This window comes from Pelophylax lessonae (genome assembly GCF_965119305.1).
Source record: "Pelophylax lessonae genome assembly, chromosome: 4".
Lineage (NCBI taxonomy): Eukaryota > Metazoa > Chordata > Amphibia > Anura > Ranidae > Pelophylax > Pelophylax lessonae.
Window position 1 is genome coordinate 574995762 of NC_138771.1, and position 144179 is coordinate 575139940.

A 144179-nucleotide genomic window follows, 5' to 3' on the forward strand; every position below is an offset into this window, starting at 1 on the left:
ATGGAGAACAACTTGTCATGAGATTTTGCTGTCCCAAATCGCATTACTAGTCGCACAAGTGTGAAAGGGGCCTAAAAGTCAGCAGCTACACTTTTTCTAGCTGCTGACTTTTAATAAAAACATAGAAAGAACTTGAGTACCTTTTTAATATAAGCTGAAAAATAAAATTTGTGCAAATGTACATTTTAACTACCAATACCAAACTGCATATATAGGGTTGTGAATCGCACCTTGAAGCTCACAGAGTGAACATGCACAGTCCTATGGGAGAACCCACTAAACAAGGCTATGTCCCCCGCTGAAAGCAATGGGGGGGGTATAATTCATACCCCGGCTGCAGCATGTGTACACCATCAGCTTTGGTCTGTATAGCTAAAGGGGAGGAGTTTGAGGGGTCAAAAGTGCCCCCCAACCTCATGATTGAGCCCCAAAACACATGCATAATTCAGCAGAGAAGAAATATTGTGAGTATTTATTAGTAAGGTGTCAGAAAGGTATTTTCTCAGATTACAGGTTATATTTAGAGATATAAACAGATCTGCCCTTTAAAACTATAGAAACATTTGTGTGTAGAGCTCTAGCTAAGACCTGCCTGACCTCACAAACTTGTTTACTGACAAGTTCTCTTATTAAAGTACGGGCCTGCAGCTACAGGTATGCAATTTCCCTTCAATCCCCCGTCACTCAGCTCATGGGGGGTGTTTGTGACTTATTTTCCTTCCCCCGTGATAACAATGACACTTGGCAATGCTGTATCTTGGCCTAGGCCGACAAGGCCCAGGCCTAGGGCGGCACTTTCCAGGGGGTCGTCACCAAAAGATACCCCTGGGTCTTATAAGGGTGGACTGGGTCTGGAGTAAAATCTGTCTGGCGCCCCCAAAAAGCCCCATATCATACATGGGAGGTCAGTGTATATATAATTTTTGGGGGTCTTTGTATATATAATACAATGGGGGGTCAGTGTGTATATATAGTACATGGGGGTCAGTGTATATATAATATATGGGGGAGGGGGTCAGTGTATATATAATACTTGGGGTGATGGGGAGGCAGTGAATAATAAATGGGGGGTCAGGGGGCCGTCCACCATACATGGGGTGATGGGGTGGGGGGGATCAGTGTATATTTAACACATAGGGGTCAGTGTATATATAATATATGGGGGGTCAGGGGACCGTCCACCAGTTTGCCTGCCTGCAAGGAGAACTGGGGGCTTCAATAACAGATGAAGGGGTGTATATTAAACAGGAAGGGGTGGGACAAATTTAAATGGGGGGGGGGGTGTCCAATTTTAGTCTTGCCTAGGGCAGCACAAAACCAAAATACACCACTGGCAATAGGCCCTTCGGAACCCAGCACTGGGACACTATATAAAGCTAGCCCCATACTGTACATTTTGCAGGCTGAACAAAAGGAAAATCAGCAGATTCCTTCATCTATGCTAAACAGCGTGGATGGAGGAAATCATCGCTGCAGGTTACTGTATTCAGGCAGCTGCAGCTTCCATGGCTTCCTGAACACCCAAACAGTGAACGGCTCAGCTGACCATTTTGCACTCAGCTCAGTTGATTTAAAAAACAAAAAAATCTGGAAAATGCTACAGACAGTTTTAGTAGGAAGTCAAATGCAAGCCGTGAATGGCTAGCTTAACCAGTTCCGGACCGCCCACTGCATATATACAGCGGCAGAGCGGCCCGGCTGCGCAAAATCACGTATGTGATTTTGTTTTACACGATGTAGGGGGCGCAGCTCCCGCTGTGTTTGGACACAGCTGGAGCCAATCAGCAGGTCCAGATGCCATGATGGCCGCCGGGACCCACCGATCATTCAGGGGAAAGGCAGGATGGCGGTCTGCCTATGTAAAAAAGCTAAGCTGAAACACAGATCTCTTTTCCTCTAGTGCATCCACTCCCCACACAGTTAGAAAGCACAACCTAGGGACACACTTAACCCCTTGATCGCCCCTGGTTTTAACCCCTTCCCTGCAATTGTCATTTATACAGTAACAATGCATTTTTTTTAGCACTGATCACTGTATTGGTGTCACTGGTTCCCAAAAAGTGTAATTTAGGGGTTTATTTATTAAAGCTAGAGAGGGCAAAATTTGTCACAATTCTGCAGAGAAACCAATCAGCTTCCAGGTTTTATTTCTAAAGCTTAAACAAGCTGAGGTTAGAAGCTGATTGGTTTATTTGCAGAATTGTGACTAATTTTGCCCCCCTCTAGCTTTAGTAAATAAACTCCTTAGTGTCAGATTTGTCCACAGCAATGACGCAGTCCTGCTAAAAATCGCTGATCGCAGCCATTACTATTGAAAACAATAAAAAAAAAAATCAATGCATCTATCCCATAGCTTGTAGACGCTATAACTTTTGCACAAACCAATCAATGTACACTTATTAGGATTTTTTTTACCAAAAATATGTAGCAGAATACACATTGGTCTAAATTGGTGAAGAAATTGATTTTTTTTTTTTTTATTGTGTAGGTTTTACAGCAAAAAATCGTTTTTTTGTTTTTTTCAAAATTGTTTTTTTTTTTTTAGCGCAAAAAATAAAGACCCAGTGGTGATCAAATACTACCAAAAGAAAGCTCTATTTGTGGGAAAAAGACATCAATTTTATTTGGATACAGCATCGCACAATCACGGAATTGTCAGTTAAAGCATCGCAGTGCCGTTTCGCAAAAAATGGGCTGGTCAGAAAGGGGGTAAAAGCTTCCGGAGCTGAAGTGGTTAAAGGATAAGTCCACCTTTTGCACCATGTTATACCTGTATTTAGAGTGTAACATGTGGCCAATGTATGGGCCCTCCATTCTTCACACCCACACAGATCAGATAATTGTGAATGAATGAACTAAAAGCCCCATGTGCCACAACAGCAGACAGACTTGTAGTTCTCACTGGAACAGAAGTGGAGTAATAACTGCACTTGAAGTCCATTAATACTTCCTCCAGCTCAGTAACTGAAAGTCTGTTGGGGAGATTTACTAAAACTGGAGAGTGCAAAATCTGGTTCAGCTTCCAGATTGTATTGTAAGCTTAATTGGACAAGCCAACGTGTTACTAAACCCAGATCCTGCATTCACTATAAATGGTTTCCAACAGTACACAGAACATGGAAATGCAATTCTTTTAGTAAATCTAAACTGATAAATACCTTTTCTCATCAACTGTATATAGCAATTAGAGCAGTCTTGTGACTTGTATCAGTGAGTGCCCGATAGCTTGTAGGAGGAGTTTTCAGTTCTCCCACAATTGTCCTATCAGGCTTCAAAACCCTTGAGTCTCTGTCTGAACATGTATAGACAGTGCTGATTGGCCTTTTGCTGATGACATGCACTCTCCCAAAAAAAAAAACCTCTAGTAATACAAACCAAACTGAGCAGCCTGACTTCACAAATGTTGGTTTTGGAATCTATGGAATAAGGAGATGATCAGAGAAGACAGGATCAGCCTTTCTACACAATGCAAAGGATTAAACCCTTAGGATCCACACTGAGGAGTACAGCAAGCATGCTTTACTGCATATACAGACTGATTTTACTGTTGTGGGGTTAGGAACACAATCATTCACCAGTGGGGGGCATCTTCATTGTTAACAGTGTTCCATATTTCAATATGCCCCCATCCACAGACCATGTTACCCACCATGACACATTTGGGAAGAGACCCTTGTCCCCTCAACATTGCAATAAGCTCTTTTCTCAATGCAGATGTTTGGAAGTTGGCAGTTATAGGGGGGATGACAGGGGGTGGTGTATTAGAAAGGTTGCAATGGGGTGCCAGGTGTGATAAGGATGAGGAGGACAGGGGGTGGGGTGTTAACAAGGTTGCAGTAGGATGCCAGGTGTGAACATGAAGATGACAGGGGGTAGGTTGTTAGCAATTTTGCAGTGGGGTGCCAGGTGTGATGAACATTAGGATGACAGGGGGTAGGTTGTTAGCAATTTTGCAGTGGGGTGCCAGGTGTGATGAAGATGAGATTAACCTCCTTAGTGGTATTCCCGAGTGGGGTGGAATTTTAGTGCCATTAGCGGTAACCCTGAGCCACACTCAGGGTACTGCCAGGGAGCATCGCTGGATCCTGGTAGAGGTTACTTACCTTGTCCCTGGGATCCCGCGATGTGTCCCTGCAGCATACAGCAGCCGGATCTTCCGTCCAATGCTTTTAACCCCCTGGCTTCAGTCTCCTGCAACATGATGCTCGCAGGGGTTGGAACCGGCGGCAAATTTAAAAAGTAAAACACACAAAAACACACTGATATATTGTAATCCTATTGGATTACATTACGAAATAAATGTACATTAATTTGCCCCCCAGTGCCATTTCCTGCAGTTTTACTGTATTTTTTTATATATATATATATACACACACACACACACACACATATATATATATATATATATATACACACACACACGTGTATATATATATATATATATATATATATATATATATATATATATATATACACACACACACACACACACACACACTTTAACTTATTTATAGTTATTTATTATATTATAATCTATAATTTTGTGTTTCAAAAACTTTATCATACCCGAGATGTTATAAAGAAGAACGCACAGTAAAAAAAAAAAATCATATGTATATAGTTGGTTTGGGCTGCTCGTCCTTAAGAATTGCATGCAAAATAATGGTAACACTTTCAGCACCTAAAATTGGAAACAATCATACCGCCAGGGAGGTTAACAGAGGGGTGGGGTATTAGTAAGGTATCAGTGGGTTGCCAAGTGTGATGAAGATGAGGATGACAGGGGGTGGGGTGTTAGCAAGGTTGCAGTGGGGTCCCAGGTGCGATAAGGATGACAAGGGGTGGAATGTTATTGAGATATCAGTGGGTTGCCAGGCGTGATGAAGATGAGGATGACAGGGGGTGGGGTGTTAGCAAGGTATCAGTGGGTTGCCAGGTGTGATAAAGATGATGACGGGGGTGGGGTGTTAGCAAGGTTGCAGTGGTGTACCAGGTGTGATGAAGAGGAGAATGACAGTGGGGTTGGGTGTTAGTAAGGTATCAGTGGGTTTCCAGGTGTGATGAAGATAAGGATGATAGGGGGTGGGGTGCTAGTAAGGTTTCAGTGGGGTGCCTGGTGTAACGATGAGAGGGGGTGGGGTGTTAGCAAGGTATCAGTGGGTTGCCAGGTGTGATGAGGATTATAGGGAGTGGGGTGTTAGTGAGATATCAGTAGGTTGCCAGGTGTGATGAAGATGAGGATGACGGGGGGTGGAGTGTTAGTTGCCAGGTGGGAAGAGGTAGACAGTGGAGAGGGGAAAAAAAAGGAAAGGCACAGAAAGAAGGATCGCAAATCTAAAAAAACAAATAAACATTTTTTTTTGGCATGATCTGTATTTTTGAATTTAGAAATTGGAAAATAAAAGTATTTTTAAAACTTTAGAGATATCAATGACCTCAATATGCATGTCTGCAGGCTATAATTGATGCTATTGAGAAGTCAAAAAAGAGCACTGAAAAAACATGTACAGTACTAGTGTTATCCCCTTTATGGAATCACTGCCTCTTAAAATCCACCATAGCCTGTGTCCTCAAGCTTTTATGGGAGGTGGATCATCCATCAACCTAGATGTGACATCCAATCCACTGTGTTCTTTTTTTGTTACTGGGCATGGAGGAGGGAGGGACTGAGCTGTCATTTAGGATCTGTATACACACCCAAATGTGTGATGTTTATACCATGTGACCTGAATAGCTCAGCTAAACCAAGGAAGTGGTCGATCCAGCAAGAGACCAAACTGAGCATGTGCAGCTGAACTACACTTACTGTGTCTTATCTGGACAGAGTGAACGTGCAGAATGGGGAGGATCTGTGCATAGAGGATCACACAGCCTTTTTACACAATGCAGAGGATTAATCACTTAAGTTCCACAGTGAGTACAACAAGCATGCTATTCTGCATCTAAAGACAGATTTTACTGTTGTGGATTGAGTAACACTTTAAGCCTGGTACACAGGCGGGCTAAGCAAAAAAAAAAAAAAAAAAAAAAGAAACCACAAAACTGAGGAGCTTGGGAATCGCTCGCTGTACTAACTATCCATTGTTAGCATTTTCCCCATTGAGCTATTGTGTTCTGACAGGGGAACTGCGCCCCTGCCAAAACACAACAGCCAATGGCTGCTAGCACTGATCGGATGTCAGTTTTCCAGCATACCCGTGTGGCCAGATTCTGTCAAACAGACTCGTGTACACACATGCCAAATGTCAGCCAGTTACTGCTGAACCAGCTGATACTGGGCCCGTGTATACCAAGCTTTAGAAGCTAAATGGCTACAATGCAGAGCTGCAACAGATTCTGACTGCTCCAGTTTTAGGCTAGGTTCACATTTATGTGGTTGATGCGGTTTTCCAGCGCATTTTTGAACTTGCATTTTGCTCTTTTTTTTTTTCCTTAAACTGTGAATAGCTTAACAACTGATCCTGGTAACAGCTAAATGCAAACAAAAAGGATGGCGGTTAAAAAAAAAAAAAAAAAAAACAACTTTTAAAAGCAACTGCAAGGCGGTCCCCCTCAATCCATGCCAGACTTTTCAGGTCTGGTGGGGATTTTAAGGGGAACCCCACCCCAAGCATTTTTTTCAAAAATGGCGTGGAGTTCCCCCCCCCCCCCAAAAAAAAAAAAAAAAAAAAATCCACACCAGACCCTTATCGGAGCATGGAACCCAGCAGGCCAAGAAATTGGTTGGGGGGGGGGGGGGGGGGGCTCCTGAACCAGATCAGATAACATACCCTCAACATGGGAGGGGGGGGGGGGGACGCTTTGGGGTGGGGGGGGGATTCCCACAACCCTGGGCAGGGGTTGTGGGGTGGGTCTGCTGGCGGGGGGCTTATCGGAATCTGCATTGCACCCATAATCCACTGATCGCTTTGCAAAAAAGAAAAATAATAATAAATGCACATTTTTTCTGGAAATGTATGTGCATTTATCAACCTTTAAATTTCAGGTCACAACTTAGGTTATACAGTACAGGTTTTTCTTCCCACTCCAACAGGTGGACAGCGTGGTGGCAGAGTGGAGGGAAGGCAGGTAGAATTGCTGTGGTGGCTGTCATTGAAGGGGCCCTTTGCTTTGCCCTGGCCAAATTTCAATAGTATGAGCACATAATAAATAGAATAACGTAGCTTTTAGCTTTTATTTAGAGGAGTATCAGTTAGCCGTGGGCAACCTTACATGTGTGTGGCACTGTGTATGTACAGGTCCGGATAGCAGAAGAGGAGACGGTAACAAAACTTGTACAAGCTAAGTTGTTGTCTAGCTTTGTATGAGGGCGGCTGGGAACATCTGGTATACATGTTCATGACTGCAAGGAAGCCCACAAGTACAGTGTGGGTCAGCAGTTCTGTTAGTTTGCTTGTCAATGCACATCAGTCACAAATTAAATTAATTCAGCAACTTATTGTTTTAAAATATTTGTTCCCACCAGAATCTTTTGTATCTGACACTTCCAGGAACATCAGATGCCTGGACCACCTCTACGCTCTGTGATTTCTTCCACTAGCAGCTAAGTCCCTACAGAACACAATAGAGATGTACGGGTTGGAGGAAGGGACCATAACTTACATCAGGGGACAAGGCATCTGTTAAAACTGAAGTGCGTTGAATGCTTAAAGCGGTTGTATCCCGCTTTTTGACACTTTTACCCACAGGTAAGCCTATAATAAGGCTTACCTGTAGGTACAAATAATATCTCCTAAACCGGCATGGTTTAGGAGATATTTACAGTGCATGCAGCCGCTCGCGCGAGCGGCGCATGCGCTCTGAAGGTCCGGGGGGACCTTCAATTAACTTGCTGGGAGCTTGCCGGAAAAATCACTCCCGCGCGCATGCGCGGGAGTGACGTCATCACGCCTCCGGCCAATCAGCGCGCCGGACCTGCCGAACCCGGAAGAGACGACGAGGGATCATGGCAGCGCCCGCATCGATGTCCGGGGGTCCGTGTCAGGGCTTCGTTTTAAGGTAAGTTAAACATAATGGGCTAGTATGCGATGCATACTAGCTCATTATGCCTTTGTCTTGCAGGTTTTTTTTATATATATATATAGGGTTTACAACCGCTTTAAGATTCTTATCTTCAGCAAAGCTTAGCTTTTCAAGAGTGTAAAAGATTAGGAGGACAGGCTAGTTTATTCACAGGCAGCACCTCATTTAAAAAAAAAAAAAAAAAGCCAGTGATAAAAGTCACTTTAGGTGCTCTAAAGAATTTGATCTGACATTTGCCTAGAAAAAAAAAAAAAAATGTATATATGTTATACCAACATATACCCACCGCACTGGAAAACATCAAAGAACAGACACGTGGGCCTGTAATAACAAAGTCTTATCTGAACACAGGTTTGTGGCATTGGCCATGGCTCAGACAAGATTTCTAGGAACCTCCAAAAACAGTTGCTGCTCATCAGACTGGAAAAGGTTACTTAGCGATCTGTTACATTTGCCAGAAATGGTCAACCAATCAAAGCAAGAGGAAGGTGTGTAGTGCTCTAGGAGAAGTCAATTAGCTCCAAACTAACTTTTTTTTTTTTTTTTTTTTTAAAGAAGACAGGCTTCTCTTTTACAAACCAATGTCAATGTTCATGAGTCTACCATCAGAGCAGCAAACAAAGGTTGCAAGGAAACAACTACTACTATCAAAAGATGTACATTGCTCCCCATTTAGTTTGCTAAAAGGCAAGGTGGATAACTAAAGCCCCGTACAAACGTACCGATCGTCGGCCGACGATCAGCCGTCTTTTGTCCCTGGGCTGTCTGTTGAAAAGTGCAAAGACAGCACATGAATTTTGTCCGCCAACTACAGCAGTGATGTCATGTAATGGTTAACTTTCCGTGTGTTTTTTCTTCTCTGAGCATGCCCAGTCTTGCAAATCTGCGGTCTGTCGGCCGAATTCTGTACTGACTGGCAAACAATCGGCCGCTCTGGTGTCGGCCAACAAAAATTTTAATGCTTGCAAGACAGATTCTTTTCGGCCGAATGTGCGCCGACGGCTGTCGGAAGCATCATACTAACAAGCCGACAATCGGCAGATCGGTCGTCGGCCGAAGCTTTTCGGCCGACGATCGGTACGTGTGTATGGGGCTTTATAGGCTATTGGAAAAAATGCTTCGTGGACAAAATAACTTTTTTTATTCAAACCAAAAAAAGTTCTAGGTTTGGTGCAAGGCAAATACTGCAGTCGAGGGCAAGAGCATTAGCCTGTGAAGCATTATGTTGAAATTATTATATTTTGGCTCTGCTTTGCTGCGGCGGGACCAGGATTGCTTGCCATCACGAAAGGTACCATGAATACAGAATGGGCCAAATCTGTAAGTCAGAGTATCCATTCACTAATGGAAGCTTAAGAGAAATTGGGTCATTTGACAAGACAACACTAAACAAGTTGATCTGCCAAAGAATAGGTAACCACCTCAGCTCCAGAGGGTTTTACCCCCTTTAATGACCAGGGCATTTTTTTTTTTCTTATTCAGCATTGCGCTACTTTAACTGGCACTTGGGCAGTCATGCAACGATGTACCCAAAATGATATACATTCCCCCCCCCCCCCCACAGAAATAGAGCTTTTTGGTGGCATTTTTTTTTGGGCTATAAAAAAAAAAAAAAACCAAACATTTTGAAGGAAGGAAAAAAAAAAGAAAAACCCCAAACAAAAACCCAAATATTTTCTACTTTCAGTTATGAAACATATCCAATACAAACCAATTTTGTTAGGCCAGAATGTTTTCTGCTATGTCTTTAGTAGAAAAAAAAAAAAAAAAAAAAGTGGTTTATGCAAAAGTTTTAGAGTCTACAAACTATGGGATATACATTTGGAAATTGATCAGTACTGACAGCCTCATTGCTTGAGGCACTAAAATGCCAGGACATTATAAATTCACTCCCAAATTACCCCTTTTTGGAAAGTGGACAGTTTGAAAAGTTGTAATTTTGTCAATTTTTTTGAAAACGAAGATATCGGGAAAAAAAAAAAAAAAAAATAACCCCCCCCCCCCTTTTATTTAAACACACACACACACTGTCACTAGTGCAGTACAACATCATATGAATGATATGGTGGTGATCATGGACACAGAGTGCTGACAATATACCAATTTAAAAAAAAAAAAAAAATAGTAGGTCAGAGTAGTTCAGTGTCCCTTAGTAACACTGTTCTGCGCTGAGGGGGGTGATCAGGGATTCCCACCCCTTGTAAAAGCATTCAACTGTCATGAATATGTTACATTCATGGGAACAGTGATCACTAGTGAGCTGCGATTGGCTACAGCTAATCACATGGTTTAGAGTAATGTGATTGGCCCAGGTACCATGTGATAGCTGTGGGCCAATCCCAGTATAGAAACAAAGCTGTTCTGAATTAATTCATAAGAGCTCAGTTGACATTGTGATCATGATCACTGTACGAGTTCCTGGGATCTGCAATCATGTACATGATTGTGCCTGCATGTGCTGCCCCACGGCAGTATATTTTCTGTGGCAGGTAAGCAAGTGGTTAAAGAATATTGTCAAGAGACGTATGGGCATACTTTTTCTAAAGAAATTCTGCTGCAGGACAAATCCCACTGCCTTTAAGCAGACGTTATGTTGCTCCGTCACACCAGCACGGCGTGAACTGAGTCTTATAATATACAATAGCTTGTTTAACAGACTTTTTTTTTTTTTCACTTCTTCATTTAACAAAACCGGAGCTATCCTTTAGCTCCCCTCAGACATATTTGCATCTAAAAACTCTAAGCGAACACAGCTTGTTTGCCAAATGCTATTTTTGCTCTCAGTTAAAGTCTATATATCGGCTAGTGACCACTGTGTTCACGGGTTCAGACACTTCGCACTTGCTGTGCTCATTACAGGCTCACCCAGGAGTACAAGCGGAAGATTGTAAAGGATGTTCACAGCAATTTTTATGTCAAAAGGGGAAAAAAAGTGTCCAATGTTTTAATTCAGCCCACAATGCCATTCAATAGACAGCAAATGCTTTCAGATTTACTCAAGTAAATAAGCACAACTAACAAAGTAGTCATTTTAGTATAATTCTATTACAAATTAAACAGAAGCATGTATTTAAAAAAAAAAAAAGAAAAAAAAAAAAAGCCTATCGACAGGGCGTCCTCCCCATTGTGGTAATTATTTAATACACGTGATTTTGGTTTGGCATCACCACTGTGTGAAACTTAACTCAATTCACAAACTTAGATGACTGCTGTATAGCACTGCTGCAATAGAAAAGTCCAAACCAAAGCAGCAAAAACAAAAATGTACTCGACGACATTGCTATTGCAAGAAAGAAAACATTCAGTGTCAAACTGTCCGATAAAGAAGCTTAGTACTCGTCCAAGGTGTCCACTCTGGGAATAGACAGACCCCGCTCCTTCAAAGCCTGCACCTTCACCTTCTCTGCCTCCTGCTTGCTTTGCTGCTCTACTCGCTGCTCCTCTAAGATTTCCTCAATGGAAACTTGAAGTAATGGTGTGTCGCTCTCTTTCTCTAGGTCCTGTGTGAAAAAAGAAATAAATAAACTAATACACCTGAACATGCAAAGCTAACATTAACACGGCAGAATTTTTATTTCCTGGTGATTCTGCCCATTGGAACCTTTATTTTTTACATTTTAATAAAAGAAACAAGATTTTGTTTAAAAGTAAGGTACACCACAGCTTAGCTGGTATAAATTCAGATGCTGGAGCATATATGCTAAAGCAAACCCCCGTTCCTAAATTCTTTGCCTTCTGTACCCTGTGTACACATAGTAAATTACAAGTTTGGCATTTGTTTGTATATGCACTATATATGTGCAATGTACAAGCATATCCAGTTCTTTGGCTAGCCAAAGCTGCCCATATGGGTATTCTGGACCACCCAACATTTGATCTGCAACAGTATGGCAATCCACAGCAACTTGGCCGCTATGGCTTCTCTTCTGCAACCCTTGTTGGCCACTGAGGTGCTCTCAATAGGGAAAAGCCAAATCTCAGACCCCAAAAAAGTGACGCTGTTTTATAAGAAAAAGGTTCATTGGACCACACAGGGGAAAAAAACCCCACAAATAACAGAGTTACTAAGGTCTTTTCCAGGACAGCCACCTCAGAGACCTTGGCTCCTCCGTTTCCAGGGAACACCACCTCAACCATGTAGATTTAAACCTCCTGGCAGCCGGTGCCCTTCACTTCTCCAAGGAGTACCTCCGGCCAGCTGGGGAGACACAAAGACATCATACCAACCTCCAGTCTTATGTCCAGACCTTCTTCGGGTGGGTAACGATGCTGTCCTGAAAGACTCCTGGAAAAAAAAGACGTTACCGGTAAGAGTAACGCTGTTTTTCCCCCTCTCTTCTTTCAGGACAGCCACCTCTGAGGATAAGAAAGGGAGAAGGCACCTCTAAGTGCAGCATAGACCACCTTTATTGGCACAGGAAGATGTAAAACTTGCAAGACAGACGTGTATGGCAGGCACATAACAGCAACACTCGGGAGTCCATTCTGGAACCTGTGGCTCTGTCTCCCTCAGCCGTCCAGCAGTAGGGGCAGCTGTTATGTAATGCTGTTACATACGCCTGCCAAACACGTCTATCATGTAAGTTTTACATCTTCCTGTGCCAATCAAGGTGGTCTATGCTGCACTTTGAGGCGCCTTCTACCTTTCTTGGTTTATTAGTTGGAGGTGCCTCTACTCTCCAGAAGAGCTGCCCTGGTGTCAGTGTAGCACCCCCTGTCTGACCACAGAGACCACCCCCCTTTCATCATTGAGGATTGATCTCCCCAACAGAAGCACCCTATGTTCTATGTACCTCTGATGATAAGCGAGTACTTAACCCTAGGGTGGGACCACCACTTGAAGGACTTTGCGCCCAAAAGCCTGATCTTTAGCGGACAACAGGTCCAGCCTGTAGTGCTTGGTGAAGGTTGAAAAACTGTACCAGGTTGCTGCCCAGCAGATCTGCTCTGGGGTAGCACCAGCTCTCCCTTCCTGGGGAAGTCGCCACAGCCCTAGTGGAATGTGCCCTGATACCCACCGGGACCACCTTACCGCTTGAAACATAGGCATGGCTAGCCTAATCCATCTGGCTAAAGAACGCTTAAAGGCTATAGAACCCTTACAAGAACCAGAAAATAGAACAAAGAATGAATCAGGCAAACCCAAACTGATGTGGAGGATTAAAAAAGGTCACCGCACAAGACATAATAGGTTCAAAACGCTCTGCTAAGAGCCTGTAGAACCATGGATGGATCCCACATAGCAAAAGGGGGGATTGCTCACTGGTCTCTGCCTGTTTAAAGGCCCAAAAAAAAAAAAAAAAAAAAAAAAAAGGGTTTTTGGGTAAGGATACTGCTAAAAAGACATTTTTATTGCAGAGACTTGACTCTTTAGGGTGCTGAAAGCTGAACCTTTATCTACCCCATTTTACAGAAATTCCAGCACTGCCACTGGGCTCCCTTCATCCAAAGAGCTCTCTACGCACCAGCTGTAAAAAGTTGCTTTTCAGCAACTCTTCCTCAGAAACCAGGCTGCGAGATTCCAGCGCTCCACCTGGGGACAGGAAACTGGACCCTGAAAAACAAGGTCCTCCCGAACCGGTAGAATTCAGATGGGTTTCACGGCCAGACCCTTCAGGACTGAAGACCACAGTCTCAAGGGCCAATGTGGCGCAATGAGGAACAGGGTAGTTAGTGTCCCTCCTTCTGAAACTTCCTCAGGACCGCTGGACTTCCTGATTGAGGGTCCAGTCACCTTTAAGGTTTTTCTTCTCAGGAAGTCGGCCAATTGGTTCAATTCTACATTTAGGTGAACAGCCGACAGGGAGAGCATCTGGGCTTCAGCCCCCTGAAGAATTCCTTTTGCCAGAGCCCACAGAGGCTTGCTTCTTGTCCCCCCCTTGTCGGTGGACATAAATTGCCGCAGAATTGTCTGAGCGGACCTGCACATTGTGTCCCTGTAGTGGTGTCTGGAAGGCTCTGCGAGTCAGCTCGATTGCTCTCAGCTCTCTCCAGTTTGAAGATTGCCTTGAATCTTCGCTCTTCCAGGACCCTTGCACCAGTCGGGAGTCCAAGTGTGCTCCCCAACCTTTGCCACTTGCGTCCAAAGTGACGACTGAACACTGACGGGACCCATGAGAGACCCTGAGACAGTTTCGAGACCTTTTGCCACCAGAGGGATCTTTTTAACCCTACAGGTATGGATGCATCAGGGAATCCAGGGAGTGCTGTCCCACACCCCCAAGATGAACAGTTTTAGGAGGACGGAAGTGAAGTCCCGCCCACTGGACCACTGGAATTGCGGCCGTTAGCAACCCCAGTGCCGACATGGGCTTGTCTTACTGATACTGATATAGGCCGACTGTTCTGTAAAAGGCTCATAGCACTGTCTATCTTCTCTTTTCCAAAGGAAGAAAGACCTTCTGAAGTGTGGAATCTAACTTGTAGCCCAGAAAGGGGACCTTTTGTGCGGGCACTAGACTGGGCTTTTCCAGATTCAGGAGCCACCCCAGGCTCTCCAATTGTCTTGATGCATGTAGGTCCCTGGACACGAAAAGAGGACATGACATGGGAAAGGAGGAACCTGACCCATGATGGAATAGGCCTGAACCACCATCTGTCTGATCCATCTGGAAACGGTCAGAGGAAGCGGACAACCCTTTGCGAGGTCCATCTGTGAGCACAGAGTCTGACTTCCTGTAAGACTCCGTAGCTGCCAGGTACACCCCAATTGCATGGACCACATCTAAGGCATGCAACACAATTTCCTTAGGATGTTTAAGCCTGGGACACAGAAGAGATCACAATGTCTTCATTCAAATGAAACTCCGAGAACATCTTAGGAAGGAATGGCGGACAGGAATGAAGTACCACCTTATCCTTGTGAATCACCAAATAAGGTGGACAGGATAACACCGCCAGTTCCAACAACCCTGCACGCAGATGTGATCGCTACCAAAAAGGCCACCTGGGACAGCGTAAGCAGGGGAATCTCCCAAATATTTTCAAAGGGGAGCTTCTGTAGAGCTGAAAGCACCAAATTAAGATCCCAAGGCGGTAACCGAGTCTGCACTGGAAGGAACCAAAAGTGGGACACCCTGAAGAAAAAAAGTACGCACCAGGGAGCGTGTGGCCAAAAGGTCATTGGAAAAAGCCGCCAAGGCCGATACGTGGCCCTTGATGGTACTCGAGACCAATTTCTGTTCAACCCCCTGTTGAAGGAAGGTTAGGATCCGAGCCACCTAGAAGGAGCGAGGATGAACCCCAAGAGACTCGCACCACGCAATGCAAGTCTTTCACGTACGATGGTAGATCTTCCTAGAAGTAGATTTCCTAGCTTTTAACAACGTAGGAATCACCAACATCTTTTAGCACCTGGCGTTCAACAGCCAAGCCGTCAAAGCCAGAGTCTAAAGCAGGATGGAAGATCAGTCCTTGGGACAGCAGTTCCTCCCGGAGAGGAAGCTTTCAAGGGATGTCGGCGACCAGCTGTACAAATTCGGTGTACCAGGCCCAGCAAGGCCAGACCGGAGCCACTAAGATTACTGGAATTCCTTCTGCCTCGATCCTGTGTAGGAGTCTGGGCAGAAGCTTGAGAGGAGGGTATCAGAGGATACTGACCCCCACGGGGCCACCAGCACGTCTGTGCCGTCTGGCAGAAGGATCCCTTGACCGGGCCACAAACCTCTGCATCTTTTAGGTTTACCCGAGACAACAAATCCACCTTGGGGGTGCCCCACCGGAGACACAGCTAATGAAACATCTCTGGATGAAGGGAGCATTCCCTTGGTCCAACACCAGGCCGACTGAGGTAATCCATCTGCCAATTTTTCCACCCCGGGAATGTGCACGGCGGAGAGGGCTGAAACAAACCATTCTGCCCACCTTAGAAAGCCGGCTACCTCCAGAACCATTAGAGCACTTCTTGTGCCCCCTTGGTAATTGACATAAGCCACGGCTGTGGCTTTGTCTGATTGAATGTGCACTGAGCATCCCTGAAGATGATCCGTCCAATGATCCAGACAGTCTGATAGCTCGGAGTTCCAGGACATTGATTAGTTGGCAGGTCAGTTGGCAGACCTACCAATTCTGGGGTTCAATGGCAAAGACCAAAACAGCTGAAACTGATTAACAACCCCCTGCTACTTAACCGACCAGATCATTTATCCTGGGAGTTTGACTTTATGCTATACTCTTTTTTTTTTTGAATCGAAGTGTTCCTTTAATTTTTTTTTTTTTGAGCAGTGTATATGAAGAAGAGGCCATCTTACTCACTGGCAAGACAGGCAGGGATGTACAGTTTCTCAATCTTAAAAAGCTAGAGGCTGATCAACCCTGCATTAGACACGCATCTTAAAAACAAACAATTTCCATTTAAACTAGACTGTAAAATGATTTCATTAGCCTACTTACAATTTCCCCGAGGAGAACCACATTCTCGCCTCTCACAACAAATATTCCCCTGGGGATATCACCATATTTCTTCCCAACGTGTATCCGCTCTACGGTCTGGTGCAGCACAAGATTAGCTAAGAAGAAAAAAAACACACCGAAATGAGCTCCTGTAATTATTCCTGGAAGAATTACTTGCAATTATGCTCAAAACTTTCCCGAGCAACAAGTGCACAATAATGTTTATACTATGGGTGGAAAAAAAAAAACAAAAAAAAAAAAAAAACACTAAAGAGGCTTCAATACTGAAACGTGTATATTGCTGCAGAATATGCATAATTTAAAATAATACTGTAATTGTAATCTGCAAAAGAAGTCTAGATTATTAATTAAAAGAAATGCAGGTGAGGATTTATTCCTTCGGTTTCTATATTCTTATCTTTAAAGTGGTTGTAAAAGGTTTCTTACCTTCATGCATAGAATGAAGAAAAGCTATGTGCAGCAGAATCCCCCAAATACTTACCTGAGCTCAATCTTCCTCCAGCGATGTGCATGAGAGCCTTGACTCTCCCTCATTGGCTGGGACAGAAGGGGGAGCCATCAGTTCCCACTGCTGTTCAATCACAACGAGATAGAGAGATAGACTGAGCCAGGGCTGTGTGTGAAAAGGTCTACAGTTTGTGAACGAGCCTGCTTGGGTGCCCCCATTGCAAGCACCTTGTTGTGGGGGCACTCAGCAAGAGGGAAGGGCCAGGAATGCCAAAGGGACCCACGGAAAAGGAGGATCAGAGCTGCTTTGTGCAAAACCACTGCACAGGTAAGTAGAACAGGTTTCTCTTTTTTTTCTTTTCTCCTTTCTTTAAAAAACACACACACACACACCTCAGCCTTTAGTATCACTTTAAAGAGCAACTGAAGTCTGGAAGCTGTGCCCAACAGGCAGGAAGAGGGCAAAACTAAACACCAGTATTCCCTGTGGTCTCGCTACAGCTGATCTCAAAAAGTGACACGTTTGTTCAAACATGGCCATCAATGCAGCCTACTTAGCTCTCCGATAACTGGTTCCTTGAAGTGACTTTGTCCCAATCTTGTCTAGCGGTGGCAGGAACATTTCTCCATAGCAAATGAAGACCAAAAAAGATCCTGACAGGTTACATGGTGTATAAAACACAGATTCATGCAACAGAATAATGTAAATTTGCTCTACCCCCTCAAGCTGCAAGGACAAGGCCATGTAAAAAGAGGCTTGCTGTAAAAGTCAGAGTTTGTACCTGATAACTCCCTTTCCAGGAATTCTCCACGACGGACACACGAGAGATCGGTTTAAAAGAGTCGCCCACTGGCTGCCCCTCAGTTGTATAAAAGAGGACCTGGACAGCAAAGACAAAAAGCCTGGATAGATCTAGTCCAATATTTTATTAGTAAGGGTGGGAGTCCACCGTTCTGGAAGATTCCTGGAAAGAGTCATCAGTAATAACTGACTTTACCAAGTCATCCGCCAGGGCTAGTGGTGCACCAAACCAATATTAGGATCGGATATCGGCCTTGATACTGCCAAAATAGCTGGATCGGGGAATCGGTAAAATTAACAGGTCCACGGGCCGTTCCGGTTTCGTTGCAGCAGAACCTACCACGGCGTCTGCCGAGTCTGGCTCAGCCGTCACTTGCACGGAGCCACTACTTCCTATATAGGTCCAGCTCACAGGCGGAGTGATATCAGATGCACTCCACCTGTGAATGGAGGAGCCATACACAGGAAGCAGAGGCTTTGCTCTGTACTGCAGCCGCATGCTTCCCGGGCTCAGACAGACAGACCCTACAAGCATCCTTATTGCTATTACTGTATAATGTGTGTGTGTGTGTGTGTGTGTGTGTGTATATATATATATATATATATATATATATACATACACACACACACACACACACACACACACACACACACACACGGTGTGGTTATAGGTTTCTCAGATTCAGCCGTTATGTTGCATTTTAAATTCCTGTTGCAGGATTTTGCATTTCATATTTTTTACATGTTTTCTGTTGGATATGTTCAAGCAATAAACTTTTTTTTTTTCTTGTGGCTTCATTTTATTTTTAATTTTGAGTTTGATTACACATATTTTAGATTTTGAATGCACAATTGTTAGAACAAAACAATAGTTCCGGATCGGTATCGGCAGATACACAAAGCCAGGCATTGGTATTGGGACTAGAAAAGTCGGATCAGTGCACCCCTAGCCAGAACATGCGAGACCCCAACTATGCGTACCTAGGGTGGGACTACCGCTTGCAGGACCTTTCGACCAAAAGGCCAGATTGTGTGCAGAGACCAGATAAATCCTGTAGTGTCTCTGGACCAGGTGGCTGCTCTGCAAATTTGTTTGATGGATGCCCCAGCCCTTGCCACCCATGAGGTAGCTACAGCGTGAGTGGAGCGTGGCTTTAAATGTGGATGACTGGCCTGAATTTGGGTCGAGTAGGCAATTTCAATCGCTATCTTGATCCATCTGGCTTTAGAACTTTTATATGCAGACTTTCCCTTGTAAATGTCTCCGAACAATATGAAGAGGTTGGACGACTTCCTGAAGGGTTTGGTGACCTCCAAATAACGTAACGCAAGACACACCTGACATCCAGTGAAGCGAAAGCCTCTTCTCCCCCATTAGAAGGGTTTTGGCAAAAAGATGGTAATACCACTTCTCGTGTCTGATAGAATGCAAATGCGACTTAGAGGGTCTGTTTTGAGTACAAGCTGATCTGTAAAAATCATGGGGGGGTGGGGGGGGAGGGGATGGTTCTTTTATAGACAGGGCTTGTATCACACACACCTAGCCAATGTGATGGGAACAAGTAGTGCTACCTTAATTAGGTGTTTAAGGGATATCTGCGTGGTTCAAAAGGGTCTTTGGTGAGGGCCTATAGCACCAATGAGAGATTCCAGCGGGGCTTTCTTCAGGCCCTTGCTGGGACAGGTGCTCCCTCAGATTTGAAAAGTAATTTAACAAATTGATCGGCATGTCCTGGATTACGGATAGGGCTGCCGCATGGACCTTGAGGGTACTAGCTGCAAGCCCAGCTTCTGCACCCTTCAGGAGGAAGTCTAGAATGGTACTTATGCTCTGCAGACTTCTGTTTTTGGACAGCATTTTTAATGTAGATCTCTTAAAACACTGCCGTAAATTTTCCTGGTTATTGGCTTCCTACTTTGTAGTAGGGTGCCTACCATCTTGGCTGAGAGTCCCTTATTTAGCAGAATGTGTCGTTCAGGATCCATGCTGATAAATTTCAAGGCTTGGCTTTGTGGGTGATACGCTCCTGATTGGGAGAGTAGATTGCTCTGACTCAGCAGTATCCAAGGGTCTTCTTCTGTGGCGTGAACCATGCCTTTTTGGCCAGTAGGGTGCCAGATCTATCTTCTCTCCAGTTGAATCTTCCTGATCATCCTAGGAATGAGCTGGATCTGAGGAAATGCTTAGGCAAGGTTGAACCGCCATGGGAACCCAAGGGAGTCTATCACTAATCCTTTTCTTTTAAGGGAGAAATAATTTGATACCTTCTTGTTCTTCACTGTGGCAAACAGGTCCACCTCTGTGTAACCCCATCCTAAGAGTGAGTGCTGAGAAAATTTTATGATCCAGCTCCCATTCTGTTGGATCTAGTGGTCTGCGGCTTAGAAGACCCGCAAGAACATTGTTTGTCCCCTTGATGTTGACGGCTGAGAGGGACAGCAGATGATCTTCTGACCGAGACAGTAGGTTGTAAGCTACCCCCAGGGGGTCTTGATCTGGTGCCCCCTTGGTGATTGATATATGCAACTGTCGTGATGTTGCCCGACAGTAACTGGGTGTCTGCCCGTCGTTCTGGAAGGCGAGTCGATTCTTGTACTGCCAAGAGTTCCTTTAGGTTGGAAGAAACTTCCGGCCCAAAATTCTTCCAGGCTCCCCGTTTGACCTGGTGGCCTATGTTGGCTACCCAGCCGAGGGCATTTGCATATGTAGTGACTGACCTGGACAGGCGGAAGCCAGAGCCTTCCCTTTGTCAGCAAGTCCTTTTTGAGCCACCAAGCTAAGGACTTTCTGATGATATAGGAATGGGAATCTCCTCCTCTAGTGGAGGTTGTCTTTCCATACCGATGGCTTAGGAGATGGCACTGTAGTGCTCTCATGTGTAATTGGCCTCATTGAACAGCCGGGATATGAGGACCACGAGGAATATTTTGTGCCTACTTGTTGCCCTGATTGCAGTCGTCAGCACTATCTGTACTCCTTTCAATCTGAGCTCCTGCATGACTTCTGCCATGATTTTGGTGAATATGCGGGGGAGCTAGTGACAACCCAAAATGGAGAGCCTGGTACTGGCAGATTTGCCTTTTCTCCAAGATAGCAAATCTAAAAAATGTCTGATGGCTGGGATGGATCGGGATATGGAGGCAAGCGTCCTTCAGGTCCAGGGTTACTAGGAAGGGGGGGGTGGCTTGGTCCTCCACCATTAGGACCGCTTGGAGGGATGGAAGCACGCCAGTCCTTTCTGACAGTATCTGCCACCATCTTGCAACCCGGACGTTTATATAAATCAGGAAGAGGCAAGTGGAAGGGGGAGGAGGGGCACCCTGGAACAACGGCTGTAATGCTTCCCTTAGCCAAGATGGCTGCCAGACTTCCAGTAGCGGCGCCATCATGGAAACGTCACTTCTGCTTCAACACTCGTACGGGGAGCAGCATGCTGCATGAGTATACCCAGTCCTGGAGATTCTCATGCAAGCCAATACAGGATGGTAAGCAGACAGCTCAGATACAGGGACTCCTGGCTGGCGAGTAACCTTGGGCTCTTCACCCCCCCCCCCCCAAAGGCTGAAGCAGGGGTGAGTGGAAAGGAGGGGCCAAACGCACCCCCCTACCCCCACTACTACACCGCATGGTATAGGGGTAGGAGGAGAATGAGCAGCAGCAGAGGGAGCCAGCGACCCATGGGGAGAGTTTAGCTGAGCTCTCCTTAAGATTTCCTCCGTCCCTTCCCCAGATCCAAGGTGCCTGAAAAAGGCTTCCCCACCAGTTAAACAGGCAGAGGGAGGAGGTGTCCAGGGATGCCTGCTGTGGACAAAAGTAAAAAAATATAAACTGGGGGTGGGTGTTATCTTCCATGTTCATGCTTGCAGGACAGAAAACACAACTGAGGAGGCAGCCAGCTCTTTTTAAACCAATCTGTGCTTGTGTTTCCTGCAGGAGGAGCCTCTCTCATGTGACCATCCTGGAGGATGACCTGCGAAATTTTATTTTATTTTTTTTAATATATAAAGCTGAACCTCAGGAACTCAGCCACTTTGTAAAAATTGTTGGCATACCATGAGTTACATCTAATGTGGTGCATACCACCTTTTGGAATGCTCTTATTTACAGCCGATATATGGAGCTCCAGGAAGATAGCCATTACTACACTCCGGGGCTCTGAGAGGAGGATGCTGTCTTCTCATATACAGCAGTTCTGCCCACCCCCTCCTCTGCTGCCCATTCACAGAAGTCTTTGTATTTTGTGAATAAGTTCACATAATACAAAGCAATCTGTTACAGGAGTCCCTGCTTGCCTCCTAGCCAGGAACACTTTGCTTTTCAACAGAGATCCTGCTTGGCCTGTGCTCGAGTTGCCACCTCCCTGATGACCTATATTTTTTAGTGCATTTTAACCTTTTAATACATGAGATGTTTTTAATACAGGTTGCACCATGATCCCCCCTGTGCCATCTGATTGGAAGTCAAAAAACGGAGTAACAAAGTTTGAGTGCCCCTCCCCATATGTACTGTAAAACAGAAAAGCATAATCGTGTGCAATATATATTTTATAATACCTCACTCTCCATCCATCTCCATACATCCCCACCAACAGTAGTTGAAACAACAAGTTACTGGAAGGAAGATTGGTATGTAAATCAGTCAAGGAACAAAAAGGGCTATTGTACTGTATAAACATACAAAAACTGACCACTTTGCCTATATAAATCAAAAGGTTGTTTGCATGACAAATGTTTAACTTTCAGCTATAACAAGCATTTCCCTATACACATTTGAATGCCACTGATTTCTGTTGAGCAAGGTACACTTAAAGAAGAAGGACATCTTTGAGCTCACAGGGTAAATAAAGTGCACTATTGTCATAAAGCTGCCAACACCCCAAACAAATATTAAAAGACATATAAACCTAAAAATGGAAGCCATGGGAGAAACGTATCAAAACTTGAGCAGCTGTTAATGGGAAATAGTCAGTTTCTATTTTAAGCTTGTTTAGGTACAAGTGGAAGAAAAGCCCAACTATAACTAGTCTCAAAAAAGATTCTTCTCTACTCCTACCTAGCCCTTTTTTTATTTTTATAAAAATACGAGGGGGAGGGGTGGAGGAGATCTATGTACTTACCTACATTTATTCTTGCCACGTGATCCTACAGCTCTGTCTCCTTCTGGGTTTGTAATCGGCTCCTGCAGGGAACAGGAGGGAGCGCAGACAGTGCATAGGCCTTGGGGGCCTATGGGCAATGTCCCGACTCCTGAAACTCCCAGCCACTGTCAAGGGGTCCCTTACAGAGAGCTGCAAGATGACGTGAATGGACCATAGCAGATTGAAACATGGAAGTATACTTTTTTTTTAAATACATTTTAGATAGGAGGAAGGGAAAATTAAGAATAGTTATAGTTTTCTCTCACTTTAAGATTTGAAAATGAAAGCAGTTTGGTTGTCATGCACAGCTGCGCCAACTGTCACAAAATTCACCATGTATTTTCAGTGAGCATGCAAATAAATGTGCAACTATCCACTTCATCTTGTGTTAATCACCAATTGTGCTTTACTACTAGTCAAAACCGGGGGGAGAAAAGAGAAAAAAAAAAAAAAAAAAAAAAAAAAAAAAAGGGGGGGGGGGGGGGGTTTACTATTCTATGCTGATAAGGTAGCATGCTAGTTCTGCTACAGTAAACAGGACATTAAAAAACTAACTCTACTGTTCAGTATTCCCTATACAGCATTTATAATAATCTCTGAATAGTACAGACAGATACTTTACGTATTGCTGCCACCTTGTGGCAAACATTACTACAGGCAATGGAATAGCAAGTATAAAATGAACAGCAACACATTAGCTGAAACAAAGTAGAAAGGAAGAAACAAAGAAACGATTCACTTTGCATGACAGATGGAACGTCTTCTTGTAGTATTCCCACCTCTCTATTATCCATGCTGCCTTTTCTAACAAGAGGACCAATAATGCTCCCAAAGTTACAGCCCATAGACTTGTATCAGTTCTTGAATTATTTTAGATCTCCCTCGCTCTCTATCTCTACTTTACACACGTGCGTGACAGTAGGCCTAGCAGTGGCCATGTCACAGACTGCCATACCTCTCAGAAAACTCCAGACAGCAATACATGCAGCAGGATGTGATGTATGGAGAGACTGGGCAGCTTGTTTTTTTTATGCGATTCTCAGCCGTTTTGTGAGTAGCATTTGCTTTTAAGAAAATTCTAAATTTAATACAGAATTACACTACTGGGCTGCTTTTTCTGTATGTAGGTATAATAAATATTTCTCTCCCAGTCTTCGTCCATAGGGTTTAACCCCTTAGTTCAAACAGAACACGAATATGCGGCCTCTGCTGTAAGCTTGATGCATCATCCCGGTACTGTTTAGTGCCAACAGTCAGCTTTCTTGTAATGACAACCGATGGGTATGAGAACTGGTATAGTGTCCTGAAAGAGCCGACAATCTGGAGGAGTTTTATGTGTAATGCAAATTGTTTAATAGAGAGGCAAACAGATATGGGGAGTTGCAGTGTGGATCACAGGGTGCGTTCTCTGCCTCTTCTGGAAGAATGGTCAAATATTCCCATAGACACTCCTAAACCTTGTGGACAGCCTTCACAGAAGAGTTGAAGCTGTTATAGCTACAAAGGGTGGGCTAACTCAATATTAACCCTTTCACACCTACGCCTTTTCTGAAATTTGTTGCTTACAAGTTAAATTCAGTCCCCCCCAATAAACAACTACTTAGTATCCGCTAAACATATCTATATTTTTTTTGCAGAGATCCCAGAGAACAAAATGGCGATTGTTGCAATATTTTATGTCACACGGTATTTGAGCAGCAGTCTTTCAAATGCAATTTTTTTGGGAAAGAATACACTTTCATGAATTATCAAAAAGTTAGCCTAATCCCCCCCCCCACCAAAAAAAAAAAAAAAAAAAAAAAAAAAAAAAAAAAACAACAAAACAATAAAAACCCATTTATCACTTTTATTGCTGTCACAAGGAATTTAAACATCCCTTATGACAGAAATAGGCAGTGACAGGTACTCTTTATCTTTATGGAGGGATCTGGGGGGTCTGCACTTAAAGCATTCAAAAACACCAAGTTTGGCTTTCATTTTTTTTTTTTTTTTTTAAATCCGACGCCTTTAAGGCTCCAGTACCAGGAAGCGATGTCATGACATCGCTTCTTGGTTATTTCATCGGAGACCCGACCAGAGCCAAATTCAGCTTTGTTCGGGACTCCAACCAGCAGGCGAACGTGCTGGTGGCACCAGGAGACCCAGGCGAGCCGTGGAAGGGCACCTCCCACTCCTTGTAATGACAGCCAAGCGGCTGCTCAGCCGCATCGGTTGTCATTACAAGAAAGCTGACTGTTGGCACTAAACAGTACCGGGATGATGCATCAAGCTTACAGCAGAGGCCGCATATTCGTGTTCTGTTTGAACTAAGGGGTTAAACCCTATGGACGAAGACTGGGAGAGAAATATTTATTATACCTACATACACCCACACAGCATCTTACAAAAGTGAGTACACCCCTCACATTTTTGTAAATATATTATATCTTTTCATGTGACAACACTGAAGAAATGACACTTTGCTACAATGTAAAGTAGTGAGTGCACAGCTTGTATAACAGTGTAAATTTGCTGCCCCCTCAAAATAACTCAACACACAGCCATTAATGTCTAAACCACTGGCAACCCCTAAGTGAAAAATGTCCAAATTGGACCCAATTAGCCATTTTACCTCCCCGTTGTCATGTGATTCGTTAGTGTTACAAGGTCTCAGGTGTGTTAAATTTTGTGTTATCGCTCTCACTCTCTCATACTGGTCACTGGAAGTTTAACATGGAACCTCATGGCAAAGAACTCTGAAAAAAAGAATTATTGCTCTACATAAAGATGGCCTAGGATATAAAAGATTGCCAAGACCCTGAAACTGAGCTGCAGCACAGTGGCCAAGACCATAAAGCTGTTTAACCGGACAGGTTTCACTAAGAACAGGCCTCGCCATGGTCGACCAAAGAAGTTGAGTGCACGTGCTCAGCGTCATATCCAGAGGTTGTCTTTGGGAAATAGACGTATAAGTGCTGCCAGCGTTGTTGAAGAGGTGGGGGGGAAATCAGCCTGTCAGTGCTCAGACCATACGCCGCACACTGCATCAAATTGGTCTGTATGGCTGTCGTCCCAGATGGAAGCATCTTCTAAAGATGCACAAAAAAGCCTGCAAACAGTTTGCTGAAGAAAGGCAGACTAAGGACATGAATATATTGTCTGACCTCACTTGTACGTGCTGGCCCTCGAGTTGCTCCTGGAAGGTTGCGATTCCTCTGGCCACGGCCTTCAATTCCTTGAAGTTGGACGAATTGTGTCTCTCTGAACAAGACCAGACTCCCTGTGTCCAGTGACTCCCTAAATGGGCTCCCCATCCCCAGCTGCTGGCATCCGTTGTTAGGATGTGTGAAATCTGAACTGTCCATGACAGTCCCTTGTTTAGGTTGTTCCGGTTTCTCCAACACCATAGCTCTTGTTTTACCCTTGCTGGGAGAAGAACCCTGTCTTCTAGGTCTCTCTTCCCGAGGTTCTGTAGGAGAAAAGACTGAAGTGGTCTCTGATGGAATCTGGCCCACTTTACTGCCGGGATGGAAGCGGTCACGAGTCCTAGAATCGACATAATTTCTCTTAGCGAGTTTGGAAGGTTGGTTTGCATTTCTGCTGTCCTTTGGTCTATGCGTCTGATCTTCTCCTCTGGAAGCATCATCACTTGTTCTCTGGAGCGGATGATATATCCCAGGAACAATATCTCCTGTTAGGGTATGAGGTTTGACTTCTCGACATTGACTATCCAACCTAGATGGGCAAGCCATTCCTTGAGCCACTACTAGATCCTCGATCAGTTTCTTCTTGGTAGGAGCCATGAACAGTAGGTCGTCTAGATGAGGCATTATGGTTATGGCCCTGGGTCTTAGGGGAGCCAGAGCCTCTGCTAGGATCTTTGAAAAAATCCTTGGGGTCGAAGAGAGTCCAAACGGAAGAGCTATACTTTGAAAATGGTGGATCTTTTGCCCAATTTGTATTGCTATGCGCAGATGCTTTTGGGATCCCTCCCTTATGGGGATGTGGAGATAGGCATCCTTTAGATCCATTGTTGCCATAAAACAATCTTGAAGCAAATTCCTTACAGAGTAAATTGACTCCATGCGGAACTTCTTGTACCTTATGGTGCTGTTTAGAGGCTTTAGGTTCAATATTAACCGGAATTTTCCTGAGGGCTTCTGCACTAGGAATACATGCGAGTATAAACCTTTCCCCTCCTCTTGCTTTGGTACAGGAATAAGGACCTTCTGGTCTATCATTTCCCCTATAAGTAGTGGCAGGGCCTGTGCCTTCGCCGGGTCTCTGGGTAGCTTGGTAATCGTCATTCTCGAGGGGGGGGGTTTCTTGCTGAATTCCAAGGCGTAACCCTTCTCGATGATTCCCCTGACGAACTTGTTGGAGGTTAGCTTCTGCCATCGGGGGAGGAATTTCTCCAACCTCCCTCCCACCTGGCACCCAGCATCACTGAGTTTTGGGCTTTTGGCCAGGAGGGTTAAAGAGCACGTTTGCCCTTGATTTCCCTTTCTGGCCTGTCCAGCGCTTTTTCGGTCTTCCCCTATCTGGTTTACCTCGGTTCTCCCTGGCTTGTCCCCTATAGGGACGAAAAGTTTCTCTGAAAGGACCTCTCCTTGAATGGGAAGGTTTTCTTCCTATCTGCCATCCGTTCGAGGGCTTCATCCAATTGTGGACCAAAAAGGAATTTTCCCGAAAAAGGGACGCTGCATAAACGTAGTTTTGAGGCTGTGTCTCCAGACCAGATCTTGAGCCATAGTGCTCTTCTGGCTGAGACAGAAAGTGCCGCTGATCTGGCTGACAGCTTACTGCTTCTGCTGAAGCATCAGAGATAAAGCCTACTGCCTTAAAGAACATAGGGAAGGATTTTAGTAGTTCCTCCCTAGAGGTACCTGCCATCAAGTGTTCCTGCAGCTGCTATAGCCAGAATTCAAAGTTTCTTGCTACGCAAGTTGTGGCTAATGCTGGCCTTAAATTGGCCATAGCAGTGTCCCATGAGTGCTTTAAGATAACGTCACCTCTTTTATCCATGGGATCCCCTAGGTGTCCCATATCTTCAAAGGCTAAGTCAGAATGTTTGGAAACTTAGCCAGGGGGGCATCTAGCTTTGGTGACTGGTTCCAAACTGACTCAGGGTCCTCGTCAAAGGGAAATCTTCTCTTTAAGGAACCTGAAAAGAATGGTTTCTTTTCAGGTTCTGACCATTCCTTCAGTACCAAATCTGACACGATTTGATGTACTGGGAATACCTTGGCCTTCTTATTGTTCAGCCCCTGGTACATCTTATCGTGTCTAGATAAGGGGGCCTCCTCTTCCTTTATTTCCAAAGTGTCGTAAATTGCCCCGAGTAGGTCATCCACTTCCTCTATGGAGAGCCTATATCTGGTAGATCTAACGGCTTCTCCCTGTCCCTCTTCCTGACCATCTGACTGGGAGGAGTCTGGGTCCGTAACCCTAGGGGCGTCTTCCTTGCTTCCCGTTTGTTCCCCTGAACATGAAGCTAAGGGGGTAGGTGAAGAGGGTGGGTCTGGCGGAGTAGTGGTCTTGGGTAGCTGTACCTCCGCAATTAGTTTCCTAAAAGATGAAAAAGTAGATTGTACTTAGTCTTTAAATGAGGAAAGAAATTTTGAAAAAGGCGAATCTTCCTCGGCTTTTAATACTGCCGAGATGCATGCTGGGCTTTGGAGTAATTAGAGGAAAGCCTGGTGGCGCAGGAGGGGCACTTTTTCTTTTCAGTCTTAGAAGTTGCTCTTGAGGGCTCCTTCTAAGAAAGGGGTACATAGGCAAACAACTTGACTTAACATGAAAAAAGACAAAAAATGTTTCCCCCCCCCCCCCCCCTTCTTTTAAAATGAAAACTTTCCTGTGCCTCCCTGCCTCACTGAAAAGTCCCTAAGGACTCTTCAGTGCTTCGCCCCCCTCCAACCAATCAGCTATGCTGCTTGAAATACACAGGAAAAGGGCTCTGGCAACTGCCAGCCTACCTGTGATGAGCCAATGCTCGTCTCCCCTGCGGTGTGTGGAGCCTCCATCCTTCCGTTGGATCGCGCTCCCATGCAGGCATCTTCAGCCCCTGCTGTTCGCCCTTTAACACCGGCTCCGGCCCTCCCCCTCCTCTCTGCGCCAGGAGGCCGGAACCGTGACCTCCGGCGCACAGCGATGACGACACCGCCGCCGGAATTTACGCCCCGCGTCTTCCGGTTCACGCTGTATACAGCGAGGCCGCCGGGCGGCTCTGCTGCAGTGACCGCTCGGTAATCGCTGCCATCTCCCTTGCCGTGCACTGGAGAGAGGGGGGAGCGGAACTCCAACACCTGTGGAGGGAACCCGAGGCCATGCTGCTCCTCTGATGTTCTGAAGCTTCTTGCGAAAGGTGAGGGACCCAAGGCTGCCTGGTAGTTGTCTCCCCTGCTAGACCTTGAGATATGGAGCTCATCCAGAGTTTTGGCCGGCTGCCCGACTGGGGGTGTATGTAGGATATCTATTCTATAGTATTAATATGCAAGTGTCTCTGCGTCCGTCCCTGTGTCTGTTGGATGGTGCTACTGCGCATGTGCCCCACGGACAGCCGTTGGGACTGGGGGCAGGCACCATGTTAGGGACCCCAGAAGTAAGTCACACTGACCTGTGTAGGATGGGGAGCTCCTCTGTGTCGGAGGCCGGGTCCCGGGTGTTGGGGTTACCCCGATAATGGTGCTCTTCAGGGAAGTTCCTCTAGCAGCTCTATCCAGATCCCCCCGCGCCTGCCTCTTCTCCTGACCCATGACGGGGTGCTCCTGCCCGGCTCCAGCATGCGGGTGAGTGTAGACTCTCCGGCAGGGCCGGAGTGCGACTCATTTTTAGCCCTGGAGTTTCATGCCTTAGACCGGCCCACTTTAGTTCACGACTGACTATATTAAAATAATGTAATTCAAACCTCAGAATATAAGTTTGCAATGCCTGCGCGCATGGTGCACGGGCAATGCGGGGCTGCGCGCATGGTGCACGGGCAATGCGGGGCTGCGCGCATGGTGCAGGAGTACCATGCCTGCAGCGCTGCATCTCTTGTAGTATGCCTGCAGCCCCGCATAATGGCAGGCAGTGGAGGAGTCTCACTTACCTGTTCCTGACATGTGCTGGGGAGGATGGGGGGGGGGGGGGGGGGAGGATGGAGGAGCTCCTCGGACTGAGCGCGGGCACTGACCTGTGTAGGCTAGGGGGAGCTCCTCGGTGTCGGAGGTCACCCCCGATAATGGTGCGGTGTGAGGGCCGTTGTACTGCCGAGTTTCAGTAGCCACCGTTCGGTATTAGTATGTGCTGGGGAGGCGGAGTTCCGATTAGTGGCTTAGATTTTAAAAATGGCGCCACCCGGCGCCAAAACGTCATTGCGTATGCGCCGCCGCTCGGGTAAGCTCGAAAACGTTCGACTATTCCCGAAAATGTGTACGGCTTTTACCGAGCAGCGGCACATGCGCAGTGACATGTTGGCGCCATCTTTAAAAATCTAAGGCCACTGATCGGAACTCCGCCTCCCGCCTCCCCAGCACATACTAATTCCGAACGGTGGCTACTGAAACTCGGCAGTACAAACGGCCCTCACACCGCACCATTATCGGGGGTGACCCCCAACACCCGGCCTCCGACACCGAGGAGCTCCCCCTAGCCTACACATCTCAGTGCCCGCCCCCCGCCCTCAGTCCCAACGGCTGTCCTGTGGCACATGCGCAGTAGCGCACTTCCACGGACACAGGAAATCTTGAATCAGCGGACGCAGAGACACTGGGGTTTTATTAATATAGATACATACACCTCAACAAAAATTACAGGAACTTTTAATCAGGAGTTTGACTTGATTCTATACTCAGAGATTTAAGATATGGATCTGGTCACTTAAGTGGCAGAGGCGGTTGTTAATCAGTTTTAGCTGCTTTGGTGTTAATAAAAATTAAACAGGTGCACTAAATTGGCAAAAAAAAAAAAAAAGATGGTTTTACAGGTGGAGGCCACCGACTCACCTCCCCTTACTCATTTTTTTTATTTTTTATTTTTTTAACTAGTATTGCATTTGGCTAGGGTCAGTGTCACTACTGGTAGCATAGGCAATACCTGGACCCTATAGAGGTTGCACAGGCAGTCAGACTCCTCCAGGATGGTACATCAACAAATGCCATTGCAAGAAGGTTTGCTGTGTCTCCCAGCACAGGCTAAAGAGCCTGGAGGAAATTCCAGGAGACAGACAGTTCCTCTAGGAGAGCTGGACAGGCCAGGCCAGGCCCATAGAAGGACCTTAACCCATCAAGACTGGTAAGTGCTCCTTTGTGCAAGGAGGAACAGGATGAGCACCGCCAGAGCCCTACAAAATTACATCCAGCAGGCCACTGGTGTGAATGTATCGGTCTAAACAATCAAACAGACTTCATGGAGGGTGGCCTGAGGGCTTGACATCCTCTACTGGGCCCTGTTGCTCACTGCCCAGGACCGTGGAGCTTGATTGGCATTTGCCATTGAACACCAGAATTGGTAGGTCTGCCACTGATGAAAGCAGGTTCATCCTGAGCACATGTGACAGACATGAAAGGGTCTGGAGAAGCTGCGGAGAATGTTATGCTGCCTGTAACATTGTTCAGCATGACCAGTTTGGTGGTGGGTCATTGATAGTCTAGGGAGGCATAGCCATAGAGGGACGCATAGACCTCTACAGGCTAGACAATGACACCCTTATTGCCATTCGGTATCGGGATGAAATCCTTGGACCCATTGTCAGACCCTACACTGGTGCAGTGGGTCCTGGGTTCCTCCGGGTGTACGACAATGCCCGGCCTCATGTGGTGAGAGTATGCAGCCAGTTCCTGGAGGATAAAAGGAATTGATACTATTGAATGGCCCTCACGCTCGCCTGACCTAAATCCAGTATAACATCTGAGACATTTTGTTTTGGTCCATCCAACGCTGCCAGGTTGCACCTCAGTCTGTTTAGGAGCTCAGTGATTCCCTGGTCTGGATTTGGGAGGAAATACTCCAGGACTCCATCTGTCCTCTCTTCAGGAGCATGCCTTGACAATGTCAGGCAAGCATACAATCACGTGGGGGCCATACAAACTACTGAGTAGTATTTTGAGTTGCTGCAATGAAATTTCAGTAAAATTAACTAGCCTGCTGCATCATTTTTTTCACTTTGATTTTCAGGGTGTCTTTAATTCAGCCCTCTGTGGGTTGATCATTTTCATTTCCATCAAACAAACCATGTGGCATCCTCTTGTTCCCAACACATTACCCAGTCTGTATCAGTTAGATATCCGGCATTATATTTTCCCCCACTGAGATCTGATGGGTTTTTAAAGTGTTCCTTTAATTTTTTTTTTTTTTTTTTTTTTTGGAGCAACATACATACAGCAACTGAACATATCACAACAGAGCAAGTTGGAAATACAAGCGGATCTTCTGAACTTATTAATAAGAATATTTAAAAATTATTGCGCAAGGTAATTACATGAGAACATATGAGCGATTGGAGTTTGTTTCACGAATATATAATTCCTATATGAATTTTCACATGTTATTTATTTTAATAAAAACAGCATTTTATAATCCTGTGTTACAGATTTATGAAAATTATTATTATTTTTTTTTAATCTACTTCTGTAGCACATTTATTCGTTTCCTTGCACAGCAATAAGTTCCAGTCGATTGGTTTAGGATTTCTTAATTGCAGCAGTGGTTTTTGGGTTTATTTTTGGAGCTGCACCATTTTTGAAATTGAGTGCAGATTAAGGGAGATTCACGCATCAGAAAGAATAACACATCAGAGTTGGTAAATTGACCTGGCATGGTAGTACATGACACAAACATTTTTAGGGCTGACTTACACAGAGCTTCAAATATGTGTTTACTATGTATTCACAGGGAAAAATAAGGGCAAAAAACACAAATTGACCCTTAGAGCCCATTCACACTAGCGCGACTTATGAGGCGACTTGTGTCGCTTGACATAACAAAAGCAATGTTAATCAATCAGTGCCGTCTTAATTGGCACTACTGAAGTTGCTCCGACTTCAGAAAAGGGTCCTGTACTACTTTGAGGCGACCTGTGATCCGACTTGTCCCATATACTTCAATGGGAGTCGCCTCCTTATCTTAATTGACAGGACTTGTGATCCGACTTTCCATAAAAATGGTCCTGAACAAGAAAAAAAAAAAAAAAAAAAAAAAAAAGCATTTTTTCTTATAATTTTTATTAGAACAGGAATACGGCTCCTCTCCACCTGGTATTTTTTTCTTGCAGGCATTTATTGGGCATTTTTTTGGCGTCTCTGGAGGCAGGCATGACTTTTTTGGATTTAGTGTCTGGGGTGTCAAAAAAGTGTACCTGTGAAGTTTCAGCTCTGTAGCATGTCCAGAACCCACACTGCTGTATTAATAATTATAAGAAAAATTAGCATTTTTCATTAATACAGCAGTGTGGGTTCTGGACATGCTACAGAGCTGAAACTTCACACAGGTACACTTTTACACCACAGACACTAAAGTCAAAAAAGTCATGCCGGCCTCCAGAGATGCCAAAAAAATGCCCGATAAATGCCTGCAAGAAAAAAAACGGCCAGGTTGAGAGGAGCCATATTCCTGTTCTAATTAAAATTATAAGAAAAAATCCTTTTTTTTTTTTTCTGTTTCTGGTTCTGGACATGCTACAGAGATGAAACTTCACAGGGACACTTTTTTCATATTCTGATTGGCCAAATACAAAGTTGTCTATCATACAAGTCGCGTAAAAAAATTCACAAGTCGCGCTAGAAGTCGCCCCTTTATGAGGCGACTTAGAGGTCGCGCTAGTGTGAATGGGCTCTTAAAGTGTATATAAACCTAAAAATTAACTAGGAAAATTTGCAACATTTTGATTCGTTAAATATATCATGGAAATCAATAAGTACAAAAACATATCTGCTGATCTTGCCAAATTCAGAGCTGTCCCATTTGTCACTTTTCCTGTGCACACTTCCTGTGTTACCTCCATTTGTTCTCATCTTGGGACTACAGTGTTGAGTAAAATAGTAGGGTGGATCCGAGTAGTTTAGCAATGGAAAACTGGATAGGGCTGACACCTTTCAGTGCACAAAAATCCTGCATGTTGTCAGCTCTACAATAGGAAATTTGGAACGACTTACATTATTGGCAAATAAACTGGTCGCCTTCTGCATTTGCAGGGTCTTTATAGGGATAAAATGCAGGGGAAATTGCAGGGATACTGCATTTGCTTTTTTTTGGCCTAACATAGATTAACTTTTCAGAAAGCCCATGTAAGCTATCCAAGTCTTTTGGGGCGGCAAAGCTAAAACTGAATTTCTGAAACTACTATCTGTGCTGGCCCAGCTACTCTGCCCCTTCCTTTACCTGAGACAGCTCTCAATTTGTTGGGGCTGCTGATATTTTTATTACAGGTACTTTTATAGTGGCGCTATGGGGTGTGTGTGCGTACACACACACACACACACACACAAACACACCTCATTTACATCAGTCCCTGCCCTCAATGAGTTTACAAGCTAAGGTTCCAACCTCCCATGCATACACACATACATATGCTAGCCAAAATTTAGACAGGAGTCAATTAACCTACCAGCATGTCTTTGGAGTTCGGGAGGAAGCCAGAGTATCCAAAGGAAACCCACACAGGCAAACTTCAGGCAGGAGATTAAAACCAACAACCATAGCGCTGCTAGGCAGAAGTGCTAACCACTTACATAGCAGAACTCAGCAGCAGCCTTAGCGCTCATGGATTTCTACACAAGAGAGGCCATTACGGGTTATAAAAACCCCCACACACCATGCATGGAAATAAAAGTGTTTGTTACCCAAAATGAAAAATTGGATCCTGTTCCCTTAACCACCGGAGGATTTTCCTGCTGTACGTCCAGGCCACTTTTTACGATTCGGCACTGTGCAACTTTAACTGACAATTGCGCAGTCATGCAATGCCGTACCCAAACGAAATTTACGTCCTTTTTTTCCCCCCCAAACAGAGATTTCTTTTGGTGGTATTTGAACACCTCTGCGCTTTTCATTTTTTGCAATATTAATAAAAAAATGCGACAATTTTGAAAAATAAAACAATATTTTTCTACTTTGACAGTTAAAAAATATCCAATATATTCAATTTTTGTCATATATTTAGGACAAAATGTATTTAGCTACAAGTCTTTGACAAAAAAAATTCTCAATGAGCGTATTTTTAACCGCTTTAAGACCGGAAGATTTTACCCCATTCCTGACAAGGCCATATTTTGCGATTCGGCACTGCGTTACTTTAACGGACAATTGCGCGGGCGTGCGATGCTGTACCCAAATTAAATTGATGTCCTTTTTTCCCCCCACAAATAGAGATCCTTTTGGTGGGTGGTATTTGAGCACCTATGCGATTTTTACTTTTTGCGCTATAAAACACAAAAAAAAAAAAAATCAAAATTTAACATTTTAGGCCAATTTGTTTTCTGCTACATATTTTTGGTGAAACAAATAAAAAATTGCAATAAGCGTATTTTGATTGGTTTGCGCAAAAGTTATCGCAGCTACTAACTACGGGAAATTTGTCATTTTTATGGTTCTCTTTTTTTTTTTTTTTTAAGAAGCAATGGCGGCGATCTGCAATTTTTTCTGCGGGACTGCGACATTGCGGCGGACAGATCAGACCCTTGACTGACAAAATGACACTTTGCTATAAATATGCACTGTCACTGTAAAAATTACACTGGCAGGGAAGGGGGTTAACTTTTATTGGTAATCAAGGGGTTATGCATGCCTGGTGCTTACTTACGTGTGTGGGGGGAGGGGACTGTGTGACACAGGCACAGATCGCAGGTTCAGCTATGCTGTACCCCTGCAATCTGTCCCTGCCTGTCACTTAGGAGATCCGCCCACTTTGTTTACACAAGCGGGCGGATCTCCACACTCGATCCCCGACGATCGAGGAAGAGCGGCGGTGATGACCGCCGCTCCTCCCCTGGCTCGACTCCCGCTGTGACTGAATACAGCGGGAGCAAGCCTCCGGCAGTGCACGCTGCCCACAAGGGGAGGATTCCAGCGACGTAGGTCTACGTCGCTGGACGATAACGAACCACTTTGCCACAGTACACTCAACGTGAGCGGTCGGCAAGTGGTTAAAGCATGTTATACAGCACAGTGCTTGTGCTGTGTCATTTGGCCCCCTGTATCACCTGAAATACCTGGCTGATCCTACTCTCCCCCTATAAATGGACCACGGTTTATCATGGCTGCTGAGCCCTTCCACCGTGGTCAGTTTACATGCCTCCGTCATCCGCAGTTCTCCTCTCCCCTTCCCTCCCTGCCTGTCAGCTCTGTCCACTCCACGATCCTCCCCTCCTGCTGCTCTAATAATACAATAACCTTGCAACAATCCCCTTTGCCATGTTAATGTCCACAATGCATATATTTTTTTTTAAATGTTGCTGTTAGCCTGATTTCAGAGTGCCGATCAGCGCTCACATGACTGGCCACCTCCCCCTCCTCCTCTTCCGTCAGCGGGGATTTCTCAGCCCCACCCGCTCTTCTGTCAGCTCGAGAGAGGCAGCCGGTCACACGAGCTCCGATCTGAAATCGGGTACACAGCAGCATTTGTTTTTTTTAAAACACGAACGCACTGGGGACATTTAACATAGCAGAGGGGATTGCTGCATGACTTAACCACTTTAATTCCACGAAAATACTTTTCTCAAAACAAATGGTCTGACAGTATCTTTCCAACAGCCTCATGTTGTCTTGAATAGGAAAGAGGACAGGGGCTCCGTGTATTTTTTGTTCGAACATTCTCAAGAGCCTGATTATAGAAACCCATTCCAAACAGCCTAACACACTGAATATTCAAGAAGAGTTCTCACCAAATTGGTCAATGCTTCTCAAGTATCCGATGAGAGTTCTTCCATCTCTGAGAAGGACCAAGTGTTTTTCTGTGAAGAAAAGAAATTAACTTTAGACCAACTTTAAAAGGAGTTCCGTCAAAACACTAAGCTTAACCTTTTCGCTGCCAGAGCTTTTTTTTGCACACGCTTAAAAAAAAAATCATTTTAGGGTTGAAGATTACACAAAACCCCCCCAAACATTTTCTGAAATCAGACCCTAGAGAATAAAATAGTGGTAGTTACAATTTTTTATGTCACGTTATTACTGAACAAGGTCTAGGAAAAGCAAAACTTTAGATTGCAGTAAATAGACACCAAACATGTTAAACCTTAAATTTGCATCTGCCGGTAAAATGATAAACTTCACTACCCTACCCTATATTTTCTATAGCCAACGATACAAAAGCCTCCCATCAGTTTAGTGTTTCAGAGGAGGTCTTGTGTTAGAATTATTGTTCTCACTCAGGCGCGTGCAGAGATATGCAACGTGTACTGCAAGCGACATTTTCATGCGTAGGCACCCCCAACGCATGAGTTTAGGATCACACATGCGATTATGTAAAGGGAGGGGGGGGGGGGTCTCAATTTCTTGAAGGGAGATTTTTTTATCTGCTTGGGTGTAATATTTCCTCTGGACTCCACTGAATGGTTTGCAATGAGAATTGCATTGGGGACATGGAGAGGCTGACCCGTAAGTAACGTCATAGACCTCGCTTTCCTGGTCACAGCTTTCCTGGTCACAGCAAGAAGAGGAAGAGAGGGCCGGTACCAGGGGTGTGTGCGATCAGACGGCAGCGCAGTCACCTAAATGCTTTCACCTGAAAGGCAGGAGTCAGTTTCACACACAATCCCAGCGGCTGTATGATGTACGGACCTGCCAGCAAGACTGTTAAACCTGCTCCCACCCCCATACTAATTACCCTGTAAAGGAAAGAGGCCTATACTTACCTATTCTGAAGGCGTTCTTGGTCCAGTCACATGATCTCCCCAGCGGATGGCTTCAGCTAAGAGGAGAGATCGCCAACAACAGCGGCAATGCCTTTGCAGTGGCATCACCCATAGGCTTACAAAGAAAAGGAACCCACTTCTCAAAGTGGTATGTAAGCCTGATGACAACACCGGTGCATGCCCCGGCTCGCCTCCGCGGATAATCAATGAAGAAAAAGAAACGGCTGCACTCCAGATGAGGTCAAAATCCAGATTTATTGACTGGACATCCCAATGTGACAATAGTGACAAGGTATACTTACTATGTAGTATAGTGACAATGTAATAGGCTTACCATGAGGCATCCATTGTCGGCTGTCTCTCCTCTTCTACACTTTAATTAATGTAACACAAGTATCTATCAGACTCAAAACAAAAGATTCTGGATGATAAACTGACAGAAGATTATCATTAGTGATTGCACCTGCATTAGGAGCCAAATCGTTATATAACCTGGGTGCCAAGGCAGGTGCAATCACCCATTAATATTAGTTCCTGTCAGATTTCTATCCAGGAGCTTTTGTTTTGAGTCTTATAGGTAACTTTTGTACATTAATTAAAATATAAAAGAAAAAAAAAAAAAAAAAAAAAACACACTTTTTCGTGAACTCTTCCCAGCAGTAGTAGTCATCCCAACAATCTGCAGAGACAGCACTGGACCTGCTGTTGGGAACGAAACGTTCTCTTTTCCTGTTGTCCGTGTGAATGGCACCATTAAAAAAAAAAAAAAAAAGCATTCATAAATGTCTTCCACATACACAGAAATGTAAGTTTAACAGTGACAGTGTGACCGAGGCCTACAAAATCTAATTCCAGAGCCTCATCTACACCAGCCCTTAGGACAAAAGAGCTGATATCAGGGGGGTGGGGAGCCCCGGGGCCCTCTGAACCATGTGCATTTTATGCAGGTGTGGCACGGCCCCATTCAGGTGAATAGGTAGCGTTCAGTGGGCTGCCTGCAGAGTGTGATAACAGGTACAATTTTTGCCACACCACAAAGCTTCACAACGTTTAAATACTCCCATCCACTGCCTTTGTAGCTGAAGGCTAAAAGTTCACGGGCGATTAGGCCCAGTGCCAATCCTTGGATTCCTGCTGATGAGAGTGGCTAGCTGTGGCCACTGAGCCCATGGTGGCTGCAGCTATCTGTGGCTGTCCACACAGCTAGCATTCATCTGCAGTGATCCCTGGCTCATGTTAGTGAATGGGCTCAGTGGCCTCAGCTAGCCACTAACATCAGCAGGAATCAGAAGAGTTCCTGACACTTTAGTTCATACCGGGCCAAATCACCCATGTGAATGCTGCCTAAGAGGGAGCGGTAACAACACAGCTCAGCCACACGTTTTAAGCCCCCCCCCCAACTGCAAGTGTAAATGAGGACTAACGCTCCAATATTTGTCCCAGATAGAAAAAAGAAAAAAAACAGATACTGTATTTCTATGGGGAAAAGAGGTAGAGCCTTCTGGATGCAGCTCTCCCCTCAGTTGTTGTCCCCCCCCCCCCCAATACTCACCTAAGCCCTCTCTCAGGTTGGTTACCTCTGCTGTCAATCACAGCCAGTAAGATAAAGAGGAGAGAGTAGGGGGGAGGGGCCAAGCTGTAGCTCTATGTTAAATTGGTTGAGAGAAAAAAAAAAAAAAAATAGATAAGTTCATTCAGTTCCAGCAATAAATAGACACAGCTTGGAAGTGAGCAGGCACCAGTGCAACTGACTTGCTATTGGGGTTCCTGATCAAGGAGGGGGGGTATGGAGCGGCGGCAGGGGATGCAAGAAGAGGAGGATTGGGGCTGCTGTGTAAAACTATTACACAGAGCAGGCAAGTATGACATGCGTTTTTATTTTTAGCCATATCTTTATTACCACTTTAAAGCGTAGCTCCACCCAAAAGGGGAAGTACCACTTGTCTGCCGCCGCCTCCTGTCACATTTGGGGGAAGCAGGGACCAGATGTTGGTATCCACTCCCACTTACCACTCAGTTAGTTCTCTACAGCAAAGTGAGCTGGAAGTTTAGCTCTCTCCTCCCCCCCGCACCTGGCTCATACAAAAAGCGCAGTTCGATTCACACATGTGCAGGACCAAACTGGCTGTGAAGCTGCAAGGCTTCACTGCTGGATTCCCTTAGCCAAGATGGCGGCGTCAGCAACCGAGAGCCGATTCAAGAATGGGCTATAGTAAGGACACCCTGGATGCCTGGACAGGTAGGTTCCCCAATAGTAAAAGCCAGCAGCTACAGTAACTCCTCATTAGGCTAGCAAGATGGGGGCTGCTTTGACAGAGGGCACTTTTCTAGGTCTCTGCCTGGAGCATTGTAGTCAAAAAGCAAGAGCCTTCTGTGTGCAGCCCCCCCCCCCCCCAAATACTCACCTGTGCCCCATCTCTGTCCAGTGTTGTCCACGAGTACCTCGGCTGTCCGGGACTCTCCCTCCTGATTGGCACCCGCAGCTGTTAATCAAAGTCGATTAGCCAATCAGGAGAGAGGAGGCGAGGCCGAACCTGCAGCTCCGTGTCTGAATGGACACACGGAACTGCAGCTTGGCTGCCCCCATAGCAAACTGCTTGGTGTGGGGGGCAGTCGACAGGAGGGAGGGGCCAGGAACAGCAAGGAGGATCCGGGCTGCTCTGTGCAAAACCAAATGCAGGAGGAGGTAAGTATAACCGGTTATAATTCCCTAAACCCCCCCCCCCCCCATTGGGACTTTACAAGCACTTTAACCACTTGCTGACCAGCTTCCATAGTTTAAGGCAGCAGGTCGGCTCTGTACCGCAAAACAACGTACCTGTACGTCACTTCGCTGGCACGCACTAATTGGCTACAGGGGGAGCCAGTCAGCCGCGATGTCCACCGAGCACCAGCGATCGCTCCCCGTGGAGACAGAACTGCGATCAATGTAAACACGGCAGACCGATGTTCTGTCAGTGATGAGCACAGGGATCCTGTGCGCCTCTTATTATAGGATCACAGGTCGCTTTGTTCATGCAACAAGCCCCCCCCACAGTAAGAAAGTACCCCCTAGGGACACATTTAACCCTTTGATTGCCCCTGATACTAACCTCTTCCCTGCCAGTGTCATTAATACAGTGACAGTGCACATTTCTAGCACAGATTACTTTGGAATGTCACTTGTCCCCCCCCCCCCCCAAAGTGCCAAAAACATCAGTCAGGCGACTGATCCTTTCACTGCAATCTCGCAAAAAACACTGATCACCGCCATTACTAGTAGAACAAAATAAATAAAAATTACAAGTCTTTCCCCTAGTTTGTATACATGATAACTTTTGTGCAAACCAATCAATATACACTTATTGGGAGTTTTTTTTCACTAAATTTATGTAGCAGAATACATATTGGCCTTAAACTTCTGGGAAAAAAAAAAAAAAAAGTTGATTTTTTTTTTACAGTTAATGTTATATAGCAGAATGTGAGATTATATATATATATATATATATATATATATATATATATATATATATATATATATTTTTTTTTTTCCCCCTCAGAATTGACGTTTTTGTCTATAGCACATAAAATCACAGAGGTGATTAAATACCACCAAAAGAAAGCTCTATTTGTGGGAGAGAAAAAAAAAAAAAAAAAAACACACCAATTTTATTTAGGTCGCACGACTGCACAATTGTCAGTTAAAGTAATGCAGTGTCGTATCACAAACAATGGCCTGGTCATTAAGGGGGAAATCTTCCAGTCCAGAAGGGGTCAAAGTATAACTAAAGACAATTATTTTTTTGGCCTTGGATAGAATGGAGAAGGAATAGAACACGTCAGTGTCCCCATTAGGGAGAATCACCCCCTCTATATTTGTCCTGTTTACTATTATTATTGAAAGTGAAAATAAAAGAAAATCACACATTTTGGGTTGTCCCCAGAAAAGTAATAAAAGGGGAAATCTTCCAATGAGGAGTTCTGGTGACACAGGGAACCCCCAAGGGATTCCCTTCATTTGCAGGGATTTCCTCTCACTTCCTGTTTGGATATGGGACAGGAAGTGAAGGGAAATCTCCCCAATAAGACACAGATGGTGAAAGAAAATCTTCCAGGAGCTGTAACTCTCCCTTACTCCATCCATAATAAATAAAAAGGAAGAAGTTCTGCCTATAGTTCTACTCTAATATAGATTTGGTTGAGGTGTCAGCCCTACACAGGTGTTCAGGTAGAGCAGAGCCTGGCTTCCTGTGCGCGGGGCAGTCAAAGGTCTATGACAGGGGCCAATCACCATAACCTGAGAACTACAAGTCCTAGCATGCCTTGCGAGCCACATACACACAGACAGAACACGTATGAGGGGGGAGGAGGTATACTGACTGTCTATGTCCTCTATGAGGCTGGCTGTCCCCGGCATATAATTCATTCTGCCTCCCGCCCCCCCGAACGGGGCTTCTCTTCACACGGGACACCGCGCAACACCGGCAACCGGAAATTCCACCATCTTTCCCTTGCCACTTCCGGCGGCACGGCTGACTTTTAGAGGCGTGGGTTTCGCAGGAGGGACCTCGCGGAGAAGTGGGGGGGACGCGGCCAGACCATGTTACACACTGATTGGATGGAACACCCCAGAGTAGCTTGGTGTTGGTGAATGACTTTTGAAGTGGGAGTTACCAGAGCGATTGTGTTTTCTGATTGGCTGAGAGGAGATGCTGGCGTTGGCCAGGTGCTAGTGGGTATGAGCAGGCATGCGCGAACCGTGGTCTATGGCCATTGGAAAAATGGAATGTTGACGTAACGTGGAAGTTTTACTCATGATTGGACAGGACCATTATAAGGACAAATGAGGGCGGGAACTTCGGAAAAATGACAGCTAATTCTTCTCACTTCTCATTGGCTGTACAAACCTCTAGTGGGCGTGGTTCATTTCACGCGCTCACGTCCCATTAGCTGTCTTGGCGGCTCGGTACCTGTGATTGGCTAGTACCCGGTTGCCGTGTTTTGCCCCGCGGCTGCGCAGTAGGAGTGTGTTTGAGCGGCTGTGTCTACAGTTAGTTCCATGTCTGCCGCGCACAGAGCCGGGGATGGCGGCGGATATTACCCTGGAGGGGAGGTGCTGGGCCGGCAGAGGCAAGAGGAGGCGCCGGCGGGCTGGGGAGCCGGCTATTACCCTCCGGAGACTGGAAGAAGCTGGCCGGGAGGCGGGGAGATGGGAGGAGCCGGCGGAGCTCAGGTAAGGGGAGGAGCGGACTGGGGGTGTGATCACTCAACTCTGCCCACTGACTGAGGGGGGCGCTGTGTGCCAGGAGCAACACCACACCGGTCATCCCCATCCTCCTCTTCACTGTCATCCCCATCCTCCTCTTCACTGTCATCCCCATCCTCTTCACTGTCATCCTCTTCACTGTCATCCCCATCCTCCTCACTGTCATCCCCATCCTCCTCTTCCCTGTCACCTCCTCTTCTCTGTCACCCCCCATCCTCCTCTTCTCTGTCACCCCCCATCCTCCTCTTCACTGTCACCCCCCATCCTCCTCTTCACTGTCACCCCCCATCCTCCTCTTCACTGTCACCCCCATCCTCCTCTTCACTGTCGCCTCCATCCTCCTCTTCACTGTCATCCCCATCCTCCTCACTGTCATCCCCATCCTCCTCTTCCCTGTCACCTCCTCTTCTCTGTCACCCCCCATCCTCCTCTTCTCTGTCACCCCCCATCCTCCTCTTCACTGTCACCCCCCATCCTCCTCTTCACTGTCACCCCCCATCCTCCTCTTCACTGTCACCCCCATCCTCCTCTTCACTGTCGCCTCCATCCTCCTCTTCACTGTCGCCTCCATCCTCCTCTTCACTGTCACCTCCATCCTCTTCACTGTCACCTCCATCCTCCTCTTCCCTGTCACCTCCATCCTCTTCTTCCCTGTCACCCCCATCCTCCTCTTCTCTGTCACCCCATCCTCCTCTTCTCTGTCACCTCCTATCCTCCTCTTCTCTGTCACCCCCATCCTCCTCTTCTCTGTCACCCCATCCTCCTCTTCTCTGTCACCCCATCCTCCTCTTCTCTGTCACCCCCCATCCTCCTCTTCTCTGTCACCCCCCCATCCTCCTCTTCTCTGTCACCCCCCCATCCTCCTCTTCTCTGTCACCCCCCCATCCTCCTCTTCTCTGTCACCCCCCCATCCTCCTCTTCTCTGTCACCCCCCCATCCTCCTCTTCTCTGTCACCCCCCCATCCTCCTCTTCTCTGTCACCCCCCCATCCTCCTCTTCTCTGTCACCCCCCCATCCTCCTCTTCTCTGTCACCCCCCCATCCTCCTCTTCTCTGTCACCCCCCCATCCTCCTCTTCTGTCACCCCCCCCATCCTCCTCTTCTCTGTCACCCCCCCCATCCTCCTCTTCTCTGTCACCCCCCCCATCCTCCTCTTCTCTGTCACCCCCCCCCCCATCCTCCTCTTCTCGGTCACCCCCCCCCATCCTCCTCTTCTCTGTCACCCCCCCATCCTCCTCTTCTCTGTCACCCCCCCATCCTCCTCTTCTCTGTCACCCCCCCCCATCCTCCTCTTCTCTGTCACCCCCCCCATCCTCCTCTTCTCTGTCACCCCCCCCATCCTCCTCCTCTCTGTCACCCCCCCATCCTCCTCTTCTCTGTCACCCCCCCCCCCATCCTCCTCTTCTCTGTCACCCCCCCCCCCCATCCTCCTCTTCTCGGTCACCCCCCCATCCTCCTCTTCTCGGTCACCCCCCCCATCCTCCTCTTCTCGGTCACCCCCCCCATCCTCCTCTTCTCTGTCACCTCCTATCCTCCTCTTCTCTGTCACCTCCTATCCTCCTCTTCCCTGTCACCTCCATCCTCCTCTTCCCTGTCACCTCCATCCTCCTCTTCTCTGTCACCTCCATCCTCCTCTTCTCTGTCACCTCCATCCTCCTCTTCTCTGTCACCTCCATCCTCCTCTTCTCTGTCACCTCCATCCTCCTTTTCTCTGTCACCTCCATCCTCCTTTTCTCTGTCACCTCCATCCTCCTCTTCACTGTCACCTCCTATCCTCCTCTTCACTGTCACCTCCTATCCTCCTCTTCACTGTCACCTCCATCCTCCTCACTGTCACCCCCATCCTCCTCCTCACTGTAACCTCCATCCTCCTCTTCTCTGTCACCTCCATCCTCCTCTTCTCTGTCACCTCCATCCTCCTCTTCTCTGTCACCTCCACCCTCCTCACTGTCACCTCCACCCTCCTCTTCTCTGTCACCTCCACCCTCCTCTTCTCTGTCACCTCCACCCTCCTCTTCTCTGTCACCTCCACCCTCCTCTTCTCTGTCACCTCCATCCTCCTCTTCTCTGTCACCTCCATCCTCCTCTTCTCTGTCACCTCCATCCTCCTCACTGTCACCTCCATCCTCCTCTTCTCTGTCACCTCCATCCTCCTCTTCTCTGTCACCTCCATCCTCCTCTTCTCTGTCACCCCCATCCTCCTCTTCACTGTCACCCCCCCCATCCTCCTCTTCACTGTCACCCCCCATCCTCCTCTTCACTGTCACCCCCCCCCCCATCCTCCTCTTCTCTGTCACCTCCTGGGGGCTCCATTCTCCTTTCTCCTGTCTGTCCCCTCCATTCTCCTTTCTCCTGTCTGTCCCCCTCCCTTCTCCTGTCTGTCCCCCTCCCTTCTCCTGTCTGTCCCCCTCCCTTCTCCTGTCTGTCCCCCTCCCTTCTCCTGTCTGTCCCCCTCCCTTCTCCTGTCTGTCCCCCTCCCTTCTCCTGTCTGTCCCCCTCCCTTCTCCTGTCTGTCCCCTCCCTTCTCCTGTCTGTCCCCATCCATTCTCCTTTCTCCTGTCTGTCCTCATCCATTCTCCTTTCTCCTGTCTGTCCTCATCCATTCTCCTTTCTCCTGTCTGTCCTCATCCATTCTCCTTTCTCCTGTCTGTCCTCATCCATTCTCCTTTCTCCTGTCTGTCATCTTCATTCTCCTTTCTCCTGTCTGTCATCTTCATTCTCCTTTCTCCTGTCTGTCATCTTCATTCTCATCGTCAGATCTGAAATATGTCCACTCCAATCTCATTATTACCCTCTTCACAGCTTATATTTGTCATCCTTATCCTCATCTTCACATCTTTAATTTGTTGCCTCCATCCTCTCTGTACCCTTACTATATATATCTGTCATATCCTCGTGTACACTTCTTATATCTGTCATCTCAATCCTCCTCTTCCTACATTTACCTCTTATAGCTCTTCTAGCCTCTTTTCTAACCTCTGATATCTGTCATGTCTGTCCTCTGCTGTGGTAGGCGGGTGGAATGCCTCCTCTCCTCTGTCCTATGTGTAGGATTGTGTTGTCTCTAATGTGTCATGCTGGTCCCTCATTATGAGCATCTGATTTCACCATTGGATTTTTTTATATTTTTTTGTGATGTGGGAAAAAAAAAAAACCCAATATTTTTTACATTCTGCTATAAAACGCATACAATAAAATAATGTAAAAAGAAAAATGTTCTTCATATCTTTAAGCCAATTTGTATTCTGCTACATGTCTTTGGTAAATAAAATCCCACTAAGTGTGTATTGATTGGTTTGTTTGAAAGTTATCGCGGCTACAAACTATGGGATACATACAGGAATTTTTATTAATTTTTTATACTAGTAATGGCGGTGATCAGTGACTTATAATGGGACTGTGAGTGTGGCGGACTAACTGACACTAACTGACATCGGGGGGGGGGGGAATTGACTCTGACATCACCAATGACACTAGTATAGTATAAAATGCACTGTCACTGTACTAATGACACTGGCTGGGAAGGGGATAACATCTCGGGCGAGGGTAATGGAGTGCCTAGCAATGTTTATTGTGTGTTTTGTCTGCTGATTTTACTAAGCACCCTGCTCTTCTTCTTTATTTTCTGCTTAGCAGGGTGAAAAAAAATTCACATTGCTACTTTCTGTAAAGAGCCCTTTGCTGTTTACCAACACAGAGCTCTTTTCTGTCATTCGCTGAGCCGATCGGCAGGTCCCAGCCATAAATGGTTGGCCAGGACCCTCTGACTGCCTGGTGCTGCAGTGAATTATGGCACAGTCTTCCAGATCCACTCGCACACGCCGCGACATACAGGTACATGATTGTGGCTGTATGAACCAACCTGCCGCAGTAAGCCCCTGTTCACACCAGTGCAACTTCAGGTACGATTTACAAATCTCACTTGAAGTCGCATCTAATGCCGTTCTAGCATCTCCGTGCTAGGTCAGCCACGACATAGCCCCACTGGACGGGGGCTCGCCTGCGATTTAAACATCTGTCAAGGGCATATACGAACTGGCTTTGGCCAGTCGCGGCCTTTCCTCCTGGCCGTCAGCACCCACATTACGATGGAGCGGTGGTCTGTCCGCAGCGGTGCCCACCCTGTTCTTGGTGTGGTAAGTAGCTGTCCCCCCCTATACCCCTGGAGGGTTTTGGGGTGGAAGTGGGCCCCTCACTGGAATAGGCTTGTGACGGTATCAGATTTTCATGCTGCGATTAATTGATTAAGGTTTTGCCACGGTATACGGTATTATCACGGTATTCTATTATTAAATTTAAATTATTAAATTTCCACCTCACTTCAATTTCATTGCTGAATTTAGGGGCTTTGGTTCACTTATGCACATTATTATATAGTCAGTCAGTACAGACTCTGTGAACCAGGCCTAAAATAGGTCATCAAGCAGTGTCTGGCCTAACTGGTGATAACTGGTCCTGGCGCTCGGCTCCGATCCGATGGCCTGGTCATTAAGAGGGCAAATCCTTGTGGTCAAGATGTGGTTAAACCTGAAGGAGGTGTTGTTTATAAATTACTTTACTATTGCTTTAGGCCTGGTTCGCATGTATGCGGGTTGGTGGTTCACATGTATGTGGGTTGGCGGTTCACATGTATGCGGGTTGGCAGCCCACATTTGCACAGGCATAGCAGCCCATTGATTTGAACGGGCTGCTATGCCCTCATTTTCCGCAGAAAAAAGGTGCATGCAGCATTTTTTTTAAAATTCAGTGGCCTTGAAATCCATCCTGCTTTTGCACCATGCGACTAACCTGCAGTTCCTGCTCTGGCAAGCTTTCTGCATTTTTTGTATACGTGGGCACGGCATTTAAAAACAGTTTGCGTGTGCAGCAACGGCAGGTAAGTCGCATGGTGCAAAAGAAGGATGGATTTCATGGCCACTGCATTTTTTTTAAATTCTGCATGCATCTTTTTTCAGCTGAAAACGCAGGCATAGCAGCTCAAGCCCATTCACATCAATGGGCTGCTATGCCTGTGCAAATGTGGGCCGCCAACCCGCATACATGGAACCGCCAACCCGCATACATGTGAACCACCAACCCGCATACATGTGAACCAGGCCTAAAGCAATAGTAAAGTCATTAATAGATAAAAACACCGGTCCTCCTGCAGGTTTAACCACTTCTGGATCGCAAGGATTTGCCCCTTTAAAGACCAGGCCATCGGATCAGAGCGCCAGGACCAGTCATCACCAGGTAGGCCAGACACTGCTTGATGGCTATATAATAATGTAATGTGGGCTGCTATGCGTGTGTGTGTGTGTGTGTGTGTGTGTGTATATATATATATATTAGAGCTGCACGATTCTGGCCAAAATGAGAATCACGATTTTTTAGCTTGGAATAAAGATCACGATTCTCTCACGATTCTCTGTGTAACAAAAAAAAAAATTGGGATAACTTTACTGTTACATTTTTTTTTTTTTTTTTTATTCATTAAAGTCTATTAATTGCGTTTGAAAGACTGCTGCGCAAATACAGTGTGCCATAAAATATTACAACAATCGCCATTTTTTTCTGTAGGGTCTCTGCTAAAAAAATATATAAAATGTTTGGGGGTTCTAAGTACTTTTCTAGCAAAAAAAAAACTGATTTTAACTTGCAAGCAACAAGTGTCAGAAAAAGATCCAGTCTTTAAGAGGTTAAACTTCCTTTCTCCCTGGCAGAGGGAAGGAAAAAATACAATGTAATCATTTTTGTTTATAGTTAGGAGACTTTGCTGATAGGCATTAGCTGTGTGAGTGAATGAGTCATCCAGCTCACTGAAATGTATCAATTCACAAGTCAGGCAGACTTGACAGAGAAACTCGGTATTTTAAAAATGCCACAATAACAATACCGTGGCTATGCAATACCGCGATATATCGAATTACCGAAAACCGGCATATGTCTACACTGGAATGGTCGGACCCCCAGGCTTCCCTCCCTCCCAGTCAGCGTTCCCCCCCCCTTTCTCGGTGGTCTTCTGCAGGCATTTGCCCCCCGTTTGCCCACACACCCCTCACTCTTCTAGGGTGGACATACCTTTTTAGGTCGGCCTGGGGTGTTGAGCTGGGGACTGAACAATCGAACCTTGGGAAGGGGGTGGGCCTGGTGGGGGCGCCAGCCAGGGCCCACCTTCCTGTTGGGATCGTTTTTGAGCTTCTGGGTCCCCGAGATCCGTGTGGTACCGCAATTTTCTTGTAGCCCATTTATGCTACAGATCAGCAGCCATATTTGTGTAGCCTAAGCGGCCATTTTCTTGTGGTTTCCCATTTAAAATAGCAGCACCCATGTTTTTGGAGCCGGATGGGTGGTGATTCGGCGGTGGGAGCCCCTCTCCGGCCTCTAGTGCCGATCCCTGGATATTCCTCTTCCTGATCAGATCCTGGAACTGATTCGGCCGCAGAGGAATGTGAGTTACCTTTTGGGGTCTGCATCCACGCACCCTGCGTGCTCAGATAGTGAGGATGATTCCTCTGCCCCTCTAGCCGCGAATGAAAAGGCGCTAGTGGATGCACTTAAAGATGGAGGATGCGACTAACGAAACATCGGAGGTGCGGCTCACCTTTGGCACCCACAGGGCCTCCAAGGCGGCGAAGGTGTTCCCCTTTCCCGCCTTCTTTGACAATATTGTCACAAAACATTGGGGGTGCCCAAAACGCACCTTTGCAACCCCTAAGCATTTTGCAATGCGGTACCCTTATGAGGATTCCTTCCTTAAAAAATGGATGGTTCCTCCTGTAGTGGACTCCCCGGTTTCCAGGTTAAATAAAGCCACCGTATTCCCGGTTGAAGGGTCCCCGGTCTTCTCAGATCTGGCTGATAGGAGGTCGGAGGCCTTGACCCACCATATGTTCACTGTGGCTGGTTCAGCACTTAGGCCGGTATTTACTATTGACCTGGTGTTACAAGCTATGACAGAGTGGGCAAAACATCTACGCCGGGACCTGGAGGGGGAACAGCTCCCCCCTGCCTTTGCGGAGCTGACAGATCAGTTGGTCCAAGGGCTACTGTTTGTCTGTGACGTCTCTTTTGGATGCGGTTACCTTGATTTCTAAATTGTCTGTCTCATCGGTGTTCCTGCGGCGACTTATCTGGCTGAAATGCTGGTCTGTAGACCAGGCTTCTAAGAAGGCCTTATCCGATCTTCCTTTTGTGGGGGATCGCCTATTTGGAGCTTCCTTGGATGACACCATGAAAGGCCTCACAGGGGGAAAGAGTACTTTCTCTTACGTCCTCCGACAGTCGCCGCCTCTTCATATTCGTCACATATGGGGTATTAGACTTTGCTCCGAAGGAGTAGCTAGGCAACAGAATATGTTAACAATAAAGCTTTAACATATCCCACCCTCAAGGGGTGGTCCCCTCAGTCAATACCCTCCTACTTCCTGCAACCATATCTCAGTTTTTAATGTCTAGCTTGTCAGGAGTGGCTGGCTCTCTCTGTGCTGGGACTTTTTGTCCCAGACTCTTTCTTCTTTTTAATATTTTATTTGAGTTTTTTCTCTACCTTTACTTAGCTGTTGTTTTTGTCAGCATTAGTTAGTTCTTCGGACGAAGAGGATCATGCGGACTGGGTCTCGGGCTGATCCCCCTGATCGCAGGTCGTGGGTCAGTGGCTTCCCAGTCTGCCATCGAGCGTTCAGCCAGGTAACGCTCCTGGCACGGTGAACGACCCATCCCTGTTCGGTGCAGGGATGTTTGGTGAGGTGGCTACCTCACCGGACGCTGTGCGGTTTCTTAACCGCCATTGTGTGCGTCTTGAATTGCGACTCTCCCTGCCTCATGTGCAGCGGCTTGTTCGCCTGTGCGGGTTCCCCACGCCATATGAGGTAAGTGTGTCTATGTGGGGACCTGTCTGTCTGGGGGGGTCTCAGTCTGGGACTGTGTAACCTGCCTTTAAATCACACTGCTTGTCTCCCTATCTCTCGGCTGCATGCTGTGGGCTGCAAGGGGGGGGGGGAGCTGTATGACACTGTGTGTGTCAGGCTGGGCAGTGTGGGAAGCTGTGTGCTGTGGGGCATGTTTTTAATGGCATGTTGGGGCATATACAGCGATCGCTGCGGCGATCTGACATGTATCCATATAATGGGATGAAATTGTGTGTGTTTTTATGCACTGTGGAGCGGCGGTTTCGGCGCCAAACGACGCCATTTTACCGGCGCCCGCTCCGGCCGCATGGTTTACATGCACGGCGGCCATTTTCTTGTAGCCTCCATAGGCTTACATAGAGCGCCCTGGCAGCATCACTTCCTTTTTCCTGGAACACCGGTCGAGGCAGCAGCAGCAGCGGGGTCTCCTCAGGTTTTATCCTTCTATTCCTGTTGTCCATTGCCTGTATTCAGTCTGTATATTCCCTGTGGGGGTCTCATTGTGCCTGAGTGTGTGCGGTGGGCTGCGCTTACCGCGCTTGCTGAAAGGGGGCAGTTAACCCTTGGTTGTCTGGCGTACAGGGGCAATGGATTCTCAGGAGGGCAAGTTTCCCACAGTATTGGTGGAAAGCCAGGGGACCGCTGTTTCCCCCCCAGGGGGGGATTTAGCCACTATTGTGGCTGGCCTTGCTGCCCAGGTGCAAATGCTGGTGGCTGCTCAATCTACTAAACGGCCCAGAGTTACTCTGTCCTCCGATTCTGAGGGTGAAGGTGATGGGGCTGTTCTGGCAGGGACCCCCCTATCGGGGTCCCGCTCCTCTCTTGATCTAGTGGGGTCTGAGGTAGAGGCTGAGGTTGAGGGGGTTGATAATTCTCCCCCTGGCTCGCCTGAAGAGCTTGCAATCATGGATGAGTTGATTGCTTCCATTAAGCAGACGCTACGTTTGCAGGACGAAGTGTGTCCCCCCGCTGCCTTGGCGGCTTATGGGACGCAGAGAAAACGCAGGACGCCGCAGGTTTTTCCCTGCAATGCTGATTTTCAGCGCGCTGTAAAGGATCAATGGCGCGATCTGCGCAAACCTTTTGCGGTACCAAGTAAATTCAAGCTGCGTTATCCTTTCTCCCCTGCCACTGATGAACGGTGGTGTGTGCCTCCACCAGTGGATCATGCAATTGCGGTTTTGAACAAAGCCACTGCGATTCCTGCAGAGGGATCCCCTGTTTTCCGTGATGCCACGGATAGGAGACTGGAGTCTCTTGCCCGTCATACTTATTCTGTTACGGGTTCTATGCTTAAGGCTCTATTTGCTTCTCTCATGGCGGCCCAGGCGATCGCAAGTTGGACGCAGATGCTTAGGCGCGTCCTAGTGGCCGATTCGGCCTCGGCGGCGACCCTGGACATGGTGGATCAGATCCACCAGGGTGTCATGTATCTGTGTGATGCGGACCTGGACCTGATTCCGTTGGCTGCACGTGTGCACAGCGTGGCGGTGTTGTCTCGCCGCCTGGTTTGGTTGAAATGTTGGTCGGTGGACCAATCTTCACGTAAAACCTTAGCCAATCTGCCTTATGATGGGTCTCGCCTTTTTGGGGAGTCCCTGGATGTGTTGATTAAGGGGATCACCGGGGGTAAGAGCACTCTCTTGCCCCATTTCCCCAAGGCTAAGGGGGCTTCTGGGAAGAAGCATGCGAATTTTCGGCCCCCTCAGGGGTCCTTTCGTGCCTTTCGGCCGCACTACAAGGGCAAACCGTTCAAAGGCCAGGGCTCTCAGAAGAAACCCTGGTCTGGGAAACAGAAGTCCGGCCAATCCGGACCTGCGGCCCATAACAGTTCGGCCTGAAGGGGCGCCCTCACCCAGTTTTGGGGTGGGGGGACGCTTGCTCGGTTTTCTTCAGCCCTGGTTGGCCCGTGTGCGGGACAGATGGGTTCTGGAAATCGTTCGATCTGGTTACAAGATCGAGTTTCTCTCTCGGCCAGAGAGCAGATTTTTTCCCTCAAATCTACAACTGTCTCCAGAGCGCCTGCGGGATCTGCACCTGGCGGTGCGGGACCTGAGGGCTCAGGGAGTGGTGGTTCCGGTGCCTCATCGGGACAGATTTCGGGGGTTTTATTCCAATCTGTTCACCGTGCCCAGAAAGGAGGGCAAGGTTCGTCCAATTCTGGACTTGAAAGCTCTGAACCGCTCTGTGCGGGTTCGCAAGTTCCGCATGGAATCCCTGCGCTCGGTGGTGGCTGCCCTGGTTCCGGGGGAATTCATGGCCTCCATCGATTTGAAGGATGCGCATCTTCACATCCCCATATTCGAGGGTCATCAGAGATACCTTCGATTTGCCATTGCGGAGGATCACTACCAGTTCGTGGCGTTGCCCTTTGGGCTCGCCTCGGCTCCGCGGGTCTTCACCAAGGTGCTTGCACCGGTTCTGGCATTATTGAGGGCCCAGGGCATTTCTGTCCTGGGGTATCTGGACGACATTCTGATTCGGTCTGCGACCAGTCAGGGTCTGGAGAAGGACCTGTCTGTCACGATGCAAACTCTGCAGGAGTTCGGTTGGACGATAAATGTTCCAAAGTCGACACTGAGTCCGTCGGTTCGTCTTCCCTATCTGGGAATGATACTGGACTCGGTGCAGGCGAAGGTCTTCCTGCCGGAAGACAAACTCAGGACTCTTCAGGAGGAAGTCAGGTCCCTCAGGGACGTTCCGAACTCGTCTCTGCGGACGTGTATGAGATGTCTGGGATTGATGGTCTCGGCTTTCGAGGCGATTCCTTTCGCGCAGTTTCACACGCGGGGTCTCCAGGCGGAGATCTTGTCCAAGTGGGACGGGCGACCTCAATCTCTGGATCTTCAGATCTCGTTGAGTCATCGCACCAGGGAAAACCTTCTGTGGTGGCTCCAGTCCCCGTTGGTGTCCGGGGGCAAGTCGTTTCGTCCGATCTCGTGGACGATAATCACCACGGATGCCAGCCTGTCGGGCTGGGGTGGTGTTCTGGGCGTTCTGTCCGCCCAGGGGACCTGGTCGGAGGGGGAGTCTTCCCTCCCGATCAACATTCTGGAATTGCGTGCGATAAGGCTCTGTCTTCATCGCTGGACGGACCGGCTGCAGGGCTGCCCGGTTCGGGTGCAGACGGACAATGCCACGGCGGTGGCCTACATCAACCACCAAGGGGGCACCAGGAGTGCCCGAGCGGCTCGAGAAGTGGCCGACATTCTGTCTTGGGCCGAGACTCATGTCCCGGCGATAACGGCGGTTCACATTCCGGGAGTGGAGAACTGGCAGGCGGACTATCTGAGTCGCCAGACCCTGGATCAGGGGGAATGGTCTCTCCATCCGGCTGTCTTCCAGATGTTGTGCGCGAAGTGGGGTCTTCCAGATGTGGACCTGTTCGCGTCTCGCCTCAACTACAAGGTGAAGAGGTTCGTGGCAAGGACGCGCGACCCTCGGGCAGACGCGTCGGACGCGTTAGTGGCCCCGTGGCATCAGTACAGGCTGATGTACGCGTTTCCACCGATTCAGTTGCTGTCCCGGTTCCTTCGCAGGTTACACTCGGAACGCAGCACGGTGATTCTTGTGGCACCGGACTGGCCTCGCCGGTCCTGGTACGCAGACCTCGTGAATCTGGCGGTCGACGCCCCCTGGCGTCTGTCTCTTCGGGACGATCTACTGTCTCAAGGACCGATTTACCATCCTGCTTTACAGTCGCTGGCTTTGACGGCCTGGCTGTTGAGACCGAGGTCCTGAAGGAGAAGGGTCTCTCTCCAGAGGTTGTTCATACCTTGATCAACGCGAGGAAGTCTTCCTCGGGAAAGGTTTATTACCGTACTTGGAAGGCCTATTTTGCCTGGTGTGAGTCCAGGGGGTTTTCACCCCGCACGTACTCGGTTTCCCGTGTGCTGTCTTTCCTTCAGACGGGTGTCGATCAGCGTTTGGCGCTGGCTACGATAAAGGGTCAGGTGTCTGCGCTGGCCGTTCTGTTTCAACGTCCCGTGGCTTCCAACTCCTTGGTTGGCACTTTTATTCAGGGTGTGCGGCATCTGGTTCCTCCTAGGAGGGATCCTTTGCCCCCTTGGGACTTGAATCTAGTCCTATCTGTGTTACAACGTGCTCCTTTTGAACAGATCAGGGAGATCTCGTTGTCTATGTTGTCCAAAAAGGTCGCCTTTTTGGTGGCGATCACTTCGGCTCGCAGAGTGTCGGAACTGGCGGCTTTGTCCTGCAAGTCTCCGTACCTGGTTGTTCATTTGGATAAGGTGGTCTTGCGACCTAATCCTTCTTTTCTGCCGAAACGAGTTTCGGAATTCCATCTTAACGAGGATATTGTTTTGCCTTCGTTGTGCACGAAGCCTAAACATCCAAAGGAGGTGAGATTGCATTCTCTGGATGTTGTTCGGGCGATTAGGGTTTACCTTAAATCGACTGAGTCTTTTCGAAAGACGGACTCCTTGTTTGTTCTTCCAGAGGGTCCTCGGAAGGGCATGGCGGCTTCCGCCTCTACCATTGCCAAATGGATCAGGCAGACCATTGAACAGGCCTATGCCTTGCAGGGGAAGGTTCCCCCTGTGCCTGTGAAGGCGCACTCTACTAGATCTCTGAGTACGTCTTGGGCCTGTCGTCATGGGGCTTCTGTAGCCCAGGTGTGTAAGGCGGCGACTTGGTCGACCGTACACACTTTCACAAAATTCTACAAAGTAGATGTTCAGGCATCGGCGGATGCTTCCTTTGGCCGCAAGGTTCTTAGTGCGGCTGTTCCCTAGGGTCCCTTGTTGGGGACTCCTGGCTGTTGGGATAAGTTTTGTATCCCCTGGTTTTTTGTCTTTTCCTGGGTTGTTGCTCCTGTTGAGCACTTATTTTTGCTGTTGCCCAGCTGGTTTCCTTCCTTTGGTAAGGTTCCTTTCTTTGATGTGGAGACTGCGTTGCCTTTCGGCGCGGATGCGTTTCCCACCCCTCATGTTTGCACTGCTTTGGGACGTCCCCATATGTGACGAATATGAAGAGGCGGCGACTGTCGGAGGACGTAAGAGAAAACGGAATTTTTGTAAAATCTTACCTGTAAAATTCCTTTCTCTGAGTCCTCCGACAGTCGCCGCCCCCGCCCCTCTTTTGGGGTTTGAATGTATACTCTACTGCTATTCCACTAAAACTGAGATATGGTTGCAGGAAGTAGGAGGGTATTGACTGAGGGGACCACCCCTTGAGGGTGGGATATGTTAAAGCTTTATTGTTAACATATTCTGTTGCCTAGCTACTCCTTCGGAGCAAAGTCTAATACCCCATATGTGACGAATATGAAGAGGCGGCGACTGTCGGAGGACTCAGAGAAAGGAATTTTACAGGTAAGATTTTACAAAAATTCCGTTTTTCTTCCTCAGGCTTCCAAGGATAAGACGGGGGCCTTTTCTTTTTGGTTCCCGAGTCCTTTTCGTCCCTCAGGGTTTGGGTTTTAAGACAAGGGTTCTAAGAGGACCTGGTCTGGCAAGCCACGAGCAGGTTCTGCCAGACCTGCCGACCAAGGCTTTCTCCTCATGAAAGGGGCGCCCTCTCCCCCGAATCTGGGATGGGGGGGACGTCTTTGCGGGTTTCGGGATCCGTGGACCTCTCTGATACAGGACAAGTGGGTTCCAAAGTCATTCGCTCCGGCTGCAAGATTTTTTCAATCATATCCTCCAGACAGGTTCTAACCTTCCAACCTGCACCTGTCCCCAGATCGCTTAGGGGATCTCTTTTGGGGCAGTGCAAGACTTTTTACTTCAAGGGGTGATTGTCCCAGTTCCGACATGGGAAAGTTTTTCAAGGTTTTTACTCAAACCTGTTTACAGTTCCCAGGAAGGAAAGCAAGGTGCGTCCAATTCTGGATCTCAAGGCGCTAAACTGCTTTGTGCAGGTACAGAAGTTTCCGAATGGAATCCATTTGCACGCTGGTGGGGTCCCTACTTCAGGGGGGATTTCCTTGCCTCCATCGACATCAAGGATGCCTATCTACACATCCCAATATGTGTCGGCCACCAGCGCTTCCTCCGCTTTGCCATGGGTGAGGAGAATAATCCGTTTGTGGCATTACCTTTTGGTCTTGCCTCCGCTCCTCGTGTCTTCACCAAAGTATCGGCCCCCGTGCTAGCATTGCTGCGTCAGCGGGGGATAGCAGTACTAGAGTATCGGGGCGATCTGCTTTTGCGAGCAAAGTCTTTGACTGCTCTGTTGGACAACTTAGAGATTACTCTGGAAACTCTGAGGAAGTTTGGTTGGATTCTGAATCTTCAGAAATCTGCTCTGGTTCCGTCCACAAGCCTTCCCTATCTGGGTTTAACTCTGGACTCGGCCTCAGCCAGAGTGTTTCTTTCTCTGGAAAAACTTCAGAAATTGCAGGTGGCAATTCAGCTTCTGCTGTTCAGCAGACGGCCATCTCTTTGGTCTTGCATGTGGGTACTGGGCTTGATGGTGTCTACCTTCGAGGCAGTTCTGTTTGCACAGTTTCACACTAGATCTGTGCAAAAAGATTCTGGTGAAACGGAACAAGAATCCTCAGTCTCTAGACAATCTGATCCTGTTGAGCCGGAGTACGAAGGGGGTCCCGAGTTTGGTGGCTTCCTTCTCCTGCACTTCGTCAAGGCAAATTCTTTCTTCCCCAGTACACTACTGTCGTCACCACAGACGTCAGCCTGTCCAGGTGGGTAGGCGTCTTCGGCACAGACTGTGCTCAGGGGTCTGTACTCTGGAAGAGTCTAGGTTACCAATCAATGTACTGGAACTCCGAGCGATCAGACTCTGTCTGGATCATTGGACATGTCCTCCTCCAGGGGTGTCCGGTACAAATTCAATCGGACAATGCCCCGACCGTGGCCTATGTCAATCACCAAGGGGGCATGAGAAGTGTCTTGACAGCTCGGGAAGTAGCCGGCATTCTAAGGTGGGCAGAACGATTCGTTCCAGCCCTCTCTGCTGTGCCCATTCCAGGGGTGGAAAATTGGCAGGTGGATTACCTCAGTCGGCAGACGTTGGACCATGGGGAATGGTCACTTCATATGGAGGTGTTTCATCAGTTGTGTCTCTGATGGGGTACTCCCGAGGTTGATCTGTTGGCCTCTCGCCTCAACAGGTAAGTGCAAAGTGATATGGAAATACTCGCGCCAAGGAGTGCAAAATAATGTCTGTGGGAAGCTGCAATGTAATCAGGTGCACTAAAAATTAGTGATCTAGGATTGTGAACAGAAAAAAGCTTACTGCGCTACCCTTTTAACTAATGAACAGCTCTTAGTATGGGTTGTTAATTAACAAAGTGCAGTATGGTGAATAAAAATAAATAAATAAGTAAGTATGGATCACTCCAAACTCAAATGTAAAGTGCAATAATGCCCATATGAAATAAAATAAAATAAATGCAATAACAATATAAATATCAAAGAATGGTGCAACAACAGCATTACATAAATAATATGACTTAAATAGTGACAGTCCGTTTAGCGTGACTAAAGTGCAAAGTGCTGGATAAAAGTCTCTTATGTGCAGATTTCAAACAGTGGTGACTCCTGTGACCCTCTGATCACCCTCCAGTGCTCGAAGGTAAGGTATCCCACTTACCAGATATGGTGGATTCTTATGGCGTATGCCAAAAAGAATCTATAAGCGCTTGTGTGTTTCTCCTAACCTCGGATGGTCCGGTTCTGTGTTTGGCCCATAAGTACTCGGGATAAACAAGAAAGAGAAATGCTCCTCATAGTGTAGAAAGGTAACGACCTTTATTACTCGAACACATGCATATAAACACACTCTAAATGTAAAAAACACATCCAATAAAAGTCCTTAAAAACTGTGATGAAAAAACTCCAGAAACTCTTGTGCAAATATCGCAAAGGAAAACCGTGATAGGTCACAGCAAAAAGTGTGGGGTACCCATATGGATACTAGTACCGCTGCTGAGCTTCCATGGTGCCTCGCGGCACGGTATGTCTGGACGCTGTGTGATCACCGCTGGTTTCGCCGTACCCGGAAGTGGTGTGGCGGCGTGCGGTCCAACGATAGCTCAGAGCGAGGCAGCGTGCGTACCAACTTGACGCGTTTCGTCAGAGATGTGACGTCTTCGGAAGTGGTCACCAGCGGTACTAGTATCCATATGGGTACCCCACACTTTTTGCTGTGACCTATCACGGTTTTCCTTTGCGATATTTGCACAAGAGTTTCTGGAGTTTTTTCATCACAGTTTTTAAGGACTTTTATTGGATGTGTTTTTTACATGAAGAGTGTGTTTATATGCATGTGTTCGAGTAATAAAGGTCGTTACCTTTCTACACTATGAGGAGCATTTCTCTTTCTTGTTTATCCCGAGTACTTATGGGCCAAACACAGAACCGGACCATCCGAGGTTAGGAGAAACACACAAGCGCTTATAGATTCTTTTTGGCGTACGCCATAAGAATCCACCATATCTGGTAAGTGGGATACCTTACCTTCGAGCACTGGAGGGTGATCAGAGGGTCACAGGAGTCACCACCGTTTGAAATCTGCACATAAGAGACTTTTATCCAGCACTTTGCACTTTAGTCACGCTAAACGGACTGTCACTATTTAAGTCATATTATTTATGTAATGCTGTTGTTGCACCATTCTTTGATATTTATATTGTTATTGCATTGATTTTATTTTATTTCATATGGGCATTATTGCACTTTACATTTGAGTTTGGAGTGATCCATACTTACTTATTTATTTATTTTTATTCACCATACTGCACTTTGTTAATTAACAACCCATACTAAGAGCTGTTCATTAGTCAACAGGTAAGTGCAGAGGTTTGTGGCCCAGTCCTGGGATCCTCTAGCCGACGCCCCAGATGCATTCGTGGCTCCTTGGAGTTGGTATCATCTGATTTTTGATTACTGTATTAGGCCCCTTTCACACATGCTGTCCGTTTTTATCCGTTTTACATCCATCCGTTGACGGATGAAAAACGGACATCAATGCATCTCTATGTAAAAACAGATGACAACGGATGATCATCCGTTAACATCCGTTTTCATCCGCTTCCGTCAGTGTCAATTTTTTTGAACGGATGAATGCCCTATTTTTCCTCCGTCAAAAAAACGGATCGGATGAAAAACTGATGACAACGGATGAAAAACTGATGACAACGGATGAAAATCTGATGACAAACTGATACATTTGACGTGACTGAACTGATGAACTGAACGGACCGTATGGGCTCTGTCACACGGGCGATCCGATCAGATCCGCCTGTCAGTTTTTTAGGCGGATCTCATCGGATCCTCCATGCAGCTCTATGGGGCAGCGGATGTGACACCCGCTGCCATCTGTATCCGATCCTGTCCGTGAAATCTGAGAGGCGGTCCGCTCTCATCCGATCCCCCATAGAGAGCAGCTGGGGCTGTGACACCTCCCTCTCCGCGCTGCAAGCGGAGACGGAGCTGTCATCCGCCGACTCAGCGGGGATCGGCGGATCGATCCCTGCTGAGCAGCACGGATCTGCCTACGGAGGCGGACCGTTTGAAAGAGCCCTATGTGTGAAAGGGGCCTAAGGCAAATAATAAGAGTGCCTTATAGTGCAAATAATAAGAGCCGCAAAGGTAAATGCCACCAAAAGAAAGCTCTGTATGTGGGGATTAAAAAGGACGTACATTTTTTTTTTTTTTTTTGGGTAAAGCATTGCACAACAGCACTATAGTCCGTTAGAGTAATGCAGTGCTGTATCGCAAAAAAATGGCCTGGTCAGGAAGGGGGGGGGGGGGTTTAAATCTTCCGGAGATCAGTGGTTAAGTACAAGTACAGAAAACTTCCCTTTGATGCTGATAGAAATCCCATATCCTTCATATGAACTGAGCTGAAATCTCAAACAATATTCTCATTCTCCAGTAATCTGTGTGATGGAACCCAGCAGCCTGATTAATTTATGTTTATAAACGTCCTCGGATGGGAAGGGCGATATCTCGGGCATCGCAATGAGTGAGAGATCCTCTTTTAGGGCCGGCGATCCAGTACAAACTAAAAGTAATCTGACCAATTGCAGCAATTAGCGAGTTGCTAGATTACTTTTACAAGAGGCAGAAGGGGGTCACACCCCACCGCTCCCACGGCTGCCACCAGGCTTTTCTGTGTGATCGGAGAGCCCGGCAAGGATGCGAATGGTGGCATCCAGCTCTAGGCATACAGAGAAAGGAATGGATGTTGCTCCTCCCACTGTGTGACGTGGGTGGGTCTTTGTTTAACCAGCTGTTATCGGTCAGAGAAGCAGCTGATCAAACCGATCTGTGTCTGATCGGCTGCATTGGAGGCCAGAGGAGAGATTTGGGGTTTAATTGACCCCAGATCTCTCCATAAAGAGTTAAATCGGAGTTCCACTCTGACAAAAAATTTTTACCCAAAAATTCCCCCTGGGACAGTCAGGGCTAGTGCATTTATGCCTCTGAACTGTCCCCGGTTTCACTTACCTTTTTAGAAGAAATACTTACCTTGAAAATGTCTTGTCCAGCGCTGCCATCTCAGGTGTGGGCAGATTTTTTTTTACGGGCAGATGCAATTTTAAAGCATGACATATTTGTTATCTGTTTACTGCGGGTAATATCATCCTTTATATTCTACCAAACAATTGTGTATTATATTGGGTTTTTGTGTATTAAAATCCATTAAAGTGTATTTTTTCCAAAAAAGTGCATTTGAGAAACTTGCTCAAATACCATATGACATAAAAACATGTAATGCCCACCATTTTATTCTCTAGGGCCTCTGCTAAAAAAATATGGCGTGTTTGGGGGTTCAAAGTTGTTTTCTTGCAAAAATATTTTTTTACATGCAGGAGAGGAATGCAAGAATTGGCCCGGCCTGGATTTTGTTAAAGTGGTTGTAAAGGCTTAAGTTTTTTTTACCTTAATGCCTTCTTTGCATGAAAGTAAAAAACCTTCTGTGTGCAGCAGGCCCCCCAGCCCCCCCTAATACTTACTTGCCTCTCCGGTGACTCACAATCCTGATTGACTTTTGGCAGCAGCAGAAGCCATTGGCTCCCACTGCTGTCAATCATAGCCAGTGAGCCAATCAGGAGATAGAGGGGGTGGGCCCCGAACCTCATCTCCATGTGTGAATAGACACACAGAGCAGTGGGTCGGAAGTGTGCCTGCTTGGGTGCCCCCACAGCAGGCAAGCACCCGGCAGGAGGGAGGGGCCAGGAGCGTCACCGTGGGAGAAGAGGAGGATCAGGGCTGCTGTGTGCAAAACCACTGCACAGAGGAGGTAAGTATAACTTTTACATATGACCATTGTGGAATCGTGTGCAAGAAGATAGCCTGGGATTTTCTATCCTACCTTGTGATCTTTGTTAATATTGTTATCCCAATACGCATGTGCCCACACCATGAGAATGGGGGCCATGAGTTCTGGTAAGAGAATAACCGATGGGAGTTGTGTTGCACATGTGTGGTGGATTCTTTTAAGGTGTTTTGAATCTAATTCACGGGATCCACACCGGGAAAGCTAATATGGGACTTGGAATACTGAGAGGATCTCATCCAGGACTGTTTTTTTTTTTTTGCTGTCAGCACAATTGTTTTAACCACTTTACCACCGTAGGATTTTGTTGTCTTACGTCTGGGCCACTTTTTGCGATTCGGCACTGTGCGACTTTAACTGACAATTGCGCGGTCATGCAACTAAATTTACCTCTCCTTTTTTTCCCACAAACAGAGCTTTCTTTTGGTGGTATTTGATCACCTTTGCGATTTTTACTTTTTGCGCTATAAACAAACAAAAAGCGACAATTTTGAAAAAATAACAATATTTTTCACATTTTTTTTATATGAAATCCCCCCCCCAAAAACATGTAAAAATCAAATTTTTTTATCATTTTAGGCCAATTTGTTTTCTGCTACATATTTTTGGTAAAAAAAATCGCAATAAGCGTATTTTGATTGGTTTGCGCAAAAGTTATTGCGTTTACTAACTACGGGAAAGATTTCTGTCATTTTTGGTGTGTTTTTTTTTTTTTTTTTTTAATGAGTAATGGCGGCGATCCGCGCTTTTTTTTTTTTTTTGCGAGACTGCGACATTGCAGCGGACAGATCGGACCCTTGACTGACATTTTTGACACTTTTGGGGGTACCAGTGACATTACTACAGTAATCAGTGCTATAAATATGCACTGTTACTATAAAAATGACACTGGCAGGGAAGGGGTTAATTTTATTGGAGAGGGAGGGGTTAATGTATGCCTGGTGCTTACTTACGTGTGTGAGGGGAGGTGACTGAGTGACACAAGGACAGATCGCAGGTTCAGCTATGCTGAACACTGCAATCTGTCACTCCTTGTCACTTAGGAGATCCGCCCACTCTGTTTACACAAGCGGGCGGATCTCCAGACTCGATTCCCCGACGATCGGGGAAGAGCAGCGCCGATCGCCGCTGCTCCTCCCCTGGCCCGACTCCTGCTGTGACTGAATACAGCGGGAGCGAGCCTCCGGCGGCGCACGCGCCGCCGAGTAGGGGGAGTGTCTGCCGACGTAGGTTTATGTCGTCAGACTTACAAGAGCCACTTTGCCGCAGTAGAGCACTAGTGAGCAGACGGCAAGTGGTTAAGCACGTTGTGGGACAATATACTTATAGATATAGTTTTTCTTGTGACATTATTCTGTTCACTGTATTTATATGAATTAATTTTTTTGCCATATAATGTTTGTGGAATCACAAATATTTATTTATTTGAATCATTTTATGTGCAACTTGGTGTAGGAATTTGATTTTATGTACACTAAATTGGTTACAAGTATAACATGTTTGCTATTTAAGAAAAAAAACAAAAAACGAAGACTTTATTATTACTTTAAGACCCACCTCCTTGCCCCCATTTACCTCTAAACTTTTGGAATGCTGAGCCTACAGCCACTTGAGCTCCTACCAACAACCTTCTTGACCAATTGAAGTCTGGCTTTCACTTGCAACGCTCTACAGAAACTGCCCTACAAAAATGCAATAAAGATTTCCTAAATGCTAAAACCAATGGCCACCACACCATACTCCTACTACTAGAACTCTCTGTGGGCTTTCGTACTGTTGACCACCCACTCCTTCTCAATAAACTCCACTCCCTTGCCCTCCAAGACTCTCGGCTCTCTCCTGGTTCTCCTCCCACCTATCACTTGAAAACCTCCCACACCTTCCAATACCATCTCTATGCTGTTGACACCCATATTTATCTACCTACACCTTCAGTCTCCTCTCACATTACTAATTTAAAGCGGAGTTCCACCCTAAAATTAAACTTACCTCCATCTTCTTGCTCCGGGTCACCTGAAAAACGGATAATCGCAATTTTTTATATTTTTTTTTACTTACCTGGTTTAGAAGAAAATATACTTACCTTACTTCCTCTTCCTCCCTCGGCGGCCACGGCAATTCGTCACTTCCTGGCTTTTGCAATGATTCCTGGGAGCTGAACGTCATCGCTCCCAGGAATCAATGCGCCTGCATGGGCCCAGATGTCAGTTCCGATGCAGGCGCCGTCATACCTTGCTAAACAGCTTCTGGGCATGCCCAGAAGCTGTGCAGGGATGACGCTGCGCATCCGGAAGTGACGGCGGGGCCGGTCCAGTGCATCGTCGGACCGAAGAAGACGGAAGAGGACACAGAAGAGGATCGCGCTGGCTTCAAGCTGCCCATATAAGGGGTGCTATAGACCTAAGTTGAGTTGTGCCACATCCCTAATGAGAATGCAAAAGAAACAGTGGTTCCCCTAAATGGGACTTTGGAGGCACATAAAAAAGGTGAAATTGTATGTAATAGAAAAGGTAATAAATTTTATTGAATACAAAAAACAATGGGTTAAAAGGACATGTACAAGCATGAAATGGACAGGGGGACAAAACTCATAACGCTAGAACTATGAACTTTCAGGTGTAATCCTAGACTCTGACATGTCCTTTTGGCCCCAAATCCAATTACTGTCAAAATCTTGTAGAATTCACCTCCATAACATCTCTAAAATTCCCTCTTTTTAACCAGTGTTAATTTAGGAGACGGAAATATTTTTGTGTGAACACCCATGTGATCCAATTCTGGTGCGGACCAAAAATGGGTCCTGTGCGAGTTGTGTCCGAATGCGATGCTTATTCAGCCATACAATCTGTATGACTGAATTTGCATCGCACAGACATCGCATGTGATTTGCAGAGATGTGCGCTGCGAATCACATGCAATGTCTGTCATCACATATATATAAATTGGCTCTTATTCCATAAATAACATATTCTTAGATTTTTACTCCTGGAGTATATATTAAGTTTGGCAATTTTTAAGAAATGCTTAAATCATGAACTACAGTGTATCTAACCCATTACATTTTAGTTGACTAAAGTCTAAATAAATCAATTCAGATCACCAAAATACAACTAACGAAATCGAAATTTGACGTCAAAACTAACACTGTTTGTAACTAAGCTACTCATTCACCCCCTTGTTCTCTCTCGCCTTGACTATTGAAACTCCCTTCTCATAGACTTACCTCTCCATAGGCTATTCCCCCCTTTAGTCAATCATTAATTCTGCTGCCAAACTCATCCCTCCTTTTAATCGCTCAGTGTCTGCCACTCCTCTCTGCCAATCCCTACATGGTCTTCTGATTCCCTAACGAGTAAAATTCAAAACACTAACCATAACATACAAAGCCATCCCCAATTCTGCCCCAAGCTTCATCACCAAACTTATCTCCAAATATCACCCAAACCGTCCTCTCTGCTCCTCTTAAGACCTCCTGCTCTCTCTTGTCTCCTCCTCTCATGCTTGTCTCCAGGACTTCTCCAGAGCCTCTCCCATCCTCTGGAACTCCCTACCCCAATGTGTTCGGCTTTCTCCTACTCTCCACTTTTAGGTGATCCCTGAAAACGTATCTCTTCAGGGAAGCCTATTCTACCTTCAGCTAACAACTGAATCTTTTATTCCTCCCATCAGTTCATCTCTCACATTGATTATCTTTTGTTCCACTTGCCTCTCCCTATTAGATTGTAAGCTCCCAGCAGCAGGGCCCTCCTAACCTTCTTGCAATGAATTGTATTGTAACTGTACTGTCTCCCTTTTTATTGTAAAGCACTGTGCAACTGTTGGTGCTATATAAATTCTTAATAATTATAATAATAGTAAAGGAAAGGGGGAGGTGTTTGTAGTCCAAATCACAGAAGCAATCTAGGGTGACACTGCTCCTCTATGGAATACAGAACAGAGAGTAAGTGGTTGACAAAAACCTCAGAGATGAAATATGAACAAAGCATATACCTCTATAGTGTGTATTTGTCTCTATTAAGAGCACTAAGTGTCATTTCTATCTGCTGCTTCGTTCCTCTGCTATCAGCATGAGTTACTTCTGATGAGTTTTTCTGACACCAAGAGAAAAATGGTGACAGGGGAAGGCACAGTCTATGTTTGACAGCCTCAGCTCTGTTCCTGTGTGCTCTGTGAAGGGGATTGTTTTCCTTTCAGCTCTCAGATCTCTCCTCACTGATTTAACTTTATCTCTCCACCTCCTGCTTTTCAGAGCTGAGAGATCCTGTGTATATTCTGCACATTGAATGAATGTAGAGGAAAGAAGACTGCAGATAAACGGGTACAACCTGTGTAGGAGGATTTGTTTCATCTCTGTGTATCACCTGAGACCAGTCACTTCACTGGGTATATGTGAGGGTTTACATCCACTTTGTGTTAACCTAAGACAGGAAGTGTGTTACTGGCAGGATCACCAGGTGAAAATAAAGGGAAAAGGACAGAAACAATGAAAACAAATGCAGCCACCACATCTTAGCGCTGGTCATGCTGCAGTATATTATATATTAGTTTTTGTTTAGATACAGTTGTGATACTCGCTTAACCTCCCTGGCGGTATTCCCGAGTGTGGCTTGGGGTTAACTTTCAGTACCAAAAGCGGTAACCTCACTCGGGAATACCCCAGAATGTTACTCACCTGCCCTGCGATCCCCCTCCGTCCTCCCCTGGCGTCCTCACACTCTCTCCCTGCTCTGTGCACGGCTGATTGCCGGCACTTGCCTTCCGGTTCCCTTCCCTGCGAGCGTTGCGGCGCAGGGGGGTGGAACTGGCGGCAAATTCAAAAGTGTGATCGGATTACACTGTATGATGCCATTTCACCACAGGATTACACCTGGTGACTTTTCCAGTGCCCTGCCTGTGCTTTTCCAGTTCTTTGTGCCTGGAAAATTTTGAACGACCATGGCGTCCAAAAAGTGTTTTTTTTTTGCGCATAAGCGTTTTTAGATGAACTGGAAAACAGCGACAGCGAAACGAAGTTACTTGATGAACTGAGCGATAGCGATTAGTGGGAAAATTCGTCATCAGGTACGTAAAGTGACGACAGTGGCGATTCTGATGTCTCTTTCTGCCACATAGCTTGCGGAATTTGGTAAGAATATCAAATGATTCTTCAGAATTTCCAACGGAGCGATGTGCCAGAAAGAGACATCAGAATCGTCGCTGTCATCACTTTCCGTACCTGATGGGATGAAATGGGATGATACAGTGAAATCCGTTAGGATCACAGCTTTGTATTATGTAATTTTATTGTATTTACATTTTTTAAATTTTTTAAGTTCCACCCCCCCCCCCCCGCGTTGTAACACTCGCAGGGAAGGGAACCGGAAGACAGGTGCCGGCATCGGTCGAGCACACAGCGGGAGGGCGGGGGGGAGGACAGGGGAAGGTGAGTTTTCAAATGTAAAACCGATTTCTATGCAAAACAATGTACCACTTTTAGCACAGAAATCCCGACATAATCAGACCGCCAGGGAGGTTAATGTGATCATTTGTGACATATCCTCTCTAATTTACTTCTAGACTACAATCTTATTTGGGAAACACATAGGGAGGGTCAGTGCATTCACTGCAAGAAACCTTTTCTTATGCTGGCAGACTATACAGCCAATGGAACTGGATCAAATGTCATTCCTATGATATGCTGTCTTCTACTGTGTCTTGTATTTTTGCTTAAAGCCGCTCCTTATCCTAATATTTAAATTCTGTGTGAGTAATGTTCTTGGCAGTGCAATGGCATAATTCCTCTGAATGATTTTGCCAATGCATAAAGCAATTATTGGTGCATATGAGGTCATATTTCAAAAATAGTAAGCTGGTAATCAGTCTTTGTGTGAGATGAGCGACTCCTGTAGCTACTACCTGCTTGATCACCTAGACGTGTTCTGGAAAATTTATCGCTGTTACATTGGATGTCATTATGTATCGGTAAATACCTTTGTGCTGACACCTACTGACAACTCAGTGTAACTACAACTTGTAATTTAACCACCTCAATACTGGGCACTTAAACCCCCTTCCTTCCCAGACCAATTTTCAGCTTTTAGCGCTGTTGCAATTTGAATGACAATTGCGCGGTCATGCAACGCTGTACCTAAACCAAATTTGTGTCATTTTTTTTCCCACAAATAGAGCTTTCTTTTGGTGGTATTTGATCACCGCCAGGTTTTTTCTTTTTTGGTGCACAAATAAAAAAAGACTGAAAAGTTTGAAAAAAAAAAAAAAAGTTTTTTGTTTAGGTTATAAAATTTTGTAAATAGATACGTTTTTTCCTGCACTGATGAGCACTGATGATGCCGCACTGACAGGCACTGATGAGGAGACACTGATGGGGTGGCACTGATGGGGTGGCACTGATATGCAGCACTGATGGGCACTGATAGGTAGCACTGATATGCAGCACTGATGGGCACTGATATGTGGCACTGATAGATAGCACTGATATGCAGCATTGGTGGGCACTGATAGGCAGCGCTGATGGGCACTGATAGGCAGCACTGATGGGCACTGATTGGCGGCACTGATGGGCACTGATAGGTGGCACTGTTGGGCGGCAATGATCGGCACTGATGGGTGGCACTGATCGGCACTGATGGGCACTGATAGGCAGCACTGGTGGGCAATAATGGGCACTGGTGGGCGGCACTGATAGATGGCAATAACGGCACTGGTGGGCAGCACTGATAGATGGCAATAACGGCACTGGTGGGCAGCACTGATAGATGGCATTGGTGGGCAACACTGATAGGGAGGGCATTGGGGGGCTCTCTTAGCCCTGCTTGCCATCCCTGGTGGCCATAGTGGGCATTCCTGGTGGTCATGGGTGGGCATCCCTGGTGGCTTAGTGGCACCCCTCCCCCCCCCCCCCCCCAGGGCTGCACTGGTAATCAATGTTCTGATTACCAGCACAGACCCCCCCTGTGATCAGTGAGTAATTAGAAATACTCACTGATCACCCCCGCAGCAGCACCGATCATCCCTCTTCTCCTCACTGACAGGATCTGTCAGGAGGAGAAGAGATCGAAGCCGTTACAACGGCTCTATTTACATTACATGACAGCTGTGATTGGACACAGCCGTCATGTGATCAGGAGGGCCAATCACAGGGCCCTCCTGCCGAATGATGTTGCTCTGTGTCCGAGGGACACAGGCACATCGAGATTGCGCCGCTGCACGTGCCCGCGGCGGCGCGATCTCTCTCCTTCTGAAGGACGTTCCGGAACGTCCATTCAGAAGGACGAGACTCCCGCCCGGCCGTATATCTACAATGGCCCGGGTGGGAGGTGGTTAATGTCTGTAAAATGGTATATACCAGTTTATCTGTGTGTTGGGACTAATTTGTTTAATCATTAGATAGACCCCTCTCTTTATCTTTTTATTCCCTCACCAAGTTACCTGCCTTCATAGTGGGCATAAGTCTTAGATGATCATTGCATCTTTATACTTCAAATGACTGGTGAACATCCCAGCATGTACTGCATTTTAGCATGTAAACTACTGTGTCTTATTGGAGAGTTGAGCTGTCTGTGGAGGGCGTATATTCAGCAGGTGACCATACTGTCCAGATAAACTGAGATCTAAAGGAGTTATTTCAGTGTGTAAAGCGGTGCTTAAGCCTTGGTTCACACTATTGTGATGTGGAAACCAGTGCGATTCTTGTGTGGGTTCACGCATCGCATCTTCCTCGCAGGCAGTTCACACTGCCCCTCTGCGAACTGCTGCATGTGTCAATACAAAGTTAATGACACCCCCAGATGGGTTTACAGATCGCAGTGCAAACTGTGAATTTTGACAGTAATCAGATCGCATGGATGTTCATCCGATTCCAGTGCGGGAAAAATAAGGTTCTTGCAGCATTTTCATGCGAATGAAATGCGAGTTCAGCCATAGAAACTGTATGGCTGAATTTTCATCGCACAGACATCGCTTGTGATCTGCACAGCAATGCGGTGTGAATGGCATGAGGTGTCTGTGTTCACAATTGTGTAAAACCAGGCTAAGAGCCGGTTCACACTACTCCTATTTGTCAGGCGACCAAGTCACAATGAAGTCGTGCTGCACGGGCGACTTCAAAGTCGGGTCGACGTTGAGTCGCCGCGGTGTGAACCGACTCTTAAACAGAACAAAGTTATCACCCCTGGATGTGTGCAGATTGGCTGCTTGTTCATTGCATATCCACTGAAGCTGCCTTAGGCCCCTTTCACACATACGGTCCATTTATCCGTTTTTCATCCATCCGCTGTACACATTCCAATAAAGGTACAGAGGTTTGTGGCACGGTCTCGGGATCCTCTGGCCGATGCCACAGACGCATTAGGGGCTCCTTGGAGTCAGTATCATCTGATTTACACCTTCCCTCCTCTCAAACGTCTGCCAATACTCCTGAGCAGGATCGAGGCAGAAGGGATTCCGATCATTCTAGTGGCTCCAGACTGGCCTCGCCGGCCTTGGTATGCCGATTCGGTATGGCTGGTCGCCGATGTTCCTTGGAGACTTCCTCTTAGGGAAGATCTGCTGTCCCAAGAGCCAATCTTCCATCCTGCTTTTTAGTTGCTAGCTTTAACCACTTGGCTGTTTAAAAGCTAGGTGCTGAAGGATGGAGATTTGCCTGAATTGCTGATTCCTATGCTGTTAACCACTTGCCGACCGCCGCAAGTACATATACTGCCTCGGTCAGCCCCTCACAGGCAAAGTGACGTATGGGTACGTCACTAGCCTGTGAGGCTCTGGGGAGCGAGCGCGCGCCGCCGGAGGCGCGCCCCCGCTCGCTCACGGACCCCCCCCCCCCCGCGTGTGCCCAGCGGACCCGATATCCGTCGGGCACTCACGATCGTCCGTTAGAGCGGGAGAAAGGCAGGCGGCTGATGTAAACAAGCCACCTGTCATTCTCCCCTGTGTAAGAACAGTGATCATACGGTTCTACTATGTAGGACCGTTGATCACTGTTCCTACACCTCAAGCCACAGCCAATTACAGTTAGAATCACGCCCCTAGAGACACACACAACCCCTCCCTCTCAAATAAAGTTAACCCCTTCACTGCCAGTGTCATTTTACAGTAACAGTGCATATGTATAGCACTGGTAACCCCAAAAATGTCAGTCAAGGGTCCGATCTGTCCGCCGCAATGTCGCAGTCCTGCAAAAAAAACGCAGATCGCCTCCATTTAAAAAAAAAAAACAACAAAAATGACAAAAATCTTTCCCTTAGTTAGTAAACGCAATAACTTTTGCGCAAACCAAAATACGCTTTTTGCGATTTTTTTTTTTTTTTTACCAAAAATATGTAGCATAAAACAAATTGCCCTAAAATTTTAAAAAGTTTTGATTTTTTACATTTTTTTGGGGTAAATTTCATATAAAAAAAATGTGAAAAATATTGTTATTTTTGCAAAATTGACTCTCTTTTTTTGTTTATACATATGATCAAAAAATCACGCAGTGCCGAATCGCAAAATACCCCCTGGTCAGGAAGGGGGTAAAATCTTTAAGTGGTTAAAGGCTAGAAAATCTACCTCTAGGAAGATCTACCATCGTACTTGGAAGATGTACATTGCAAGGGATGAGTCTCTTGGGGTTCTCCCTCACTCATTTTTGGTGGCTCGGATCTTGGCTTTTCTCCAATGGGGGGTTGAGCAGCGCCTGACCTTGAGTACCATCAAGGGCCAGGTTTTGGCCTTGATGGTTTTTCTTTCAATGTCCATTTGCTGCACATTCCTTGGTGCATACCTTTTTTATCCAGGGAGTTCGACACTTGGCTCCTCCAGTGCGGTCTTCGTTGCCGCCTTGGGACCTCAATTTGGTTGCTAGTTATCCAGAAACCTCCCTTCGGAAATATTCAGGAGGTTCCCCTACTTACGTTGTCCTAGAACAGTGATGGCAAACCTTGGCGCCCCAGATGTTTTGGAACTACATTTTCCATGATGCTCATGCACTCTGCAGTGTAGTTGAGCATCATGGGAAATGTAGTTCCAAAACATCTGGGGTGTCAAGGTTCGCCATCACTGTCCTAGAAGGTGGCCTTTTTTTGGTGGCTATTACTGCTGCGCACAGGGTGTGGGAGCTGGCGGCGTTGTCTTGTCGTTCACCTTACCTGGTGGTTCTTCGTCCCTGTCCATCATTCCTTCCAAAGGTCGTCTCTGATTTCCATTTGCATTAAGACATTGTGTTGCCTTTCCAATGTCCCAGGCCTAAACATCCTAAGGAAGTTGCCTTGCATTCCCTAGATGTGGTTCGGGCAATCGGGGTGTACCTGGCAGCTAGGGAGGCTTTTAGGAAGTCAGACTCACTATTTGTACTCATGGATGGACCTCGGAAAGGCTTGGCCGCTTCTGCTGCAACCATTTCCAGATCGGAAATGCAGTGATTCTGGCCTATTCAAATAAGGGTCAGGCTTCACCTTTCCCTGTTAAGGCACACTCTACTCGGGCACTTAGTGCCTCCTGGGCCTTCTGTCATCAGGCGTCAGTGATGTAGGTTTGCAAGGCGACCACCTGGTCATCTGTGCACACTTTCACACATTTTTATAAGGTGGATGTTTTTTCATCTGCGGATGCTTCTTTTGGCCGCAAGGTTTTGCAGGCTGCTGTTTAGAGGACCTGGTCCTCTTTGAGGTGTATTGTTTTTTTCAGATGAGCTCCAGTTGTTTATGGTTGAGCTCCATGTTACCTGGCTGGCTACGGTTTAGCCATGGGAATTTTTTCTTGCTCTTCCCACTCCTCATGTTTGAAACTGCTTTGGGACATCCCAATCGTCAAGAAGATAAGGAGCTGTGTCTGTCAATGAACAAAAGAAAAAAATTGAATTTTTGATTTGCCATAAAATCCATTTCTCTGATGTTCATTGATGGACACAGCACCCACCCCTCTGTGGAGTTGGAGTTTCTTCTGACACTGTAACAAAACTGAGTGCCTATAGCTGAGAGTGGGAGTACTCCCTGGGACTGCCCCATAGGCGTAGTCAAGCTTTTTCCATCCTAGTGTCATAATCCTGTAGGGGACAGTATAACCCTATGGTCAAGAAGATCAGGAGCTGTGTCCATCAATGAACATCAGAGAAATGGATTTTACGGTAAGTCAAAAATCCAATTTTCTTCGTAAATGTAGGTCAATATGTATTCCGCTCCATATTTTTGGTGGAAAGTTTCCAATAAGTGTTGATTGGTTTGCATTAAAGTTTTAGTGCCTACAACCTATAGTATATAAACTGTAATATTTTTTTAAACTAATCATGGTGGCGATCAACAATTTATAGCGGGACTGCGATAGTATGACAGGCAATTTGACACTTTGCAGGAACCAGTGACATTAATACAAGGATCAGTACTAAAATTATACACTGCCACTGTACTAATGACACTGGCTGGGAAGGGGGTTAAAGCGGTAGTATACCGCTTTTTTCTTTACTTTTAACCACAGGTAAGCCTATAATAAGGCTTACCTGTAGGTACAATTAATATCTCCTAAACCTGCACGGTTTAGGAGATATTTGCACTGCATGCAGCCGCTGACGAGTGCGGCGCATGCGCTCTGAAGGTCCTGCGGACCTTCAGAGTTCCTTGGCGAAAATTGCAGGAAAATTGCTCCCGCGCGCATGTGCGGGAGTGACGTCACCGCGGCTCCGGCCACTCACAGCGCCGGAGCTGCCGAACCCGGAAGAGACGCCGAGGGATCATGTCAGCTCCCACAGCGGCGTCCTGAGGTCCGTGTCGGGGCTTCGTTCTAAGGTAAGTTTGCGATGCATACTAGCTCATTATGCCTTTGTCTTGCAGGGTTTTTTTTTTTTTTTTTTCTCATTAGAGTATACTACCGCTTTAACATGTAGGGCGATTAAAGGGTTAAATGTGTGCCTAATCAGTGTTGTGTGTGCACTGTGAGGTGCTTTTACTAAGGGATGTTCCGGTTTTTATTTCATACTTTGCAGGGAAACAAAATCCACCACATTCCCACTGACAGGACAGAGGTCTGTCTTGTTTTCATTGACAGAGCTCAGTCCTGTCTTCCTCCCCGCCAATCAGTTGGTGCAGCCGATCAATCATTGGCCGGCACCTGCTGATCGGCTTGTGCTGGGAATAATCACAGTACAGCCAACGCGCGCACCCCCTACCCGGAAGTACTGGATTACGTGGTAGATACATGATCCAGCTTGGGAGAGGCGCTCTGCCACCGTACTCCTATGAATAAACCTATTTATTTTTAATCCTTATGCTGCTAACATTAGAAAATGGGTAAAAAAGTTATATTTACTTGTTTTCAACTTTTTTTTTTTTTTTTTTTTTACATTTCTTTAGTTGCTTCCTGGTTTCTAGGCCTATGCCAAAAATGATGTCAAACATCCCAGGCGTCAGGATTCAACAGCTGAGATGGCCAGATCTGTGTGGCTACACTTAGAGACTGGGATCAGACTGTAAATGCTTTAAGTGAGATTTATTTACAATGAAACAAAAACCATCCAAGCAACAGCACACAACAAACATAAATGTAACGTGAACAAAAACCCCGGTGAATACCTGACTAATAATCCTAACTAACAGGAAACCTAACTAACAGCTAACTTCATACAATATGTACAAAATAAGGAACATGAACAAATAAGGTAAACCAGAGATGCAGGGAACAGATGGGAAGGGGGAACCATAACTGGGGTCAGAAACAAAGAAGAGCAGGTACAAGGCAGCAGGGTACAGGGCAGGAGCAAGATCAGGATTACTGGAAACAAGGTCTGGCAGCAGCAAAACACTGAAACTTTTTATTTTTAGTTTTGGATAATGCAGAGAAGGATTAGAACCCCTGTCAGTTTTTATTGCTGTCTGTGCCCCAGTTAAAGTGATTGTAAAGTCTTGTTTTTTTTTTTATTTTATTTGTTATTTTGTTTAAATAACAAACATGTTATACTTACCTGCTCTGTGCAGTTGGTTTTGCACAGAGCAGCCCGGATCCTCCTCTTCTCGGGTCCCTCTTAAGCTCTGCTGGCCCCTTCCTTCTGTCGAGTGCGCCCACAGCAGGCAGCTTGCTATAAGGGCACCCGAGCCGAGCTGCAGCTCCCTGTGTCCATTCAGACACGTTGTCTCTCTCCTGATTAGCTAACTGACTTTGATTGACCGCAGCGGGAGCCAATGGTGCCGCTGCTGTGCCTCAGCAAATCAGGAGGGAGAGTCCTCGGCGGCCGAGGGACTCATGGACATTGCTGGATAGAGAGGGGGCTTAGGTAAGTATTAAGGGGTCTGAGGGCAGCGGCTGCTGAACACAAAAGGCTTTTTAGCCTAATGAATAGAATGCATTAGATAAAAAAACCCTTCTGACTTTACAACTCCTTTCAGGAGATTCACCCTCTCTATTTGTCCTGTTCACCATTATCATTGAAAGTAAAAGAAAATCTCACATTTTGGGTTTTCCCCAGAAAAGTAATAGAGGGGAAATCATCCGATGGGAACATTAGTTCTAGTGACCTGGGGGGTCTTCAAGGAATTCCCTAAATTTGCAGGGATTTCCTCTCACTTCCTGTTTGATTATGGGACAGAAAGTGAAGGGAAATCTCCGCAATGAGACACAGTTGGCACAAAAAAATCTGACGGGTTATAACCCTCTCTTGCTCTATCCAAAATGGAAAAAAGTTTCTCTTTCGTTCATTGACGGACACAGCTCCTGATCTTCTTAACCAGTAGGTTATACTGCCCCCTACAGGAGTAGGACACTAGACAGACAAAAGTCTGGCTACGCCTATGGGCAGTCCCAGGGGGTATACTCCCTCTCTCTGCTATAGGTACTCGGTTTTTTCTGCCTAGTCAGGAGTAGGGACCTAGTTCCTTGCTGGGATCTCTGGTCCTGGCAATTTTTTCTTTTTAGATAGAAATTTTTCTTCTGTTTTTTTTTCTGTGAGATCTGCAATCAACTGGCGGACTGGGCTATGGCCTGGATAATATAGATCCAGTGGTCACTCCAGTCTGGCCAACGAGTGTGTGCAGACCTCAGCTCCGTGCTAGGTTGACCGTGACATAGCCCCTGGACGGGGCTGGCCTGCGAGTTAAACGCCTTGCAAGGCTGCATACGACTGGGTCTCGGCCTGAGTCACAGTGCCGAAAGCCTCCCCATTTAGATGGCGAGGGGTTCTGTCTGGAGGGGTGCCCGCCTGGTTCCTGGTATGGTGAGTAGCTGTCCCGCTCTCTCCCCCCTGGAGCATTTTGGGGTGGACGTGGGCCCCTCCTTGGGACGGTCGGACCCCCGGGTTCCCCTCCTTCCCGTCAGGCACCCCCATCATCTGCCCCCCCCCATCCTACTCCCCCCTCAACTTATGCTGGGGCTTTGTGGGGTGCGGGCAGGGCACTATGCTGGCTATGGGGAGGGTCTCCGGCAACGTGACGATTGGCTGTGCGGGGGGGTGATTTTGCCTGGTGGGGGTCATTTTTTTCTGCTGTTCCCACCCCTCATGTTTAACACTGCTCTGGGACATCCCAATGGTTAAGAAGAATCAGGAGCTGTGTCCATCAATGAACGAAAGAGAAAATGGGATTATTGACTTACCGTAAAATCCATTTCTCTGATGTTCATTGATGGACACAGCACCCACCCCTCTATGGAGTTGGCTTTCTTCTGACACTGCTTGTAAAAAAACGGAGTGCCTATAGCTTAGAGTGTGAATATACCTCCTGGGACTGCCCATAGGTGTAGTCAAGTTTGTTTTCTGCCCAGTGTCCTACTCCTGTATGGGGCAGTATAACCAAATGATTAAGAAGATCAGGAACTGTGTCCGTCAAATGAACATCAGACAAATTGATTTTTTTTTGGTAGGACAAAATCCCATTTTTATGTGCTCAGATATTTTAGTTTCACTTGAAAGAGACATCATCACTTTGCAAAGTGACAATGTGTATGTAAAAGACCTCCCCCTAAAACCCTGATGCTCACCTGGCATGTCTCCATTGCAGACAGCGACAGTACTCAGTGCTTTCGGTATGGGGGAGCATGTGATCTCCCCTGAGACAGCGCTCAGATCTAGCAGCCTAGGCCTAAGCTCTGTCACATGACCAAGCGAGGACATCATTGCGCTCCTTATCACCTGACACTGGGGATTTAAGTGTTGGCTACCATGGAGAAGCAACGAGGAAGTGCTGCCAAGGTAAGAATTAGGTGGTGGGGGCTTTACAAAGATACTGTCTCTGTTCCTTGAATGTTCAAGGTCACAGTGTCTCTTTAAATGATCTATATGTGGTAGCAGCTTGTATTCAGAAATGTTTCTATAGACTTATGTCAGGGCATTGCACAACCTTGCATGCCGTCATCCTTAGTTGATCCTGGTATCTGTCCAGGTCTCTATGTATAAGCATGCACCAAGCATGATAATACAAGCACTCCTCTTCCAGTGGCGTAGCCCGTTCACACGTGCGCGGTGTCGTCACTCAGTGACTCATGCTTGTTTAAATCATTCACCGAGATTTGAAAGAGACACTTCCCTGTAATGCACCTCCAAGGTAAGGTCTCAAGCCTGTCTTTCCCTGTCTATTGAACAAGATAAACTACTAAGAACTTCTGTTATTTTCATTGAATTGTCTATGTGCTGCTTTGAGATGAAGGGAACATTTAAAGTCAGGTTTCCCTAAAATGTATTTCTAACTTTTTTTGGGATGGCTTTTGGGTAGGTTATGGTTTTTGCTTCTAGGCTTATGTTTCTTTGCTGTCTGTGCCCCCCATAAGGGAGACTTTCCTTCACTTCCTGCCCTGAAATTGCAACAGGGAGTGGAAATGTCTCCAAAATCCCCCCTGTTGTCACCAGAACAAGTATCCCAATTGAAAGATTTTTCCTTACCTCCTGCTTTGGGAATAAAATGTTGCCTTTCCCATCACTTTTTGTCATAGCCACCATGCTAATATTTTGCCAGTATTGTTTGATTATGTGACCGGTTCAGTTTAATGCTAGATTTGAATATTTCTAACAAGGAAGGGGGGGGGGGGATATTGTGACCCTAAGAAAAGTAAATTCCTGCAGGTGAACTTTGTTTTGTTGTAATTGGAAGATCTTGGCAAATCAGGATATAAGAGAGGGGTTCTTTAAGAAGCCTATAGTGATGTGTATGCACTAGGCCAGTGGTTCTCAACTTCGGTCCTCGGGACCCACTAACAGGCCAGGTTTGCAAGATAACTAAATTACATCACAGGTGATCTCATTTGCTGCTCAGTGATTGCAGTATTCTAGTCTGCATCTCCCCAAGGTAATACTTACAATCTGGCCTGTTAGTGGGTCCCGAGGACCGGGGTTGAGAACCACTGCACTAGGCAGTACAGGGATTACAAGCCAGAAATCATTCATAAGCACTGGCTGCTGTTTTGGCTGGAATTTATTGATCACTTTATTCATATTAATAGTTTGCATTTTGATGTCTGTTTTCAGCACAGAGAAATCCTGGTACTTCTACATAAATTCTAATTGGCACCTTGGTGTCAGTGGTGACTCATTCCCTTATGGAGTCTGTCTGCAGTTTTAAGCAGACACACTGCGCCTCACAGGAGGCAGCTCCGCTATGCTGTCTCTTTAGCTAACCAGTAGTGCTCTGGGAATCCTTTGTCACCTTGTAAATGTTTATTGGTAAAGAAAAGTTGTGTACATGTAGTAGAGTGAAGGCTGTGCCTATTCATACCACAAAAATGTTCTGCAGATCCTTACCGGATGCGTTTCTGCATGCACATTTTTAATGCGTTTTTTACTGTACTGGGGTCCGGTGCGTTATTAATGCTTTATACTGCATTATGCATAAAATAAAAGCAGCAATGTATTTTTTTTTTTTTTTTCTGGAACTGAAAAGCATTGGAACCCACTGCAGTAGTTTGAACTATGCCATTGGAACCCATATAACCTACGTTCCATGTGTTTTGATGCAGAAAAAAAGCCCTGCACTGCCTGTAGGGTGAACAGGCCCTTAGACTTCGTGCACTCAGTTGTTCTTTGTGCAGAGCCTGCATAATGACCTTTGTGCCGTATACTCCAGGTGCAGGTAGTGTGTGTTAGGAGCATTTGTCAGTGTGTATGAAGGTGCTTTACACAAACCCCAGCGCTGAACTGCATATAACTGCCTCTTCTGCATCTCAATGGCCAACTGTATGCAGCAGCAGCACGACCTGTAAATGTGATCAGGCTGGCACCGTACGTCGTACGGACATGATGTGCATGAGGCCTTTATTGTGCCTCTTCCACACACACATATATTGCCTCATTGTGAAAGGTGTGGGTGTGTGTATGTATATTATTATTATTATTATTATATAGGATTTATATAGCGCAGTTTACGCAGCGCTTTACAACATGAGGTTAGACAGTACAAATACAATACATTTTAATACAGTCAGAGGGCCCTGCTTGTTAGAGCTTACAATCTAAGAGGTTATATTATTTGAGAGAGAGAGATAGAGCTCATATATATCTATATATATCTATATATATATATATATATATATATATATATATATATATATATATATATCTCTTTCTCTCTCTCATATATATAATATTTTTTTTTTTTTCTGAATTGTTGCATCGTATTTACTAATATATATATATATATATATATAATCTCTATAGATAGATATAAAGCTTATTAGACTATATTTACTAAGCTTTGTCCATCTATTTTCTGAATTGTTGCATCGTATTTACTATGCTTGTTCTTCTATTGTATTTTATATTTTCAAATGCAGTAATAAAGCTCAGCGCTAAAGACATGTCTTCTTCTTTTTTATTTTTTAGAACACATCCTATTCAGGTTACGATCCAAGTGGCTGGTCTTGTGCAGGTCACCCCAGACCCCCTTATCCCCCCAATTACACAGTTGGAGGACAGGTATGTACCTACCTGTTACTTGTAGTAGCACAAAAGGGGCCAACCGCTTCTGCTCCATATTAGAGACGTGTTCTGTTGTCTTAATTTCTTTGGCATAATAAGCTTGTCCAGATTGAAGTATAAATGTAAATGGAAGATCCTTTATACAGGACATGAGGTAGCGATCCCCATTTTTGGTTTATCATGATTTGCTTGTAGAAGACAAATTATTTTGTCTTTTTTTTTTTTTTTAATATATCTTTAAATATGATGAAGTAAATGATTTGGGTTTTTTTTTTTTCCTTTTTTTTTTCTCAGGGTATGGAACACTATGCCAATGGCTCCTATGGACCAGCCTATGGTCAGTCTGCAATGAACCCTCCTTATCCTGGAATTCACCCGCCAAATCCCTATTATCAACCACCTCCTCCTCCCTCCCAGCCTCATTATACTGTTGATCCTTATAAACAACAAAGTGGTGCACAGCAAGCCCCTCCACATTGGGGTTATCCTCAACAGCCTCCCCAATATCCACAATACCCCGCACCTCCGGTGAGTAACCACTGCCTTCCCTAGACTGACATTGATACCTTTGTCATAGGTGCTTTCTTTGTAAATAAAATATTTGTATGCGTAAGTCATTATGCACGAGTGGACTCGATCAATCCAGCAAAGAAAGTGTCTAATTCCTCTGAAATGTTTTGTTCTTTTTCTGTTATGGTCATTAAAAACAAATACTGTATATTTCTTGTTGTCTTGGAAATATCTTTAGCATGAACCAGCTGTTTTCTGAATTCTGTATAGATTTGTCCATCCAAGAAGCAATTCTAGCTAAACTCAAGGCAAACCACTACATACAGATGAATTGTACAAATGATTAGAGTGCTTTTTCACCTGCACATACGGGTGGGTTGTAACGCTGTCTCTGTTGCAGTTAGTAATACGGCCTGCTGATTGGACCGTGAAGGAGCAGCAGGAGATGGGCTGCTTCTCCTTTACTGTCCCTTTGCCCCTCCTCCTGTCATCATGTTCCTTGTCGGCACATTTGCATGCAGCACACCTAGTGGTGCCCCTCATTCTCCCAATCTGATTGCACCTTTGTACACAGACTATACCTGAATATCTATAAGGAAAAAATATTCTGTATTCACAGGTACTAAAGTCATTTTTACAAGGCCAGCTTCATAAGGATCTTTGCCCACATGGTCATTATATTCATTTTACAAGTGAAGGAAGAACTGACCCCAAGACTAAAGGCAGCTTTTCACCCACCATGTGAAAGGCATCTTTAATAATGGTGCTATGATTAACACTTTTATTTCTTCTGCTTTATATGTGAAGTTTAAATAGTTTGTTTGGACCAGGCTGGTCCAAATAAACTTCTATTTTCACTAAGACATGCAGCGGCTCTCAGGGCTGTATAGACTTTATTATCATCAGCTACATTGAATATACAGCTCTATGTTCCAATCCAGACACAAACTTCCCGTCCCTCATCCAGAACAAAATCAAGTCAGTCTGAGCGCTGCACAGCCATTCACAAGGAGCATTGTATTCTCTGAATACAAAGTTTCCTCTGATTTTCTGAGGTTGGAAGATGACATCACAATCTCCTCCACCTCATCCAACCAGAGGAAGCCGTGTATTCAATCAGAGAATACAAAGCTTCCTATGAATGGCTGAGCAGCATTCAGCCCGACTCGCATCCTGCTGCAGTGCTTTTTAGGCTCCATTCACACCTGGGTGTATTGCAGTGACAGTTTAGCGTTTTTGTTTTTTAGTGGAGCGTTTTTGGAGTGGCACCATTCATTTAAATGGGCCTCCCTCGACTCCAAAAACGCTCCAGAGAAGCTCATGTATCAAATCTTGGCACGGAACCAGGAGCATTTGGTGTTGCCTTTTTTTGCTGCAATTGTAGCACATCTTGTCACTTGACAGTCATTGCAAAATCATACCATTAGGAAATAATGACATCGCAAACGCGTCCCCAATTTTGCAGCGATTCTGGAATCGTGGTGATTCCACCTGCCATTCAAATCACCTAGGTGTGAACGGAGCCGTACTGTAAGTAGCTGTGGCTACATACAGATCATACAGCACATGTCTTTGTGAAGTATATAGTTCATGTGGTTAATTCAAACAAACAATGTAAACTTTACTAAATGCTGGAGATCAGCTTTAGAGGTTTAAAGCGGAGTTCCGGCCACATACACTTTTTTGAGCTAAAAATACCCCCTAATCCTAAGCTACCCCCAGTTACCCTAATACTAACCCCACATTACATTTACTGAATAAAGATAAATACTTACCTTTAAAATTGATGGCAGAGCGCGGCCATCTCCGGTGTGGGCATCTGAAGCCGTGGTGTCCCCCGCTGTATTCCTCTTCCTGGTTCTGGGCTACCCAGAATGCCGATCGCAATCTCGCGCATGTGCTGTAGATTGCGGTCGGCACTCAGATTAGCGGCCGGACGTTCCCTTTGCATCCTGGGGTTGATGACGCTCATCTCCCAGGACACAATGCAAAGAAGGAAGTGACGTCGGGGCCGTGGCCACACAAGGAGGAAGAGGAAGGAAGGTAAGTTTATTTTCATTAAAAACAAGGTAAGTGAAACAAAAAAAAAATATATATTAATTATCCAATTCTTTTTCAGGTTTTGTACTGATGCTGCAAAGTTTATTTTTAGGCTGGAACTCCGCTTTAAAGGCTTTAAAGGTTAAAGCCGGCAATAGATGGATCGACTCAATCCATCTATGGGCAGACAGGTTGTACTGAAGTCGATCCATCGATTGACTTCAGTGCAACCAGCCTGTAGGATTATTTGGGTGCAATCACTGGCGACAGCTATATCTGGTAGCAGTGATCATTGTGTTCTGTTGTCAAGGAAGGCTCGGCACGCACCCCAGCATGTCAGAGGCTAGACAGGGAGCCAAGGTGAGTATAGTTCCACTTTAATTTAGATAGTTTTAAGCCTTCGTTTAAAAGGAAAAAGAAACTGTTGCTTTATCTGCTTAAAAAGCATTAGATACAAGTGGGCTTTTTTATTCATCATATTAAAGGGTATTTCCACTTTTGTGGTCAAATTTGAGAAAATCAAACGAAATGTTTGTTACCTGTTCCTATTTAGACAGCATACTGTACCTAAAAAATATTTTTTTAACTATTTTATTGCTTTCTAGTTGATGCCTTGGGGCTGGCATTTGGGCAGAGCTATTCTAAACAAGTGGAGAGGTACACAATGGGGACAGATTCATTCTCCCTTCATTAAAATATAATGCAGAGATCTTTAACCCTTGTTTAGGACAGACAGTGTTTAAATGCTAATTAAAGAGCACATTCAGCCAACTCCCCCCCAACCAACACTTTTTTTTTTTTCTTTGCCCCCTCTTACCTGGTGGTGGTGTAAACTCAGTTCAGATTCTCACCTAGCCACCAGATCCAGCGTCCCGCTGCCATCTTGTGTTTGATGTTATAGTAATGCCCTGGGTTCAGCCAGCGGGGCCTTGCGATGACACGCCGCTAGGCCTACTCGCTTCCAACATACTGAATAGGAGACTAAAGCCTCGTACACACGCAACGAATTTCCGCCGACCGGTCGTCCGTCTTTTGTCTAGAGTGGTGTCTGTTGGTCGGAATGTGCTCTAGACTGCACACAAATTTTCCCGCACGACAGAATTCTACTTCAGAAGTGATGTCATGTGTTGGATTGCTTTCTTTGTGTTCTTTCATCTCTGAGCATGCCTAGTCTTGCTCATAAGATTTTTCCCCATCGAAATCTGTACTGACTGCACGAAAATCGGACGTGTTTTGACGGAGGACAAAAATTTTATAGCCTGCACACCAGGATTTTTTCGGCTGAAAAGTTGGAGTCGGTTGTCAGAAGCATCATACTAACAAGCCGAAAATCTGCAGATCGGTCGTCGGACGAAAATTCCCGGCCGAATTTCCACTCGTGTGTACGAGGCTTAAAGGCCATGCAGGTCACATATACAAGGAGGCCCAGCAAGCACTGTGCACGTCATATGTCTACTCTAGGCGAATGACGTGCATTAAGGGGTGGGACCGAGCTTTTTGCAGAAAAATAAAGGAAAATATAAATCTCATTATTAAATATTAAAAAAATGGAGGTGAAGAGAGTTGGTGTGGGGAGAACTTGTCAAAACAGGTGAAGTTCAGTTTTTAAGGGAATGGTTTAAGGTTGGACAAAATTATGGAAACAAGTATGGTAAAAGAAATCGTTACCTAATGGTGTTGGATCGCCTTTGGCATCCAAGACGGCCTGAATTCTCCTGGGAATTGACAAATACAGTATAAGTCTTGGATGGTGGATAATGGAATCTGATACTCCTCTTCGTGCAAAAAATCCGGGTCACAATGTCTTTTTGTCTCTTTTAGTCAATTATCAGACATTTTCCCAGAAACTTTATATGCTGTCATAACCTTTGATACTGTGCCTCACGGCACCACAAATTGACACCAGCTAAGCAGTCACCAACAATTTGCCCTCTTGGAAGCTCCGTAAGCTGTGACATGACTCTGTATTACTAACGGCGCATGCAGCGAATGACGAAAGTGAGGCTCTCCACCTGTTAGCTAGGCATCTCATCACACAGCGGAAGCAAAAGAACGTTACATCACTTCTGCTTTCAACGCGAAACGTCATCACGTTCATACCTGCAAATCATGTAGTGTTTCCATATTTTTGTCCAACCCCTGTACCTGCTTTGTGTAATAGGTTTGCCCAAAGGAGCCCTAATCCTTATCTTCTCGAAACTTCCGCTGGCGCTCTGGGCGCCTCCTCTTCTCGGTGTGCTACCATAGGAAGCCGTTTCTTATTGTGGGCACACTTGCGGACTTGAACCTGAGCCGCATTCTGTGTATCCATTGGCACACGCAGCATGGCTTGGCCCAGCCTCCTGCTTTCTACTCACTGGCTGTGATTTGACAGCAGCAGGAGCCAATGGCTTCCACTGCTCCCCTCTATCCAGTGAGAAAAGAGAGAGAGAGCCTCTGTTCTCAGGCGTAGCACTGTATTGAGATCGGGCTCAGGTAAGTATAAGGGAAGAACATAAGTGCCAATGACTACTCCTTACTACTTGTATTGCCACTGAAAATGCATGTAATGCTGGCCATATATTATACAACCCTCTTGTACAATTTTTTTCTTTAGATTTACCAAAACTATATACAGCTGCAAGAAAAAGTATATGGAATGATATGGATTTCTGCACATCCCAAGAAAATTGCTGAACTGAAACAGTTCTGTAAAGAGGAATGGTCAAGAATTACTCCTGACCGTTGTGCACGTCTGATCTTCAACTACAGGAAACGTTTGGTTGAAGTTATTGCTGCCAAAGGAGGTTCAACCAGTTATTTAATCCAAGGGTTCACATACTTTTTCCACCTGCACTGTGAATGTTTACATGGTGTGTTCAATAAAAACATGGCAACATTTCATTCTTTGTGTGTTCTTAGTTTAAGCAGACTGTGATTGTCTATTGTTGTGACTTAGATGATGATGATGATGATGATCAGATCACATTTTATGACCAATTTGTGCAGAAATCCATATCATTCCAAAGGGTTCACATACTTTTTCTTGCAGCTGTAATATCAGGTCAAACCTAAACACTTTAAATGTGTATGCAATCAGGCAGGCCCTTGCAGAACATAGTTGAAGGGAAATAAAGGAAATTGAATAAGAAAATTGAATAATGTATGGCCAGCTTTAGACTGGACAGAGCCTATCTTGTACTTGATTGCAATAAACAAGTTGTTGGTAATACCGAAGAATTCTACATATAACAAAAATGCCTCTTTATATTGCACTGGTAAATGATGGCAAGATATTATGTTTTCCAGGGAATGCCTCAACAGAGCCCACAAAATGAAAACTGGAACATGTATGGGGCCCACAACCCATACCAGTGGCCCCCAGCACCCCCTCCTCCACAAAACCCAAACAGCGGCCATTATATAGCTGGTGGCAGACAACCATGGACAGGAGGAGATGTACCACCAGGAGTGTATGACATGAAGGTAAGCAGCCATGTTCAGGAAGCTTTAGATATTTATCTACAATTGTGGAAGAACTACACGTCTTATTATGTCCTGCTAGTAGGTCAGCGATCTTCTCATATCTATGTTCTAAGTCCTCCCCCCAAAAATCCATACCAGACCCAGCATGCCCCCTGTCGATGACGTCACATGGGGGAGGGGGCTCACATGGTGCTGTCACTAGGTGGCCTCATCCCTTCGTTTATTTAGCAGTGGGAGGTGGCAGAGCTATCAGATGGCGGGAATGGCGGGAGCCAGCATCAGGTTCAGACCTGTGTTTTTTGTTTTTTTTACTGAGGTTTTTTTTCGGGTCAGCGACAACGTTCATCGTGATTGACGCTGGATTTACTTCTGGGTATATTGTTGTTTTTTTTTTTTTTAAATAAAAGAATTGTCAAAAACTGTCACTGTGTTTGTTATTTATTTTTGACACTTTTTTGGTGAATGAGTAGAGATACCCCCTACCTATTCACATAGGGGGGCAAGATATGTTAAAGGGAGCTTTCAGATTCTGATAAGCCCCTCCAGCTCCAAACCCCCCACAACCATTGGCCATGGTTGTGGGGAAGAGGCCCTTGTCTCCCTCATGTTTAGGGCATGTGGCTTGGTATAGTTCGGGGGGGGGGTGCTCGGTGCCCCCTTTTAGTGGTCTGGCAGGCTGCAAGCTCAGATGAGGGTCAACACCATTTTTTTTTTTTTTTTTTAATTTTGGGAAAATCCATATCGGACCCGAAGTACCTGGTATGGATTGGGGAGGGTGGGGAGGGGAGCCCATGCTGTTTGTGTTGTTTTTTTTTTTTTCTTTCCCTGATTCATGTTTAAAATTGATTTGGATGTGTGATTCAGAAGCGTTCCCATAGAATGCATAGAGCCTAGAATTTGCATCATCCCCTGCATTTGCTCAGAAAACACACAGGACTTTTTTTTTTTTTTTAATTCGCACCACAGATATATGAACAGCTTCAATGGAAAACTTTGTTGTTTTACATGTCGTGTGAATCGGATGCGGTTCAAAATGCATCCAATTCGCATAAATGTGAACTAAGCCTCAGTATTCTGGCAGTCGCTGGAGGAAAGTGTCAGAATAATATAAATGCAGCAGGAAATTTGTTTACCTCAGCGCTATATCATGTTCGATTTTTTTTTTTTTTTTTTTTTTTTTTTTTAGCCCACTAGCTGAATGAAATAAAAAATCTAGATATAAATCTGTGTATGGCCAACTTAAGTAATGAATACTATTGACGCATAACCTAAAGAAATCCTGTGTACACCTAGCTTCCTCTGCCGCACTAAAACTCCAAGCTGTGTTAGCAATCCTGCCCAATTTACCTCTGTAAAGGTAGGTAGAAAGGAGCGCCCAAGACCCGATGAATGTAAGTTGGAAGGTGAGTCTGTTGAGAGTAAAAAAAAATAATCAAGCCAACGTGTTTCGGGAGAACAAAGACTCCTCATTCCTCAGGCCTGTTGTTGCATACTGATAATAAATGGTTAAGAATCCCAAACAGGTGTGTCTGTTACACAAAGATCAGACGGATCGATGTCGGCTGTGTTAACCACTTAAGCCCCGGGAGATTTTACCCCCTTCCTGACCAGGGGGTATTTTGCGATTCGGCACCGCGTGACTTTTGGTGGTATTTGATCACCTGTGCGATTTTTTTTTTTTTTTTTGATCATGCGCTATAAACAAAAAAAGAGCAACAATTTTGCAAAAATAACAATATTTTTCACATTTTTTTATATGAAATTTTTACATTTTTGGCCAATTTGTTTTCTGCTACCTATGTTTGGTAATAAAAATCACAATAAGCGTATTTTGATTGGTTTGCGCAAAAGTTATTGCGTTTACTAACTAAGGGAAAGATTTTTGTCTTTTTTTTTTTTTTTTTAACGAGCAATGGCGGCGATCTACGTTTTTTTTTTTTTTTGCGGTACTGCGACATTGCGGCGGACAGATCGGACCCTTGACTGACATTTTTGACACTTTTGGGGGTACCAGTGACCTTACTACAGTAATCAGTGCTATACATATGCACTGTTACTGTAAAAATGACACTGGGAGGGAAGGGGTTAACTTTATTGGAGAGGGAGGGGTTAAGTGTGTCCCTAGGGGCATTTTTCTAACTGTCATTGGATGTTGCTATGTGGTGTAACAGCACAGATCAACGGTCATACATAGCAGGACCGAGTGATCTGTGCTTTTGCACAGGGGAGTATGACAGGCGGCTTTGTTTACATTAGCCGCCTGCCTTTCTCCCTCTCTACCCGACGATCGCGACTGACCGGCGGACATCGGGTCCGCCGGTCACACGCGCCGGCTTCGTCGAGTTCGAGCGGGGGCGGGAGCGCGCCTTCGGCGGCGCGCTCTCGCCCCCTATTTGCTCCCAGGCTAGTGACGTACCGGTACGTATATAGTCGGGCGGCGGGCGACAAGTGGTTAACTGAGACAGCATAAACACATCTGACATCGTAACATCTAATCTTTGCACACCTGTTTGGGATTCTTAACCATTTATTATCAATATGCTGCAACAGCCCTGAGGAACAAGAGAGAGTCTGTTTCCTCAAAAATTCATTTTTTTCTTGATATAGGGATGGAGACGCTGGGCACTACCTGCTGGAGTCTCACTTAAAGTCCCACCTAGCCTATTGTGTCTAAGCAACCAGGGATGGAGACGCCTTGCCTACAGCTTGGTGCCTCATATAAAGTCCCTCCGTCTAATTTTCGTGCGTTTTTGGTGGATGCAGTCTGATTTGATGTATGTTTTTCCGTATACAGGGATGGAGACCAATAGCATGACCTGCTTGTCTCACACAAAGTCCCAAATAGGAAATTGGGGATTGAAAGGCATTGTGCTTTACAGGCCATGCCCCATATATAAAATCCCTATCTGTCTTTATACTGCATCCACCAAGGGGATGGAGGTGTAATGCTTCTCAGCTGATCCTTTCCAGTTTGTACCATCGTTACAACTTAGTTATTTGAGTTCTGAGACAACAGACCAGTCATGGATGGGGGTGGGTTGGGGAGGTTTGGGCTGTCTCCCTCCCACCTGTTCCCCCATCCATCCATTAGCAGCCATGTGCTCCCAGTGTGGAGACACTAAATTAGGAGTGTTAGGACTGCAGATAAAACAGGGTGCCGTGAAGTGGCTCTGCAGCTTACACATGCGTTTGCAAATGTGTGTCAACTAAACCCCTGTTCTTTGTATCATGAGACAGGTCTACTTGGTTGGTGACAGACTGGAGGGTGAGTACATCAGACTGGGGACTGGCTGACTTCCATGCACCTCTTATAATCCTTCAACCTCATTTGTTTCCCCAAAACGCGTTGGCTTGATTACTTTTTGCTACTCTCAAACTATTACAAACTCACCTTCCAACTTGCATTCACTCGATATTGGGCGTTCTTTCTATCTACCTTTACAAGTACATGTGGAAACTACCTCAAGACCAGACCCAGAGGTAGCAGCCCTAGCCCCCAAAGGGGCTCAGTGCCATCAAAAGTCATTGGAAGGGAATTCTTTCAACCCACCCCCATTATCACCATCCCATTGACCAATAACTGATTGTGTCAGTCCAGCATGATCTTGCACCCTAAAGAGCAATTTACCTCTGATCTACTGAACACTTCCTCCTTATTGAGATGAGAAGAGGGAGGAAGGTGTGCTGTAGTCCAAATAAGAAGCAAGTAGCTTGGGTTGAGAATGCTACTCCTGCATGTTACATTCTAATAAAAAAACATCAAAGCGTGTTACTGGCAGGTTAACTTGGCTAAAGATAAAGTAAAAAGTCCTAAAAAAATTAAAACAAATGCAGTCACCACATCTAAGGACTGATAATCTCCACTAGATTACATTTTTGTTCTTGGGTCTGGATGCACTTTAACACCTACACAGTCATATTGTTGTAAACACTCGTATCAGTTGAGTTGCTAGCATATATTAGATGTGTATCCATCCTTAAAAAGTGAATAATCCTTGAGCAGAGTGTAATGTTTATTTGCTTAGCTGTCCTAAGTATCTGTCTGAACAAAGACTTCTCATGGGAATGACGTAGCCACCCTCCTACAATGGCTCCCTCCTGTTTTCAGAACTTTACAAAGAGCATGATGACATTACTCAATGACTCATCTTTGTTTATGTGTATTGCTGATGTCAGCGTTTGCTGGGACGTTTATCAGCCGATAGATACAGTACACTCTGTATGATCTGGAGCATCAGGATTCTACAAAATGGGTGCATCACACTATTGCGTGAGCAAATCTCCCCCTCCCCAGGTTATCACTTGGTTTTCACATAACTACAGATAATTTGGCTAATTACATCCAAGAAAAGCTCAACCAATTGAGTAATATCCTGTATACCTCTTGATTACCAGGCCATATTTTGTATTTCAGTGCTGTGATAGTTTGACAATGGCCATAGAATACAATTCCCAAATAAAATTAAAATAATTTAAAATGTAATTGTACAGTACAGGACACAGGACTTGTATTCATAGACCAAGGTTTAAATGTAACTACCTTCACGTGGTCACTGTCAAAATAAACTTTTAATATTCACCCACAGAGCACACCATACAGCCCCAGGGCTATCTAGTAGGTTTTCACGTGGTCACTGTCAAAATAAACTTGTTAGATTCACCCACAGAGCACACCATACAGCCCCAGGGCTATCTAGTAGGTTTCAGATCAGGTACCTTGGGGACCTTACCTGGATCCCACTCTGTTGGGATGGCAGCCTGTAATGTTTGCTTCAGGCACTAGATTCTGTGTTAGGCACTCGCCTTGACACGCAGTGCAGCCAGTGTAGTTGGATGCAGGGCCCTCTACAGGTCCAGGGTGGTAGTCCATTTCTATGGTTGCCAGACTCTGAAGATCCTTTCAGGGGTATGCCCACTATGATGCGTAAAGCCTGGGATCTGACAGGCCCAGTGTTAATAAGACAGGGTCTCCCTGTATGTTTACACAGGTTCCTGGCTCTTAATACCATCCGCAATGCGTAGCATACTATGCACTTTACTGGACAGAGGGATTGGGAATTACCCACTTATTGAGCCATCCCATGCCATTTTGTCTCTGTTTCTTGGGATGAGTACTTTTAAATTTGGTGTTTCTCTTTCGTTCATTGATGGACACACCTCTAAAATCTTCTTGACCATTGGGTTATGCTGACCCCTATAGGGGTAGGACACTAGGCAGGAAAAAGCTTTACCACGCCTATGGGGTAGTCTCAGGGGGTATACTTCCACTTCCTTCTATAGGCATTCAGTTTTTTCTGCCTAGTCAGGAGTAAGGACCTAGTTCCTTGCATGGCATCTCTGGTCCTGGCATTTTCTTTTATTAAACAGATTTTTTTCTTTTTTATTATTTACTGTTCCTGTGAGAACTACAATCAACTGCTGAACTGGGTGACGTACTGGATATACTAGATTCTTACGGTATCCCCAGTCCGGTCAACGAGTGTGTGCAGACCTCCGCTCCGTGCTAGGTCAGCCGCGACATAGCACCACTGGACGGGGGCTGGCCTGCGAGTTAAACGTGTTGCGAGGACACATACGACCTGGTCCAGGCCTGAGTCGCAGCCTGCTTCCTGGCCCGCAGCACCCCTATTTTGATGGTCTGCCTGGAGAGGTGCCCATCTGATTCTATGGTATGGTAAGTAGTGTTCCCCCATTCCCTGGTGGCCTTTTGGGGTGGATGTGGGGCCTCCCTGGGATGGTTGGACCCCCCATGTTCCCCTCATTCCCACACAGGGCCCACCCATATGTCGGGGTCCCCTGTGGAACACCCCACATCTACCCACACCTAGCTCCCCCCGACCCCCGGGGGGGGCTATACCTGTCCAGGTGCATTTTGATGGTGTCGAGCGGGCGCTGGGCGGGGGGTGCGCCGCAAGCAGCTGAACGCGCAGTCTGTTGGGGGGGTGTGTCCTGGTGGGGGCTTCTGCCTGGGCCCTCCTTTACAGTACAGACGTCCCTTGAAGTCCCCTGTGGGTCCCAGGAGCCTGCTTGGATGCCGCATGGAGCCGCCATTTTGCCATTGATGGCTAGTTGTGTATTCTCCGGCTATGTTTGTGTAGTCCGGCGGCCATTTTCTTGTAGTTTCCCATTGAATAGCACTGCGGCTATGTTTTTGGAGCCTTGTGGGCAGTGACTGTGGTGGTGGACCTCTAGTGCTGACTCCTGAACTTTCTCTTTATCTCTGATCACCGCATGGTGAACAGCATCCAGCGCTCTGCTCTGTGCTGACCGGGGGTGGTGAGTTATTGTGGGTGCCCTAAGGCAGTGGTCCTCAACCCTGGTCCTCGGGCCCACTAACAGGCCAGGTTTTAAGTATTACCTTGGGGAGATGCAGACTAGAGTACTGCAATCACTGAGCAGCAAATTAGATCACCTGGGATGTAATTTAGTTATCTTGCAAACCTGGCCTGTTAGTGGGCCCTGAGGACCGGAGTTGAGGACCACTACCCTAAGGGATCTCCCTCTCTCTGCTATAGCAACGATTCAGCTGTGGTGGGACTTGTACTGCTAACATGGAGTCCCTGGAGCAAATTTCATCCCCTGATCCCATCTCAGAGGCGGCGGGCTCTTCTGGATCCCAGTCCACCCTGTATGTTATAGCGGTGGCTCTGAAATCATTAGTGTCCAAGGTTGATTTGGTCCTGTAAAACAGAACCAGCTAAAAGCGTCCACCGCCCTCATCTGCCTCTTCTGTCTCCTCAGATTCTGAGTCTGATCTGGCTGCCGCGAATGCGAGTCACCCTGCTGGGTCTGCGTCCACCCAGTGCTCTGATAGTGAGGATGATTCCTCTTCCACTACAGCCGTGCGTGAACAAGCTCTGGTGGATGCACTGATTGTATCAGTGCGTGAAACATTAAAAATGGAGGATGCAGCTGTGTCAGAAGCACCAGTCACCTTCAGTACCTGAAAACCCTTAAAAGTGGCAAAAGTTTTTTCCTTCTCCTGCCTATTTTGACACGAATCAGTGGGGTTTCCCTAAATGCAATGTGGTGGTTCCTAAGCGTTTTGCTAGACGGTACCCATTTGAAGAGTCCCTGTTAAAAAAGTGGACGGTCCCACCTGTGGTGGATTCCCTGGTTTCCAGGCTAAACAGATCTACCCTGATTCCGGTGGAGTAGTCTCTGGCTTTTAAAGACCCTTTTGATAGGAAGGCGGAGACCTTGGTCTGGCACATGTTTACTATGGGCGGTTCACTCCTTAGGTCGGTGTTCACCATTGGTGTCCTTGGAGTGGGCTAAACTTTTACGCCAGGATCTGGAGGGGGGAACAGCTTCCCCCTGCCTTTTGCAGAGCTGGCGGACCAGTTGGTCCAGGGGTTGCAGTTTATCTGTGATGCCTCCTTGGACGCGACTCCCTTAGTTTTGATGCTGTCTGTGACAGCAATGGTCCTTTGGCACATGATATGGCTGAAATGCTGGTCTGTGGACCAAGCTTCCAAGAAGGCCGTAGCAGATCTCCCTATTGTGGGGGATCGCCTGTTTGGGTCTTCCCTGGATAAAATTATTAAGGGAGTCTAGGGAGGGAAGAGTACTCCCCTCCCACAGGCTTCCTGGGGCAAGGACTCTCATCGCAGACGTGGTCTTTATTTCTCGGCTCATAAGCATTTTTTTTCCGTCCCTTAGGGTCTCAAGAAAAAGGATCCATATCCGTTTGGAACGTCTCCAGAGGTTCCAAGAGGCCCTGGCCTGGTAAGCCAAGAGCAGGTCCTTCCAGACCTGCAGACAAGTCCTCTTCTACCTGAAGGGGCGCTCTCACCCGTATCTGGGGTGGGGGGATGTCTTAATTTTTTTTCCCAACCCGTGGACCTCTCTAATTCAAGGCAGGTGGGTCCACGAGCTGATTTGGTCCGGCTTCAAGATGGAATTTCGGTCTTATCCTCCAGAGAGGTTTTTTCCTTCCACCCTGAGTTTGTCCCCAGACCGCCTGAGTGGTCTCTTCGGGGCAGTACAAGATTTCCTACTGCAAGGAGTGATTGTACCGGTTCCAAACTCTGAATGTTTTCAGGGTTTTTATTCAAACCTGTTTACAGTTGCCAGGAAGGAAGGCAAAGTTCGTGCAATCCTGGATCTCAAATCCTTGAACTGCTTTGTTCGGGTACAGAAGTTCCGAATGGAGTCTATCCATTCGGTAGTAGCATCCCTTCATCAAGGGGATCTTCTAGCCTCTGTCAATTATCAAGGACGCTTACCTCCATATTCTGATATATGTCAGACATCAGCCCTTTCTACGCTTTGCCATGGGCGAGGAGCATTATGAATTTGTGGCATTACCCTTTGGTCTAGCCTCAGCTCCTCGAATGTTCACAAAAGTGTTGGCCCCGGTGTTAGCATTGTTACGGCAGCGGGGGATTGTGGTGCTGGGGTACCTGGACGATCTGCTTCTGCAAGCAGAGTCTCCAACTGCTCTACAGGCCAACCTGGACATCACTGTGTGGACTCTGCAGGAGTTTGGGTGGACTTTGGATTTTCAGAAGCCTGCTCTGGTGCCGTCCACCAAGTTGGGCTATCTGGGTCTGACTCTGGAGTTGACCTCAGCCAGGGTGTTTCTCCCACTTGACAAGCTGCAGGATGCCTTTCAACTTCTGTTGTTCAGTGCTGGGCCTTATGGTGTCTACCTTTTTTGAAGGGGTTTAGTTTGCACAGTTCCATACGAGACCCCTGCAGAGAGAGATTCTTGCCAAGTGGGACAAGAATGCACAGTCTCTGGACAATCTGTTCCTGTTGAGCCGGGGTACAAGAGTGTCCCTGATTTGGTGGCTTCACTCTTCGGCTCTTCGACTGGGAAAATCTTTCCTTCCTTCCCCTGTACTGGACGGTGATCACCACAGATGCCAGCCTGTACGGGTGGGAAGGTGTTTCGGGCACGGACTGTGCTCAGGGGGTTTGGACTCTGGAGGAGCCCGGGCTATCGATCAATCTACTGGAACTGTGGGTGATCAGACTTTGTCTGGCCCATTGGACAGTTTGTCTTCAGGTTTGTCCGGTACGGATTCAATCGGACAATGCTATGGCTATGGCATATGTCAATCACCAAGGGGGGCACAAAAAGTGTCCTAGCAGCCCAGGAAGTAGCCGACATTCTAAGGTGGGCAGAACATTTAGTTCCAGCTCTCTCTCTGCTGTGCATGTTCCAGGGGTGGAAAATTGGCAGGCGGATTACCTCAGTCAACAGGCCTTGGACCAAGGGGAATGGTCACTTAATCCGGAGGTGTTTCATCAGCTGTGTCTCCGATGGGGAACTCCCAAGGTGGACCTGTTGGCCTCTCGTCTCAACAGGAAGGTGAGGAGATTCATGGCAAGGTGTCAGGGTCCTCTAGCTGACGCCACAAACACACTGGTGGCTCCTTGGGGGCAGTACCACCTGATATACACCTTTCCCCCTCCGGTCATCCTTGTTTCCCCAGACTGGTCTCGCCGGTCTTGGAATGCGGATCTGGTACAGCTGGTCACCATTGTCTCTTGGCGACTCCCTCTCAGGGAAGACCTGTTGGCCCAAGGGCCGATCTTCCATTCTGCTTTACAGTCGCTTGCTTTAACGGCTTGGCTGCTGAAAGTCAGGTGCTGAAGGATAGGGGGTTGTCTGACTCAGTGATTCACATGCTATTGAAGCCTAGAAAATCTACCTCTAGAAAGATTTACCATTGCGTCTGGAAGGCGTATATTGCGTGGTGTGAGTCTCTCGGGGTTTCTCCCGATTCCTTTTCGGTGGCTCGACTTTTGCCGTTCCTCCAAAGAGGTGTGGAACAGTGCCTGGCTTTGGGGACTATCAAGGGCCAGGTTTCAGCCTGGGCGATTTTCATTGTGTCCTTTTTGCTACGCATTCCTTGGCTCGTACCTTTTGTTCAGGGGGTTTGCGACTTGGCTCCGCCTGTGCGGTCTCCATTGCCTCTGTGGGACCTCAATCTGGTACTGTTGGTTCTTCAGAAACCTCCTTTTGAAAAACTTTGCAAGATTACTCTGCTTACATTGTCGCAGAAGGTAGCCTTCTTGTGGCGATTACTTCCCCACACAGGGTGTCTGAGCTGGCAGCTTTGTCTTGTCGTTCACCTTATTTGGTCATTAACAAGAATAAAGTGGTGCTTTGCCCTTGTCAGTCATTCCTTCCTAAGGTTGAATGAAGACATTGTGTTGCCTTCCCTGTGTCCTAAACCTAAGCATTCTAAGGAGATTGCCTTCGTTTGGAGATTGGTTCGGCCAATCAGGGTGTACCTGGCGGCAACCGAGTTATTTAGGAAATCAGACGCACTCTTTGTCCTTGCAGATGGACCTCGCAAGGGGTTGGCCGCATCTGCCGCAACCATTTCCAGATGGATCAGACAGACGGTAGTTCAGGCCAATTCAATCAAGGGTCAGGTTCCTCCTTTCCCTGTTAAGGCGCATTCTACGATGGCGCTTAGTGCCTCCTGGGCCTTCCTCCATCAGGCATCAGTGATGCAGGTTTGCAAGGCAGCCACCTAAAATTTTACAAAGTATATGTGTTGGCATCTGTGGATGCTACTTTTGGCCGCAAAGTTTTGCAGGCCGCTATTTGAGAGGACCTGGTCTTCTTTGAGGGTGTATTGTTTTCAGGTGAGCTCCAGTTGTTCTTGGGTGAGCTCCAAGTTACCTGGTTGGCTAGTTTTAGCCTTTGGGAATTTTTTTTTCTGCTGTTTTTTTCCCACCCCTCAAGTTTGACACTGCTTTGGGATGGCCCAGAAGATTCTGGAGCTGTGTCCGTCAATGAACAAAAGGGAAATGTGGATTTTTGTCTTACCGTAAAATCCTTTTCTCTGATTTTCATTGACAGACACAGCACCCACCCCTCTATTGAGTTACATAGTTTGTGAGGTTGGAAAAAGACATCAGTCCAAGTTCAACCTATGATGTGTGTGTGTGTGTGTGTGTGTGTGTGTGTGTGTGTGTGTGTGTGTTTGCTGTTAACCGTACATTGTATACCCCTGTATGTATTTGTAGCTGCCGACTTTCAATTGTTTTTGGGGGGGGGGGAGACCGATAAGGATATTATCTTGGTCCCCATTGATGCAGTCTATTCATTTCTAGACTTGGAGCTAACTGCATTAGCCTGGATTCTCTAAAAAGCCCCTAGCACTGTTGAGACTTTTTCCAGTGCATTCCCCATTATATTCTCCAAGTGGATCATCCCTGTTTTTGATCAAGCCATTTTCTGTCTTAACAAGACTCTTAACTGTCTCTGTTGAGTACATCCTTGTGTTTAAAGTGACTGTAAAGGAAAAATTAAACCTAACTAAATAAACATCTTTATACTTATCTGTTCTGTGCAATAGAATTGCACAGAGTGGCCCCGATCCTCCTCTTCTTGGATCCCCCTCTGGCACTCCTTGCCCCTCCTCTGTCCAGTGCCCCCATGGGAAGCCACTTTCCATGGGGGCAGTCGTGCATGCTCGCGAGCCCTGCTGCTGCATCCATTGACATTACCAGTGGGACTGGGTTCTGCCCCTTCCTCATTGGCTTTGATTGACCGTAGCGGGAGCCAATGGCTCCCAGTGCCCCAGCAAACCTAGTGAGACATGGCAGTGAGGGGAGAGAGGAGCTGCAGACGTGCACAGCGCTGAATTAAACGAGGGCTCTGGTAAGTAAAAGAAGGGGTGAGGGGCCAAATCTGATGCCTAAACATTTTTACTTTAATGCAAGGAATACATTTAAATGTTTGTAAACCTAAAAAAAAACATGTTCCTGTCTAAGGCAGGTTAAACTGCATTGTAATCTTGCAATTTAATTTAGTATGTAATGTAATACCATGTAGTATAATACCTGGTTGATCCGGCCTGTTCCTGTGTTCCTGTCTGTAAAGTGACCATGCTAATCATAGCTGCTGATCCATGATAGCATGGTCAGTTTACGTCTTTCCATCATCCTGTATGTCTGCAGCGTCTCTGTATCTCCCTCTCTCCCCCTCCCTCCTTCCCTGTCATTCCCATGGTCTGTGTACATCACCTTAGCTCTGTTTGGCTCCCTGCCCCTCCCCTCCTGGCACAAGGACTAAGAGCACAGATTCCTCACATAAGTCAGAAGGTAGTGTGTGTCTATCCCAAATGAATACTCCTATCTGATGATAAGATGGTTGAGGGACCCCGAGAGCTCTCTAATGTCATGGGAGAGAAATTAAAAAAAAAAAAAAAACATCTCTTCTGTTTCACCTTTGAAAGGGACCTTGAAAGATCTCCCAATTTTCTGACGTCATCGTATATAGAAAGGATCTGCACTCTTTGCAGCTGAAGTCTGATTCTGAGTGAAAAAGGCCATCCCTGTTATCACCGTAGATCCCCTTTCTGGGAGTCTAGAGTTCACAATCCCGGGGAGTCTGTATCCCCCTGCGTCTAGGTCTGCGATTTTTGCCTTGCCCTCTGTGGCACGCCAGATGGGGTCTCTGTAGAACCCACAGTCTGTAAAGTGAACGCCAACCAGTTGGGGAGATGTACGGGGGGGCATTTCCAAGGAGCTAAAGAAAGCCGGTAATTCTAGAGGGTGCCTCAGAGTGTACAAGCCATTGTCTTTCTTGGCAATTAGGTGAAAAGGGTGGCCCTATTTATAAGTGATCCCAAATTCAGTGAACTTCTTCAGCAGAGGCTTCATGCATCTACGCATTTGAAGGGTCCTTCTGGAGACATCCCGCAAAAGGTGCAAAAGGTGGATACATGCTCCGTCAAAATCCAGGGCTCCCTTCCGCCAGGCCCTCTGGAGGATGTCCTTTTTTTTTTTTTTTTAATCTTTTTTATTTGCTTTTAACACATATAACAAAACAAGTGCGCTTGGTTCTTAATACAATAACCATGACATCATACAATGCATAACAAGTCACCCACACAGGGGTCAGGGAAGCCAACACAGCATGCTGCCAGTAAAACAAGGCAAGAGAAGTACATGACTTTAAAATGAAATGCTGCAGGACAATAGAAACCAAGGCCATAGCACTGTGGGCTCCCGGCACATTAGACCCAGGGCAGAGGGAAAGGCCAGTCTCTAGTCAGTCATGGCTGTAGAGGAGTCCGCCAGCCACCCGGCCCATACTCTCTCATGTTTCTTGGGGCAGCCTCTATGAAAATAGATGTCTCTGTAAAGAGGTATCACATCATTTACCAGTTTTTCTTACACTGATAAAGCATGGGAGGAGCCCGTTGTTTCCAGTGAAGCGTAATATTTTTTTCTGGCGTAAAACAGTAAAAGACCCAGAAAAGTTTGTTCGGCCACCCTAGGCACCAAGTCCTCCACCAGACCCAAGAGGCAAATTCTGGTAAAAGGAGGAATGGAGACCTGTAAAACGTCATTTATCACTGAAATTACTTGTGACCAGTATGTGGTAAGCTCCGGGCAGGCCCAAAAAATGTGGAGGAAATCACCTGGATCATGGCCCCACCTTCAGCACTTTTATGGAGACGGTAGGGGATAAGATATGCCCTTTGGGCAATTTTATACTGTATGAGGCGGTCTCTGAGGGAAACAAGAATTTTGAATGGGATGTCCCACACATTCACCCAATCCTCTGAAACCAAGTCCAGAACATCCCGGACCCAACGTTGGCACAGGTCAGAGAGCTCAGGAGAGGATACTCAGAGGAGAAATGCATACAGAACGGAAACAGACCGCTCCGAGCACTCATAGCGTAAAACCCTTTCCAGATCCAGCTGCACCATCTGCGTCTCTCCAGGAGGAAACTGAGCCCCAAAGGCATGGGACAACTGTAAATATCTAAAAAAAAATGCGATGATGGAATGTTGTTATGGGTCATTAGATGTTCGAAGGAAGCCTTTCTAAGGCTTTTTTCCCCCTTGCAGGTTCTCCCCTGCAACCTGCCAATGCGACCATGTCTGTCTGTCAGACCTTAGCTTGGACTTGTCTGGAGGGATCCTGGATCTATATTTAACAGGTCCTTCTGCCCTTCAGTGGCTGGAGCTCATGCTTGTAGTCCTATTCTATTGTATTGATGAACTTGTGGACATCCAAATTGGGCCTCCTTTTGGTATACTTGCAGAGGACCCTTTGATTCTGGCAAGCATCAGTGCAAGAAATGCTTCTTGTGTATACATACCCTTTGAACGCCTTTTTGGAACTTTTTTTTTTTTTTTAAAGGAGGTCATTGGGGTGAAGAGTACCGTTTGAACCAGAAAAGAGAGACAAAATCTCTATCTGGGAAATCCTCTATTCCTGAGACTAGAAAGAATTCCTTTCAGTTCTCTTAGGCCTTTAAGTCCTCAAAACTCACAAGCAAGTCCTCCTAACAGTGAGGGGGCTCTCTTGATTGGCGTGGGAGATAGCTGGTTCCAGAATATGTCAGACTTTTCTGTCCAGAAAGCTGTATTCTAAAAGCTGGAATCTTGTTCTCTGCTTCCACCCTACTTTACGCTCTCAAACTTGCCAGTGTCCCCACAAGGATTAACAAACCTCCAAGCTGCTTGTGTACATATCCTTTCACAAGGGGTCATAGCCATTGTAGCGGAAAGAACGGGGTTTCAGGGGTTTTATTCAAACCTTTTGACTGTTTCCAAGGTCAAAGAAGGCAATTACCCCATACTTGATCTAAAGGTTCTCCGCATCTTCCTCTGTGTACAAAAAAAGTTTAAATGCAATAATCCGGGTCAGTTATTGCTTCAGGGCCACCTTCTGGCATCTGTGGACATCAAGGATGCTTTCTTGCATGTCCCCTCTTGCCAGCACATTAACCCTACCTGCGCCTCACTCCCAACAAAACAAAAAATATTGTAAACAATGTGCAAATCAAGAAACATACATGAAACCATGCTCCAGATCTTTATGTGCAATCTTAAATAATCAATACAATTACCAATGTGTGTACCTCAGTACTCCAGGTGCAACCCCACCACTACAACCACAGTCATTGGTATTGTGGCTGTGATCAGTTATTAGCTTACTAAAGCTAATAACTATGTGGTAATCACACGTGTGATTATCAGCTAGTGCTGAATGCAATTCTTGTAAATGAGTGTTTTTGCTGTTTTAACCTTGTTTCTTTGTAATAAACCTATTGCACTATGAGAAGCTTCTTTTGTGTTATGTTGATATAGATAAATATATATATATTTAGTTTTAAAACAAGGATTGGTTTTTATTTGAACAGATATGTGGTACAATAATAGCAGATACAAAGTCAGAACATAGCAGAATAACATCAGATAATGTAGAACAAATAATGCACCGTGCGTATACAGATAAGTACAGAGCAGGCTTTCAAAGCTGATGGAGCCAGGGGAAGCAAATCAAAGCCATGAGAAAAAAAATAATAGAAATAAAAAATAAAAACATTCAAGAATAATTTACAGCAACAACCATGACTGCCAAATTGTGTCATACTTCTTAGGGCAATTTCTAATAATATAATTCCACTTATACATAGGTAGCACTGCATTAATGGTGGCCTCCCACGAGGCTAAGGAGGTGGGGGGGGGGGGTCCACCTGATAAGAATTTCTTTCTTAGCTTAGTAAAGTAGGTAGAAAATCAAAAGTTTTGTATACCTAGGACTTTGCATGTCATCGTGAATGCCTAATAAAGCCATATCTGGAGATATCGGGAGGGAAAGTTGTAGACTAATGTTATTGACGTCCAGAACTGGGCCACCTTAGGACAGGTCCAAAACATATGGAAAAAGGTACCAGCAGAGGAGTGACAGCTGATGCATTCTGGAGACCTGTGTAGGTATATCTGATGTAACCTTTCAGGTGTGTAATACACCCCATGTAAAAATTGAGCCTGGATCAGTTTATCTTTAGAAGAAATTACCAGTTTAGAGTTATCCTCAAAAGCCCTCCCCCCAGGTTTCCTTATCTAAGGTAGGGATATCTGCACCCCATCGCTCCTATAATTCGTCTATCTTAGGAGAGTCTGCACTCAACAAAGCTAGATATAGTGCCGAGAGGGGTTTAGAGAGTTGCTCCTGCGAGAGAAGATCCTCAATTGGATCTGTAGCTAAAATGAGAGAGTCAGAGAACTGGAATCTAGCTGCATGTCGCAATGGGCAGTAGCAAAGAACATTCAGTGGTGTAGACCATATTTGAGAGGTCATTGAAGGACAACAGAGTACCCCCTGGCATGACATCACAAAGTGTCCTAATGCCATATCTGGCCCAAAGCTGAGGATCGGGTAGACCAGAAATATCCAGGGAGGTATTAGGCAATAGAGGACTATAAGGGGACTATTGGTAGGGTCTTAGGAAACATTTCCTTGCCTCGGCCCAAACTCTGATTATATGTCTGGGAGGGCAGAGCAAAGAGCTGCTGACTGACGGTCACCAGCACTCTCCTCAGGGAGCTGTGAGAAGTGAACGATCGGTGGTGTTCCATAAGAATGTCTTTATGGCTGTTGCTATGACTCAGAATAACATCTTAAGAACCCTTCACAGAGAAATTTTGATCATTACTAGGGAGTTCCCAACCTTTTTCTCACAACCATAATTGTCATTGCCAGAATTGTCACCCATGCACATAGACATAGGTTTTTTTTTTTTTTTTTTACTTATTAATGGGTAAAGTGTTTTATGGTTAGATAATCTTTGAGGTCTTGGTTTTACCTTCTGTCCAGGGCTAGTTTTATTTCTGATGATGAATGTTCAACATTCATAAAAAAGCTTGTGTTTAATCTTGGTATAATTCTTTTTTCATCATAAATTCATTTTCTCTTTTTTTCAGGATCCTTCTCAGACATCCAACTATAACCATCAAAGACCCTACCCTGGCTACCCCTCCAATATCTCTCAACCAGGGCCAACACCGGAACCCAAGCCTAACCCACCTACTTCAATAGCCCCACCCAACCCTCATTACAGCGCCTCTCCTCAAATGTACAACAGGAAAGATCCTTCAAACCAAGAAACCATTCCTAGAGCCAAAGAGGCTAATGCTTCTCCAGCTGATCCTGCAAGCGCCCATCCTGGCATTGTGAAGATCAGCGAAGTTTTGGAAAAGATGGCAGAACTGGAGAAGGAGGTGGATGAGTTTGTAGGTAGAAAGACTGACATGAGTTACCGATGTTTAGAAGAGCTATTAACAAAGCTGTTATTAGAACTAGATTCTGTAGAAACTGGTGGTCAGGACAGTGTTCGTCAAGCACGGAAAGAAGCTGTGAGAAAGCTACAATTGATTCTGGAGAGGCTAGACAGGAAAGGTTTGTGATTTCATGCAGAAGAAGTAAAGAATTAATCATTGTAAAGGTTTATTTGGATTCCAAGAAGTTTTTGGCCAGCCGACATACAAAAGGGCATGGTCTTCGGGTACCTAACATGCCAAAAATAAGATGAAGGGGTAAACCACCTATTTAAATTAAAAATAAGACATCCTTTGGATGCTCTGCTGGAATAATTGGACATCCAGCACCCATGGACCATCACTAAGTCACCTTGGAGAATATTTACAATGGAAATCCGTTGTAGTTGTAGATGTTTTCATGAAGAACTAAATATTTTAGGAAAAACGCCGTGTTTTTCCGGAAACAATTTTTTTTTCTTGGTAGAATAAAGCCATTTTGGAGTTCACAGGTTTTAATTACTTAAAGCCATTCGAAGATGAACTTTGCCACTGACTACAGTCATTACCAAAATCACAAGACTTTATTTGCCATTAAAAACCGCTCTACGACTGTGGCTACCTAGCATGACAAGTGTTTGTGTTCTCTGCATATTTTTGGATGTGCAATACATCCATACTTTAGACTTTGGAAATGTGAGAGTCACATGTAAATGATTTATTGTCTCATTTTATTTGGGGGATTGTACAATGAAAATAGGCCAGTGTGGGTACCTCCCAATTAAGGACTATTGCCAAAAACCAAATAAAAAATGAGATTTGGGGTGAAATTAGGTAGATCCAGTGATTGGCATGGTGCCCTGATCCAGCCTCCGGATCTTTGAAATAATGTTCCAGCCTGAAGAAATTCCCAATAAAATGCAAGGCTCATGTAAAGGTTTCCAGTAATATGCCTATCGAATGCACACATTCATATGAGTTTTCCTGTCTCATAATTTTCTCATTCGCATTTGCATTTCTCAGCCCGATACTTTCCAATTTACATCATAATCTTTGCCGAATACGTTTCCCATCAATATGTTATATCCTCTCATTTTTAAAACCTAAAAAGGTCACTCTAAACCTGGATAGAGCTTAGGGTCTCTGCTCAAGCTTGCACAGCCCTGTTCAGAGGATCCCTCTTTGGGTGCAGGCTAGAAAAGAGTCCGTCCTGACCCGGCATAAAAAGTATCCCAGTCACCACCCAACGTGCAAAGCCATCTATCGTGAGAGTAATAGCAGCCTCCGCAGACTCCGTCTGAGCCACACGCTCGACACGTTTCACCCTGCAACCTGGGCTTAGTAATAGAGATGAGAAAGTCTCCCTACAAAGCAAGCAGTTAATACTTAGCTGTCCCACTCACTATGCTGCTAACCTCTGCTCAGTTGAAGAGAGAAGCTTGCTTAAAGATCTACTGTATTCAGCACTTCTGGGTATGTTGAATGCTGTTGTCCCTAGCTGAGCTCTGTGGTTGGTTTTTTTCACTAGACCCTACATCCCTATATGATAGGGGGTGATAAAAGCCGCCATAATGTGTAGTGGGGGACCAGGCATCTAACTAATGCTGAATCTTTTAGCAAGATTATCTCTTTAACCCTGTGGTGTTTGGTGGCGTGGACTGGTATTAATAGTTTGCTTCACAGGGGGGCCTTCATTTCTTGTTTTAAAGATAGCTAAAACTTACCATATTCTAATGCTTTTCATTTTTAGGAAACCTCCATTTTGTGTCAGAACCTGTGAATTGTGGCTGTCCCGATAGTAGCATTACCTTCTCATTTAAATAGATGGAATGTGACATCCCAATCTGATCAGATTTGGGGTTTACGTTTAAAAGCTTTAAAGGGGGTTCACTGGGCAAAATCTGTTTGCTTTTGGCTTCTTTATAGTATTAAAGGGGAACTACACTGCACCTGGGCACCAAAAACTGCTAATAAATATTTTGTTAATATTTAAAGTGAACACACCCATCCATCCAAGTCTCCATGCTTTATTGTGCTGAGAAATTACTTTGAAAAACCTCCCCTAGCATTTCTAGTCATGGCCATTTTGAGTAAGGGCAGATGATTTTATGAAGGATTTACTTCCTATAATTCATCTGCCCTTAGCTCAGTTATGCAGGGAGGAGGATGTGCCTAGCTGAGAAAATTCCTCCTCCCCCCCTCCTGAAGACTCCTGAGATGTATTCCATCATTTGCCTAGGCCTGGAAAGGAATAAAAGTAAAAAGAAGTTTAAAACATGTAAATATGATATACCTTCCAATCTATTCATTAATGGATCACAATGAATAAGAATCACAATCAGAACAATGATTAAGAATAGTCATGTTGATTGAGAGAGTGAAGTTCCGCTTCAAGCAGGGATTGCCTAATTCTTGCTTTCCCCAGCTTCGCCAGATTTATCTCTGCTTGAGGTTGAGTTCACACCCCTGTGCAGAGTGGCTCACACCAGGGGTCCGGTGCGTCCCTGTTCACCATTTCAGGTCCGATTTTTGTCCGAATTGTTGGCTGAATATGGACCAGAAGATGCACAGGACTCCTGTGCAGTTCAGACCGCAGCCATCCCGGAGTTGTGTGAACCGGCTCCATTGAGAGCCCGACGCAGGCTCCTGAAATGTGAATTGGATGCGGGGAAGCACTCACATCCAAATCGCATAAGTGTGAACCCAGCCTTAATCTACTATATAAAATTTCCCCTGCTGGTAAGCTCTGACACTGCAGCATGACCATTGCTATGTGGTGATCTCTGCATGCATTATGCGAAAGATGACTCCTACTTAAAAACAGACATCCAAATTTTGTACACAATCTTTTTAATGTCTTCAGAGTTCCTATTGCTATTTAAAGTGGTAGTTAAGTCTGCCAAAAAAAAGCCCCCCTGCAAGGTAATAACATCATAATGTGCTAGAATGCATCACATACTGACACATTATGAAAGACTTACCTTAAAACGAAGCCCTCCAGCGGCACGCTGTCACTGCTGGCAGCTTCCATCCTTAACCCAGTCTTCCTTCCGGGCTCCTGGACTCCAGACATTTGAATTGCAGCGCCGCAATGATGTTTCGCACAGGAGTCACGGTAGTGGCACAGTGATTTGCAATGACCGCATACTCAGTATGCCCCCATTTCAGAGCACTATGGGCATGCGCCGTTGATGACAGGGGCTGCAGAAATAGAGAATATCTCCTAAGAGATGCACATTTAGGAAATGTTCATTCATTGTACCTACAGGTAAGCTTTATATTATTATTAGGTACAAGTGACCATGCAATGTTTTTCACCGTTTTAATACCCTGTTGGAAGACCTAATTCTACCCAAGCCAAATCTTGATATTTTTTTTTTGGGATAAATCAGTCTTTGTCATAGTCTCGGGGAAAACTGCAGACAATCGTAATTATTGATACAGAAGAGTTATGATTATCTTACCAGGATATAATAAAAAAAAAAACATAATCTCAGGAAAAATGACTGTCCAATTAAAGGATTTGTGAATAGGAAAAAAAAAACATTATTTACAAAACTGAAAATAATTTTCTTGAAATACCCTTTATGAAGAGGATAAATGTTCTGTGTATCACCATAGCAACAGTAAGGACCTGAAACTCAAACACATGCAGCTGTCTTGGGAATAACAGGTTTTGTATTTGCACTGAGAGGAATACTGTGTAACTGAATATAAATATATATATATATATATATATATATATATATATATATATATATATATATATTAGTGTATGTGTATGTATAAAAAAACTTGTTTCATAAATAAAGCCATACAGAGATGACTTTTATTTTCTGGTATTCAATTTTCAAGAGCTATCTGTCTTCGCTTTCTGCTATGAGCTATAACCCCTTCATACCCTTTTTTTTATTATAACTCTGTGCAGTCGATTTACCTTAATGCAGAGATTGCAATAAAGCGGCTCAGTCATTTTTTCATCTTTCCATCTATTAAATCCTCTGCCTTTGTTTTGGATAGTAAAATATTTTTTCTCTATCGTCCATTGACAGTCGCAGCCTCATCTTCATGAGCTGTGTGGGGTTATGCTGCCACCTGCAGGAGTAGTCTAGGCAGTACATTAGTACAAAGTTTTACATATACACCCCCACAGGGCTGTCTTTCCAGACATAACCCTCACAGACACAGCCCAGCACATCAGTTTGTTTCTGCCTATAGAAGGAGTAGGACCTAGGTTTCCTGCTGGGACTCGGTCTCAGTTTTTTTACTCTTTTCAGAATATTTTATTTCTCTTTACTCACTTGCTATCTAGTGTTCAGGGAAGTAATTCCTGGTGATCTACAAGAAAGGATGCCAGCTGGGGCTTCACACTGGATAATCTAGATCCTTATGGACCCCCCAGTCTGGCCTACAAGCGTGAGCAGGTTATAGTCCCGCACTAGGCCTCGCCACGACAGCGCCCATTTTCCGGATAGGGACAAGCCTGTGAGCGGATGCCTCGACCTGGAACGCCCTGAGTTGCAGCATACCCCTTGGCTTGCAGCACCCCCAATTCAGGTGGGAGGCAGTCTGCCCGGAGCGGAGCCCACCCAGTCCATGGTATGGTGAGCAAATGTGCCCCCCTTGCTCCTGCTGGCCTTGGGGGGATGTGGGCCCTCTCCTGGGGATAGTGGGATTTGTGCCTCCTAAAAGATCCCCCTGGCCTGCCTAGTGCCTGGTCTGTGTGTACCCCCCCTTCCCAGTTCCCGCAGGGGGGGGGCTATGTGTCTGGGGCACCTGGGGGGGTGGCAAGGTACCTTTTGGGATTGCTGGTTCCTGTTGTGGATCCTTAAGGCCTTCATAGTGTCGGTCCCTGGCCGCATGGCAAGCCAACGGCGCCGCCATCTTAAATGTGGGCGATGTAGAATTTTCTCCATTGAGTTGCATGGGGCAGCCATTTTCCCTGAGCTTCCTACTCACTTCTATAGGCATCCGTGTTTGTGTAGCCTTCTGGGCTGCACTGTGCAGTGTGACCTTCCATTCAAGCGAGATCACTTCCTGTGCTCTGTTTCCTGCTGCTGGCCAAGGTCATTTCCGGTCTCTTTCTCCATGCGGAGTGGGAACGTTCAGGAGGTCTTTTCTCTGAGGTAGTGCAGTACTAGGGTCCTTGCGGACATATTCCTGCACACTTTGCCTTTAGTATAGTTTAAAGGGGGACTCTGCAGACTTCTGCGATCTGTGGTGGGAACCGCGGTCGCCACTTTTAAAGCGACAGTACTCCGCTTTTTAGTAGCTTGCAAAATGGAGTCCCAGACTGTGAACTCACCCTCAGTACCACTCTGTGCGACTCCCGAACAGTCTGGATCGCAGTCGCTGGCCACAGTTTCAGCAGCTCTGGAAAGCCTGGTGACAAGTTGATTTAGTCATGAAAAAGGTTGATAGCCAAAAACAGCCACTGCCTTCCCCATTTTTGGGGGTATCCTCTGATTCAGAGGCTGAGGAGGGTGCCCCGGATGCTCCCCTACCTGAGGGGTCGCTGTCCTCGCAGTCAGATGGTGAAGAGGATCGGTCCTCTTCGGCTGCAGCGCGGGAACACGCTTTAGTATAAGCCCTGATTATTTCAGTACGGGAAACTTTAACATTGGCTGATGAGCCCACACAGTCAGGGACACGGGTGACTTTAGACTCCCAAAAGTCTCAGAAATCTTGCAAGGTTTTCCCTTGTCCCGACACTTTTCGCGATATTGTGAATGATCAATGGCGGCATGTTGCGCACGCGTTAGTGGTGCCAAAACGCTTTAAATGCCGGTACCCTTTTGCTGAAAAGGTTTCCAACCGTTGGACGGTGCCTCCTAGAGTGGACCATCCTATCTCCAAATTAAACAAATCTACCCTTGTGCCTGTGGAAAATTCTCCGGTCTTTACGGATCCAGTGGACAGGCGGGTGGAATCCCTTTCCCGCCATCTTCACGTGCTGGCGGGTTCCATTTTAAAACCGGTGTTTGTGTCTGTTTTAGTCTCACAGACGGTGACAGAATGGATTAGGGGTTTGCGGGGGTCTTTGGACCCTGCAACAGTTCCCCCAGAACAGCTGGAACTTTTGGACCAGGTAATCAGGGCCCTGGTGTTCCTGTGTAATGCGTCTATGGATGCGGCTCCCCTGGTGGCCAGGGTTTCGGCTGTGGGAATTGCCATGAGACGTATGGTTTGGCTGAATAGCTGGTTGGCTGACCAGTCTTCTAAGAAAGCCCTGGCAGATCTCCCTTTTCTGGGAGAGTGTTTGAATGGCGACTCTTTGGATGAGTTGATCAAGGGCTTGACTGGCGGGAAGAGTACTCTTCTTCCCCAATCCTCCAAAGATAAGACACCCCGTACTAAGTGGGGTCCCTCCTTTACTGCTCACTTTTTTTTGTGCCTCCAGGGTGCAAGAAAAAGGTAAGCCGTTCAGAGCTTCTGGAGGGGCTAAAAAGCATTGGGGCAAGCCCAAGGCCGGTCAGTCCGGTGCTACTAACAAATCCTCTCCAGCATGAAGGGGCGCCCTCACCCGTCTCAGGGATGGGGGGACGTCTGCGCTTCTTTTAATGACCCTGGACTTCCTTCATTCAGGACGATTGGGTTCGCAAACTGATTTGTTCTGGGTACAAGATCTAATTTTGGTCCCGGCCAGGGGACAGATTTTTTCAGTCGAATCTTCACCTGTCTCCGGAGCGTTTGAAGGATCTGCGGGAGGATGTGCAAGATCTTCTGGCTCAAGGAGTGATTGTGCCAGTTCCTCCGCAGGAACTCTCTCAAGGTTTCTATTCAAACCTGTTGGTTGTGCCCAGAAAAGGAGGGCAAGGTGTGTCCAATCCTGGACCTCAGGGCTTTGAACCGCTTTGTGCGGGTTCAAAAGTTTCAAATGGAGTCCATTCGTTCAGTGGTGGCATCCTTGAATCGGGGATTTTCTGGCCTCCATCGATCTCAAAGATGCGTATCTCCTTGTCCTTATTTTCGAGGGACATCAGCGTTTCCTCCACTTTGCGGTGGCAGCATAGCACTTTCAATTTGTGGCGGTTGCCCTTTGGTCTTGCCTCAGCTCCTAGAGTTTTTACCAAGGTCCTTGCCCCCGTGCTGGCCTTGTTACGTCAGCGGGGTATCTCAATTGTGGGATATCTGGACGATCTCCTGTTGCGAGCAGTTTCCCACTCAGATCTGCTGGGCAACATCTCCATCATGATTCAGACCCTTCAAGAGTTCGGGTGGGGGATCAATTTCAAAAGATCTGCTCTGCCACCATCTGTGCATGTCACTTATCTGAGGCTGATCCTCGACTGTACTTTGGCAAGGGTCTTCCTCCCCTTGGACAAGCTTCAGAAGTTGCAAAGGGTGGTCCTGTTGCTGATGGAGACCGATCAGTCATCCTTGCGGGTCTGCATGAGGGCCCTGGGACTGATGTTCTCGGCCTTCAAAGCAGTCCCATTTGCTCAGTCTCATTCCAGACCGTTGCAGAAGGAGCTTCTGGCAAAATGGAACCGGGATCCCCGGTCACTGGACCTAAAGATTTGGTTGAACCATCTCACCAAGTCGGCTCTCTTGGTGGCTCCAGTCTCCTCTCCTATGCCAGGGCAAAACCTGCCTACCGGTGTTTTGTCAGGCTGGGGTGGAGTCCTGGGGAAGCTCTGTGCCCAGGGGACTTGGTCTCCAGAAGAGTCTTCCCTGCCTATCAATATTCTGAAGCAATATTCTATCAAGCTCTGCCTGCTTCCCTGGACGAGTCGGCTACGCGGCTCTCCGGTTCGGATTCAGTCGGACAATGCCAGGGCTGTGCTGCATTAGTGCAACCAGTATCAGTGCAACCAGTGTTAATTAACACTGATACTGGTTGCACTAATGCTGCACAAAGGGGTTAATTAACTGCCACTGGTCGGTCACTAATGCATCAAGTGACCAGCAGTGGCAATACATTAACCCCCTCATGCTGCATAATACAAATACCATTGGTAATTAAATAAACCACTTGCCAACCCGTCATAGTACATATACTGCGACAGGGTGGCAGCTACAGGTGTACGTCGCTGCCTGTTTTTGGTGTATGCCCCTGTTCTATCTATTTTAAAATAATTTGGGGGGAAAACAGTCATTTTCGGTTTCGGTTTTCGGCCAAGGGCATCCTGCATTTTCAGTTTCGGCCCAGAATTTTCATTTCGGTGCATCCCTACCTTTTTCAGTTAATCTTTTAACCAACAAGTTTGACTGCTCAAAATAATCACTTTTCCGCTTACAATTCCGTCAGATTCTCATTAATTGTACCTGAGAAATGGCCCCTAGCCATCTGGGGTGATGGCAACTGCTGTCAGAAATGTAACTATTAAGATCTGTTTCCTTAAAGAACATCTTGGTGTTAACCATTCCATTTCAATTTTCAAGTATCAAATCTAGGAAACTAACCTGTTTCTTATTCCAAGTTGCTGTAAATTGGAGCCCATAACAGTTCATATTTATTCTTGCTATAAACTTGATCAGACTATTTTCCGAGCCATTCCAAAGGATGAACAGATCATCAATAAACCTTTTATACAGAACTAATGATGGTTCTGGTTTAGAGAATATTTCCTGTTCTTCCCATTGGCCTAATAGAATGTTAGCTGCACTGGGTGCATATTTGGTGCCCATGGCCACCCCTTTTGATTGTAATACACACCATTGTGCCAAAAATAATTGTTGCTCATGGCCAAATCTAGAGAATCACAAATTAAATTTTCTTTGTTCAGCTTTGACATCTGATTTGTTCACTATTGCTAACCAAGTAGTATCCAACACATCTTTTTGTTTTAGGCTTGTATACATTGACTCCACATCAATTGTAACTAATGTTGTATCATTGTGTACCGGTGTCTCTTCCAAAATGTTAAATATTTAACACAGATTTTGTTACTAAACATTTTGAATTATTGTGTGTAGTCTGAGCGCGGTCTCCTTTATCTTAGTAGTCCAAAGTAGTCTGTTTTTCAGACGCGCTGCTCAGCACTTCTTTACACAATTTTATATTTCCATTTATATATTATTAATTTGTCTATTTGTATTCACTATGTAATCACATTGGTATTTATATCAATCTCACCAAGAATCTATTTCATTAATTAATTTATCTATTCACAATCACCTATTTAACAATATAAATTTCATCCTGTGCGCAATTGCTTTGGTGTATATTGCACTATTTTATATTATGTCTGGAGGGACAGCCCCGTGGGCGTTTATATGTAAAACTTTGTACTAATGTACTACCTAGACTACTCCTGCAGGTGGCAGCATAACCCCACACAGCTCATGAAGATGAGGCTGCGTCTGTCAATGGACATCAGAGAAAAAGATTTTACAATAAGATCTTACAAAAATCTTATTTTTTCTGCCAGTAAATACCTCATACAGCCCACATCCTCATTCTTGTCTGGTAATTAGCCTAGGCTAATGACATCATGCAAAGCTCTCTCTCTCTCACTCTCGTGAGAGTTTGCCAGCAAGGAAGGGGGGATGAGTCATAGGAAAGCTACAGAGCTGGAGGGGGCTGGATGAGGGTGGAGATAACAGGAGACATCAGAGATCCATGAGTTCTCATTGAGAGAGGAGAAATGTGCAGGCATGCAGTGGTGTGTGTCTGTGTGTGTGTCTGTGTGTGTGTCTGTGTGTGTGTATGTGTGTGTGTGTGTATGTGTGTGTGTGTGTATATATATATATATATATATATATATATATATGTCTGTCTGTATGTATGACAAAACCAGAAAAATTCCCAGCTCATCTCACCAACCAGTTTGCTTACCAACCAAATGAACTTGTCTAACATAATGCATTAAAAAAAACATTTGCAAACGCATGCGTAAGCTGCAGGGCCACTTCACAGCACCCTGTATTACCTGCAGTCCTAACGCCTTTAAATCTATGAAAGTCTCCACAGTGAGAGCACATGCATTCTAATGGTTAGAGATAGGGGGCAGATGGGCCTGGAGGTGGCCCAACCCTCCTTAAAGAAGGCCACAGTTATAGGCGGGGGCAGGGACCATTTTATTTGTTATTGGTGTATGTGTGTGTGTGTATATATATATATATATATATATATATATATATATATATATATATATATATATATATATATATATATTATATATATATATGTATATAGCTGCAAGAAAAAGTATGTGAACCCTTTGGAATGATATGGATTTCTGCACAAACTGGTCATAAAATGTGATCTGATCATCATCTAAGTCACAACAATAGACTGTCACAGTCTGCTTAAACTAATAACACACAAAGAATGAAATGTTGCCATGTTTTTATTGAACACACCATATAAACATTCACAGTGCAGGTGGAAAAAGTATGTGAACCCCTAGGCTAATGACATCTCCAAGAGCTTATTGGAGTGAGATGTCAGCCAACTGGAGTCCAATCAATGAGATGAGATTGGAGGTGTTGGTTACAGCTGCCCTGCCCTATAAAAAACACACACCAGTTCTGGGTTTGCTTTTCACAAGAAGCATTACCTGATGTGAATGATGCCTCGCACAAAAGAGCTCTCAGAAGACCTACGATTAAGAATTGTTGACTTGCATAAAGCTGGAAAGGGTTATAAAAGTATCTCCAAAAGCCTTGCTGTTCATTAGTCCACGGTAAGACAAATTGTCTATGAATGGAGAAAGTTCAGCACTGCTACTCTCCCTAGGAGTGGCCGTCCTGTAAAGATGACTGCAAGAGCACAGCGCAGACTACTCAATGAGGTGAAGAAAAATCCTAGAGTGTCAGCTAAAGACTTACAAAAGTCACTGGCAAATGCTAACATCCCTATTAGCGAATCTACAATACGTAAAACACTAAACAAGAATGGATTTCATGGGAGGATACCACAGAGGAAGCCACTGCTGTCCAAACAAAACATTGCAGCACGTTTACAGTTTGCACAAGAGCACCTGGATGTTCCACAGCAGTACTGGCAAAATATTCTGTGGACAGAGGAAACCAAAGTTGAGTTGTTTGGAAGAAACACACAACGCTATTTGTGGCAAAAAAGAGGCACAGCACACCAACATCAAAACCTCATCCCAGCTGTGAAGTATGGTGGGGAGGACATCATGGTTTGGGGCTGCTTTGCTGCTTTAGGGCCTGGACGGATTGCTATCATCGAAGGAAAAATTAATTCCCAAGTTTATCAAGACATTTTGCAGGAGAACTTAAGGCCATCTGTCTACCAGCTGAAGCGCAACAGAAGATAGGTGTTGCAACAGGACAATGACCCAAAGCATAGAAGTAAATCAACAACAGAATGGCTTAAACAGAAGAAAATACGCCTTCTGAAGTGGCCCAGTCGGAGTCCTGACCTCAACCCGACTGAGATGCTGTGGCATGACCTCAAGAAAGCGATTCACACCAGACATCCCAAGAATATTGCTGAACTAAAACAGTTCTGTAAAGAGGAATGGTCAAGAATTACTCCTGACCGTTGTGCACGTCTGATCTGCAACTACAGGAAACGTTTGGTTGAAGTTATTGCTGCCAAAGGAGGTTCAACCAGTTATTAAATTCAAGGGTTCACATACTTTTTCCACCTGCACTGTGAATGTTTATATGGTGTGTTCAATAAAAAAACATGGCAACATTTCATTCTTTTGTTATTTTGTCTATTGTTGTGACTTAGATGATGATCAGATCACATTTTATGACCAATTTGTTCAGAAGTCCATATCATTCCAAAAGTTTCACATACTTTTTCTTGCAGCTGTATATGTATGTGTACACACACACAGTATCTCACAAACGTGAGTACACCCCTCACATTTTTGTAAATATTTTATTATATCTTTTCATGTGACAACACTGAAGAAATGACACTTTGCTACAATGTAAAGTAGTGAGTGTACAGCTCGTATAACAGTGTAAATTAGCTGTCCCCTAAAAATAATTCAACACACAGCCAATAATGTCTAAACCGCTGGCAACAAAAGTGAGTACACCCGTAAGTGGAAATGTCCAAATTGGGCACAAAGTGTCAATATTTTGTGTGGCCACCAATATTTTCCAGCACTGCCTTAACCCTCTTGGGCATGGAGTTCACCAGAGTTTCACAGGTTGCCATTGGAGTCCTCTTTCACTCCTCCATGAGGACATCGTGGAGCTGGTGGATGTTAGAGACTTTGCTCTCCTCCACCTTCCGTTTGAGGATGCCCCACAGATGTTCAATAGGGTTTAGGTCTGGAGACATGCTTGGTCAGTCCATCACCTTTACCCTCAGCTTCTTTAGCAAGGCAGTGGTCGTCTTGGAGGTATATATGGGGTCGTTATCATGTTGGAATACTGCCCTGTGACCTAGTCTCTGAAGGGAGGGGATCATGCTCTGCTTCAGTATGTCACAATATATGTTGGCATTCATGGTTCCCTCAATGAACTGTAGCTCCCCAGTGCCGGCAGCACTCATGCAGCCCCAGACCATGACACTCCCACCCCCATGTTTGACTGTAGGTAAGACACACATGTCTTTGTACTCCTCACCTGGTTGCTGCCACACACGCTTGACACCATATGAACCAAATACGTTTATCTTGGTCTCATCAGATCACAGGAAATTGTTCCAGTAATCCATGTCCTTAGTCTGCTTGTCTTCAGCAAACTGTTTGCGGCTTTCTTGTGCATCATCTTTAGAAGAGACTTCCTTCTGGGACGACAGCCATGCAGACCAATGTGATGTAGTGTGCGGTGTATGGTCTGTGCACTGACAGGCTGACCCCCCACCCCTTCAACCTCTGCAGCAATGCTGTCAGCACTCGTGCATCTATTTTCCAAAGACAACCTCTGGATCTGACTCTGAGCATATGCACTCAACTCCTTTGGTCGACCATGGCGAGGCCTGTTCTGAGGGTAACCTGTCCTGTTAAACCGCTGTATGGTCTTGGCCACTGTGCTGCAGCTCAGTTTCAGGGTCTTGGCAATCTTATAACCTAGGCCATCTTTATGTAGAGCAACAATTCTTTTTTTCAGATCCTCAGAGCGTTCTTTGCCGTGAGGTGCCATGTTGAACTTCTAGTGACCAGTATGAGAGAGTGAGAGTGACAACACCAAATTTAACACACTTGCTCTCCATTCACACCTGAGACCTTGTAACACTAACGAGTCCCATGACACCAGGGAGGGAAAATGGCTAATTGGGCACAATTTGGACATTTTATCGGAGGGGTGTACTCACTTTTGTTGCCAGCGGATTAGACTGTGTGTTGAGTTATTTTGAGGGAACAGCAAATGTACACTGTTATACAAGCTGTACACTCACTACTTTACATTGTAGCAAAGTGTAATTTCTTCAGTGTTGTCACATGAAAAGATATAATAAAATATTTACAAAAATGTGAGGGTGTCCTCACTTTTGTGAGATACTGTATATATAATATAGTGTGTGTCTGTGTGCCTCTATGTGACTCTATCTGTGTAAATCCAGGAAGCGAACAGGAAGCAGCTTCAGCTGCCCACAGCTAAAATGGCTGCGGCCAGACTTAGTGGAGGGAGATTTCTGCAGCATATTTGGCAAGTACAAAATCACAGTATATATAAAATAATATGCAAAGTGGTTGGAGGGAAGCGTCAGAATGGCAAAGATGTTTTTATTACAAATTATGCGAGCACACTGCAGTTTATCTTTACGGTAAAACGTCTTTGAACCAATTTAAGCTGGGCAGACACTTGGCAGAATTTTGTTCAAAGATTTTCGTTTTAGGAATGTGTTTGATTTTCTAATTGTTAGTGGGGTCAAATCGACTTTCGTTTTCATTGCGGTGATGAGAAAATTCAAAGGAGCAGGGTCGAACATTTTTCTTGGCAAATTAATTTGTAATGCCTCGTACACATGATCAGATAATCGGACGACTTATAGTTTGCTTTTTGTTGCATGATACTAGTATCGAATTCAACAATGCGTACTAAATGTATTAGGGCTGCACGATATTGGGAAAAAAAGTACATTGCGATATTAGTTTTTCAACGATATATACAGTGGGTACAGAAAGTATTCAGACCCCCTTAAATTTTTCACTCTTTGTTATATTGCAGCCATTTGCTAAAATCATTTAAGTTCATTCTTCTTCCTCATGAATGTACACATAGCACCCCATACTTACAGAAAAACACAGAATTGTTGACATTGTTGCAGATTTATTAAAAAAGAAAAACTGAAATATCACATGGTCCTAAGTATTCAGACCCTTTGCTGTGACACTCATATATTTAACTCAGGTGCTTTCCATTTCTTCTGATCATCCTTGAGATGGTTCTACACCTTCATTTGAGTCCAGCTGTCACGTACCTGGTCCTGAAGCCGAAATGCCGAGAGGGCTCTCCTTGCGACTGAGTGCTTGGTGTCCCTGAAGGTGGTAACAGGAAGCACGAAGCCCAAAGTAGCAGGGATTGCCAGCTGTGCCCCAGATGAGGGTTGATGGTAGGAATATATCTCTGCAGGTGAACACCAGAGGAGGTGAGCACTAGGACCCAGGAGTGCTGTGGAAGTTGCAGACTGCACACGGCTGGAAGTAGTTTGTAATGAAGAGTGCAGCTGGCAGGATCAACAGGTAAGTACTGGAAGCAGGTTCTGCAGGCTGGGTACAGCAGGTGGGCACCAAGGCAGATCACAGCAGACAAGGCACAGCCAAAGGCGTAGTCAGGGACAGAAGCAGAGGTCAGTAAGCCAGAGGTCAGCAGATCAGATAGCAGAGTCGTGGTTAGGCAAGCCGGGGTCATACACAGGGCAGATGACAAGAGAAGATCCGTGAACAATCCGAGGTCAGAGCTGGGAGCGAGACAAGAGGAATCCAAGAACAAGCTTGTCAACAGGTGATCAGAAGCAGCAGCAAACACAGGAAGCAGGAAACAGGAAGCTGAAGACCAGTCAGCAATGTTCATGTGCCACAGATATCCTTTTAAAGGCCAGAGGGTGCTGGGATTGGACATCCACTTTGTGGGCCAGCACGCACACGTCTTCGCCCTAGCGGACGTGCGTTTGCAATACGTGCGTGCGTATTCATGCGGCTTGTTCCCTGACAGTGCCCCCCCATATGGGCAGCCTCCGGATGCCCAAACGTGACACCTTCTCAGGGTTTCTGTTGAAGAATTCTTGCAGTAACCTGGGGGCATGAATATCTACCTCAGGCTCCCATGAATTTTCTTCAGGTTGATATCCCTTCCACTTAACAAGATACTGAATATGTCTTCCTCGCTTTCTGCAATCCAGTATTGCTTCCACCTCAAATTCAGTTTCCTCGCCAATAGTAATTGGAGGTGGCGGTGGGTTCTCCCTTCCTGGGAAACGATCTGGAACAGCAGGTTTAAGAAGAGACACATGGAAGACTGGGTGAATTTTGTAAGATTGTGGAAGAGAAAGTTCGAAAGCCACAGGATTGATGATTCTTTTAATTACGAAAGGTCCGATGAACCTTGGTCCCAGCTTACGAGAAGGACAGGGGAGTTTTAGGTTGGCTGTAGACAGCCACACTCTGTCACCAACCTTGAAGGCCGGGTTCTCCCTTCTCTTCTTATCATAATTCCTTTTATAGTCATCCTGGGCCTTTTGTATTGCCTCCTGCAGGGTCTGGTAATTCGTAAAGATGGAGGTTAATATATCTTGTACTGCGGGCACATCAATTTCTGGCAGAGAATCTGGAAAAAAAGCATGGATGAAAGCCATAGTTAGCCCAGAATGGGGTTTGGTTGGTGGCTGCGTGCACTGAGTTATTGTAGGCAAATTCAGCACAGGGGAGCAGAGATACCCAGTTGTCCTGTGAAAAGGTGGAGAAACACCGAAGATACTGCTCTAAGGTCTGGTTGGTCCTCTCTGTCTGACCATTGCTTTGTGGGTGGTAGGCTGAGGACAAGCAGACATCAATATTTAAAGCTTTGCAAAGGGTTCTCCAGAATTTGGAGGTAAATTGCACGCCTCTGTCTGATACAATGCTTTTGGGCAAGCCGTGAAGTCTCACTACTTCTTTAATAAAAGCCTGAGCCGTGTCTGTGGCTGAAGGTGTGCCCACCATAGGCACAAAATGCGACATCTTAGATAATCGATCAATGACTACAAAGATGGATGTGAATCCCTCAGCCGGAGGCAGGTCCACTATAAAGTCCATTGACAACATCTTCCAGGGCAAATCAGGAATTGGTAACGGCCTTAGTAGGCCCCAGGCTCTGGTGTTACTTCCCTTATTACAAAGGCACGTAGTACAGGAGCCAACATAATCCTTACAGTCCTGACTCAGGCCTGACCACCAAAAAGATCGTTGAATGAGCTCAATGGTCTTGTGTACCCCGAAATGACCCGCTAATTGATGGTCATTACATGCCTTCAGGACTAGGGTCCTTGCTTCTTGTGGAACGAAGATCTTGTTATTTTGCCAGAAAAAATTGTCTTGTTTTTTCAAGGAACGAACTTCAGACTCCGGACACTGAGTGGAAGCTTGCTGGATGGCTGATTTTAAATCAGGTTGCAACAACAAAAAGTTTTGTGGTGAAAGGATGGTACTGGAGGAGGCTACTTCAGGGGTCTCTGGAAACATTCGTGAAAGTGCATCGGCCTTGCCGTTTTTTGACCCTGGCCTGTAGGTGATATGAAAATTAAATCGGGAGAAGAACAAAGCCCACCGTGCTTGCCGAGGCCTAAGGCGTTTAGCAGTCCTAAGATATTCCAGATTCTTGTGATCTGTAAATATCATCACTGGATGGACAGCTCCTTCCAAAAGATATCGCCATTCTTCTAAGGCTGTTTTGATAGCCAGTAGCTCCCGATCACCGACATCATAATTCCTTTCTGCTTGACTCAGCTTCCGAGAAAAAAAAGCTACCGGATGGAGCAAGGCATTAGGCCCCATACGTTGTGACAAGATTGCCCCAGTGGCGACCTCGGAGGCATCAACCTCCAAGACGTAAGGCAGAGCAGGGTCTGGGTGCCGAAGTATTGGAGCGGAGGTGAAAAGAGCTTTCAGTTTATTGAAGGCCGCCTGGGCTTCCTGGGACCACTGGAATCGGGAATGTTGACGTGTGAGCTGGGTAATGGGAGCAATAATGGATGAGAACCCTTTAATAAATCTCCTGTAAAAGTTGGCGAACCCCACAAATCTTTGGATTCCTTTTTTATCCACTGGGGCAGGCCATTCCAGGATGGAAGACACCTTTTGGGGGTCCATAGCGATACCATCAGTGGATATGATCAATCCTAGGAACTGGATGGTTTGTCTCTCAAATTCGCATTTCTCTGCCTTGGCGTAGAGTCCATGTTTCCTGAGGGTAGACAAGACTTTCTTTACGTGCACACGATGCAATTCAAGAGATGCAGAGAAAATGAGAATATCATCAAGATAGACTTTAAGGAAGTAATCCAGAAATTCTCTAAAGGTGTCATTTACAAGGTGTTGGAAAGTGGCTGGGGCATTGCAAAGTCCAAAAGGCATCACAAGGTATTCAAAATGTCCGAAACGGGTTCGGAAGGCCGTTTTCCACTCGTTGCCTTCTCTAATTCGGACTAAATTGTATGCACCTCGTAGATCCAGTTTAGTGAAAACTCGAGCAGCTCGAAATCGTTGAAACAGTTCTGGTATGAGAGGTAGCGGGTAGCGGTTCTTGATCGTAATTTTATTTAATTCCCTGTAATCTACACAAGGTCTGAGTGTATGATCCTTCTTTTGAACAAAGAAGATTCCTGCTCCTGCAGGGGAAGAGGATGGACGGATAAATCCTTTTTCCAGATTCTCGTTTATGTAGAGTTGTAGAGCCTCCAGCTCTATTTCTGATAATGGAAAAATCCGACCAAAAGGAATTTCTGCACCTGGAAGTAGTTCAATAGGACAGTCATAAGAGCGATGAGGTGGCAACACATCAGCTTTCTTCTTATCGAACACATCCAGGAAGTCATGATAGCTAGTAGGCACATACTGACCGATATCTAAAACTGCCTGAACAGTCAGGCAGCTGGGAGAGTCCAATGGTTCAGGAGCGAAACAATACTGCTGGCAGTAGGCTGAAGGGAACATGATCTCCCCTTTAGACCAGTCAATCTTGGGATTATGGGCCCTCAACCAGGGAAGGCCGAGTATTACCGGAAACAAGGGAGAGTAGAGGACATCGAAACATAGGAACTCTTGATGTCCAGAGTCAGTAATCGTTAGAATTGGTTCAGTCTCTTGGGTAATGGGCCCCGACTTGGGAATGGTGCCGTCTTCCAGGTGAACAGTAAGACTCAGTCTTTTAGGTCTAAGTGGAATCTGTAATTTCTTAGCTAATGTAAGATCCAGAAAACAACTGCAGGCGCCTGAATCAACAATGGCTCGGAATTTGACTTCCCCTTCTGCCACTTGCAGTGAGACAGGCAAGATGATATGAGCGGGGGAGGATCCAGCGACCGAGGCATATGTGGGACGAGAGGACAGGAACTTACTGGGTCTCACAGGGCAGTTTCAAAGGAAATGTCCTGTACCGCCACAGTATAGACAAAGGTTGGCTTGCCGCCGGCGGGTCCTCTCTTCAGGGGTCAGGGAAGGCCGCAACAGGCCGAATTGCATGGGTGTAGTGGTGGTTACTGGAGGTTTGTAAGATTGAGTCCGTTCAAAGCGCCGCTCCCATAATCGGCGGTCAAGCTGTATAGCCAACTGTATAAGGCGTTCAAGGGTAGTGGGAGCTTCCACCCGGGCCAGTTCATCTTTGAGCACCTCGGACAGACCAAGCCGGAACTGGTACTTGAGTGCGGCTTCATTCCAGTCTGTATCTGCTGACCATTTGCGGAATTCAACCGTATAGTCCTCTACAGGCCGATTCCCTTGCTGGAGTGTGTGCAGGGCCGCTTCGGCCGAAGCCATTCGCTGGGGGTCATCATACAGCTGTGCCATGGCTTCAAAAAAGGCTGAAACTGAGTCTAGGACTGGGTTACTTTGTTCCATAAGATGATGGGCCCAGGATTGAGGTTCTTCTGTCAGCAAGGAGATGATGAAACCGACTTTGACAGTTTCAAGGGAGAAAGTCCGTGGCTGCAGAGCTAGGTATAACTGACAAGCATTTTTAAACGCTCTGAATTTTCTTCGGTCCCCGGAGAAACGTTCGGGTATGGGGACCCTTGGTTCAGGTGGATGTACCACTACTGTGGGTATGACAGCGGTGCGTTCAAAAACCGCAGAGGTTGGAGCAGAGACCTCATGTGCGGTATTCTGGCAAGCAGAAAAGGACACAGAGGGTATGCTGTGCAGGCGACCTTCTAGTTGCATATAGCCTTCTTGTAAATTCTGTACGGCTTGTGTGAGGGCTGTAACTTGTTGGCACAAAGCCTCTAGCGGAGACGCACCTCTGTCGGCTTCAGACATTTTATGGCTGACTGGTACTGTCACGTACCTGGTCCTGAAGCCGAAATGCCGAGAGGGCTCTCCTTGCGGCTGAGTGCTTGGTGTCCCTGAAGGTGGTAACAGAAAGCACGAAGCCCAAAGTAGCAGGGATTGCCAGCTGTGCCCCAGATGAGGGTTGATGGTAGGAATATATCTCTGCAGGTGAACACCAGAGGAGGTGAGCACTAGGACCCAGGAGTGCTGTGGAAGTTGCAGACTGCACACGGCTGGAAGTAGTTTGTAATGAAGAGTGCAGCTGGCAGGATCAACAGGTAAGTACTGGAAGCAGGTTCTGCAGGCTGGGTACAGCAGGTGGGCACCAAGGCAGATCACAGCAGACAAGGCACAGCCAAAGGCGTAGTCAGGGACAGAAGCAGAGGTCAGTAAGCCAGAGGTCAGCAGATCAGATAGCAGAGTCGTGGTTAGGCAAGCCGGGGTCATACACAGGGCAGATGACAAGAGAAGATCCGTGAACAATCCGAGGTCAGAGCTGGGAGCGAGACAAGAGGAATCCAAGAACAAGCCGGGTTGTCAACAGGTGATCAGAAGCAGCAGCAAACACAGGAAGCAGGAAACAGGAAACAGGAAGCTGAAGACCAGTCAGCAATGTTCATGTGCCACAGATATCCTTTTAAAGGCCAGAGGGTGCTGGGATTGGACATCCACTTTGTGGGCCAGCACGCACACGTCTTCGCCCTAGCGGACGTGCGTTTGCAATACGTGCGTGCGTATTCATGCGGCTAGTTACCTGACACCAGCTGTGTTTGATTATACTGATTGGACTTGATTAGGAAAGCCACACACCTGTCTATATAAGACCTTCCAGATCACAATGCATGTCAGAGCAAATGAGAATCATGAGGTCAAAGGAACTGCCTGAAGAGTGCAGAGACAGAATTGTGGCAAGGCACAGATCTGGCCAAGGTTACAAAAAGATTTCTGCTGCACTTAAGGTTCCTAAGAGCACAGTGGCCTCCATAATCCTCAAATGGAAGACGTTTGGGACGACCAGAACCCTTCCTAGAGAGCTGGCCGTCCGGCCAAACTGAGCTATCGGGGGAGAAGAGCCTTGGTGAGAGAGGTAAAGAAGAACCCAAAGATCACTGTGGCTGAGCTCCAGAGATGCAATCAGGAGATGGGAGAAAGTTGTAGAAAGTCAACCATCACTGCAGCTCTCCACCAGTCGGGGCTTTATGGCAGAGTGGCCCGATGGAAGCCTCTCCTCAGTGTAAGACACATGAAAGCCCGCATGGAGTTTGCTAAAAAAACACCTGAAGGACTCCAAGATGGTGAGAAATAAGATTCTCTGGTCTGATGAGACCAAAATAGAACTTTTTGGCCTTAATTCTAAGAGGTATGTGTGGAGAAAACCAGGCACTGCTCATCACCTGTCCAATACAGTCCCAACAGTGAAGCATGGTGGTGGCAGCATCATGCTGTGGGGGTGTTTTTCAGCTGCAGGGACAGGACGACTGGTTGCAATCGAGGGAAAGATGAATGCGGCCAAGTATAGGGATATCCTGGACAAAAACCTTCTCCAGAGTGCTCTGGACCTCAGACTGGGCCGAAGGTTTACCTTCCAACAAGACAATGACCCTAAGCACACAGCTAAAATAACGAAGGAGTGGCTTCACAACAACTCCGTGACTGTTCTTGAATGGCCCAGCCAGAGCCCTGACTTAAACCCAATTGAGCATCTCTGGAGAGACCTAAAAATGGCTGTCCACCAACGTTTACCATCCAACCTGACAGAACTGGAGAGGATCTGCAAGGAGGAATGGCAGAGGATCTCCAAATCCAGGTGTGAAAGACTTGTTGCATCTTTCCCAAAAAGACTCCTGGCTGTATTAGATCAAAAGGGGGCTTCTACTAAATACTGAGCAAAGGGTCTGAATACTTAGGACCATGTGATATTTCAGTTTTTCTTTTTTAATAAATCTGCAACAATGTCAACAATTCTGTGTTTTTCTGTCAGTATGGGGTGCTATGTGTACATTCATGTGGAAGAAGAATGAACTTAAATGATTTTAGCAAATGGCTGCAATATAACAAAGAGTGAAAAATTTAAGGGGGTCTGAATACTTTCCGTACCCACTGTATCGTGATATTTAACTGGGTGGAATGCAGAAGACACTGACAGTGTGGATTAGGCAGAGTAACCCGGAGTCCCGACTTCTCCCTGCCTAATGCTGTAGAGCGGCTGCTAAGAGTTCTATGCAAGGGGGATTGCTGAACAAGGTGAGAGAGTTGCAGTCTGCTGTGGATCTGTGTCCCCCTGTGCAGCCAAGCACAGCTTGCTGAGGGATATGAGTACACTGGGGTCCTTTTTGTGAAGATTAGGAGGTCTGTGTATGGCTTTGGGGGCACCCGGGGGATGGAGGCAAGTCCCGAATGAGTGCGGAGTAAGTAGGCCTTACCAGGAACCACGAGCGCGCGATTCCGCTCCGATCTAGGCAAGGCCGCGGCTTCTGTGCCTGTGTAGGCCTCAACTCTGCGCTCCTCAGAATGGAGTCTTTCCTCCGCAATACTGGGCAGTATTGGTCTCTGGTGCCTTGATGGGTCTCCCCAAGCTGTTTTTTCTCCCTGAATAGGGGAGATTTAGGAGGATTGCTGAGGATTCTGTACGGCGGTATCGGAGCTCTCACAAGCTGCGTCTGTCCCGCACGTCTTCCGGCCATGCCCCTTGCCTAATGCTAAATATCGTGTCTTCGGCGATATGAATATCGCCCATGCCCGCAGAACGATAGTCGATATCATATCGACTATCGTTCAGCCCTAAAATGCATGATTTTTTTTCGTACAATTCTGCAAAAGTTTTCTGGTTGCATAGCTAGGTATCGTAGTGCAAAACAAAAACAATGGCAGCCAAGCTTTTTCTGGGTTATTTTTGTGTTTCTGATCATGTGTGGTCTTTGTTTATCGAATTTTAGTGAATGTATATTGTACTGATTAAACGATTGTCGTTCGCTAGGCTATCGTACGACAAATGTTTTTGTGTTTGTCCGTTTGGATTTTGTTGGACGAAATGTTACGATCCCCTGATGACGTCAGCGCGGCTGACGAAACGTGCGTCGGGACACGTGAGACTGTAGAGTTCCGGTGAGGTGGCGCGCAGATGCGCAAGCGGCGTCCCATCCACCCGATCAGCTGTATTGTACTTCCAGGCGTTATACCAACTGCTTTGATGTAAGTGCAATTCTTTCATTAAACCCTAGTATGTGACGTTATTACACCATTGGAGTTTTCCTTTGTTCTTTTTACATTTTGATGCTCGGAGATCCGGAGCTTCTCTAAGGCATCTGGGCCAATATCCTTTAAGCAGAGACAGCGCTGAGGACCATTTTGAGCCTATGTGGAGATCAATGCCGGTTTTGACCCCCTATAATCAAGGGGTCATCGTTGTCTGGTAAGAGGTATATTGTCTTACCACTGGGTGGAGGTGTTTGGTGAAGGTTCCCATTGAGTCCAATTTTGCTCCTGAAGACATATTTTGCACTGAGCACTTTAAGGACATTTTTGAACCACATGAGTCACCATTGTTTATCTAATAGCATTTATTGTGTATAATAATTTGCTGTACATTGCAATTTAATATTTATGCACTAAAGCACTTTTCTAGTGACTGCTAAGCGCAATTTTCACCCTTTGTTTATCACAGTTCACGTTTTTACGTTTATTATTGCGGCTCGCAGTGTGGAAGCAATTCCCATAAGTTTTTTATTTATTAATTCATATTAATTAATAATTTATACATTCACATATATTTATTTAAATATTTATTTAATTATTGTGTTGTCAAATATCACTCCATTCGCGCAGGTCTGTTTTGGTCAAGCACCAATTGTTTTGCGGAAATGTTACGATCGGCTGTCGAAAGCTGTGTACTAACGATCAGATTATAGTGCGATCTATTCAAAAGCAATTTTTTTTTTCATACAATTATCTGATCATTTGTTCGAGGCATAACAGTGAATGTGGTTTTCTTTGGGGAAAGTCCATTCACTCCAAGCTTGAATGTTAAAGGCAAGCATTTTGTGCAGTACTTTCGAATGACGTTTGACATGTCGTGGAATGAACTCATGTAAATTTGCATACAATTATTCATAAAAACATCTACCAGTGTGTGACCAGCTTTAGGCTAAGTTCACACTGATTCGAACACAGACATCGCATGTGATTCACACTGCATTGCTGTGCAGATCACATGCAATGTCTTGCAATGCAAATTCAACCATACAGTTTGTATGGCTGAATTTGCATCGCATTCAGAACCATTGGTACAGGACCCTTTTTTTGGTCCGCATGGGAATCAGATCACCCATGTGAACACCCATGCGATCCGATTCCTGTACTATTTCACAATTTGCATTGTCTGGGAACTGATCTGGGGGTTTGAACCCAGCCTTGATAACCTGACTACTCCCAGTAGACGGGATCAATCTGTAGAAACCACGACAAGAGAGCTTAACAGAGATTTTGGTGTGTGATTGCAAAACTTTAAGAAATTAGTGAACTGTCAAGGAATTTGCATTTTCGTAAGTGCTTAGAAAATATGCACAGATGCTGTAGTAAAACAGTTTAGATTAAAATGATAAATAACCATATTGTATTTTGTGTTGTGTTAAAAAGAAAACAATCTCATCTGCCGGCTCTGTCCTCAGGCTTAATTCTATTGAGGAATAACTGTTTTTTCATTCATCCATTCATCATAAAATTCCGTAAAGTACAAATGGACCCTAAGATTGCTTTGCTTTCTCCTTTTTCCTGTCTTCCTGTATTTTCACACCACAATATGTGAAAAAAGAGTCACATTCTCTTTAAGTGAGTTAGATTAAAAAAAAAAAAAAAGCTGCAAGCAAGCACTCAGATAAGCCTGCACGTAGCTGCTTAACCTCTCATTCACATCCACTATGGCAGAATGCCTGGCTGTTCTGAGTGGGTAAAGCCCACTTACTCCCACCCCCATATAATCCACTATTCTTGGTGGCCTCCCTGGCCACCAAGAATGTGTGTGAGAAGGAGGGGAAGGGCCAAAACTTCTCCAGTTCAAAGTGTCCAGCATTTGCCCTTAAAAGATTTGAATGAATGTTGCTGCAAGTAAGTAGAGTGTTCTCTTACCCCTTTCTGTCTGCCGCCTCCCAGCCCTTTAGGGGTTCTAAACGTCGGGAGGCGGGCATTCGGTTCACGTGTCATCGCTGTGATTGACTACAGCTGTTACATGATCGAAAAGTTCCCAATCGCTAGTATGCTTTGGGAGCTTTGCGGTATCCGGCTTCCTTGCTGGGAGCGCAGTCTCAGCACAGACAGGCCTCTTTCACACGGCCGCTCCGTTTTTTTTTTCTCCGCTCCGGCACTTTTTTTTTTTCATGGACACGGATGACACTTGTGTCATCCGCTCGTTATGTCCGCATATCATCCCATCCGTTTGCGGATGATATACGGACATAATGTATGTCTATGGGATTTCGGATGTCAGCGGATGACACCGCTGACATCCGATTTTGCATCCGTTAAGTTTTTTAAACGGAAGAAAAATAGGGTTCTGTTCCGTTTCAAAAAACGGAACAGAACTGAAAGGACGCAAATCGGATGTCAGTGGATGGTCATCAGCTGACATCCGCAATCCCATTGACATGCATTATGTCCGTATATCACCTGCAAACGGATGGGGTGATATACAGACATACGGAGCGGCTGTGTGAAAGAGGCCTAAGTGGTTTACACCGGGCATCATATATACAGCCACTCGGCGTGAAGGCCTACACATCAAGAGACTGCATATATGTGTGTGTGTGTATTCGGCTGATGTGAAAAGGTAATCATACAGTACAGAACACAGGATTTTTATTCTTAGATCATAGGTTATATGCTGCTACCTTCAGGTGAGTGGACACTGGCAAAAAATCTTGCTAGGACCGCCTCCCAGAGCACTCACATGATCCTACCAACTCTGGGAGACTCCAGTTTTTTTTTTTTTTTTGTTTTTTCTTGCTACTGTCCTTAGATGATGGACCTGTTCTTCTCTGGAGAGTTATTTTTCTTTTTTTAACATTTATTTTTTTTTCTCTGAAACTTCTAACTGCTTATGCCCTAGGCTATATAGCAGTTTTCCAGATCAGTTATCCTTCGTATGTACTTTGGAGGCCGTATCCAGACCCCTCTGTGTGGGGCTGGCCTTTAATGTTCAGGCACAGCATCCTGTGCTAAAGAATTTTGGCTAGTTCCCCCAAGGGTTTTTTAGCAGCAAGTAAATTGTACAATCAAATATATTGTAAAAAATATTGTTTTTTCGCTGGTACCTACAAATGTCACTTTTTCCTTTACTTGACATGCACTGTTCATATCTCATCGGATGTTTACTGATACGGACTAACATTTACAATATCAATGGCCCTCATACAGTACTATACCCTCTCTAAGAGGTGCTCAAAGCAATTTATGCTTCGCACTTCTACGTTCACAGCCTACATATTGTCCTCTGTTGGTAAATTATTTTATTGGTATTCTTTTTAATGTATATTTCACATAAGCGTTACCGTATGTTCGAAATATTTTCTTGTCTAATGTCTATTATCTTTTTCTATGTCTACTCTGTAGACTAGTAACTAGTCTACACTGTAAAATCTACCTTTACTAAACTAAGATTGAATTAAAAAATATTGTTTTATTAAACAATTTGTTAAAATGGTTGTTCCACACAGGATTTAAAAATATGAGCTCAAGTTACAAGATTTAAAACATAAACCATCCAACATAACAACAAATGGGTAGGACAGGTATACTCAATTAGTGCAGCAATACTGCCCAAAATTTGTGCCCCGACACGTTTCTACCTAGAACAGGCGTGATTTTCTTTAGGGTAATTGTGATATCGCTAGTGGATGGAGAACAATCCTGCAACCAGTGGCTTTTGATCCAGATTGTTCCCTGGGCTGTCTCTGTGTAATGTTCCGGTACCTTTGGTACCCTAAATTACACTTTCCACAAGTGTATGCGCCCCACCATTTACTTTTGGAAAGGTGCGCATACACCTTTAAGACTGGAGCTGTCATCACCCAGCGCCGGACTAGATGGCTATTTAAAGCGCCGGTTCTCACTCACATGTGTTCGTTCAAACACCCTTACCTGGATGCTAACCTTGCTTGAAGCTTCCATGCTTGCAAGCTTACCTCGCTGATGGAACCTCGCCGCGCTGATCCCTGTATCCCGCTACTGGATCATCCGCCTCTCCTGAACCACCCTTCGGCTGTATCGCTAATAGTGCTAAGTACCCCGCAGGGGAATTCTCTATAAACTTATACTAAGCTTACACTATCTAGCTCTGCATAGTAAAGACTGTTTATCACATCTGCATAACTAGATTGCTAGCTCTTGAGACTACTGCTACTTTTCTGCACTGGGTTGATCTCTTTTGTATGTCCACCTGCTATTCTGTCATCTGCTATCATACAACATTGCTAAACCTTCCTGCATCCATCTGCTACTGTCTCGCCTTCAAGTGTCTATCACCTACCACCTCCACTCAACCTATCCCTCAACCTTCATCATTGTGTTACCACATACATAAAGTCATTCTAGGAACCAGCTTGCTAATTGTGTGTATTTACTGGCTGAAATAAGACCTTCCACACATGATGAGTCATTGAGGTTGGGAATGGTATCTCAGCATATCTCTTACATGACTACTGACGTGGAACTATTTCTGCAGCTGAAAATCCACACCATATAAGAAACGCAGGAGCGTTACAGATTGAACGAACCAAAAATGGATTCAGCAGAAATAACCACTCAGGTGACACAATTAAAACAGCAAGTATCTGCGTTAATACACGCACTTGCTGAATTAAAAGAAGACAATCAGGCTCTGTCGCAGCAGGTAATTAGACTGACACAACTTACCTCTGCTCAGTCCCCTGAAGCCAAGATAAATCCCCCTTTGGTATTTACAGGCGATCGCAAAAAATTTCGCGAATTTAAAAACGCATGTGAGTTACTTTTTTTGCTCAAACCTCGTACCTACCTTACTGATCACATTAAGGTTTGTACTATTATTTCTTTCCTATCAAGCGATCCTCGAGCCTGGGCAGATTCTCTTTTTGAGAAAAACCACCAGCTTCTCAACTCCTATGCCTTGTTCCTGGCAGAGCTCACTAGCCTATATGATGACCCCAATAGGCAGAGTACTGCTGATCTTCAGTTAAGATCCTTGAAACAAGGAAGGAGGCCTGTAGAAGACTTTGTCGCAGAGTTCAAGAGATGGACCCTTGATTCAGAATGGAATGATGCATCTCTGAAAACCCAATTTAGGCTTGGCCTATCAGAAGCCGTTAAGGACGAGCTCGCCCGAGCGGATCTGCCAAAAACCCTGGATGCATTAATACAACTCAGTATTACCATAGATAGAAGACTACGAGAAAGAAAGGCTGAAAAGATGGGAATGCCATTATCCGTTTCCTCTCGGAGTCTGGCCGTTCCTATGGAGGTAGGAACCATACGCCCACCGCTATCAACTATGGAAAAAGCCAAAAGACGGAATGAAAATCTCTGCTTGTACTGTGCATCCCCGGATCACAAGATAAACGTCTGTCCCCTAGTCAACAAAATGAAGGGTGAGTGTTCACATGTCTCTCTAGGAGGATTGACAACTTCATTCACTAACCCCTACATTTCTGTTTTTTTGACATTACAGTGGGACCAGAACAGGATTACTACTAAGGCCATGATTGACACAGGATCTTGTGGAAATTATATGGATATATGTTTTGCTGCTTTAAATAAAATTCCTATTATTTCTAAACTCAAACCTGTCTCAGTAAGTCTTATTACCGGTGTTCCGTTATCCTCTGGTCCGATCACCGATCAGACACAAGCACTTCTAGTCACTATTAACGAGTCTCATAGGGAGACTTCTACCTTCGATTTAATACCATCACCCCACTTTCCCATTGTGTTGGGACTTCCCTGGTTGCACACACACCAACCAACCATAGATTGGAAGAAACGGTCCTTGACCTTCCCTTCTTGTTATTGCGAGGAAACGTGTAACCTCCCGTTTTCCGGGAAGATTCTGTCTGTGGTGACAGATGAGATTGCACCACTATGTTATCAGGATCTTTCTGAGGTTTTTCTTGAGAAAAATGCTCAAGCATTACCTCCTCATCGAGACTATGATTGTAGCATTGATCTACTCCCAAATAGCAAATTGCCGTTCGGTCATGTTTATCCTCTTTCACAGGATGAACTTGCCCATCTCAAAACCTATTTGGATGAGAACTTGGAAAAAGGTTTTATTAGACCTTCCACTTCTTCCACAGCAGCAGGACTCTTTTTTGTTCGCAATAAAGATTCAAGTCTCAGACCTATCATCGACTACAGGAAATTGAATGCTATCACAATAAAAGATCGCTATCCTCTACCGCTTATCCCTGAGCTCATTGAGCAGGTGCGTGGAGCTACCTATTTTTCAAAATTAGACCTGAAAGGAGCATACAATCTCATTCGAATCCGTGATGGACACGAGTGGAAGACTGCATTCAGAACTAGATACGGATTGTTCGAATATCTTGTGATGCCATTCGGCCTATGCAATGCCCCTGCAGTTTTCCAACGATTTATAAACGATATTTTTAAAGACTTACTAGATGTCTGTGTTGTGGTATATCTGGACGATATACTTATATATTCACGGACCCTGTCTGAACACATAAGACATGTAAGACTTGTATTATCGAGATTGCTTGCACATAATCTTTATGTGAAGCTGAAGAAATGCTTGTTCCATAAAGATGAGGTACTCTTTCTAGGCTACATCATATCCAAAACAGGAATCGAGATGGACATGAGTAAAATATCCTGCATTCAGGATTGGCCTACACCAACTACACGCAAGGCGCTACAGCGATTCCTGGGATTTTCAAATTTCTACAGGAAGTTCATAAAAAACTTTTCTGCTATTGTGAGACCCCTCACACAGCTCACTAGCATAAAAATACCATTTAAATGGTCAGAAGAAGCAACTAAGGCTTTCCACTTGTTAAAGACAAGGTTTACTTCCGCTCCCATATTACGCCATCCAGACCCATCCCTCCAATACATTCTGGAGGTAGATGCGTCAAACATGGCAGTAGGAGCAATACTCTCCCAACGACCTACCCACACTTCATCCAGTCGCTTTTTTTTCTAAATCCCTGAGCAGTCCCGAGATAAATTACCCCGTGGGTGAAAAGGAACTGCTTGCTATAAAATTGGCTCTGGAGAATTGGCGACATTTACTCGAAGGCACCCAATTACCAATAATTATATACACGGACCATAAAAACCTCCAATATCTTCAGACTAGCAAAACTCTCTCGCATCGACAGGTACGATGGTCACTATTCTTTCTAAGGTTTAACTTCCTAGTGACCTACACACCTGCAGATAAGAACAAAAAAGTGGATGCACTATTACGACTAACTGAAGAAAACTACTTTGAAATCCCTTCCTTTCCTATAATACCTCACAAACGCATTATTGGAGTTGTCCGTTCCTTGAAGGAAGAGGTTCTGCATGGTATAAGTTTGGATTCACCCCCACCACAACTAAATACTGATGCAGAGGGTTTCCTCTACTACAACGACAAACTTTACATACCACCTACCCTACGCACCAAGATCTTGGAATTATCGCATGATGTGCCTATGGCAGGACATATGGGTATGACAAAGACTTTCAATTTGATTTCTCTGCAATTCTGGTGGCCTGACATGAAAACATCTATACAAAAATTTGTCTCTTCATGCAATGTCTGTGCCAGGTCCAAAATTGACACTACGAGACCATCCGGTCTACTATGCAGTCTACCAATACCCCAAACTCCATGGGAGGTTTTGTCATTGGACTTCATCGTAGAATTGCCTCCTTCCAAAGGATTTAATACCATCTTGGTGTCAGTGGACCATCTGACAAAGATGGCACATTTCATTGCTATTCGCAGACTACCTTCGTCCAAACAAACGGCAGAACTCCTGATGAAACATGTCTTCAGATTACATGGTATCCCAAAAACTCTTCTGTCTGACCGTGGATCCCAATTTATTTCTAAATTCTGGCAAGAACTATGTCACATACTACGGATTGAGCGGAAGCTCACTTCTCCTTACCATCCGCAGACCAACGGACAGACTGAGAGAGTCAACCAATGCATCGAGCAGTATTTACGTTGTTACACTTCTTACCAACAGGATGATTGGTTGGATCTTCTCCCCCTGGCAGAATTTGCCTACAACAACGCAACTCACAGTACAACCAAGCAGAGTCCGTTCTACTTGAACTATGGGTTCCATCCCTCTATTCTCCCTCCACGCATCCTTCCTTCAAATAACCCAGTAGCCTCAGACTATCTTACCCAAATAAAGGATTCTCTGGGTTTACTAAATACTACCATTGCACACGCTCACAGTCAACAAAAGAAGTACTATGATCTTCGTAGAAGACCTTCTCCACAGTATACTATCGGGGACCTCGTTTGGCTCTCAACAAAAAACTTGAGACTGAAGATCCCTAGCAAAAAGCTTGGACCTCTGTTCTTGGGACCTTTCCCAATCAAGAAACTTATTGGAAAAGCTGCAGTGCAGCTTACATTGCCAATGGACCTAAAAATCCATCCCATTTTCCATGTGTCGCTACTAAAACCCCATGTTCCGGACCAAGGAATAAGGCCTAATATTCCACCTCCCCCTCCTGTACAAGTTGAAGGTGGAGAAGAATACGAGATAAAAGAGATTCTGGATTCTCGTATCTACAGAAGAAGACTTCAGTACTTGGTTAGATGGAAGAACTATGGGCCCCAAGACGACACCTGGCTAAACACCTCTGACATACATGCCCCTAGATTAATCCGCAATTTTCATGCGAGATACCCAGACAAACCAGCTCCAGAGGCCTTCAGGAGCAGGCCTTAAGGGGGGGGTATTGTAATGTTCCGGTACCTTTGGTACCCTAAATTACACTTTCCACAAGTGTATGCGCCCCACCATTTACTTTTGGAAAGGTGCGCATACACCTTTAAGACTGGAGCTGTCATCACCCAGCGCCGGACTAGATGGCTATTTAAAGCGCCGGTTCTCACTCACATGTGTTCGTTCAAACACCCTTACCTGGATGCTAACCTTGCTTGAAGCTTCCATGCTTGCAAGCTTACCTCGCTGACGGAACCTCGCCGCGCTGATCCCTGTATCCCGCTACTGGATCATCCGCCTCTCCTGAACCACCCTTCGGCTGTATCGCTAATAGTGCTAAGTACCCCGCAGGGGAATTCTCTATAAACTTATACTAAGCTTACACTATCTAGCTCTGCATAGTAAAGACTGTTTATCACATCTGCATAACTAGATTGCTAGCTCTTGAGACTACTGCTACTTTTCTGCACTGGGTTGATCTCTTTTGTATGTCCACCTGCTATTCTGTCATCTGCTATCATACAACATTGCTAAACCTTCCTGCATCCATCTGCTACTGTCTCACCTTCAAGTGTCTATCACCTACCACCTCCACTCAACCTATCCCTCAACCTTCATCATTGTGTTACCACATACATAAAGTCATTCTAGGAACCAGCTTGCTAATTGTGTGTATTTACTGGCTGAAATAAGACCTTCCACACATGATGAGTCATTGAGGTTGGGAATGGTATCTCAGCATATCTCTTACATGACTACTGACGTGGAACTATTTCTGCAGCTGAAAATCCACACCATATAAGAAACGCAGGAGCGTTACACTCTGAAGCCTCCAAGGCAGGGTCCAAGGAAGGGCTGGCTAACAAGAAGTCATACTCTATGCATCCTAAAGGCCCGTACACACGATAAGAAAATCTGTAGGGAAAATTCGTCCAACGACCGATCTGCCTATTTTAGGATTGTTAGAATGGTGCTTTCGACAGCAAACTCCGACTTTTCTGCTGAGAAAATCCTGATGTGCAGGCTATAAAACTTTTGTCGTCCGTAATACAACGTCCGATTTTCATCTCATTAGTACAGATTTAGACAGAAAAAAATCTTAAGAGCAAGACTAGGCATGCTCAGAGACGAAAGAACACATACAAAGCAATCCAACACCTGACATCACTTCTGAAGTAGAATTCTGTCGTACGCGAAAATTCGTATGAAAATAACCTCTTCACTTTCCACATCAGACTAGCATGCCACAAAAACGAAAGACAGATCGTTCGATAATCTGATCGTGTGTACGGGGCTTAAGAGTAGGAGGGAGGTGCACCTTGGAAGGTGAAGCCACTGTGAATGAATCCGTGAATGAGCAGTGTGCTTGCAAAGAGACAAGTTGTCTAATGACAAAAAAATGAAAGTGCATAAGATCGTGAAGGACCCATGTCAGTGCATGACTGACTGTCACAAATGCACTCAAAGCCACATCTGTTTGCATTGAACCCATAAAAGTGTCCTGTGGTAATGGCTCACCATTGCATAAAGTGCAACATGTGAAGATAGTCGCATGGTGCTATACAGGTCCAGGGCTATGGTCCATTTCTATGTTTCCCAGACCCTGAAGACCCCTTTGGGTGTATGCCCACCATGACAGATCGATCTGGACCTCTAACAGGCCTAGTCATGTTGTCGCAAGCGGGATGTAGAGACGCTTCAGTGGCCTCCACTGAGCCCTGACCTCAACCCCTGTAATTCCCTTTGGGATGAGCAAAAAAGCCAATTATGAGCCAGGTCTTCTTGTCCAGCATAAATACCTGACCGCATGTGTATAAATTCCCACAAACACTTTCCAAAACTTTGTGGAAATCATTCCCAGAAGAGTGGGGTTATAGCGGCATAGGGTCGTGAGGTTTAACTCTATATTTTTGGTTGCGCTTGGTTGTGAAATGGATGTCCAGCAAGCTTATCTACATGTGATGGTCATTATTTGACTAACTTTTGGCCATATAGTGTTGCTCCACATGGACTACAGCTGAAAGTATCCTGTAGTAAGATTAGGGCTCCATATAGCTATTCATACTTTTTAATCATAAAATATGGCATCCATTTATTCCACATACAATTCAAAATAATTACATTTTGAACTGGGCTTCCTAAATGCTACCAAGGCTGAAAATCTTCATGTTCATGAAGCTTCTTCTTTAAGTCACTGGGGTCTACTTTTTTTACTCACCTGGTTCAAAATTACAGTTCATAATTACGATGAAGTACAGTATATGTGAAGGCTTGTCTGAATGTGACTTTTCTTTTCCATTTATCTTGCTGCCAAATTGAAGACTGGAAAAAGGAGAAAGTAAAGCAATATTATTCATGAATGTTATTCCTTCATAGAATTTAGGGCAGAATTGGCAGAAATTAAGTTTTCCTTGTTACTACAACTCAAAACACAATATGGTGATTTATCATTTTAACCTAAACAGTTTTTTTTTTTTTTTTATCTCATCTCATATAATTTTCAAATAAGAGTTATGATTGTTTTGCAGATCAATCTTCAACATGCTTGTTTTTTTAATAAATATGAACTCTTAAGGTACCATTCAAGAAAACCAGTCACAAAAAGGGTTTTTTTAAATAATCGAAATCCCCACTTTTGTTTTGCCTTCCTCTAGACCAGTGGTTCTTAACCTGGGTTCGATCGAACCCCAGGGGTTCGGTGAGTCAGTCTTGTGGGTTTAGCGGAGGTCATTTCTGAACTGGTCTCTGAAAGACAACAGCAGAAGTCACACTGATTTGCAGTAAATATTCATTATTATGTTTTTGTTTTTGTGTGAAAATCATGTTTTAATGGTTTTGTTCTATGTTCTTAATGGTTTTGTTCTTTAATGGTTTTGTTCTTTAATGGTTTTGTTCATTTTGTGCACCTATGAATAAATATATACCTAAATATATACCTATGTTTTGAATTTGAAAAAATCATATTTTATTTTTCCAATTAAGAAGGGTTCGGTGAATGCGCATATGAAACTGGTGGGGTTCAGTACCTCCAACAAGGTTAAGAACCCCTGCTCTAGACCAAAGCTGCAGAAGTTGTGAAGGGAATTAATGCACATCAGTGTTTATTCTGCAACCCTATTAACTTTAAAGTGTATCTAAAAACTGTATCCAAAACTTTGTTTGCATTGAGTATGGCAAATTTAGAACCTCTGTCAGGTTTGAATTGCTGTCTGAGTCCCCTCTGGGCACTATTATCCTCTCTGTACTGGCTGTATGGGAAAATGCTAAATTTTGTCGCTGGAACAAGAAAGTCGTCTGGTGACATTAGACCAGGGGTGGGGAACCTACGGCCCGGGGGCCGTATGCGGCCCTTGAGGTAATTTGGTCCGGCCCCCCGTGCAGCTGAGTCTGTGTCTCTCAGCTGATCTGTCAGAATGGAGCACTTGCTTCCTGCATAGTTTCGGCTTCCGTTCTGACAGCCTGAGTGAGTCACAGGCGGAGTGATATCAAATGCGCTCTTCCTCCAGCGCGGCGCCGCTGCTTGCCAGCATTTCCCGCCAGCAGCACAAACAGCAGTACCAGCCAGATCCAGCAGTACCAGCCAGAGCCAGCCAGAACCAGCAGTACCCACAGCGGTACCAGCAGTACCCACAGCGGTACCAGCCAGAACCAACAGTACCAGCCAAAACCAACAGTTCCAACAGTACCCACAGCAGAACCAGCAGTACCAGCCAGAGTCAGCAGTACCCACAACAGTACCAGCCAGCAGTACCCACAGCACAGTACCAGCCAGCAGTACCGGCCTGAGCCAGCAGTACCCACAGCAGTACTAGCCAGTAGTACCAGCTTGAGCCAGCAGTACCAGCCAGCAGTACCCACAGCACAGTACCAGCCAGAGCCAGCAGTACCCACAGCAGCCATCACATTAGGGGTGAGTTAATTAAATGTTTGACCAAATATAACAGGCACATTTTTAAGCTGATAATTTTGTACGGCCCCCGAATGATTTTATAAATACCCAAATGGCCCTTGGCAGCAAAAAGGTTCCCCACCCCTGCATTAGACTAAGGCTGAATTTAGACTGATATGGTACATTAATGCATACCTGTTAAGCCGGGTGTTCACGTAGTTCCAATAAGGCAGCCCATGAAATGCAATTTTTTCTTGTGAGGCAATGCAGTAGGAGGAAGAAGAGGACTTTCTTGTGTCGCAAGGCCTGCTTTATCTAGATGCCATCTTTCTGAGGCCACAGCCTGCAGAGAAGGAGGAAGAATATGATTGCCATGGTGGCACTGAGGAGGTGGATGGCATGGGGCAGGCTTGCAGGGCTTTCAGGGATGGGTTTTATCCCTCACAAAGCCCAGGAGGTCTACGTGGCAGGGGGTAAATTAGCTCAGGACAATGTCCCCAGCAAGGACTTGGGTTCCCCCACTTTCAGTAACTTGTGTTGCATGAGCACCTTTATCCTCCAGAGCGTGCAAAAGAACGCTAGGACTCATGGCATCAAGTAGAGGAGTACTGTTTGGCAACCATTCTTCATTCGCATTACAAGGGTAAAGTTGCAGAGCTTGTCCTACTCCTGCAGAAAGTGCAGAAGGATAAACACATGGCGAAGGAAGAGCGCTGGTGGGGTAGTTGTCTAAGTGATGGGTTCAAATAAATGTTCAGTCCTTCTGTTTTCACCACCGCAGGCCTGAAGTAAATCACACATACTGCCACCATTGTCATCTCCTGTCTACTTGAGCACACCTGGCCACCATTAACACCTCCTCCTACCAAAACTGTGATGCCACAGATAACTACTGCCACTGTTGTAGGCCTGCCACCATTACCATCTCATTCTGGGGCTATTGCTGCTGTTCTTTACAACAGCATTTTTAATTTAGCACACATAATTTTCTTTGCAGTTGTTTCACAGCTTCATGATTTTATTGGAAGCAAGGTGCATTTTGTGCTCTGCATGAATTTTTCTATCAGTTGAGGTGTTTGGGCACCACCAACACCAAAACCACCAAATTTTGGCAGCTTTTGTCATGGCAGCAAAAAAATTAAAATTTTCTGATCCTCTGTTTTCTCCTTTCTCCTTTACTGTGCAAATAATTGTGTTGGGTTACTGTGTATTGGCACCAACAATACCCAAAACCTAACTCTCATACAGTTTTGTTATAGAGTTAAAAATGCAACAATGATTTTGGCCGGGGAAATACTGTGATAGCCATTAATGTTTGTTTTGAATTGCAGTGCACCGTCATTAAAAATTGCCTTTTTATGCTACTTATTTTCTGGCTGAAACAAGCTGACTCTGCCTCCAGATTTGCCCTTACTCAAAATGGATGCACTGCCCCCTAGAGGACTGCTGAAGAATGACGCTTTTGGATTTCCCTGGGTTACCCGTAGCAACAGCTTGCAGAAATCTTAATACTTTAAGTTCTTGGCTCAGTCAATGATCAGTCTAGGGGTTGTTGTTTTTGTTGTTTTATTTATATTGGGATAGGAGAAGGGATGAGTGGGATACTCCAACTGTTAACTATTCACACTTCAGAGGACTTCAAACTTGAGAATGCGGCAAGGCCAGTACTTGCCACTTGAATGAATGAAGATGAGGTAAGTGTTCCTATTTGTGTTTCTCTTCAGGGTACTCCCCCAGTACCCCCTTTCTCTGTGCTAGCTGACACCCGTCCACTGACTCTACACTCCGGCATGGTCCCCTTTCTGGGCATGATCCTCTGTACTCACGATGCTGTTTTTCCAGAGTCTCGCAGTGCCCCAACTCCTCCAGTCAGCTCTCCTGGACCTCTGGGTTCAGCCTCACTCCAATGACTCACCAGGCCGAATGCCCTGCAGTAGAAGAGGAGGCAGCCACCACCCTCCTTCTGGGACTTTGCTTCCTGCCAAAAGACCTCTACCTCATGTGCCTGTGGCTTTTTATACCCTGCCCCATAATGCACCGAGACCAACTGTCTGTGCCAATCCCTGGGGCAGTACCAAAAGCCTGTGTGTCATTGGTTAGGTTTCCTCCAGCATCCTATGTGCCTCCCCATTGGATCAGCTGGGGATACTCCCTAAGACCAGATGAATCACACACTGAGCAGACCTGACTCACAAATCCTGCTCTCTGTTAAGCAGAAAACAATGCAGATTTTGCCTGCTGCTCCTCTGATAGGCAGACCGGGCCAAAACTATACTCTCTACCTAGCACCTGTGGTTATGAGTAAGCGATCCTCTGTATCATGAAACGTGTCAACCTGGCATGTCTTTTGATGCACTGTCTGTATGAATTTGTTCATGAGGAATAAAGGATATCATTGATTTCATTTTCATCTTCGAGTGCGGTCTTACTTTCTTGGTTTCAAAAATTTTGGATGGCGGATCTGACCTGCACCAGGATAAACAGCCTCACCTGAGCGGCTCTTCTCTTCATTTCTACTCCCACCACCATGCTTGACTGTAGGCAAGACACACTTGTCTTTGTACTCCTCACCTGGTTGCCGCCACACGCTTGACACCATCTGAACCAAATAAGTTTATCTTGGTCTCATCAGACCACAGGACATGGTTCTAATAATCCATGTCCTTAGTCTGATTGTCTTCAGCAAACTGTTTGTGGGCTTTCTTGTGCATCATCTTTAGAAGAGGCTTCCTTCTGGTGCGACAGCCATGCAGACTAGGGATCGACCAGTTATCGGCAAGGCCGATATATTGAGGGGCAATATGCACTTTCCCCGATATATCGGAATCGCCCCCGGAAGTGGGCGTGTGTTGCTTCACGTGTCTCTGCGCGCTGGGCCTACAGTGGTGATCGAAGGTTTGGGCACCCCAGGTAAAAATTTGTATTAATGTGCATAAAGAAACCAAGGAAAGATGGAAAAATCTCCAAAAGGCATCAAATTACTGATTAGACATTCTCATAATATGTCAAAAAAAGTTAGATTTTATTTCCATCATTGACACTTTCAAAATTACAAAAAACAAAAAAAATGGCGTCTGCAAAAGTTTGGGCACCCTTCAGAAATGTATAGCATGCACTGCCCCCTTTGCAAGGCTGAGACCTGCCAGTGTCATGGATTGTTCTCAATCATCGTCTGGGAAGACCAGGTGATGTCAATCTCAAAGGTTTTAAATGCCCAGACTCATCTGACCTTGCCCCAACAATCAGCACCATCGGATCTTCTAAGCAGTTGTCTAGAAAACTCAAACTGAAAATAGTTGACGCTCACAAAGCTGGAGAAGGCTATAAGAAGATAGCAAAGCGTTTTCAGATGTCAATATCCTCTGTTCGGAATGTAATTAAGAAATGGCAGTCATCAGGTACAATGGAACTTAAAGCAAGATCTGGAAGACCAAGAAAAATATCAGACAGAACAGCTCGCAGGATTGTGAGAAAAACAATTCAAAACCCATGTTTGACTGCACGATCCCTCCAGAAAGATCTGGCAGACACTAGAGTTGTGGTACAGTATTCCACGATAAAGAGATACTTGTACAAATATGGTCTTCATGGAAGAGTCATCAGAAGAAAACCTCTTCTACGTCCTCACCACAAAAATCAGCGTTTGAACTTTGCAAATGAACATATTGACAAGCCTGATGCATTTTGGAAACAAGTTCTGTGGACCGATGAGGTTAAAATTGAACTTTTTGGCCGGAATGAGCAAAGGTACGTTTGGAGAAGAAGGGGCACAGAATTTAATGAAAAAAACCTCTGTCCAACTGTTAAGCATGGGGGTGGATCAATCATGCTTTGGGGTTGTATTGCAGCCAGTGGCACAGGGAACATCTCACGAGTAGAAGAAAAATGGATTCAATAAAATTTCAGCAAATTTTGGATGGTAACTTGATGCCATCTGTGAAAAAGCTGAAGTTAAAGACAGGATGGCTTCTACAAATGGATAATGATCCTAAACACACCTCAAAATCCACGGGGGACATCAAGAGGCGTAAAGTGAAGGTTTTGCCATGGCCTTCACAATCTCCTGACCTCAACATAATTGAAAATCTATGGATAGACCTCAAAAGAGCAGTGCGTGACAGACAGCCCAGAAATCTCAAAGAACTGGAAGACTTTTGTAAGGAAGAATGGGCAAAGATACCTCAAACAAGAATTGAAAGGCTCTTAGCTGGCTACAAAAAGCATTTACAAGCTGTGATACTTGCCAAAGGGGGCAGTACAATATATTAACTCAGCAGGGTACCCAAACTTTTGCAGACACCATTTTTTTGTTTTCTGTTATTTTGAAAGTGTAAATGATGGAAATAAAATCTAACTTTTGTTGACATATCATAAGAATGTCTAATTTGTAATTTGATGCCTTTTGGATATGTTTCCATCTTTCCTTGGCTTCTTTATGCACATTAATACAAATTTTTACCTGGGGTGCCCAAACTTTCCATCACCACTGTATAATTTGACACGTACTGCCTTCTAAGACCACCTCCCATGCCTCGGACAGCCTCAGTCAGTATGTGCAGCTGCAGCCTGGTCACGGTGCCAGCCAGCCACCCACCCACACACCTCAGGGTGTTGGCCAGCCACAGCAGGTTGCCAGCCATCGACCCACAACAGGGTGCCAGGCCAGCATCCAGCCACAACCCCACAACAGGGTGCCAGCAGCCACCCACCCACCCACCCCATAACAGGGTTCCAGCAAGTCAGCCACCCACAGGGTGACACCAAGCCAGTCACCCACCACAGTGTTCCAGCAAGCCAGCCACCCACAACAGGCCAGGGTGAGTGACACCAAGCCAGCCACCCACAACGGGGTGACACCAAGCCAGCCACCCACAACAGGGTGACACCAAGCCAGCCACCCACAACAGGGTGACACCATGCCAGCCACCACCACAGTGTTCCAGCAACCCACAACAGGGTGACACCAGGCCAGCCACCCACCGCAGTGTTCCAGCAAGTCAGCCATCCACAACAGGGTGACACCAAGCCAGCCACCCACAACAGGGTGACGCCAAGCCAGCCAGCCATCCACCCACCACAGTGTTCCAGCAAGCCAGCCACCCGCAACAGGGTGACACCAAGCCAGCCACCCACCACAGTGTTCAAGCAAGCCAGCCACATGCAACAGGGTGACACCAAGCCAGCCACACGCAATAGGGTGACACTAAGCCAGCCACCCACAACAGGGTGACACCAAGCCAGCCACCCACCCACCACAGTGTTCCAGCAAGCCAGCCACCCACCACTGTGTTCCATCAAGCCAGCCACCCACAACAGGGTGACACCAAGCCAGCCACCTACAACAGGGTGACACCAAGCCACCCACACTGCCAGGCGTCAGCCACCGACCCACAACAGGGTGCCAGCAAGCCACCCACACTGCCAGGCATCAGCCACCAACCCACAACAGGGTGCCAGCCAGCCACCCACACTGTCAGGTGTCAGCCACCGAACCACAACAGGGTGACTGCAGCCAGCCACCCCACAACAGGGTGCCAGCAAGCCACCCACACTGCTGGGCATCAGCCACCAACCCACAACAGGGTGACAGCACCCAGCCATCCTACAACAGGGTGCCAGCAAGCCACCCACACTGCCAGGCATCAGCCACAGACCCGCAAAAGGGTGCCAGCAAGCCACCCACACTGCCAGGTGTCAGCCACTGACCCACAACAGGGTGCCAGCCAGCCACCCACACTGCCAGGCGTCAGCCACCAACCCACAACAAGGTGCCAGCAAGCCACCCACACTGCAGGCGTCAGCCACCGACCCACAACAGGATGCCAGCAAGCCACCCACAGCAGGCCAGGGTGCCAGCAGCCAGCAAGCCATTTTTTTTTACCCTTATTGTCTCTTTCAAATTGCAATGGAGATGGATGAAGACAGAAAAAGTAAGTGTGGTCTGGGACTATTTCTCGTCTCAACCATCTCCACGAAAAGCAGCAGTGTGCAACAAATTCACAAACAATCTAAGCATGGGATCAGTAACTGCAAAAAAAAAAAAAAAAAATACGTCAAAT

The 144179-nt window shown here is 45.7% G+C and overlaps 2 protein-coding genes across 2 annotated transcripts; one reads left to right on the plus strand and one right to left on the minus strand.

Moving 5' to 3' along the window:
* Positions 1–11096: 11096 nt before the first annotated feature.
* On the minus strand, positions 11097–42197 carry LSM1 (LSM1 homolog, mRNA degradation associated). Its single transcript, XM_082254139.1, has 4 exons — positions 41991–42197; positions 36663–36731; positions 16414–16529; positions 11097–11522 (listed from the first exon to the last, which is right to left on the minus strand). The coding sequence occupies exons 1-4, from the start codon at positions 42034–42036 to the stop codon at positions 11352–11354; spliced, it is 402 nt and encodes a 133-aa protein (XP_082110265.1). The 5' UTR covers positions 42037–42197; the 3' UTR covers positions 11097–11351.
* Positions 42198–42598: 401 nt separating this feature from the next.
* Positions 42599–103237, plus strand: BAG4 (BAG cochaperone 4). The gene is made up of 5 exons (XM_082254138.1): positions 42599–42843; positions 79797–79889; positions 80187–80420; positions 85731–85907; positions 102608–103237. Exons 1-5 carry the CDS (start codon positions 42670–42672, stop codon positions 103088–103090), a joined length of 1161 nt encoding a protein of 386 aa, XP_082110264.1. The 5' UTR covers positions 42599–42669; the 3' UTR covers positions 103091–103237.
* The last annotated feature ends 40942 nt before the right edge of the window (positions 103238–144179 follow it).

Excerpts from the sequence above, each read along its gene's own strand:
- LSM1 (XM_082254139.1), bottom strand. The coding sequence starts at position 42,036 with ATGAATTATATGCCGGGGACAGCCAGCCTCATAGAGGACATAGACA. Across the intron at positions 36,732-41,990 it reads CCTCATAGAGGACATAGACA|AAAAACACTTGGTCCTTCTC; the intron begins GTCAGTATACCT and ends TTTTCTTCACAG. Across the intron at positions 11,523-16,413 it reads TGGTTCTCCTCGGGGAAATT|GACCTAGAGAAAGAGAGCGA; the intron begins GTAAGTAGGCTA and ends TTTTTCACACAG.
- BAG4 (XM_082254138.1), top strand. The coding sequence starts at position 42,670 with ATGTCTGCCGCGCACAGAGCCGGGGATGGCGGCGGATATTACCCTGGA. Across the intron at positions 42,844-79,796 it reads GAGGAGCCGGCGGAGCTCAG|AACACATCCTATTCAGGTTA; the intron begins GTAAGGGGAGGA and ends TTTATTTTTTAG. Across the intron at positions 80,421-85,730 it reads CACAATACCCCGCACCTCCG|GGAATGCCTCAACAGAGCCC; the intron begins GTGAGTAACCAC and ends TATGTTTTCCAG.